General features: G+C 39.4%; 1 protein-coding gene across 1 annotated transcript; it reads left to right on the forward strand.

Moving 5' to 3' along the window:
• The first annotated feature begins 59,725 nt into the window (after window positions 1-59,725).
• On the forward strand, window positions 59,726-117,588 carry NOX3 (NADPH oxidase 3). Its single transcript, XM_068551108.1, has 13 exons — window positions 59,726-59,773; window positions 60,391-60,486; window positions 60,604-60,714; window positions 61,714-61,798; window positions 70,152-70,297; window positions 72,753-72,934; window positions 76,465-76,594; window positions 81,694-81,786; window positions 83,700-83,953; window positions 90,271-90,433; window positions 101,669-101,815; window positions 106,328-106,452; window positions 117,462-117,588. The coding sequence occupies exons 1-13, from the start codon at window positions 59,726-59,728 to the stop codon at window positions 117,586-117,588; spliced, it is 1,707 nt and encodes a 568-aa protein (XP_068407209.1).
• Window positions 117,589-144,179: the final 26,591 nt, after the last annotated feature.

The following is a 144,179-nucleotide window of genomic DNA, read 5'->3' on the forward strand; positions in this document are numbered from 1 at the left end:
CAATGCAATCCCTATCAAACTACCACTGGCATTTTTCACAGAACTAGAACAAAAAATTTCACAATTTGTATGGAAACACAAAAGACCCCGAATAGCCAAAGCAATCTTGAGAACAAAAAATGGAGCTGGAGGAATCAGGCTCCCTGACTTCAGACTATATTACAAAGCTACAGTAATCAAGACAGTTTGGTACTGGCACAAAAACAGAAATATAGATCAATGGAACAGGATAGAAAGCCCAGAGATAAACGCATGCACATATGGTCACCTTATCTTTGATAAAGGAGGCAAGCATATACAGTGGAGAAAAGACAGCCTCTTCAATAAGTGGTGCTGGGAAAATTGGACAGATACATGTAAAAGTATGAAATTAGAACACTCCCTGACACCATACACAAAAATAAACTCAAAATGGATTCAAGACCTAAGTGTAAAGCCAGACACTATCAAACTCTTAGAGGAAAACATAGGCAGAACACTCTATGACATCAATCACAGCAAGATCCTTTTTGACCCAGCTCCTAGAGAAATGGAAATAAAAACACAAATAAACAAATGGGACCTAATGAAACTTAAAAGCTTTTGCACAGCAAAGGAAACCATAAACAAGACCAAAAGACAACCCTCAGAATGGGAGAAAATATTTGCAAATGAAGCAACTGACAAAAGATTAATCTCCAAGATTTACAAGCAGCCCATGCAGCTCAATAACAAAAAAACCAACAACCCAATCCAAAAATGGGCAGAAGACCTAAATAGACAACAGTCATTTCTCCAAAGAAGATATACAGATTGCCAACAGACATATGAAAGAGTGCTCAACATCATTAATCATTAGAGAAATGCAAATCAAAACTACAATGAGGTATCATCTCACACCGGTCAGAATGGCCATCATCAAAAAATCTAGAAACAATAAATGCTGGAGAGGGTGTGGAGAAAAGGGCATCCTCTTGCACTGTTGGTGGGAATGTAAATTGATACAGCCACTATGGAGAACAGTATGGAGGTTCCTTAAAAAACTAAAAATAGAACTACCATACGACCCAGCAATCCCACTACTGGGCATATACCCTGAGAAAACCATAATTCAAAAAGAGTCATGTACCAAAATGTTCATTGCAGCTCTATTTACAATAGCCAGGACATGGAAGCAACCTAAGTGTCCATCATCGGATGAATGGATAAAGAAGATGTGGCACATATATACAATGGAATATTACTCAGCCATAAAAAGAAATGAAATGGAGGTATTTGTAATGAGGTGGATGGAGTTAGAGTCTGTCATACAGAGTGAAGTAAGTCAGAAAGAGAAAAACAAATACCGTATGCTAACACATATATATGGAATCTAAGGGGAAAAAAAAAAAGTTCATGAAGAACCTATTGGCAAGACGGGAATAAAGACACAGACCTACTAGAGAGTGGACTTGAGGATATGGGGAGGGGGAGGGGTGAGATGTGACAGGGTGAGAGAGTGTCATGGACATATATACACTACCAAATGTAAAATAGATAGCTAGTGGGAAGCAGCTGCATAGCACTGGGAGATCAGCTCAGTGCTTTGTGACCACCTAGAGGGGTGGGATAGGGAGGGTGGGAGGGAGGGAGACGCAAGAGGGAAGAGATATGGGAACATATGTATATGTATAACTGATTCACTTTGTTATAAAGCAGAAACTAACACACCATTGTAAAGGAATTATACTTCAATAAAGATGTCTTAAAAAAAAAAAAAGAAGGTAAGTCACTCTTGGAGGAGATATTTTCAAAACATATATCTGATAAAGGACTTTTACCCAGAATATCAAAATAACTCATAATTTGTTAAGAGGAGAATCCAATAAAGACTGGGCAAAACATGTGAACACTTCTTAAAAGAAGATATACAAATGGCAAATAAGCACATCAATAGGTGCTCAACATCATCAGTCCTTAAAGAAATTCAATTGCTACTAATGCCCACTAAATTGGCTAAAATTAAAGACTAACACTACCAAATGTTATTGAAGATATGGAGTAACTGAACTTTCTTACATTGCTTCAATGTATAAATAAAATGAAACTTGCTATAGCTACTATGTGAAATAGTTTGGCAGCTTCTTACAAATGCTGCAAGTACATTTACCATACTACCCAGAAATCCCACTCCTATATATTTACTTAAGAAAAATGAAAATATATGCCATACAAAGATATATCTGAAGGTTCATAGCAGTTTTATTCAAAATAGCTCCAAACTGGAAACAAACCAGATGTGCTTCAAGTAATGAATGAATAAACAAATGGTATTACTATACAGGTGACTACTACTCAGTCACAAAAAGAAATACTGAAAGGCTTGAAGCATAGATGATTCTCAAATGAATAACGCAAGTGAAAGAAGCCAGACACAGAGAACCTACAGGCCAAATGACAATGACAAAACTAATGCCATGCAAAGATCAGGAGTTCCCAGGGTCCAGAGCAAAGGAGAGACTGAATGCAAAGGGTCATAAGAGGAGTTTAAGGATGATAAAAATGCTCTATATTTTGATTGTGGTGATGCTTACTTAGCAGTATACATTTGTCAAAATTATACATTTAAGTTGATTAATTTTATTGCTTAATTGTTCATCAATAAAGCTTATTCTTTAAAAATATCAGAAGGAAACATAATCAAAAGAAGCCATCATCATTTATTTAAAATTCTATGTGAAAATATATTGCTCTTTTTTTCCTATTATTGTGTGTCCTGAGGTGTGTTTTATCTTCTATCGAATAGGGGGAAAATCAAGCTATTTTAAACTGAGATTATGTGGAAAGAGCTTTAAGTGGTATAAATACATTTATATTAAAATTAGAGTACTTTACAATAACTAATTGACGGTTTTTAAAGATATATTTTAGAAGTGCAAAGAATACACATGGATGCTTATCTTTTTTAAAATTAATTTTTATTGGAGTATGGTTGATTAACAATGTTGTGTTAGTTTCTGCTGCACAGCAAAGTGAATCAGCCATACATATACATATTGGATGCTTATCTTCATTGTGATTTATTAAGTAGTTGGATGGATCTACTCAAATCTCAATATTTACTACTTTCAGTACTTCATTTGAATTACAGTTTCATTTAGAGAATTCTAACTTTTATAATCAATAAGTCATTACTTTTCACATACAATTATAATGAACATAACGTTGGGATAAAATTATGTTTACTCTTTTGCAGTTTCACTTCTAGACTATTTCGTAAAAATTTGAAAAACAAATTCACTGATGGGAATAGATTTCCTCTGCTTGGCTTTCAAATTCATTGTAATCAATCCTGTAACATTAAGCACATTTCCTCATCAGTATGAAAATTAAACTTCAGGGACTGACCTTATAAATAGATCAGAGAAAGCAGAAGGACACTGAGAATAAGTTAACAACATTTCCAGATAATCAAGCCCAATAAAAATGTAGTGTTTGAATGTGAATTTGCAGAATAAATCAAATTCAAAGGTACGTTCCCAGACTTTAAATAGCCTATGCTGAAAGAGAAAAGAGTAACCTAGTAAATCTTGATCACTTTAAATTGGCAGCACCTTGAGTGTGCTCTGCAGAAGGTTTGTGTCAGACACACACACACACACACACCATGAGTTCATTATCAAACCAATCACAATAATGTAGATGTAAACAAAATAAAACCAATTTTCTCATATCAGGACGTCTCAGAACCTTTAATATGCTAATCTACATTGGGATTCTTACTGGAGAAAGTTGCATGTACCACAAATTATTTAACTATGAAATCTTTTATCCAGGATCAGCTACTGGAGTTTGTATTTGAAAAACGAACTTTGGGAAAGCTGGCCTAAAGTGGTGTTTATTTTCCCAGAGAAACTCTTACGTACGTGAGCACAGTTCTCTAAACCACATCTCAATCTTTTAATAGGTATGTTGTTTTATTTGTTCTGTTTGGTAAATGCCGGAAATAAATAATTATTTTGTTGCTTGTTTTTTAATAATCTCTTGGAAAGTGTTTATTTGTACACATTTTCAATAAGTAAATAATTATAAAATGTATGTATATAATTTAGCTAATTATGAATAGCTCTAACATTTTCTAAACCTAGGCAAAGCTAGTCTGCTTTATAGTAGATAGGCAGACCCTCTTATCTACAAAGGGACACTTTTTAAACAAGAGCAGTTGTTAGAAGACAATTCTCCATGGGTCTCATGCATTTCTGCATGTCTTATGACCAGAGGCATTGACAGTTTTTTCAGTACTATCTTTTGAAAGACATTTGTCTAGCAAACAGCCTTGGAAGACACAGTCTTCCTCTGGGGCACAGTACTCCAGACAAAGGTTGGGCAGGTTTGCTAGCAGTCCCCTTCAAAAGAGTAATTCCTTTAAAGTTTGGTCCCTGAATTCCCTTTAAACACTCAGGGCTTCTCAGCCATGAGACAAATGCACTGCATTGGAGTGTCCACCTGGGCTGCTCCGTATCATACCCACGGGCCTCACGGTGCAAGAGAAACATTGTGAACATGAAGTTCAAGCTTCCTGCTGTGCCATGAGTAATAACATCCTTTGTCTCTGACCCAGGAGTCTCGTATCTTCTGCAAGCATCCATGAAACTGTGACAGGCTAACATTAGCTTGCAAATAGGATAAAAGCTCAGACTTTTCATAGTTCTTGGCAGCTGTAACATTTACACTGAGGTGACACTTTCAGGTGAATAACTTCCTGTATAACAGCAAGAAAAGTTTGACGATGTCAGTGGAGGATTGAACAGCTCAAGACAGGGAAGGAGCAAGGAGGCTTAGTCTTTTATTTTATTTTATTTTTATTTTTTGGCTGTGTTGGATCTTCATTGCTGCACACAGGATTTCTCTAGTTGCAGCGCACGGGCTTCCTATTGCGGTGGCTTCTCTTGTTGCGGAGCATGGGCTCTGGGTGCACGGGCTTCAGTAGTTGTGGCATGCAGGCTCAGTAGTTGTGGCACATGGGCTTAGTTGCTCCGTGGCATGTGGGATCTTCCCGGACCATAGATCAAACCTGTGTCCCCTTCATTGGGGGGCAGATTCTTAACAGCTGTGCCACTAGGGAAGTCCCAAAGGAGGCTTAGTCTTATTGAAAGAACCAAATACATACCATTGGCTCCCAGGAATGGCCAATGTAAGACACAATGACAAAGTCAGAAAGAAATGACAGAGGCAGAATTTCAGAACACAGTGATTTTGTTTTCATGGTCCAGCTGTACCATCTACACAGTTTATGGGACTTACAAGTAGAAAAGAGTGACAGGAAGCTAGAATCTGGGAGAGTCAGGGCAAGTCTATTCTATAGGTCTGCAAGAAAAAATCTAAAAAGCTCAAATAGTTCTATGTGTAAACTATAGTACATCTTATTTTGGTTGCTCTGGCATGATCAGAATACATACTTCATGCTTGCAATTCTAGAATGGAAGAAAGGACTTGAAAGGTAACTTGGAATAAGGACAAACTGCAAAGGAGAACATTCCAGAAAAATAAACCCTCTAGAATTAGAGAAATAAGATCCTACTGTCTACACTCATGGTTAGCACCTAACAAGTTATTCCTATACCATTTTGTTCATTTTATTCTTTTAGGACCCAAAAACCAAAAATCCCAATGTTTTGGATGATGAAACTCTGGGTCTTATTATTCAATACTGTGGTAAGCAGAATAATAACCCCATAAATATTCATGCCTTAATCTTCTGAACCTGTAAGGAAGTTGCAGTACATGGCAAAAGAGACCTTTCAGATACAATCAAGGTTACAAACTTGAAAATGGGGAGATTATTCTGCCTTCTTTGGGTGGACCAACCTAGTCACACAAACTCCTGAAAGCAGAGAATTTTTTTCCAGCTAGAGGCAGTAAAGATGCAGCAGTGGGAAAGTCGGGGAGATTTGAAGCATGAGAGGGACTCAACTAGTCGTTGCTGGAGGGGCACCACATGGAAAGCATGAGAAGGAATGTGGGCAGCCTCTAGGAGCAAAGACCAGCTAGGGGCAAAGACCTTTGCTGACCAGCAGCAAGGAAAGGGAGACCTCAGTCCTACAGCTTCATGGAACTGAATTCAGCCAATGACCGGAATGACCTTAGAAGTGGATTCTTCCCAGAGCTTCAGAAAGGAGTGTAACGCTGCCATCACATTGAATTCTGCCTTATAATCCTTTAAGCAGAAGACCCAGCTAAGCTAAGCTATACCCGGAAATTCTGACCTATAGAACTGTGTGATAATAAATGGGTGTTGTTTTAAGTGCTAAATTTGTGGTAATTTGTTATGGCAGAAATAGAAACTAATACAACACTAAACTCCCTCTGTAACCGCTGATGGACAATTTGTCTGAAACTTTTATATTTGAGGATTCAAGCAGTGATGACCCGATAAGCAAACCTATGGAGATGGTGCCAGTTTTTAATTCCAGTGTCATTTATTTGCCTACAGACATTTGTCTAGTAAATGAAATAACTTGATGAATAATTGAAACTTTGCTATTTGATACCTTTTCAATTATTCAATAACAAAAGAGGATAACAGTATCATTCCCAGAGAGTTTAAATAAATATTTCTCTCCTGAATTTATTTAACTCTTACACTGTGACCACAATGTCAAGGCTACCATGCTGACAGTCAAGATTGGAAAACTTCCTTTGAATTATTCTTTTAGGCATTGCATGTGAGGTCGCTGTAGGTTAGTGAAGCACATAGGTTAGTATTTGCATCAAGATGCAGTCCTTCTAAAAGGATCTTTCTCGTTCCTTTGAACTAAGGAAGCTAACTTTGAGAATAAAATTCCTTGACAATCTAAACAGTAGAATTAGAGTGTTGTAACTTTGGGGAGATGGTTATATAGTTGATCATTAGTTAACTCACAGCAAGATTATCTTTATTAACAACACAAGAATAGTAGTAAAGAACAGAAAAGAGAGGAGTGGTCTCTCTAGGATACAGTGAGTGGTTTGGAAAGATCACGATTATTTATATGGTAACTCTGAGTCAATACTCCAGAGGAGGGAATGCTTTTCAGTATCACTAACGAGGTCTTAACTCTTCACATGGTTTCTCCCCATCCTTTCATTTAATATTAAGGTACATTAGCTAATAATACCAGATTACCAATTACCTCCTTCCAAACATAAATCTCAGAAGCAGAAGTTTCTATCTTCTGTCTTCTGACATCAACAACAAAACTAGAATAGAAAAAGATGCTGGTACCTCCCTAGAAAATGTTCTGCACTGCAGAACGTGGTAGAGAGCATTAAACCCCTGCCAGGAGAACTTCCACTTTGATAATAAGAATACACCGTATCTCACTTACAATGTATGGTCTCCAGTAAAGGAGTGTCAGAAAAATTGAGGGGAAATTCTCCTTATTGAGTCAACATTTATTTTTTAAATTGTACCCGGACATCTGTAAAGGGCAAACTCAAAGTGGAGCTTAAGAACTAAATGCTATGCAATATGTCCTCTTTTTAAGAAGGACAATACCATCTCAAATGGATAAAATTTCCTGGTTTGAAAAAGTCCTCTAGGAAGGGGAATTTCCCAGTGTCCTATGGCAACTCATATTGATATAGCATTTTTGGAATATTTATTGTCACATATAACTCAGCTGTTGAAGTCTGCTTCTTCTTGAAAAATCTTTCAGTCAATATTTATTAAGTACCTACCATGGTCTGATTCTTCCTATCTCTTATTTAACAAAGTTACTGAGCTATAATTCACATACCAAAAATTCACCCATTTAAAGAGTTTTTAAAGTGGTTTTAGTGTATTTAGAGTTGTACAGCCATCATCCCAGTCTGTTTAGAACATTTTCATCATTCCAGAAGGAATCCCATTAAAAGTCTTTCCAGCATTCTTTCTTCCCCCAGCCACTGGCAACCACTAATCTGCTTTCTGTATCTGTAGATTTGCTTATTTTGGATATTTGATAAATATATGGAATCATATCTTTAAGACTGTTTTTTTTTTCACTTAGCACAATGTTTCAAGGTTTATCCACACTGTGGTATGTATCAGTTCATCATTCCTTTTTATGGCTAGATAATATTCCACTCTATGAATATATAACATTTTATTTATCCATTTAGCAGTTGGTGGACATTTGGGTTATTTCCACTTTTTGGTCATTATGAATAATGCTGCTTTAATCATTCATTTGTCACACAAGTTTTTGTGCAGATGTATGTTTTCATTTCTCTTAGATACGTACTAAGAGTGGAGTGATGGATCATATGATGTGGTTAACATTTTGAGGGACCACCAAATTTTTTCCCAAAGTGGCTGCACAGTGTTACATTCCTACACCAGCAATGTCCTACACATCCTCTCCACACTTGTGATTAACTGTCTTTTTTCTTACTGACATTCTAGTTGATCCACAATCAACTTTTCATGTGCTAATTAACCATTTATATATCTTATTTGGATAACTGTCTATTCAAATAGTTTGCCCATATGTTAACTGGGTTATTTATCTTTTCTATTATTGAGTTGTAACAGTTCTTAATATATTCTGGATACAAATATTTTATCAGATACATGATTTTCAAATATTTTCTCCTATTCTGTGGGTTGTCTTTTCATTTTCTTGATGGTATTGTTTGCTGAAAAAACTATTTGTTTCTCTATTGAATTGTCTTGACACCCTTGTCAAAAACCATAAATGTATGGGTTTATTTCTCAACCTTGAATTCTATTCCATTGATCTATATGTTTATTTTTTTGCAAGTACCACACTACCTTGATTACTGTAGCTTTGCAGTAAGTTTCAAAATTGGGAAGCATGAGTCCTATAACTTTTTCTCTTTCAAGATAGTTTTTGCTATTCTGGGCCCCTTCAGATTCCATATGGATTTTAGAATCACTTTATCAATTCCTACCACAACCAAATAAAAAGCAGCTAGGATTTTGATAGAGATTGTGTTGAATCAGAAGATCAATTGGGGAAGTACTGCTGTTTTAACAGTACTAAGTCTTCTGTTTTGTGGTTTGCACCTCTTTTGTTAATTTGTTTCTTTTGTTAATGTGTTTTACAATCAGTCCTATGAATTAACTGTCACTGTGCCTACTGACCAGGCAGTTTGACTTGTTATGTATAAAAGCTCTTTAAAGCTGCAAATTCTCTTTTCTGTTGACTTTGAATCTCCCACAGTACCCGGTTAAAGTATAAGATACTCCACAGAAAGTTAATTTGTAAGCATTGAATAAATAACTTTTACTGAAAGTTAATTTATTACATATTATGGGAGCTGAATGATCCAATGATCACGAACGTGGAAATGAAGACAATATGCCAAAAGATATTGGAGAAAGTCACCCCAGGAGTGGTCGCTGAAGACAAAAGATGCAGTCCTTGACTTACAAATAATGTTTGGCTGTAGAGCAAATACTGTGGCTTATACATTTTTTTTCCACCTCCAGAAACCCAGACATCCATAAAGGCCAGAGGCATAGGCACAAGAAGCCTCTTCAGTCAATAGCAGTGGTCAACATTTTTATTCTAAAAAGGATCAGATAGTAAATATGTCAGACTTTTTGGGCTATCTGTCCTCTGTTACAACTACTCAATTCCACCATTGTAGCACAAAAGCAGACACAGACAATACGTAAACAAATGAGTGTGCCTGTGTTCCAATAAAACTTTGTTTATAAAAATAGGTAGCAGACCAGATTTGGGCAGCGAGCAGTACATAGTCAACTCCTGGTCTATCATGGTGTACCTAGAGCACAGTGCTGTCATTATAGACCTGTTTAACTAAACAGCATGGACAGAGGGTGCTAGTTCAAAGAGAAATCTTTTTCACTATTACAACCTAAAGTATCAGAAGCACATCTCCATCAGGCATTCAGCTGACCAAGAGGAAGATAGACTGCCGATTCTATACCTTCAGTGATGACTGACTCCTGAGGAGGGAGCTGGGTTCATGCAGCCAGAGAATGGGGAGCTACAACTGCCCAAGGCCTCTGGATTAGTTTGTTAGGGCTGTTGCCACAGACTGGGAGGCTTAAACAACAGAAATTTATTTTCTCACAATTCTGGAGGCTAGATGTCCAAGATCAAGCACGTCAACAGGGGTTGGTTTCTTCTGAGACCTCTCTCCTTGAAATGTAGATGATTGTCTTCTCCCATGTCTTTACATGATTTTCCCTGTGTGTCTGTGTCCAAGTTTCCTCTTCTTATAAAAACACCAGTCATATTAGATTAGAGCCCACCTTAATGACCTCAGTCTAATTTAATCATTTAAAGACACTGTCTACAAATAGTCACATTCTGAGGTACTGGGGGTTAGGACTTCAACATATGAATTTGAATACAATTCAGCCTGTAATACCTTCTCTCAGAGAAAACCCAGAAACACTTAAGTGTAAAACCAGCCCCTATATTTTCCTTTTCTTTGTTTCACCTGTCTCTGTACCTGTACTTCCCACTTCCCTTTCCATGGCCACCACCAGCTGTGTAGGATCTGGATTTCTTCCCATCCTAGTCTACCAAAGAACAGATAAAATCTCCCAGCTTCTTTCTTATTTCTCCAGCCTATAAAGCATGCTCATAGCCATCTGAAGATTTCCATATGCTTAAAGTAGTGTGTAGTGTAATAAATATTCTTTCCCTCTTTCAGAACTTAAACCTTGTTAGGACAGACATAGTTATACTAGAAGAGATCATTGAATATACAATGGACAGAAGAAAGATTTGTCTAGTTTACTATTAATAACACTAACTCACATTAACATCGAACTTTGCCACCAAAATATACATATACATATATCATCACTTTTGATCCTTATGGTAGCCTGTGAGGAAAATAGGTCAACCCCAATTTACAAACGTAGGATCTGAGCTTTAAAGAGTTTCAGTGATTTTGCCTAAGATTATACAACTAGGTTATACAATCAGAAAAATCCCATGACTCTGACAAAGACTTGGGGTTATTTGTTCCTGATATTACTCAGATATTCAAAGCTAGAAACTTCCTATTTTAAATGTAAATGAAAGTGTGTCATTTCTGTCCATCAACAGATGAATGGATAAAGATGTGGCACATATATACAATGGAATATTACTCAGCCATAAAAAGAAATGAAACTGAGTTATTTGTAATGAGGTGGATGGACCTAGAGTCTGTCATACAGAGTGAAGTGAGTCAGAAAGAGAAAAACAAATACTGTATGCTAACGCATACATATGGAATCTTAAAAAAAAAAAATGGTACTGATGAAAAATGGTACTGATAAAGAGGTAGATATAGAGAATGAACTTGATGACATGGGGTGGGAGGGCGAAGCTGGGGCGAAGTGAGAGTAGCATCGACATATGTACACTACCGAATGTAAAATAGTTGGGTGGTGGGAACCAGCAGCATAGCACAGGGAGATCAGCTCGGTGCTTTGCGATGACCTAGAAGGGTGGGATAGGGAGGGTGGGAGGGAGGCTCAAGAGGGAGGGGATAGGGGGACATGTGTATGCAAGTGGCTGATTCACTTTGTTGTGCAACAGAAACTAACACAGTATTGTGAAGCAGTTATACTCCAATAAAGATCTATTTAAAAAAAAAGTGTGCTATTTCTGATTGAGAAAAAGGAGGTAAGGATGGAGGGTAGATTTGCCCAAGGAGTAATGAGCAGATTCAGTCCTAGGAGAAAGGGAAGAAAATAAGTAAGCTGAGTAGGCTGCAATATTCAGAAAGTACAATACAAACCCCAACCAGGAGGGGAAATAGTGTGCTTCCCCTCCCCCCCACCTCTGCTAGGCTGAGGGTCCCCAGACAAAAGTCTGAAGTGCTAGCTTAGGGGAAACATGAGGGAGAAGCTAGGCAGAGCTGCCTGGGCTTCCCAAAACCATTTTCTAAAAGGAAAGATGGCAGAAGGCTATCCCAAGAGGTAGCTGCTCCCATGACCACGGGAGAACAGGTTTGCAGACCTGTTTCAGGTGTTCCAGGCCAATGTTCCTTAATATGCAGCCTATGTATGTCAGACACAAGTAAGCCTGGATCTGCCTGCAGCCTGTTGACAGAAGAAATGGTCTGTCTTAGGTTTATCTTAGGGATAAACCTAAGAAGAAATCCTCACGTTGGAATACTCTGTGTTGAAAAGAAATGGTACAATCCTTCCCTCCCTGTCCTCCAGAAAAGGCTTTTTATTTTCTAAAGGGCATGATGCTTAAATTGTTCCCACCACGGCTGTGCAGAGCTCTTCAAAGGGGCGTCTGTGGCTGCCCTTGGGAGACAGCACCAAAATACATTAGATTTTGAAGCTCTAATTTGAAAAAATGTTTCTAATTCAGATCCTCCAGTTTCCTTTAGTAAATTTCACGGCATTATTTCTCGTTATACTTCCTCTTGGCACTATATATAATCCTACCCTTCTTCTTACCCTTCAGATAGTAGTCAAGAGTTATTGCATCTCTCCAATTCATCACTTAGTTAAGACGTATAAAGCATAGTGAGTTATTTTAGCCACCTTTTTCAGGCTTAAATACTTAACATGATCTCTTTATCGTCCCTAGCACTTTTCTGGCAGAAGATCTCAAAGTTGGGAGAAATTTTAAAGATCACCTTAGTCCAGCCACCTAATTGATATCTAAATCCCATTCACCCACAAGACCAAGAAAAAGAACCCCAAATGGCTACTCAGCCCTCAGGTAACTCAGTACCTTGTGAAGCAACTCTTTCTTTGGACAGTGGATATGGTTTTCCTGTGTGTTTTTTTGTTCTAGTGGGGAAAAAAAAATCTGTGGCTTCCAACTATTGTTCCATGCTCTTAGCACTAAACAAAAGTCTATTCTTTACACATGCAGCCAATCAAGTATTGAAAACAAGTTTCGAGCTCATTGACTATCCCCAAGACTCTAGCTAAGGTCAGATAGTAAGGGCGTACATTAAATTTAACTATGAAGTAAGCAAATTGTCTACCTACTTACTCATTAGCTTGACTGGAAAAAACACAAAGAAAGCATCCAAGTGCTATTTACCGAATTTCCACCCTCCCCATGCCGTCTTTTGGTCAGTGTCCTGCTTGTTCTCCCTGGAGAGCCTTTACTTTACCTTTTCCCCCATCGTTTACCTATATTTTCCTTAAGTCCCTACTACGTAATTGGTTAAAAATCTAACATGTGAATTTGGACTACTAAGTGACCATGACAGAATGACTTAGTCTTCTCTGACAACATCATTTTATGAGAGACCATCAATATTTAACACTAATAAATACAGGATAGTGCAAACACCAGATGACCTAATAGTTTGAAAGGGGTGAGACCCTGAGCTCTGGAAAGTAATTTTGACCCTTTTAAAAGTACATTGTTTGTCTAGCCTAGGGCTCAGTGCTGGAGAATAATAGTAACGTGTTTCAGATTCTTGAATAAACCTCCATGTCAACGTTAAAGAATTGCTTATTTTTTTTGTTTTGGGAGATGGCTCAACACTTCTGGCGTAAACTGCAAATCAGCTCAGCTGAATTGCATTTGCATCTGGGAAGTAAGAAGCTCACCATAAGCATTCTCCCTTGATTACTCATATATTCAAGGGAAGAAAGGTCTTGACTAAATCTTTACCCTCATTTCTAGAAATCCCTTCATTCTATGGACAGAGAGACCCATTAGCTTAGCTGTTTCTCCACCAAGGCAGCACTCCTGCACCTTCTCTGACTAACGAGAAGTTAAAGGTTTCCCAGGAAGCAAGTGCCACTGACTCCTGTGGTTACCTTTGTCAGTGTGGCACTTAAATATGCCTGTATGTCGCCCTGCCCCTCCTACCCTGATTCCAAACCCTCTGAGTCTCCCTGCCTTTTTCTATTCCCCCCATGAAGGCATTTTTCACCCTTCTGGCCCTGACAGATTAATCTTTGCTGGGTCAGCTCAGACCGCAAAGAACTCCAGACGTTCCATTTGCTTCCAGAGTAAAAGCCAAAGTCTAACCAGGCATTCCAGATTCTTCATGAGTGAGCCTCTTCCTACCTTTTTGGGCTGACCTCCCACATTCCCTTCACAAATCCTCTTAGGCAGAGCTAACCATTGGGCTCACCTCCCATAAACACAGACCCTTTCACACCAGCCCTTGATGTCCTTTCTGCCTGGAACTTCCTTTGCTACTTGTTTCCAAAGGGATACGTTCTTCTGCCCTTCAGAATCTAACACTAATGCTTCCATCAAGGGTTCTTTGGTATTGCTCATATCATTTCCTTCTAAACTCTCAGGAGATTGGCTTTATTACTTTTTTTGTGGTACTTACAAATAGCCTAACTTGCACTATTTTATCATCTTCCTACCTGCCTATAATAATGTCTTACACCAGCACCTAGTACTGTGTTTGAATCCACTGGCGCTCAATAAGTGCTTATCAGATGGCATCAAGCTAAAGCCAGTAAACTGAGTTTATTCATAAACTCAAATTCCAATGAAAAAGAAATAAGAAAGAATAGATGTATAAATGACACATATACATGTTCATTTTAGGCCCAAGGCCAGCTTTTTAGAATATTGACCTTGGGCACTTGATCCAAGGCATTTTTGTGGTTGTATCACTGAGTCCTGTGTTATTTATATATTTTGCTATTAGAAGAAGATGAAAAAAGCTCATCACTCACTCCCACCAAGTTTTAGTACTGATAAACAACCCTGGAAACTCTTTTGTGTTTCATCCATTGCTGTCTCCATCACAATGTTGTATTCCGTTGGTACTCTTGCTTTCCTTTTAACATTTCTGCGTTGTTATCTTAAAGTCCTTGGAGTTGTTGCAGAATATCATTGTGTCTTGTAATCACTGAGAAAAATATAACAATTCAATTTCCCACCAACATAACTCTGGGTAATCCTCCTTTGCTGCTAATTCTGGAAAGGACCAGAAAACACAAAGAAAACATCAAAGTGCTATTTCCTGAAGTAATTCCATTCTCCTCGATGCCTTCTCAAAAGTGACAGCAGAAGCAGAAGAAACAAGGTGCAGCTTCCAGAAGCTAATGACAGTGCCGCAATCCAGGACTGCAATAACTGAGTTTTAATGTCCTGAGCTGTTGCTTGTCATAAATCCTCTATATGTAAAACTCTAGCCTCTGCTAGGCGAGATGAATGGTTAGCAGTGTATATATTATTTATTAAACCTCTTTTTATGTTGCTTGGCAATCTGTGCTACCTTCAAACAAGTTGAAATAATTGACATTTAGCACATCAACCTGCTTTTGACTGAGAAGCATGACATTCATGTAGATAGTAAACATTTGGCAATTGCTGTAAATGTCTCCAAATTTAACGTCATGACCTTTTCTCAGGTAAATGTTTTTGGATAAAATGTAAATAATGATTCACTGTATGTCAAATACCACAGTATGTCAAATACTGTGCAGTGTCAAGTTTACTGTCTTGTTACCCTCCAGAGGTTCATAGATTGGTTGACCTGTTGCATCTTTCAGTGAGTTTTATATTAAAGCTCACCATTATTTATTATAATTTATTGGCTTTCCAAACTTTTTTCCCCACAATATTTCTGATTAAGAAGAAGTGTGGTTTGGTTTCATTGTTTAATTAAATGAAACTTGGCATTTTAAAAATCCATACTGCGGCATTAAAAACATTAATTCTATTTCAGAGGTTTCTAAGCACAAGGATACACACATGCCTCGGAGTCTCTGGAAGTAGTGACTGCAAATCATCAAATAGAAAGTAAGACTAACGGATTCAAGGGGCCCATTTTTTACCCTCCAACATCTTTGGGCTCTTCTCCAATCACATAACAAATGCTAATGTTATGAAAGTATAATGTAACTGCATCTAATCGTGCTGCTTTATAAAAATTCATCCTCATTCATCACCATGAAAAGGATCACTCTAATTAATAATCCATAGGTCCTTTGTTACTGCATTTAAATCCTTTCCCTAAGAAGAGTTCTACTTTTCAGATGGCGTTCTCTTTGTACATGCTAAGTGCACATGGAATTTTTTCATGTGACTTCCATTCCTTTAGTTTAACAAAGTATTCTAGACAGAGTATTTTGCAACTGTTGAAGTGGTTCAATTAGACTATTTTAATGTAGCAATCGAAATAGATATGCATTGACATGCTAAGAATAAAATGAAATCTACTGAAATTTTTTTTCTGATGTTGAAAAATAAGATAAGCAATTCAGTCAAATTTCTAGAGAGGTTCCTACAGAGGAACTCAGATAATCAGTTATAGAAGAAATAGGTATGAATTCTGTTTTTAAATTGAAGTTTAGTTGATTTACAGAGTTTCAGGTATACAGCAAAGTGATTCAGTTTTATATATATATATATAATACTTATATATGTAAGTATGTATATATATATACATTCTCAAATATATATACATATTCCAAAACAAGAATTTTAAAAAAAGAAAAAAGAAATGGCTATGAAGACCCATTGTGTGCCTGATATTTATTTTGCATTTTGATCACCCTTTATTAAACAGTTTTTTCAACAGAATTTTATTAAGCGCCTTCTCTGGGCAAAAAGTCACTCTAGACCTTGTGATTTTTGCTCTGGATTGGGGTGCCTTCCTCACAGAGCTTACACTCTGGGGGAAACTTTACATTACACAGACTCACTCTCTCTTTGTTTTCACAACACCAAGGCACAGTTAAAACTGTTGAAACCTAAGAGATCACTTCTTCCAACACCTTCATTTTCTACGTGGAAAACTTTAGTCCCAGGCTTTCTCTCTGACTTGTCCAAAGTCACACACTTTCAGCAGCAGAATGAAATGAGAATGGAGTTCTCCCACCTCCTGCAGGGTTTGTGATCATCCCACTGTCCACCTAATTCATCCTCTAGTGCATTTAAAACTCAATTCAAAATGGCACCTCATACAAAGTTGGGGAAAAATTATCCTATCCTTATGCAATTGCCATTATGGGAAAACACAACCAACTTCATAGACATTTAACTATCTCTTAGGAATACTGTCAAATTGTGGTTAAAATAATAGTGATGATGATAATATTAAACTCCTTTATCATGCCTCTTAGCTTCCAGATATACTTCTAAGCCCTTTACGTATATTAACGCATTTAATCCTCAAAACACTATGGGACAGGTCCTATTATCCCCACTTTACACAAAGACACAAAAAAGGCACAAAGAAGCAAAGAAACTAGCTCTTGAAATATTCTTCAAATTAATGAGACAGTGCAGCCGTTAAAAATAATAAGCTGACAATGTGTACATACTGTACACATTATTGATACTGTAAGATTTCCATAGTTTATTGTTAAGTGAAAAAATATGCATTTATGTATGTGTGTAAATACATATATGTATATATATGTACATATGTACCTATATATGTGTGTGTGTTGCTATTGTTTGTTTTCTTTTAATCACCAGGGAACTTTGTCAAAAATATACTTTCCACACTACTCAGGCATAAAAAAGAATGAAATAATGCCATTTGCAGCCATATGGATGAACCTAGAGATTATCATACCAAGTGAAGTAAATCAGAAAAAGAAAGCAAATATCATATGATATCACTTATATGTGGAATCTAAAATATGACACAAATGAACTTATCTACAAAACAGAAAGAGATTCACAGATAGAGACAACAGACTTGTAATTGCCAATGAGAGTGAGGGGATGATTTGAGAGTTTGGGATTCGCAGATGCAAGTTGTTATACGTCAGATGTAGAAACAACAAGGTCCTACTGTCTAGCACAGGGAACGATATCCAATATCCTGTGATAAATCGTAACAGAAAAGAATATGAAAAGAATGTATATACATGTATAACTGAATTACTTTGCTGTACAGCAGAAATTAACACAACACTGTAAATCAACTATACTTCAATAAAATAAATTTAAAATTTAAAAATATATACATACATGTGTATATACATATACTTTCCAGTGTCTTAAGTCTAACCTGTCAAATTAGAGTCTCTCTGGATGGGGTCTACACCAACTGATTTATAGATAGATGATACACCTAAGCACTCTTGGTTAAGGTTGCCTGCCCTAGTGTCGTCGAACTCAGCAGGGAAACAGCGTTCTAATTAACTGATTACAATAAGTTATACAATAAGTTATACAATTGTTCTTACAATAAGTTATATTAAGTTATGAAATCCAATAATCTTAAAATTCTCAAGACTTATTTACATATATATAAATATATCCCACATCGTGTACAAGGAAAGAACACATGAACAGGAGCAAGAGCTTTCAGCCCATTGTTAACATCGGGCATCCACGAAATCTTTCCTGTCACTAATACACCAGAAAAGCAGGGTTCAGAATTTTAATTGTTAATCCCTGATTTAGACCATTGAACTGCAATGCCCTTTAAGGCTAAACTAAATTTTAAATTCAATTCACTTGAAGGAGTTCATTGGTGACCTTTGAGAAATCAATTGTGTAGTATCCCAGGCAAAAAGATGATCTAACTTCCCTGTAAATTGATGACCTTAAAAGACATGTGCCATCCCTACCAAATATATTGGGAGCGCACTTTCACGGTTCAAGTTCGATGACAGACTCTTATGTCCTAATGGGAAACTTTGAGTCTCCACAGAAAGAGGGATGAACATTGAGAGCCAGCTCTGAGTTTGGTTCTCTGGAGAAACATTTAGCGATTTTTATAAACACTATTTTGGCCTCACCCACTCCTTGCTTTGATTACTTAAATAAAAATTAAAGTCAGTCCTTGATTAAAATCTTTATTTTAAAAGTAATAAACGTTCTGTTTTGGAAAAATAAAAGGTGAAGTGGTTTGTCTCTAGACAAACTTTCGAGGTAGTCATGGAGACACAATTTTCAGTATGTAGATACAGAAAACAGTAGCTGTCACCATGAATTGTCATAACACTCGAATAAGTCCACCTCCCACAAGTGGCCATGGCCTCACCACGTGCTTTCTCTCTGTCAGGGGCCCAGGATCCCTGAACATCCAGATTCAGGAGTTCCTATCCTATGGCTGAACCTTGTTTCTATTAAATTTCATATCAAGACCAGTGGACCTCCCTACATGACGTACGACCTGTTGCGGAGAAGCTCCCTCCCCAGAGACCCCTGACATCCAAGCAGCCCTTGTCCCATGGAAATGCAAACCAAGCTCCAGTATGTTAGCCGGGGTGGTGGCCATCCCTTGAGATGACTCTGTGATTGACTACAACCACCAGTTCCTAATTTTACTGGCACTTATTAGTTTAATAAATCCACTAATGAGGTAAACAACCGAGTACAACGTTTAGACAAAACAAGGAGATGACCCCTGTTTTGTGAGATCAGCAGAAGCTTAGAGGAAAACAGAACTGGTCCAGAAGATAACAAAAGAAGTGTTAAGATGCCCCACGTTTCATTTGTTTTCAAGGAGTGTTTGTCAGCTCCCCTCTGACTCTCAGTAAACAACAGCCCAGGTCCCCGTTCTATCTGCCCAGCCAGCAGAGTTAAACACTGCTTCTCAGGAGAGCCTTATATAAATAAGTTATGGACAATATATTGCCAACTTCCACCACCTAATAACATCATGTATTTTTCATGTATTGTTGGGATTCATAAGTTGGAGGCATATCCATTGAGATGGATAATGGCTGTGTTCTTTTATTTTATGCACTTAGCCTTCTTATTGAGAACTGCATTAATCTTGTGTTTTATAATGGTGAATGCCAAAGATGTGTCTCTCCTTCTCCGATTACAAAAAAAAAATCCTGTTTTGACTTCTAATGTACTTGCTACTTCTGTTCATCCCCCGCTTAGACATTTTTTATTAGTATAATTGTTTTTAGAGTCATAAACCAAAAGCTGAACTCTAAGGAGATCAAATTCCTATGGAGTAGATTTATGATCCAATATGAAAAATTTTTGTACTTTGAGATGCAGTCCCCAAAGTCAAGAAGGATTTGATGTCAGAATGTTTTTAAATCATTTCCTAGAGAAGATCTAATACAAGCGCCTGGAAACGCTAGGGCTCCAACAAACGGAGTTAAATTTCAGATTAATTTGCATTGATATCAAGGAGTATTAGGTGATTTAACCATCATTAGTTTCAAATTGTTATACAGATTAAGTAGCTATTTTATCCTAAATGCAAACACAATGGCAAAACACAGAACTATTATTTAATTGTTTTAAATAGGCTGTAATTTTGAATTTTTCTAGTATGACAGATTTTCTCAACCCCTCTGAAATAAACAATGCTGCAAATATGTGAACAAAAACCAGTTAGTGCAAACACACCGTTACACCGTAGAAAAGAAAGCTTACGCAGATAGGGGCTTTCTGCAACTACACATCTATGTGGACTTTCTAACAAATTTCTTAGCTTACAAGACATCAGAGACCAAAGGGACTGTGAAAGATAATCTAGTCTTGCACCCTTATTTTACACCGGACATATCTGAGTGGATAAGTGGATTATCACACAGCTGTTTGAAGGAAGAGATTATGTAAGAATACAGGACTCTGTCTTCTACGACAATATAGTTTCCACCAGACCATCTCATGTCTACATGACCATAGAAAAGCAAAGTGGTACAGTGTATGTGAAATTTTTTGCCATCCTTGAATGACAATTTGAAGGACTCCATGATTACTATAATATTTTAAAAAATAAAACTAGGCAAAAACCAAATTGTTCTTGGGTGTTACATACAATACCAGCCACTTTTTTTTCTATTTTTGTTGTTTTATTTTTACTGATGGTTCATGGAACTTATTTTTACTCTTTCTCTAACCTTGAAACTATCTTTTAGAAAGTGTTGTTTTCTGATCTTTGTTGTTTTCACTTAGGGTGCAGTAATTGTGAATACTTTGTTAAGATGTGAAAAGGAATATCTGAGGCATTGTGACAAAACTATTAAGAGCTATTACATCTATACCATCAAATTACTCTATTAGACATACACATTTTCATACTAAGCCTAAAAATGTGATTAAGACCACCAGAATGAGAACCAAGAGGACAAATCTAATTGTTGTACTTATATCAGTATTAAAGATTGCACTGTTGAACTGTTGAAATGTTGCACGTTAGTAGAAATGTAAATTGGTGCAGCCACTATGAAAAAGAGTATGGAGGTTCCTCCAAAAATTAAAAATAGAACTACCATATGATCCAGTAATTCTACTTCTGGATATTTATCTGAAGGAAATAAAATCATTATCTCAAAGAAATATCTGCACTCCCATGTTAAATGCTGCATTATGTACAATAGCCAAGACATGGAAACAACCTAAGAGGCCACTGACAGATAAATGGACAAAGAAAATGCATATATATATATATATATACATTCAGCCATAAAAAGAAGGAAATTCTGCCATTTGTGACAATATGGATGGAACTTGAAACATTATGCTATGTGAAATAAGTCAGTCAGAGAAAGACAAATCCTTGTATGACTTCACTGATATGTGGAATCTTAAGAAAACTGAATTCAGAGATACAGAGAACAGATCAGTGATTGCCAAAGGCAGGAGTTCAGGGTTGGACAAAATGGGTGAAGGCGGTCAAAGGTACAAACTCCCAGATATATGACAAGTCCTGAGGATGTAGGGTACAGCATGGTAACTATAGTTAACAAGTATTGCATATTTGAAAGTTGCTAAGAGAGATCTTAAAAGTTCTTATCACAAGAAAGAAAAAATTTGTAACTATGTCTCATGATGAATGTTAACTAAAAATTATTGTGGTAATCATTTCCTGATATATACATATATAAAATCATTAGGTTGTACACCTAAAACTAATCCAATATTATATGTCAATTATATCTCAATTTTTAAAAATTAAAATATATATGTGTAGCAATAGTTAAAATTTATTGAGTACCTATTGTGTGCCAAGCCCTTGTGAAGGGCCTTATATATATTTTTTTTTTCATTTAACTCTCAGCACAAAACTACAAGGTGGATAGCATTACTGCTCCAGTATGCAGTTGAAGAAAGAGAAGGTCAAAGAGAACTTGATCAAGATCATATTGCTCAGGAGTTCGGGGTTTTTGAGCTTGAGCCACCAATTCTTGCTTGGCCCTGCAATAAATCTTTCTCTGCTCAAAAAAAAAAAAAAAAATTAAAGAAAAAAAAAGATCATATTGTGAACAAAAGATAGGTCAACGTTCAGATCCTGGCAATCTGGTTCCAGAGCCTTTGCACTGAAGGAATCCAATGGAAACTTATTAAGAACTTCACTTGGAGCAGATTTAGGACCAGTCTATCTTCTACTATGCAGATAACAACTTCATGAGATTTAAAAGCTCTTTTTCCAATAGCCTCATCAATTGCTTTCAATTTCTTATGCAAATGAATTTACAGATATGTAAATGCAAGCTCAAAGCAGAAATGCAATCCTGATAAATCTGTAACGAATGCAACCTTTATTAAAAGTCTATGGTTCCAATGAGAACTCTTCCTATAATTTACAGCAGTGGTGTAATTATTCTATTTCCCATAAATGGCTACCATAGTGATACCAAATTTGTAGCTTGTCACATGGATGACAGAACAAGTCATATATAGCTGTTCATTTTTAACAAGTCAGATATATTGTGGGTATTCCCTAGCAATAACATTATGAAATATATTTATGAATGTATGGGGACATTTACTTAATGGCACAAATTAAAACATTAAATAAGAAGTAAATATGATAAACAATGAACTGCAGCATGCAAATAAAATGTTGTTATACATTTTGTCATTTTTGCCTTGCTACCTCTATACTTATCCATTTGTGCCATGTTTTTAGTTAATGTCTGAGTGACAAATGTCACCACAATTAATCCTCCTGTGAAGAGAACTATTTCTATCAATGTAGTTATGAAGGGAAGAATGATATCTGGAAATACTTTGGAGTCCCATTTCTGAAATATTGGTATTAAATACCAAAGAATGGCTTAATTATCTTATGTCATTATTTTACTTCAAAGTCTAAAATATTGATAATGAAGTGATTCACAGAGAGTGATGACAGTAACCTTTCACCTTTGTTATGTCTTGAAAGGCCACTTGGTTTTATGGACTTCTATGGGCACTTGTTTCAAGTAATTGTGTACTATACATCAGTGAAATCAGATGTATAATGCCAGAAGAGAAAAAATGCTCCAGCCTAATTTTACCCTATGTCTTCTAGACTGAAGGTCACAATGATGTGTTGTCACATTCACTTAGTTTGCTCAAACAATTACATCTTGGATACCTTCAAGATGACAGAAAATGGTGTAATGAATCTTAAGTTTGTGATCCTCATGTTTGCCCCATAACACTGTGTTTTCTTCTGTCTTATTGCTCTGTAATTGTCTATTTACTAATTTAGAGGGCCTATCTCCCCCTAAATTATAAGTTCCTTGAGATGATGACTGTGTCTTCTTCCTCTTTGAATCTTCATGTTCCTCTTTGGATTTTCAATACAGGCACATTACCTTGAACACAGTAGGCATGTGACATCCATTTGTGGAGTGAAGAAAGGAAAACAAGAGGGAGAGAGGGAAAGAGTGATGGAAGGGAGGGAGAGAGGGAGGGGAGGAAGGAAAGAAGGAAGGGAGGAAGGAAGGAGGGAAGGAAGGAGGAATGAATTCTGCGGCATCCTCTTCTTAAACTAACAGACTCCATCCTTGTAGTCCTAGCAATGACATACATATGAAGGAAATGTGAAGTCTAGATGAAGATATCACACAGATACAATTGATACCAACAAAAGACATCAGCACAATGTTCTGCTGCTATGAAACTTAGAGAAAATTCCTCTGGTTACAGTGTACTTGGAGTTCTATTTAATTAGGTTAATCAAGCATGAGATCATACTGATCATTGTTTTTTTTTCTTCTTATACATCTTTATTGGAGTATAATTGCTTCACAATGCTGTGTTAGTTTCTGTTGTACAGCAAAGTGAATCAGCCATATGAATACATATATCCCCATATCCCCTCCCTCTTGAGCCTCCCTCCCACCCTCCCTATCCCACCCCTCTAGGTTGTTGCAAAGCACCAAGCTGATCTCCCTGTGCTATGCTGCTGCTTCCCACTAACCGTCTATTTTTCATTTGGTAGTGTATATATGTTGATGTTTCTCTCACTTCCCCCTCCCCCGCCCCGCATCCTCAAGTCCATTCTCTATGTCTGCATGATTTTAAAATACTCAAGTAGTGTTTATTGTCTAGCACAAGTCTGATATTATGCTATCCACTGAAAGAAAAGCAAAAGAAGTTGTGCAATCATCCATTCATTCAGCATTTATTATTTAGTAATTTGCTAGATGTGTTGAACACTTTTCCTGCCCTTGAGATAATTACATTGTTCCTGGGAAACCAAAGCCTGCAAGTGTAAAATAGGACACTGAGAACACTGGGATAAATATAAGCATTTAATGATAAAGGTAGTATTAGCCAACATTTAGTAAGTGCTTACTATGTGTCAGTCAAGGTGTCAAGCATTATACATGCATTACTTTATTTAATGTTCACTGTACTTTATACTCATGTCATTGAAATACCCATTTTATAGCTGAGAAGTCTCAGCCCAAAGCATTTAAATAATTTGCCAAAGGCATCAGCAATTAATTTGAACCAATGGTCTTTCTGGCTCCGAAATTCATGCACTTAAACATTATGCTCTACCGTCTCTGGTCACCTGCCTAAATTTTTGGAAGTAGACAATATACTCTAAGGAATAGAGATTCTGTTTTGGCTAAAATTAATTTTTTTTAAGTTTCATGGAATAGACAAAACTTGAGATACAGGTCCTGAAGTGTGGGAATGATTTATATTATTTGAATAAATAGAAGAAAGAATTGGTAATATCAAAGTGAAAGTGTGGAATAGTAAATCCAAAAACGTCAATGCAGATTTATGTGAAATGATGAGATCTGCCTAGGAGCAGGTAATTTAATGGGATGGACGCTTTTGGACCATGAGTCTACCAAGACCAATGGATATGCTCAAGGTGGCAACCTAAAACTAATGAACCACCATCTTCCCCTCCTCCATCAGCCCTTTCTTAATGACACCAAGTTCTGTTCACTTAGCTTTTGAATCAGTTTTCTCCTTTCCATGTCCATCAACAAAACCTTAGTTCCCAACTACACAATTTCTTCCTCAGATTTGTGCTCCAACATAACTTACTTTCATGCAAAGTATTAAATCTCTCTCTAATCCTAAGTTTTCCTATTAGAGAAGTGAATAGGAGAATAAAACCTGTTTCAAGGCTAGTATGTGCATTGAATAAAACAGTACATGTAAAGTACATAGCTCAGTACTATTTGCCTGGCACATAGTATGATCTCAATAAATATTAGTTTTGCCATCTTCTTATCTCATCTTTTTATAATGTCTCCTCTGTTACCTATCTCCTAAAATACTGCTAGAGTTAATGTTTCCCAAAATGCACTTCTCATCATTTCAGTTTGCTGCTTTAAAATTTTCCAGTGAGAGGGCCTTCAAGATGGCAGAGGAGTAAGATGTGGAGATCAGCTTCCTCCCCACAAATACATCAAAAATACATCTACCTGTGGAACAACTCCTAAAGAACACCTACTGAACGCTGGCAGAAGACCTCAGACTTCCCAAAAGGCAAGGCACTCCCCACGTACTTGGCCGTGTGGCTGACAGTGTCTTGGTGCTCCGGCTGGGTGTCAAGCCTATGCCTCTGAGGTGGGAGAGCCAAGCTTAGGACATTGGACGACCGGAGACCTCCCAGCCCCATGTAATATCACTCGATGAGAGCTCTCCCAGAGATCTCCGTCTCAACACTAAGACCCAGCTCCACTCAATGACCAGCAAGCTCCAGTGCTGGACAGCACATGCCAAACTAGCAAGGAACACAACCCCATCCATTAGCAGAGAGGCTGCCTAACATCATACTAAGTTCACAGACACCCCAAAACACACCACCAGACGTGGTCCTGCCCACCAGAAAGACAAGATCCAGACTCATCCACCAGAACACAGGCACAAGTCCCTCCACCAGGAAGCCTACACAACCTACTGAACCAACCTTAGCCACTGGGGGCAGACACCAAAAACAACGGGAACTACAAACCTGCAGCTTGCGAAAAGGAGACCCCAAACACAGTAAGATAAGCAAAATGAGAAGACAGAGAAATATACAGCAGATGAAGAAGCAAGGTGAAAACCTACCAGATCAAACAAATGAAGAGGAAATAGGCAGTCTACCTGAAAAAGAATTCAGAGTAATGATAGTAAAGATATCCAAAATCTTGGAAATAGAATGGAGAAAGTACAAGAAACGTTTAACAAGGACCTAGAAGAACTAAACAGCAAGCAAACAATGATGAACAACACAATAAATGAAATTAAAAATTCTCTAGAAGGAATCAATAGCAGAATAACTGAGGCAGAAGAATGGATAAGTGACCTGGAAGATAAAATAGTGGGAATAACTACCGCAGAGCAAAATAAAGAAAAAAGAATGGAAAGGAATCGAGGACAGTCTCAGAGACCTCCGGGACAACATTCGAATTGTACCAACATTGTACATGTTGGTACAACATGGTAAATGTACCAACATTCGAATTATAGGGGTCCCAGAAGAAGAAGAGAAAAAGGGACTGAGAAAATATTTGAAGAGATTATAGTTGAGAACTTCCCCAATATGGGAAAGGAAATAGTTAATCATGTCCAGGAAGCGGAGAGAACCGCATAGAAGATAAATCCAAGGAGAAACACACCAAGACACATATTAATCAAGCTATCAAAAATTAAATACAAAGAAAAAATATTAAAAGCAGCAAGGGAAAAACAACAAATAACATACAAGGGAATCCCCATAAGGTTAACAGCTGACCTTTCAGCAGAAACTCTGCAAGCCAGAAGGAAGTGGCAGGAAATATTTAAAATGATGAAAGGGAAAAATCTACAACCAAGATTACTCTACCCAGCAAGGATCTCATTCAGATTCGATGGAGAAATTAAAAACTTTACAGACAAGCAAAAGCTAAGAGAATTCAGCACCAGCAAACCAGCTTTACAACAAATGCTAAAGGAACTTCTCTAGGGAGGAAACACAAGAGAAGGAAAAAACCTACAATAACAAACCCAAAACAATTAAGAAAATGGTAATAAGAACATACATATCGATAATTACCTTAAATGTAAATGGATTAAATACTCCAACCAAAAGACATAGACTGGCTGAAGGGATACAAAAACAAGACCTGTATATATGCTGTCTACAAGAGACCCGCTTCAGACCTAAGGACATATACAGACTGAAAGTTAGGGAATGGAAAAAGATATTCCATGCAAATGGAAATCAAAAGAAAGCTGGAGTAGCAATTCTCATATCAGACAAAATAGACTTCAAAATAAAGACTATTATAAGAGACAAAGAAAGACACTACATAATGATCAGGGATCAATCCAAGAAGATATAACAATTGTAAATATTTATGCACCCAACATAGGAGCATCTCAATACATAAGGCAAATGCTAACAGCCATAAAAGGGGAAATCGACAGTAACACAATCATAGTAAGGGACTTTAACACCCCACTTTCACCAATGGACACATCAACCAAAATGAAAATAAATAAGGAAACACAAGCTTTAAATGATACATTAAACAAGATGGACTTAATTGAAATTTATAGGACATTCCATCCAAAAACAACAGAATACATTTTCTTCTCAAGTGCTCATGGAACATTCTCTAGGACAGATCATTTCCTGGGTCAGAAATCAAGCTTTGGTAAATTTAAGAAAATTGAAATCATATCAAGTATCTTTTCCAACCACAACACTATGAGACTAGATATCAATTACAGGAAAAAAACTGTAAAGAATACAAACACATGGAGGCTAAACAATACGCTACTAAATAGCCAAGAGATCATTGAAGAAATCAAAGAGGAAATCAAAAAATACCTAGAAACAAATGACAAAACACGACGGCCCAAAACCTATGGGATGCAACAAAAACAGTCCTAAGAGGGAAGTTTATAGCAATACAATCCTACCTCAAGAAACAAGAAAAATCTCAAATAAACAACCTAACCTTACACCTAAAGCAATTAGAGAAAGAAGAACAGAATACCCCCAAAGTCAACAGAAGGAAAGAAATCATAAAGATCAGATCAGAAATAAATGAAAAAGAAATGAAGGAAACAATAGCAAAGATCCATAAAACTAAAAGCTGGTTCTTTGAGAAGATAAACAAAATTGATAAACTATTAGCCAGACTCATCAGAAAAAAAGGGAGAAGACTCAAATCAACAGACTTAGAAATGAAAAAGGAGAAGTAACAACTGACTCTGCAGAAATACAAAGGATCATGAGAGATTACTACAAGCAACTATATGCCAATAAAATTGACAACCTGGAAAAAATGGAAAAATTCTTAGAAAAGCACAACCTTCTGAGACTGAACCAGGAAGAAATAGAAAATATAAACAGACCAATCACAAGCACTGAAATTGAAACTGTGATTAAAAATCTTCCAACAAACAAAAGCCCAGGACCAGATGGCTTCACAGGCGAATTCTATCAAACATTTAGAGAAGAGCTAACACTTATCCTTCTCAAACTCTTCCAAAATATAGCAGAGGGAAGAACACTCCCCAACTCATTCAACGAGGCCACCATCACCCTGATACCAAAACCAGACAAAGATGTCACAAAGAAAGAAAACTACAGGCCAATATCACTGATGAACATAGATGCAAAAATCCTCAACAAAATACTAGCAAACAGAATCCAGCAGCACATTAAAAGGATCATACATCATGATCAATTGGGGTTTATAACAGGAAGGCAAGGATTTTTCAATATATGCAAATCAATCAATGTGATACACCATATTAACAAATTGAAGGAGAAAAACCATATGACCATCTCAATAGATGCAGAAAAAGCTTTTGACAAAATTCAACACCCATTTATAATAAAAACTCTCCAGAAAAGTAGGCATAGAGGAAACTTACCTCAACATAATAAAGGAGATATATGACAAACCCACAGCCAACATCATTCTCAATGGTGAAAAACTGAAACCGTTTCCACTAAGATCAGGAACAAGTCAAGGTTGCCCACTCTCACCACTATTATTCAACATAGTTTTGGAAGTTTTAGCCACAGCAATCAGAGATGTAAAAGTAACAAGAGGAATCCAAATCAGAAAAGAAGAAGTAAAACTGTCACTGTTTGCAGATGACCTGATACTATACATAGAGAATCCTAAAGATGTTACCAGAAAACTACTAGAGCTAAACAATGAACTTGGTAAAGTAGCAAGATACAAAATTTGTACACAGGAATCTCTTGCATTCCTATACACTAATGATGAAAAATCTGAAAGAGAAATTAAGGAAACACTCCCATTTACCATTGCAACAAAAAGAAAAAAATACCTAGGAATAAACCTACCTATGGAGACAAAAGACCTGCATGCAGAAAACTATAAGACACTGATGAAATAATTAAAGATGATACAAACCAATGGAGATATACCATGTTCTTGGATTGGAAGAATCAACATTGTGAAAAAGATTATACTACCCAAAGCAATCTACAGATTCAATGCAATCCCTATCAAACTACCAATGGCATTTTTCACAGAACTAGAACAAAAAATTTCACAATTCGTATGGAAACACAAAAGACCCCGAATAGACAAAGCAATCTTCAGAAACAAAAATTGAGCTGGAGGAATCAGGCTCCCTGATTTCAGACTATACTACAAAGCTACAGTGCTCAAGACAGTATGGTACTGGCACAAAAACAGAAATATAGATCAATGGAACAGGATAGAAAGCCCAGAGATAAACCCACGCACATATGGTCACCTTATCTTTGATAAAAGAGGCAAGAATATACAATGGAGAAAAGACAGCCTCTTCCATAAGTGGTGCTGGGAAAACTGGACAGCCACATGTAAAAGAATGAAATTAGAACACTCCCTAACACCATACACAAAAATAAACTCAAAATGGATTAAAGACCTAAATGTAAGGCCAGACACTATAAAACTCTTAGAGGAAAGCATAGGAAGAACACTCTCTGACATAAATCACAGCAAGATCCTTTTTGACCCACCTCCTAGAGAAATGGAAATAAAAACAAAAATAAACAAATGGTACCTAATGAAACTTAAAAGCTTTTGCACATCAAAGGAAACCACAAACAAGACGAAAAGACAACCCTCAGAATGGGAGAAAATATTTGCAAACTAAGCAACTGACAAAGGATTACTCTCCAAAATATACAAGCAGCTCATGCAGCTCAATATCAAAAAAACAAACAACCCAATCCAAAAATGGGCAGAAGACCTAAATAGACATTTCTCCAAAAAAGATATACAGATTGCCAACAAACACATGAAAGGATGATCAACATCACTAATTATTAGAGAAATGCAAATCAAAACTACAATGAGGGCTTCCCTGGTGGCGCAGTGGTTGAGAGTCTGCCTGCCAATGCAGGGGACACGGGTTCGAGCCCTGGTCTGGGAGGATCCCACATGCCGTGGAGCGGCTGGGCCCGTGAGCCACAATTGCTGAGCCTGCGCGTCTGGAGCCTGTGCTCCGCAACAAGAGAGGCCGCGACAGTGAGAGGCCCGCGCACCGCGATGAAGAGTGGCCCCCACTCGCCGCAACTGGAGAAAGCCCTCACACAGAAACGAAGACCCAACACAGCCAAAAATAAAAATAATAAATAAATAATAAATTTTTTAAAAAAAAGCTACAATGAGCTATCACCTCACACCTGTCAGAATGGCCATCAACAAAAAATCTACAAACAATAAATGCTGAAGAGGGTGTGGAGAAAAGGGAACCCTCTTGCACTGTTGGTGGGAGTGTAAACTGACACAGCCACTATGGAGAACAGTATGGAGGTTCCTTTAAAAACTAAAAATAGAACTACCATATGACCCAGCAATCCCGCTACTGGGCATATACCCTGAGAAAACCGTAATTCAAAAAGAGTCATGAACCACAATGTTCATTGCAGCACTATTTACAATAGCCAGGACATGGAAACAACCTAAGTGTCCATCGTTAGATGAATGAATAAAGAAGATGTGGCACATGTATTCAATGAAATATTACTCAGCCATAAAAAGAACTGAAATTGAGTTATTTGTAGTGAGGTGGATGGACCTAGAGTCTGTCATACAGAGTGAAGTAAGTCAGAAAGAGAAAAATAAATACCGTATGCTAACACATATATATGTAATCTAAAAAAAAAAAAAAAAGGTTCTGAAGAACCTATGGGCAGGACAGTAGTAAAGATAGAGACATAGAGAATGGACTTGAGGACACAGGGAGGGGGAAGGGTAAGCTGGGACGAAGTGAGAGATTGGCATTGACATATATACCCGACCAAATTAAAATAGATAGCTAGTGGGAAGCAGCCCCATAGCACAGGGAGATCAGCTCGGTGCTTTGTGACCACCTAGAGGGGTGGGATAGGGAGGGTGGGAGGGAGATGCAAGAGGGAGAGGATATAGGGATATATGTATACGTATAGCTGATTCACTTTGTTATACAGCAGCAACTAACACAACAAAGTAAAGCAATTATACTCCAATAAAGACGTTAAATACATAAATAAATAAGAGTAAAACAATTTTTTTTAATTAAAATAAAAACTTCCAGTGATTTCTCATTGCATCCAGGATGAAATTCAAACTGCTTAGTCTGGTACTAGCCTTGTAGGCCATTCATTCATTGGTAGATTAGTTTAATTTTAAAAATAAGTAAGCCCCTCCTATGTGCCAGGAACTATTCTAGATGTGCAAACAAAAACAACTACAAACTTGGTAATTCAAGGTCTAGAGCTCAAGATGAAGTTCTGGACTAGAAATAGTTTGGGGTTCATCATCATTAGGGTGAAACTATGGGCCTGGTTGAGATTGCTGATGGAGAACATGAAGCTTGAGAAGAAAAAAGGGTCAAGAATAAAACCTTTGAGATAACCAACATTTGATGTGATGTTGATCAGGATAGACAAAGAAGAGTTCATGAAGGAACTTAGAAGGAACAATTGGGAGAAATAGAATGGGAACATATGAGGCTGACATTAAAGTCAACGAGGAGGAAGAAAGGAAGGGGAGAGTAGTCAACGACATAGGTAAGTAGACCCTGCAATGAGAAAGCCATCAGTAATGTGTGCCCTGGCAAGGGTAGAAACCTACCTGCAACAGCTAGAAAAGAGAATAGCAGGTGAAACAATGAAAGCAAGGTTGTGGGCTATATTCTCAGGTGCTTCTTGGTGAAATGAAAGAGATACATCCCTCTATGCCCACCCCTGCATCTCCACACAGCCAAGAGCAGAATTTTCTTTAAAGAAAGACTTCATTTGCCAGGAGCTTTCAACCCTGACTGCTAATCAGAATCACTTCAAGATAGTTTAAGAAATAATGACACTGTGCCAAAATTCTTATCCAGTTGATTTTGAAATAGATCTGACATTAATATTGTTTTAAAGCTTCAAAAGTGATTCGAATTTGCAGCCAGGTTTAAGGACCATTGTCATGGGCAGCAAGGAAGAAACGAATCACAAGCTTTCTGGCTATCTCATGAAAGAAATAGGTAGAATCCTGTTGCGTGGCAGGGACTTTGAGTAATAATAACTAATATGTTTTATGCGTTTATGCTGCACTGTGCCCAGGAGTTGATGTACACCATCTTAACGTATCCTTACCATCACCCTGTGAGTATGAGTATGATAATCATCCCCATTATATGGCTGTGGAAACTGAGGCTCAGGAAGGTTAGGACTTTAGCCAACGTTAGCCAGCTGGTAAGAGCAGAGCCAGGTTTCACAGAACCCAGTCTGTTGATTCCAGTTTCCTGTATGCCTGACCTGCTCAATCCCACCGCAAAAGCACTGTGGTTGACAACACAGAATAACCAAATAATTCATTCCTGTGACTATAGAGACAAAAGCAAAAAGCCAGAAGTGAAAATTTAAGACTAACAACACAAACCAACTCTACTGTAGTTTCTACTAGAACATTCAGAAGTACTATGTTGTTAATTTCCAAAGTTATCCCTACATCATTTACTTGGCTAACTCTAGACTGCAGAAATTTAATTAGCAGGTCCAACACAATCCAGATAAACCACTAGACATATAATTAATTTTGCTTAAACTAACACTGAACCTGAATGGCACTTCTAGTCTACCTTCCTAAGTGACCCAAAACCGAACGAATGTGATGACATAAACTTAAATAATGATTTAGTAGAGCAATTACCAAAAGTTAAAAATTTTCTCCTAAATGATCTGCATGATAGAGAGTCCTAAATTTGCATATAAGTGAAAGTTTATAAATTATTCAAGACAGATGAGTGGAAGAGTATCACCAGCCGCCCTGAATTGTAACTCATTGTAACTAAAATTCATTGCATGGCACACACACATACAAATCACGCCTGTCCTCAAGGAGTAGACATAAATATGTTAGCATGTGTGTGTATGTGTGCAGTATTCACATGTTCCCTAACATGGAAGAGCTTAGGTCAATCACAGCATCTACAGCCACAGCATTTTAGGGGCTAAGTAAACAATGGATACTTTTTTAATTTGCAAGTGACTGGATGAAGAATATTGTGGATTTTCCCCACCAGACTATAACAATATTAAGGTAAATCAAATTTTGCACCTCATTTATTTAACAATGTCATTTTTCAGTTGCTATGGGGTTTTTTAGCCTCTCAGAACACAAGCTGCACAAATTTCCCAGAACTTATTTTTGCAAAGAAAAAAAAATTGTTACCTCTTGAACACTTAATTATAATTGGTTATGCTTCTTTTCTTTTATTAAGAGATAATTTATGAAAGACTATTTCAAGATTGTCTAAAACGCTGCCTTTGGAAAGACTGAAGCAAGGGAATGTAATCACTATGTAATGTAATCAGAATATGTAATTAACATATAATCATAAAAGAAGAAAGTAGTCTCAGCATCTGTGCCTCAAAGTCAACAACAGGACTGTATTTAAAAGGCTATATATGTTTTAAAAAAATATTTTTAATGAAGATAATACGGTTTTTTATAAAATATTTTCTCAGTCTTTTTTTTTTTAACTTCGAACAGAAAATTAAAAAATTTGACCTAGAACTTAGTACCGGAAGGATACTGCCTCTGGTTTTGAAATCGGTTCACACACCCCTCCATATTCCCCAGCTCCCACTGAGCTCCCAATCATTCTCCATCCCAAATGTTTCTCCAGTCACATCCTCCTCCATCCACCCCATACATTTCTTCTTTCTCTTGTGTCTTTGTTGGCTACTGAGGGCCATCCTCCAAAACCAAGACTTTGTTATTTTTAATTTCTGTTCAATTTTTTTCCTAGTTAAGGATCCATAAGAACATAGAGAAAAAGAACATAGAGAAATGCAATCACGGAAAATCACTGAGGATGGGGAGGTCACATAATTTTGTACCCCAAATCCATGACAAAATACAGAGCAAGAGACAAATTTGATTGAGTGATAAAGGTAATACTAAGAATCATAATAGCAAACAAAATTCAGAATCAAGTGCCTTTTATACATTCTCCTAGTTGTAGACATGAGGTGGTTTAAAACTTATTTCTTTAAAAAAAATGCAACAAACTTCTTGTACATATCTCCTTGGATACATGTGTGAAGCTTCTTTAAGGCAGGTACCTAGCAGAGTTGCTAGGTGGTAGGGTGTACAAATATTCCAGACAGCTATGTACTACTCAAAGCCTTTCCAGAGTGGTTTTAACAGTTAAATGGTTGGGGGAGTTCCTTTTCCTTAATCCTTGCCAACTCAATATACTCTGACATTTTAATTTTTGCCAATCGAATGTGTCAGAAAGGGTTCTTTGTTTCTTCAGTTTGTATTTCTCAAATTATCAATAAAGTTAAATTTCCTTTTATAGGTGTGTTGACCAATTTGATTTCCTCTTCTCATTGCTGTCCAGATTCGTGTGTTTAGTTTTCTAGAGAGTTTTCTGTCTCTTTCTTATGGATTTCTAGAATTTCCCTCTATCTTTATATTAAAGATATTAATTATATAGCATTAATATATGTTAAATTTTTTTCTCAGTTTTCACACTCCTTTAACTACATATTATGTTTGTTATTGTATAAATTAAAGCTTTAATTTTGATGTGGTCAAATTTATAAATCTTCTTTTTTGTACCTTGTTTAAGACATCCTTTTTTATTCCCATGTGATAAATCTATCTCCTGTATTTTCTTCTAATAGTTTCAAATTTTTGGTTTTCATCTTTACGCATTTAATCCACACAGAATTCATTTGTATAGATAGAGTGAGAAAGGGAACTAATTCTATTTTTTCCATATTGAAAGCCATTTATCTCTTTACCATGTATTAAACAGTCCATCTTCTGCCCACTGAGTTGTAATGGCACCTCTCATGTAAGTTCCCACATAAGATAAATCCTCTACTAGACATTATATTCTGTACCATTCAGTCATTTGTTCTTATTCCAAAACCACATCATTTTATATTGTTTTATATTGTATCATATTTTTAATTAAGCTTTATATTATCTTGGAACTTGACAGAATAATTGTCCTTTCTTTGTGCCTATTACCTTTGTTTAATTTTGCTTTTAGAATTATCTTATTTTTCAATTTTTTATTTTTCCATTTTAATTTTTGAATCTCTTTCTCAAATTCCAAAAACTTAGTTATGAGATTTTAATGTAATTGCATTGAATTTAAAAATTGATTTGGTGGGGAAATGGCATCTTCATTATTGTGAGTCTTCTCATTCATGAAAATGATACATTGTTCATTACTTTAAGCTGATTTCAATGTTTACATTACAAAGTTTTGTAATGTTTTCCATAACAATATAACATATCTTTTGCTAAATTTGTTCCTGGCTACCTCATAAATTTTATTGTCATGTGAATAGGATTTTCTTATTGATTGTATTTTAGAAATAGAAAATCTATTAATTGTGTATGTTAATCTTTTATATGCCAACTTTCCTAAAATCTTTTAGTCGCTATAATTTCTGATTCTCTTGGACCATATATGTAGATAATCATTTGCAGTCTGCCTTTTTCTTTATAATTCTGTAAATTGTAGTTCTATTTCTTATATTATCTTCTGGTTAGGTCCTCGAGAACAAGGTTGGATGATTATAATGAGCATCTTTGTTTTATAAAGTATATTAATGGAAAATGCTTTTAAGTTTTATCATTAAGTCTGAGGTTCATTATAACTTTTTGTTAGATGCCCTTGTTTAGTTTAAGAACTCTATCTCATATTCATAGTTTAATAAGAGCTTTCATCATAAATGAATATTGACTTTTATAGAATAATTTTTCTCCAACCGTTGAGACAGTTCTATTGATTTTGATCTGAATTCGTTAATACAGTGAATAATATTTAGAGATGTCTAATTTTTTTAAAAAACATTCTTGAATTCCTTAAATAAACAGTAGTTTGTCCTACAATTTTTTCTCTATACACTTATAGTCAATTTGCTAATATCTTACTTAGGAATTTTACATCAAGTTTCAAAACAAAATTTGTCTATAATTTTCTTTTCTTGTACTTTATCTAGTTTGGCTATCAAGATTATACTAGCATAGAATTGTTTTTATAAGAGAGACATCTCTTGTAAAGGTTCCATAAAACTTTCTTCTAAAATTTCCCGGGGCCTTTGTCCTGTCACTGCTTTGGGAAAGGACAGGGTAGGATTTTGACTATTAATTAATTTCTTTAATAATTACTTTTCTACTCAGGTCTTCTATTTCTCCTTGAGTACATTGCACTAATGTATATTTTTCTTGAAAGTCATGTGTTTTATCTATTTTTTCAAAATTTTGGAGAGTTATTCATAGTATACTCTGATGCTTCAAAACAACCTGTGTTGTTGCGTTCATTGCTTCAGTTTTGTCTTTACTATTTTGTTTTACTTACCTTTCATTATTTCATGCTATTATTTAATGATCATCTTCCTCTCTTAACTCTCTATTTTAAACATTTATTTTAAAGTCTCTTTCACATTTTTCTATTATTTCTTTTTCTAGAACTCTTTATTTTGTTAAATATTAGAGAGGATAATATTATGAACCCCCATGTACTTGTCCTAGATTCAAAAATAATAAACTCTCGGCCAGTCTTTATTCATTTGTTACCCCCCATCCACTTTCTCCTACCCCTTGATTATTTTTAAACGATTCTCAGACATTATATCTTTGCATCCACACATATTTTAATATATATCTCTAAATGATAAAGACTCTTTTTAAAATGTAATCACCGTAACATTGTCATACCTAAAGATTAAATATATATATATATATATATTTGATATCACCAGATCCACTCAGTGTTCAATTTTCTTTACAGTCTCATAATTTTTTATAGTTTTATTTTCAGTTGTTTATTAAGGTCCAAGCACTGCAACTGGCTAATGTGTCTTAAATCTATTTTGATATATAGATTTCCTCTAACTTTCATGTTGTTGTCTGAAGAAACTGAATAGGTTGTCCTATAGAGCACCTCTTAATCTGGAATTTGCTAAATGCCTCCAGGTATTATTTTAAGTACTAGAGTATTTTATACTCTTCTATATCTGCTATTCCCTGAAAATTGGTGGTTAGATCTAGGAACCTGATCATATTCAATATTTTGCTTGGCAAAAATTGTCCTATAGAGCACCTCTTAATCTGGAATTGTCCTATAGAGCACCTCTTAATCCTATAGAGCACCTCTTAATTTGTTGTCCTATAGAGCACCTCTTAATCTGGAATTTGCTAAATGCCTCCAGATATTATTTTAAATACTAGAGTATTTTATACTCTTCTATACCTGCTATTTCCTGAAAATTGGTGGTTAGATCTAAGAACCTGATCATATTCAATATTTTGCTTGGCAAAAATACTTTATAATGTTATGGACCATGAAAGATTCTTAATGCCTGGTTGAATTTCTTTTTTTGATGTTATCGACTAGTGATAAAAATTGCCTAAGTCCACTCAAGTTGCATTTCCAAATGATAATTCTAAAATTTTATTATTCCTTTTGCAGTCATAAGCTTGAAATCAGCCCTCCTAGAAAGAGAATTTTTCTTCATCAATTATTTGGTTACCCTAGGGACAGTTCAAACAGAAAGGATAAAAATGTAAAAACGGTTGACTCTTTCCTTTTAACAGGTTTCGAATGAGCTGGGGTCCCAACAGCTTTGAAAGGTGACAAAGGAGGTGCTTCCTTTTAATATCTTTATGAACTCATGCCTTTAAATATATTTGATATGTGCTGTCTTTCTTGGTCCTCAAATTGTTCCATCTCTGGCCTCTGGGAACTTTCTCAGTTTGGCTCTGAAGTCTCCTTGACATGTTACTTGGAGTCTTTGATAGTTCCCTTGTTTTCTGGCATGACAAGGTAGTCCAGGCTCTTGTAAATTTCCTGCTCCAGAACTCAGCCACTTTTCCATGGATTTGTGGTTTCTTTTATTGGCAAATGGTATTTAGAAACCACAACCTGAGCCAAGAGATGTTCATTGCCCCTTGCCATTTGGTCCCCTCCCCGTCCCCACCACTGGCCTTTTTTATTAGCATAACTAGAAAATAATCTTTTAGATAAATATATCATGATGTTATACTGATATTTCTAGTTCAAATCCATAATTATAGAGTTTCCATTTAGCCTCATTAAGCTCACATCTGTATCATTTTTCCCCACATTGAAAACCTTGGTTCTCAATGACACAAAAATAAATATTCATTTTCTTTATCCTTCAATACACACAACAATCTTACAGTAATATTACCAATAAAAGTACACTTTAGTTCTTTTAGTCCTTACAGTTTATACCTCAAATGTAGTTCAATTACTTTTAAAAATAAGTTGGAGTAATTCCTTTTTATGTAGTTATTGCTCTTTTATTCCTAATAATTTAGATGATAATTATCTAATTTACTGTCTATGGACCGTCTTGCTGTGTACCGAACCTTAAATGTACTAAAAATTTCTCTATGTAAGGTTATCTCTCAATCTTAAAGGAAACCCAGTAGTTGAGTGCTACCTTCCCTGGGACATTTTCCAGTGTTTCTGCCAAGACCTTAAAAGTTTTGCTGGTTATGAACCATTTTTACATTAATTCATGGCTCTATGTTTTATTGCCTTTTAGCACAAATTCAGGGTTCCAACTTGCAAGGCAATTGTCTCCTCCCACAGTAAGGTATGAACTCCTGTCTTCCAAGATTATAAGCAAAGATCTTTCAGTTCTTATTGACAGACAGGACAGTGATGTCACAGCTTCTTCCATTGGGTAGGGAGCCTGTATCACCTCTTGGGTATGCGTGGGGCATCTTTCCTGACCTGTAAGTCCTGAGGTGAGTTTCCACACTGGAACCCACCTCTCACCACTACTTCTCTGCATACTGTGCCCTCTTCATTTTGCTACCTGGAGTTTTCTCATAAACTTGGTTTCTTAATATTTAAAAATAGTTTAGGTGGCAGTTTCTGTGTATTTTAAGTAGTAGTGGAGTTCCCTGCATCTATGAACACCACAGCCTTGATCAGAAGTCTCAGAAATTAAACTTGTACAGATATGTTCACACAGTCCAGAAAACCCAGGTGAAATCTGGAAGTTTTCTTCATCCAGATATTTTGATATTTGTAAACATCTGAATAATTGAATTTTTCACCTGGACACTTGAGTTCATGTAGATGTATATCCAGTTTAATTTCTGGTACTCATTTTAAACAGTTTTTAACCTTTTAATCTACATCCTGCAATAATTTGACCTTGAGCTTGATACTTACACTCTCAGTGATTCAATGGGGACTGCCTTCTAGATCGTGTGACTTTAACTGATGCACTGATGCGCTACAGGCTAATAGATCCTACAAGTTTGAAAGCTTTTTCTCTGTACACCCAGCACAGTTTAGGGGTATTATCTTTTCCAGTTCCTTATTTAGTCAATTGTTGTTCTGAAGGAGACTTCAGGCCTCCTCAAGTGTCTCATTTGCATTTGTTATTAGGTTCCTCAAACTTAGCCCCCATCTCTTCTTAAAAGTTTAATTTTTCAGAAGAGAAAGAACCACATATTTTCAGCACTTTCTCCTTCTATGTCTTAAACCTATCTTAACACGATTTTTTAAAGATATTTTAAAATTAAATTTATCCCTCGGCAATTTGATTTGTAGGGTAAGGAGAGCAAAGTTTTACAAATGGAATACTTTTAAATAAATCATAATTAATTAACTATGCAAATATATCAAATAAATGTGGATACATAGTTAGATGACTAATTACCATTCAGAAAGGTTAGAAATTGTAATACTATTTTTTAGCTTGGTTAATATAATATTATAATTGGGGTTGCTTTGATCATAGGGAATGTCACAGACAATAATTTTTCAAGCTTGGCTGATTTTGAAATCATATGGTTATGAGTATTAGCAGCTTAATATAAAATGTGGTGCTGTCCACAAAGTTAAAAGAAAATTATTTTTGTCATAATAAGCTATATTAATTTAATTAGTTGTGCATATGGTTACATTTTTCATTTGAAAACGAAAGCAGAATGGTCGTTGATAGATCCAGTTTTTTAAAAAGAGGAAAAAGAGTTCTTTGATATTTTAATTCTACAAGGAAAAATTTTTTGTCTCCTTAGGTTTTATTATTTCATATGTCCTAGTTTTTTTAAATGCCTGTTAATTCCTGTATCATTCAGTAAGTGTTCACAGGGGCTCGGTGATGCATTAGGGCTGCCACTCCTTGAATTAACTGAATGTGCTCTCTCCCAGCCTAATGCAATGACCTGCTACTTTGCCTTCTGGCTTCTAGGCTCACTCCCTCAGATCCATCCTCCACCCTGACACCAAGATCATCTTCTGATGCTGCAATCTGGGGCCTGTACCCTGTGTTTCACATTTTTACAGGGCTGATCATCCCCTACAGCAACAGTTCTCAACCAAGGGTCCATGAGCCATTCCCAGTCAACAGATTCATTTCTTGGGCTCATACTGTAATATAAGCCTTGGTTTTATTTTCATTTAAATTTGTTTCCAAATTTTAAAATAAGGAGATTTTATGTAAAATTCTAGAAATCTGACTTTTCTTCAAAAATGGAAGAGATATAATAATGCTGGCCCACGTTCCTTCAGGAGCTGAGTAGCGGCTGCTCCTCTCAGATGAGGTCTGTCACAGCGGGCAACTTGGGCCCCAACTCACTGACATTAACCACCTGGAAACTGAATCTGTGGTCCCTGAAAGCAGGCTCAGATCCAAACCTGTTATTTTTTTCCTACAAGGCTGTAGTGGATTAAATTGTGGCCCCCAAAAGATAGGTCCACCTGGAATGTCAGAATATGACTTCATTTAGAATAAGGGTCTTTGCAGATACAATAAAGGTAAGTATCTGAGATGAGATTATCCTGGATCAGGACAGGCCTTAAATATGATGATGGGCTGTCCTCATAGGAGACGGCAAAGGAGAAGACAGAGACACGCAGAGAGCAGAAAGCCAAGTGAAGACGGAGGCGGAGATCGGAATTACACAGTCCCGAGCCAAGGAGAGCCCAGGGTGTTGGCAGCCACCAGCAGCGTAGGACAACAACTTTCTGTTGTTTTAAGCTTCCAGCTGGTGGTAATTTGTTACAGCAGCCCTAGGAAACAGTGTCCCTCTGTGATCTGGCCCTGGTTTACCTCTCCAGTCTCTGCCCCTGTACATGCTTGCCGTTCCCTCACAGCCATGTGGTGTTTTTTTTTTTTTAATATTTATTTGTTTATTTATGGCTGTGTTGGGTCTTCGTCTCTGTGCGAGGGCTCTCTCCAGCTGTGGCAAGCGGGGGCCACTCTTCATCACGGTGCGCAGGCCTCTCACCATCGCGGCCTCTCTTGTTGCGGAGCACAGGCTCCAGACGCGCAGGCTCAGTAATTGTGGCTCACGGGCCCAGTTGCTCCGCGGCATGTGGGATCCTCCCAGACCAGGGCTCGAACCCGTGTGCCCTGCATCGGCAGGCAGACTCTCAACTACTGCGCCACCAGGGAAGCCCCAGCCATGTGGTTTTGTGATTCTGTTTTTGCACCTGCTGCTCCCCCTGCCTGGAAAACTCTTACATCTCTTTCTTTCTGGTTGAATTTCAATTCACTTTAAGGCTCTTATCAGAGGGCAAACTCCTTGGAGAACCCCTCTTCCTTAGCTGGGAAAACGAGCAGACTGCTGCCCCCTAGTGGTAACAATGTTCCTTGACCTATAACACCTTTTAGCACTCGCCACACTAGCCTGAAAGCATGCCAGGGTAAGAAAGCTTCCAGAGGCGTTCATATTTGAACTAATCCTTGATGGCGGTGAGGGTTATGAGGCATGTGATGGTTAATTTTATGTGTCAACTTGACTAAGCTATGACTAAGCTGCGACAATGTTGTTTGGTCAAACACCAATCTACATGCTACTGTGAAGGTATTTTTTTAGATGTATTTAACATTTAAATCAGTAGACTTCGGGACTTCCCTCGTGGCACAGTGGTTAAGAATCCGCCTGCCAATGCAGGGAACACGGGTTCGAGCCCTGGTCCAGGAAGATCCCACATGCCACAGAGCAACTAAGCCCATGAGCCACAACTACTGAGCCTGCGCTCTAGAGCCCGCGAGCCACAACTACTGAGCCCATGCGCCGCAGCTACTGAGGCCTGCATGCTCTAGGGCCTGTGCTCTGCAACAAGGGAAGCCACCACAATGAGGAGCCCATGCACCACAACGAAAAGTAGCCCCGCTCACTGCAACTAGAGAAAGCCCACACTCAGCAACAAAGACCCAATGCAGCAAAAAAAAAAAAATCCATCTATAAAAAAATATATAAATAAACCTCAAAACAAAATCAGTAGACTGTGAGTAAAGCAGATTATCCTCCACAATACAGGTGGGCCTCATCCAATCAGTTGATTTGTTCTGTGCTTTAGAAAGGTAGCTACTTTGATTGCAATATCAAGATGGAAGTAGAATAACTACAGACAGATATATCAATTATGGACTGTTGCAAATGTTGCAAAAATGCAAGTAAAATGTAATAAAGGCATGTAGCAAGGGACCTGGAATGAATAGGGGGTGGGGGAACAGATTAAGAACCAGAGGCAGAATCATGTGACACAAACTGATGGCTGGCGTGCTGCACTGTAGCTTCTTGAAGTCGGGCTTATGTCTTATTCCTCTTGGCCCCCCAGGGCCCACCCAGCACTCATGGGACACAGCATGCAATAACTTGTTAAATGAGGGATAAATGGAAGAATATACAGGAGAAGAATGAAGAAAGGTTTAAAGACAGCCTTGATGCTTCTATTGATACATCAGAATATCCATTCTTTTCCCTTTCAGTGCCTTTTTAAAGTTCTACTTCTTGCCCATCCTCAAAATCTGTATCATCTAAAAATAATCAGGAACAGTGTGGATTTAACTTTGCACAAAACTTCTTCCCCCTTGAGCCTCTAACCTCTTCCTTTTTTCTGTCCTCCAGTTTTCCTTTGTATCATTTGGAGCCATGAATGTATGAGATGTGATTGATGAGTATGAGGATATGGTGATCAGTGAGGAGATCTAGTTTAGTGGAAGTGGAATCAAGGTTGGTTAGAAAAAATATTGTGTTAGCAAACTTAGGGGAAAATGTATAGGTAGTCAAGGCCTACCTGTACAATGTGGAGAGGAAGAAAATTAGGACGATGTCAAGATACCATTGGGTATTTTGCAGTCATCTGACAAAATCACCTGAACAGAGTCAGAATGTGACCAAGCAGTTTTGAGAAAACCCAAACTGTACTTTGCACCATATTGGTCACCTTGACAACAAATCCTCTTTCTTAGGACAATAATATCATACCAAGAAAAGTGCTTGCAAATTAAGAAAGTATTAATTATAGGTGGAATATATACGGCTAAGCTAGCTCCACCTGGAGAAATAAGTGGGAAGGTATCTGAAGAGTTTGTACCACTAACACAGGATGGGGTAAGGAGGGAAAATTGAAGTTATGTTACAAAAAGGATAAAGTACAAAGGACAGATGGGTTTATTCACAACCAGCGTCCATCAGTCAAATGATGTGCAGCCAGGATTTTGGATCCATTGGTCTCACCTCATGGAAGTGACTTTGAACTGAAAAATGGAACAGTTATAGTAGGAGACTGTAACATTGTGGCACCTGCAGCTTCAGTTGACACTTAAATCAGCTGGGATGATTGAGGCCACACAGAGAGGAGGAGAACCAGATATCAAAAGTGACAATAGGCCAAAATACTGATTTTCAACATACTTATAGGAGCTCATTGTTCTTAATGAATATCCATCTTCTAGAAAGCACTCTAATATGGATTCTGAGCAATTCTGTTTTCCCCTCCCCCACCCCGGCCAAAAGTATTGCTAAAAATATGGCAATGGGAAAAGTAAATGTTACTTTTAAATTATCTACAAGTAACGAAGCACTTCTTCAGGACTATTGTCCTATTAAGTTGTACTCTTCCCAGGAAAATTTAGGTTTTAAGTATCAACTTTTAAACTTTGACATAAAATCCGCAAGAGCTGTGTTGTCAGTGAGGTAGGTCAGAGGAGCACTAGATGACTGATCCCATCTTTACATGCGCCAAAAACACAGCTTAATGGCTCTAGTCATTCTGAATAATACTTTTTCTTTATTGGTTCAAGTTAATTAGCCAGACCATTGTAAAATGCATCTAGCTCTGGACACCAGTCAAACAGAAACCTCCATGCGCATAGGGGAAGTTGTCATTGGTAGTTTGGGAAGTGCATCTGTGCATCTGTCTTTAAAGTAACATGGTCAGACAGGCAGACCACAGGACCAGGGGTCAGGCACGTGCAGCTCAGCTATATTTACTAACTAGGAGATCTTAGGATGACTTCCGAGCCTCTTTGCATCGCTATATCCTCCTCATCTGTAAAAAATGCCTTATACCACCCTCATAGGTCTGCAGGATTAAGTTTCACAATATATGAAATGCCTGGCACCTGGGAGGCTCTCTGGAAATGTCCACACTCCAGGCTTCTGGAGAGTAAATACATTCTCCCTATTAGCACTTCCAGGCCCCATTGTGTAGGACCCAGCCTCCTGGAATGAGCCCTTTGATGCTTTTCGCTGATTCTTTCACCTCTGTATACTGTAGACTGCAAAGATATGAAAACAGAGGTGTAGTGAGTGATACAATGGAATAGCCGGTAGACTTGAACAGCTGGACTCTCATCCTTTTTTACTATTAACCTGCAATATTACTTTAAACTAGTCCCTTAAGCTCCCTGTCTCTGTTTTCTCCTTCGTAAAGTGAGAATGTTGATCTACATGATCCCTAGGTTTCCCTCAGTTCTTGAGTATTATGATTCTAGGCAATTTTTTTATTATATAAGTTTTGGGTGTACAGCATTATAATACGACATCTGTATACACTACAAAGTTATCACCACCACAAGTCTAGTAACCACCCATCACCACACAGCTGACTCCCGTCACCCATTACCCTGCCCCCAACACACTTCCACTCTGGTAACCACTAGTCAGTTCTCTGTATATATGAGTTGGTTTATGTTTTATTTTGTTTGCTCATTCATTTTTTTTTTTTAGATTCCATGTATGAATGAAATCACAGTATTTGTCTTAACTCTCACTTACTTGATTTAGTCAAATACCTTTAAGGTCCATCCATGTTGTCACAAATGGCAGGATCTCATTCTTTTCTATGGCTGAGTAGTATTCCATTATATATATGTGCCACATCTTCCTTATTTATTCACCTATCAATGAACACTTAGGTTGTTTCCACATTGTGGCTATTGTAAATAATGCTGCTATGAACATAGGGGTGCATATATTTTTTCTAATTAGTGTTTTCCTGTTCTTCAGATAAATACCCAGAAGTGGTATTACTGGGTCATATGGTAGTTCTATTCTTAATTTTTCGAGGAATCTGCATACTGTTTTCCAGTTTACAGTTCTACCAACAGTATAGGATTTCCTTTTCTCTACATCCTCTCCAACATCTGTTATTTTTGTCTTTTCAATAAGACTCACTCCTGTCGGCATGAGGTGGTATCTTATTGTTGTTTTGATCTACTTTCCCTAATAATTAGTAATGTTGAACATCTTTTCATGTACCTGTAAGCCATCTGTATGTCTTCTTTGGAAAAATGTCTATTCAGATCCTCTGCCCATTTTTTAATCTGGTTGTTTGTTTTATTGTTGTTCACTTGTATGTGTTCTTTATATATTTGTATATTAACCCTTTATTGGATATATGATTTGTAAATATTTCTTCAATTCCATAAGTTGCCTCTTCATTTTGATATGTTGCAGAGGCTTTTAGTTTGATGTAGTTCCATTTGTTTAGTTTTGCTTTTGTTTCCCTTGCCTTTGGATTCAGATCCATAATAATACCTCTAAGACAGACATCAATGAGGTTACTGCTTATGTTTTCTTCTAGGAATTTTATGGTTTCAGGTCTTACATACAAGTTTTAAATCCATGTTAAGTTAATTTTTGTGTAAAGTGTAAGATAGGGGTCTAGCTTCATTCTTTTGCACATGGCTATCCAGTTTTCTCAACACCATTTATTGATGAGACTATCCTCTTTCCTTTGTATGTTCTTTGCTCCTTAGTTGTAAATTAACTGTTCATATATATGCGGATTTACTTCTGGGCTCTCAATTCTGTTCCATTGATCTGTGTCTCTTTTTATGCCAGTACAATACTGTTTTGATTACTATAGCTTTGTAACATAGTTTGAAATCAGGGAGCATGATATCTCCATCTGTTCTTTTGAATCTCTGCAGATTCTTTTGACTATTTGGGATCTTTCATGTCTCCATACAAATTTTAGAATTATTTGTTCTAGTTCTGTGAAATATGCCATTGACATTTTGATAACAACTTCATTGACTCTAGGTTAGTTTGGGTATTATGGACATTTTAATATTAATTCTTCCAATCCATGAACATGGAATATCTTTCCATTTATTTGTGTCTTCTTCAATTTCTTTCATGAGTGTCATAGTTTTCCATATACAGGTCTTTCACATCCTTGGTTAAATTTATTCCTAGGTATTTTATTCTTTTTTGATGCAATTGTAAATGGAAATATTTTCTTAATTTCTCTTTCTGATATTTCCTTATTAGTGCATAGAAATGCCACAGATTTCTGTATATTGATTTTGTATTCTGCAACATTACTGAATTTGTTTATTAGTTCTAAGTTTTTTGATGGCATCTTTAGGGTTTTCTATATATAGTATCCTGCCATCTGCAAATAGTGACAGTTTAACTTCTTCCTATCTGATTTGGATGCTTTTCATTTTTTTCTTGCCTAATTGCTGTGGCTAGGCTTCCAATACTATGTCAAATAAAAGTGGTGAGAGTTGGCCTCCTTTTCTTTTTCCTGATCTTAGAGGAAAAGCTTTGAGCCTTTCACCCTTGAGTAGCTGTGGGTTTGTCATATATAACTTTTATTATGAGTCTTCTCTCTTTTTATTTGAGTCCTCTCTCTTTTTTATTGAGAAGCTTTATCAAAATGGATGTTGGATTTTGTCAAATGCTTTTTCTGCAGCTATTGAGGTGTTCATATACTTTTTATCCTTCATTTTGTAATGTGAGTATCACACTGATTGATTTGCAGATGTTGAACCATCCTTGTAAACCTGGAATACAACCCACTTGATCATGGTGGATGATCCCTTTACTGTATTGTTGGATCTGGTTTGCTAATATTTTGTTGAAGATTTTTGCATCTATGTTTATCAAGGATATTGGCCTGTAATTTCTTCTTTTGTGGTATCCTTGTCTGGTTTTGGTATCAGGGTAATGCTGATTTTGTAAAATGTGTTTGGAAGGTTTCCCTCCTCTGCTATATTTTGGAAGAGTTTGATAAGGTGGGGTATTAAATCCTCTTTGATTATTTTGTAGAATTTGCCAATGAAGCTGTCTGGTCCTGGGCTTTTCTTTCTTGGGAGATCTTTGATTACTGTTTCAATCTCCTTACTAGTAATTGGTCTATCCAAATTTTCTGTTTCTTCATCATACAGTCTTGGAAGATTGTATGTCTCTAGGAACTTATCCATTTCTTTTCTTATTGTTGTCCAACTTGTTGGTATATAATAGTTCTTATAGTCCCTTATGATCCTTTGTATTTCTGTGTTATCTGTCATAACGTCTCTTCTTTCATCTCTGGTTTTATTTATTTGAGTCCTCTCTCTCCTTTTTTTCTTGATTAGTCTAGCTAAAGGCTTATCAATTTCATTTATCTTTTCAAAGAACCAGCTCTTAGTTTCATTGATCTTTCTACTGTTTTTTCAGTCTCGATTTCATTTATTTCTGCTCTGATTTTTATTATTTCCTCCCTTCTCCTAATTTTGGGCTTCATTGGTTCTTCCTTTTCTACTTCCTTCTGGTGTAAAGTTAAACTGCTTATTTGAGATTTTTCTTGTTTCTTGAGGTAGGCTGATATTGCTATGAACTGCCTTCTTAGAACCATTTTTGCTGCATCCCATAGTTTTTGGTATGCTGTATTTCTCTTTTCATATGTCTCTAGGTATTTTTTAAATTCTTCTTTGATTTCTTTGATTACCCATTGATTTTACTGTAGCATGCTGTTTAATCTCCATATTTTTTGTGGCATTTCCCTTTTTTGTGATTGATTTCTAGTTTCATGCCATTGTGGTCAAAGAAGATGTTTGATATGATTTCAATCTTCTCGATTTATTGAGACTTGTTTTGTGACCTAACATGTTATCTGTCCTGGAGAATATTTCATGTGAATTTGAGAAGAATGTATATTCTGCTCCTTTTGGATGAATGTTCTATGTATATCTATTAAGTTCATCTGGCTTAATGTGGTGTTTAAGTCCAATATTTTCTTATTGATTTTCTGTCTGGATGATCTATCCATTGATGTAAGTGAGGTGTTAAAGTCCCCTACTATTGTTGTATTGCTTTCAATTTTCCCCTTTAAGTCTATTAATATTTGCTTACATATCTTGGTGCTCATCTGTTGGATACATATACTTTTATAAATGTTATATCTTCTTGCTGGATTGACCCCTTTGTCATTATGTAATGCCCTTCTTTGTCTTTTATTACAGTCTTTGTTTCAAAGTCTATTTTGTCTGACATGAATATAGCTACTCCACGTCTCTTTTCATTACCATTTGCTTGAAATATCTCTTTCCATCCCCTCACTTTCAGTCTGTGTGTGTCCTTTCTACTGAAGTGAATCTCTTGTAGAAAGAATATAGATAGATTTTTTTTTAAATCCATTCAGCCATTCTGTTTTTTGATTGGCAAATTTAGTTCATTTACTTTCAAAGTAATTATTGATACGTATGTATTTATTGCCATTTTTATAAACTTTTTAAAAAAATTAAATTCCAAAACTTCATCTTTTTATTCCCCCTCCCTCACATTTTATATTTTCGATGATACATAGGCAAGGCTACCCCTAGACCAGCTGCAGAGCCTGGCCATGGCTGCTGTGGCATGCTGGTGGGCAAGGCTGGCCCGTGGAATGGCTACAGAACCTGACCACAGCTGCTGTGAGATGCTGGTAGTAGGGCTAGCCCCCAGATGAGTCTAGGCAATTTTGATTCTAAGTATGAAGTTCTGAAGACCATCTTGTTTGTTTTTTTTTTTTTTAATTTATTTATTTTTGGCTGTGTTGGGTCTTCGTTTCTGTGTGAGGGCTTTCTCTAGTTGCAGCAAGTGGGGGCCACTCTTCATCACAGTGCGCGGGCCTCTCACTGTCGTGGCCTCTCTTGTTGTGGAGCACAGGCTCCAGACGCGCAGGCTCAGTAGTTTTGGCTCATGGGCCTAGTTGCTCCGCGGCATGTGGGATCTTCCCAGACCAGGGCTCGAACCCGTGTCCCCTGCATTGGCAGGCAGATTCTCAACCACTGCGCCACCAGGGAAGCCCCTGAAGACCATCTTTTAAAAAATTTTACTTGGGACTTCCCTGGCAGTCCAATGGTTAAGACTCTTCACTTCCATTGCAGGGGGCATGGGTTCGATCCCTGGTGAGGATCTTGCATGCCGCACAGCATGGCCAAAAAGAAAAGTTATTACTAAGTCTTTTGTGTGTGCATGTCCTGTGTTATTGGATGATGGTTGTGGTGATGACTGTGGACAGGTTTGTCCCTTTTTGCCAGTTTCTAGTTTACTGTTTATTGAATATTCATAGAAATTTTGTTAAGCTACCAAGCAAACATACCTCTTTTCTGTGCTTACAATTCTTTCTTCTATTTTCCATTTTTAAAATTTTTGTATTATTATGGTTCAGCTTCCTAACTGAGTCCTTTGTCAACAAAATGAATCTTTAATATTGTAATAATACAAATATTGATAGCTGAGCAGAATAATGACAAATTGCACATGAGATGACGAAAGAGCAGCAAATCATTTCATCCTGGAAGAGAGATACCATTGAGCCTGTTGAGTGACATTGGCATCCTTCAGAACAAATGTACAATGCTTTCTCCAGCTAATACTTTCTTATCTGATGGCTTTATTTAAAAAAAAAAAAGAATACAAAACCTTTGTTTGATCCTTCTGTCCTTTTCCGAACTCTGATCAAACAGTCCCACAGTTTGGCTTAAAAGTAAACTTTCCAGCTTGTCTAAATGGATCATGAAAACAGAATATTTCAATAGGTGTTCATTTGCTTTTTTATTTACTACCAGAAAATTCATGGCTGTTACAAAAAAATATTTATTTTTAGGAAGCTTGTTTTATGTTGTTTCACCCCTCCCCGGTCTATTAAATCAAATGGATGTAATCTACTGCTTGATTCCTCAGAAACTTTCCCTGCAGCACACAGGGGATTAGGAAGCATGCAATGTGAAAGAGCAGCAGGAGAGATGGTTTGGAAGTGCTCTCCTCATCACAAATATGTGTCTTCAATATTTAGTTGTTGTGGCAGGAAAACAGCAACAAATACATGAACTGGAAACCATCTGGCTTGAAATATGTTCAAATATGAATGCTCATCTTGAAAAATGAAATCTATGGAATTCTGGCATCCACTTTGACTTTTGAGAGATGAACAGCTTGGATATGCAAAGAAGGGATTTCTAGACTAGCCTTCTTAAACTTTAAATTTTCCTGAACTAGAAGTTAAATAATTCACTACCTAGACAGGAAAACTTTCCTCTCACTTTTAAACTTTAAGGAAAAACGTTGCTCGAAAATCCTGCAATTGTATCTGTGTAGGGATTTGTACAGAATTGTCTTATGTTTTAGGAAGAAGAGAAATGAATGTGGTTCTGTGTTTATTATTTAACCTTTATTAAGTTTCAGTGTATGCTAGGTACGATATAAAACACATAAAAAGCATGATAATTCTGACTTTCACCAGATTCCTAAATCAAAAAGTTAAAACTGGCAAAACAGGAAGCTTTGAACTGTACCACTTAGTTTGGGGGTAAGAAATGATGTTAGTCACTCTGCTTGCTTTTGAACTATGACCCTGAGGCTACCCAGCATCCGTGCCCTAGAAGAAGTAGCTCTCCAAATGACTCCCGGAAATATTTTAGGTGACTCAGTAAATGTAAAGATGAAATATGCTGCAAACATATGTGAGCAGTAGGGAAGAGGAAGGCAAACAAAGCACAAAGCCCTCTGGGCTTAGCAGGCTGGATCAGAGGTGACCACAGAAAGAGAACTAGAAGCAGGAGTAATTTTTGCTTGCTGTTTGATTTTTTGGGAGCTTTTCAAATTGACCCTTTGAGAGACATAGAAATTCAAACTTATTTGCCTCCTTCTCTTCTTCACGTTATATAATTTTTGACAAAACCCAGATTGATCCCCATCTAGAGAGAATTCTCCCTACAGTAAATCCTTCAGCTAGATCTCTTTGTGCTTCAGTGACCCTCAGGTGGACAATCTCTACCACTCCAGGATGTACTCACCTTTAAATGATTCTTTAGTTGCTGCACATGTTCCCTGCTACACTGTAAGCTTCTAAATAGGGGACTATTCACTATTCACCAGACTCTTAAGACCCTCTGTGCCTAGCAGCATGTGATGCGCGCAGTGGTTTCAGTAAGTATTCATTTGAAATTATGAAACTTGGATAAATGAAAGAATTATGCCTAGGTGGGGAAAAAAAAGGCTTGAACTGGATAATGTTAACAAAGTTTGTGAAACAAGCCATTTTTACATGACATTAAGAGAGCATAATGTTTCCTAAAACAAAAATTCAATATACTTAATTCAGCAAAAGGTAGGGTATTGGTGATGTATTTAATTAAATTTTATTTAAAAATCAGATATATTTCAATGCATGGCTTTCTTTTTTCTTTTATTCTACTTTTTCTTTAAAAAGTTGAATTTATTCAACATATGATTTATCTAACAGAATTTCATAATTTTCACAACAAATGTTCTTCAAAATAACTATGTAAAGACCTGAGATATATGTGTTTGTATTTTTTAATTTCTTTTTTTCACCTCTTTTCACTTTAATACTTAGTTGTTTATAAATGCTTTTAGGAAAAGGGGCAAAAACATGTTCAATGCTTAGAAGAGGAAATTTGGCAATGCGATTTTTATGCTCTGTGAACTCTGCTATATCTACAGGAAACTTAGATTTTAGTATGCAGCAACAAAAGCTACTAGATGATCAATCTTGCCCTTGAGGATCAAAGTGTTTCTTTGTTCGGTCAACTGTTCAACTGAGAAACTAAAAAGAACTAAAACTATAACGCAGCAAATCCAGTCCAGGAATGTACTGTGGGCAGCATGGAGTTTGTGTCATACATACAAGCAATTAACCTGCCTTTGTAAATGTATTTGTTTGGTTTCCCTCCTACTTTTTCCATTATAGAAAGTTTGTTATTGGTGATCTTTACAAGGGAAAAAACCCACATCTTTTGTGTAGTGAGCTGGAAGAACCAAGCAGTATATCCATTTAATTAGAAAGATTGTATCTGCCTTAGAAACACACAATGCAGATTTCACTTCATTTGTTCTGAGAAAATTCTGGAAATGAAATGGACACAACTTATTAGCAATGAAAAGCAATTAGATGAGACTAGATCAAATTCTGAGCACTTATATCATTTTAGTAGTTTTCGTACAATTCCCTCTCCTTAGGCGCAACTCCATTCACTTGGCTCCAATTCTTGGGAAATGATTCAGATAGTTCTGATTTAAATTCTGATCTGTACAGATTTCTTCACTGAAGTAAAAACTGCGGCAGACATTTTGGGGCGTGATAGGCATCCTCGAACTTCACCAGGTAAATTAGAAATAAAGAGAGCAACCACAATATCTTAGTCATCAAAACTGAGAGCTTCTGAGGAGCCCAGAGGCTGAACTGAGTTGTATTTGGGTGTGTGATATAAGGTATGATATCTTGTGTTTTATAAAATCTGATTCCAACATTGTAAACCAACCAGTGATGTCAACAGATTATTCTTACGTGTGAATATAGAGAAGATGAGAAGAAAAGGTATGTCCATCAGTTGAACAAGTGTTGAGTTCTGAGTGAATTGAATATAATTTGAAAGTCACATATTTTTTAATATGAGTAAACTAAATATCATGCATGTTCTACAAAAATAAAATCTATAAAGAAAAATGCTGGGGCTTCCCTGGTGCCGCAGTGGTTGAGAATCTGCCTGCCAATGCAGGGGACACGGGTTCGAGCCCTGGTCTGGGAAGATCCCACATGCCGCGGAGCAACTAGGCCCATGAGCCACAACTACTGAGCCTGCGCGTCTGGAGCCTGTGCTCCGCAACAGGAGAGGCCGCGACAGTGAGAGGCCCGCGCACCGCGATGAAGAGTGGCCCCCGCTTGCCGCAACTAGAGAAAGCCCTTGCACAGAAACGAAGACCCAAACACAGCCAAAAATAAATAAATAAATAAATAAAAGAAAAATGCTGAAGTTAAATCATGATTTATACTTTCATAATACAACTATGAACCATTTTTTTACGCTATAAATGAATAATAGCTTCACTTTAACACAAAGTATCCTTACATATTCAAAATGAGGAACAAACACATCACATTTTAGAAATAAGAATGGAGCATGCAAAGATGTGTTTTTAAACCTAAACCTTTATATTTTTATTGTAGCACTAGAAATAGTCTAAGCAATTAACAACAAAAATGTGACCACAATTATTATTCAGCAATATATGCCTCTCATTTGTAACACCGTGTGAAGAATACAGAAGGCTAGAAAAGCCCAACTCTTCCTGACACTCATTGAATCTAAAATAGACAAGGTAGTATAAAATTCTGGAGGTAGTCTCTCTGAATTAATTTTTATAACCCAACTGAATAATGCCTCTAAGACATGTAAATCCTAAACACTTCAGAAATAACAAATCATTTCATCATGGAAGATTATTGTCTTAAAGAAATGAATATGACGACTTTACACCTTTGTTATTTCTCACTGTTAGAAAAGCTACTGAGGATATTTCACTAGCTGCACGCTTACCTCAGGTTAATACTGCCAAAATACATGTACTTTTATCTATTTCTAGAGGGGAAAGTTCCTTACAAAAATGATATCTTTTTCTAAAGAGAAGCAAATTTGCTAATTTTTTGTGGCTACTCTAAAACTTCTCCCAAAGAAGCATTATCTCACACAAGTGTGAGTGTTTTATAACTGTGTGGGTGTATGTGCCTTGGTTAGGGGGGCTGGAAGTGGAGGAGGAATGAGGTTGAACTCACGAGGTAGATATTACAATTAGCCCCGCTAAGCAAATGTATAAACTGAGGCTCAAAAGAGGTAACACAGCCAGGTCTGGGTGACAAGGAGAAAGCTCATCCATCCATCAAAATGCTTAACTTATGATACCAAAGTTCAAAATGGTTAGAAATATGGGTGTTTTAAAAGGTACCTGGGATTTGTTCCAGCCAAGTATGGTAAGATGACAGACATGGAGACATCTGCCTTGAAAGAAGAGTTTCTTACCTAGAGCTCCCAAGAGGAGGGGACACACACACCACACAGGGCCACATAGGGAAGCACCAGGGTCAGTCAGGAGGCAGGAGAAAGGGGATGAGCATGAGCCAGAGCCTTTATTGAGGTTTTGGTGGGAACGATTGGGTGAGACAGGGAGGGCAAACTGAGCAAGCTTAGGATTGGGTAGTTTGAATAATTCCAGTAGGCTCTGGGCTGGAAAAGTGGTGCCTAGTTGTCCAGTATCTGGCCCTCTGGTGACCAGAACATTAGATTGGTGTGTGAGAGTTTGATCCAGGAGACGTTTGGGGAAAGGGCTCTAGATGGATTGGTTTGCATATCAAAGGCTGTTCTCTGCAGGTTGCTTTCTATCGCTAGGAATTAGCCAACCCTGGAAGGTACAGTTCCTCCCCTGAGTCTGCAAGTCTCCAACATGTCAAAGACATCTTCCTATATAGAAAATTAAAAAGAAAATGGTTAATAAAATAGGAAACATATTCATTTCTCTATAACCTATCGGCATTATATAGAAATAGATGGCATACTTAATCACATATAACAGGATACAGTTGGTGCTCTGTACCTACAGGCTCCACATCCACGGATTCAACAACCACGGATTGAAAAAAGAATTTTTTTTCCATTTCAGAAAGTTCCAAAAGGCAAACTTGAAGTTAATGCACTCTGGCAACTATTTACTAGCATTTTCATTGTATTAGGTATTTTAAGTACTCTAGAGATGATTTAAAGTATACAGGGTGATGAGTATAGGTTATATGCAAATACTACACCATTTTATATAAGGGACTTGAGCGTCCGCAGATTTTGGTACGCGAGGGGGTCTTCGAACCAATCCCCTGCATTTACTGAGGGAGGACTGTGTTTATTCACAATTAATTATTAACTACATTAAATTAATTCCTGTGACATAAATGTGTCCAATTACAAGAATGCAATTTATACTGTATGTTAAGTGTGTTTGATGCACAAATCCATTTATTAGTACTTCATAAAAGGAGATGTTCAGGGAGCTGTGGTGGGGTTTGCCGCGATTTTGGAGGAGAAGCGCTGCGAGCTACGGGGGTTGTGGTTGGCCTCGGGGCGGGGTTGGGGTTGGCCTCGGGGCGGGGTTGGGGGCGGCCAGGGGCGGGGTTGAGGGGGGTGGCCTCGGGGCGGGGCTCTGCGCCTCGGCGCTGCACCCCCGGAGAGTGTCCTGCTCAACGGCCGAGGCACCGCTCGGCAGGCGTCGTGCCGGGATCCGAAATCCTTCCTGCACCGTCTGTGCCAGGCCCACCTCGACCCGGACGCGGACAAGGATGAAACAGGTGTGTCTCTTTCATGGTCAGAGTCCGCACCTAGTTTGGGCCCGTAGTGCACACCCTGCGACACCGGTCATTCACAAAGACCTTGCAGAGGGAGCGGAATTTTACAATATCACCTCACTAATAAAACTTGCAGAGGACAGAATTAGAGGAGACAGCAAAACGTCACAACTGCGGGTGACGCACGTGCACCGAGGGCTCCAGGGTCCAGGGGCGGAGCTCCCGCAGACCGGGTCCACCAGGCCGACGGGGGGCGGCCGAGCAGCTGGGCAGCCGCATCGGCTCTTCCTGCAACGACAGGGGTGCAGAACAGGCGGGTTCCTCTAAGGGTCCCCCAGGAGCTGCACGACTCCCCCGCAGGCCCAAGCAGGGAGCCCGGTGAGAAGGCCACCATTTTGCGAGAACGGGGTTCAAGGAAGGATGTGAGGAAGACAGTGTCCGCAGCTTTAGAAATGTTTTACCTTTTCCCAAGATGCAACGATCCGCCATGTCGAGGAAGCCTGACTGTGAGAAGAAATCTGCTTTGTAGAATTTCTCGAGAGAGGTCTGGATGTGACTCCTTTTGTGCCCTCGAGGTGGGCGGTGAGGGACGGGGCCAGCTGTCCGAGGCCGGGCGTCCCCACTCAGGAGGCCTGCTGCCCGAGTGGGCGTCCCCATAGGGACCTCCGCTTGGTTTTGCCAAGGGCCGCTCGGGCCTGAGGCAGGGCGCTCCTGACTGACCCTTTTAATCACCGAAGATTCCTGAAAGGACAGCGTTCTTTTTTTTTTTTTAATTAATTAATTAATTAATTAATTTTTATTTTTGGCTGTGTTGGGTCTTCGTTTCTGTGCGAGGGCTTTCTCTAGTTGCGGCGAGCGGGGGCCACTCTTCATCGCGGTGCGCGGGCCTCTCACCATCGCGGCCTCTCTTGCTGCGGAGCACAGGCTCAGCAATTGTGGCTCAGGGGCCCAGTTGCTCCGCGACATGTGGGATCCTCCCAGACCAGGGCCCGAACCCGTGTCCCCTGCATTGGCAGGCAGATTCTCAACCGCTGCGCCACCAGGGAAGTCCCCAGGGCAGCGTTCTTTTTGCTACATAAACAGACTGTAACGGAGCCTGGGCCTCACCGGTGGGCAGTGGCAGCAGCGCCATGGCCCCGGGCTCTTGGGTGCCCGCCGGTCACCCTGGCAGCACCAGGCCCTGGTCCTCGGGGCAGGGGGTCTGCTCTGCCTCCTCGATGTGGTGGGTTGGTGGTTCCTCCTGGCCTCCGCGTGTTCACTGCTTCCCGGGCCTCCTTCCTGACCCGGCCCGGATCAATCGAGGCTTCTCCATTTGTCATTTCCAGGCGAGAGCCCTGTGCATCTTTTCTTTCCCCGTGTGGACAGACCACACAGTGTTTTTACTTCTTAGAAATGCTTGAAAGTGCTGCTGCCTTTGGGGCTGGCCTGTTAAGTCAGTTAAAAGGAGGTACAAGTTTTGCCTCGTGGGACCCACCCGGGGGCTCGGGCGAGCTGGCGCCCATCCCTGCCTTGGTCTTGCCTGGGATGGAGGTCGGGGCGGGGTGTCTGTGCAGCCAGCTTCTGGAGCCGAGACTCCGGGTCACGTTGCAAAGCCGACGTTTACAGCACATCGCAAACATCTCTTTCCCACTGGCTCTCTAGTCCTCTTGTGTAACTATGCACGTCTCCCTGATATTTCTGGGGCGTTGGGGACACAGCCTGCACGGGCCCTGCTCCCTGACATGACGTTGGAGCTACTAGGATTCCTTTGAAACCTTCTTCGGCTGGTCGTGCGGCCTGTCAGTCCGGGGGGCCTGGCTCGGAGGGCAGCTCTGCTGCCTGACCTTGGGCTTCTAGGCAGGTCTGGCTCCAAACGCTTCCAGAGGCTTCTCGCCTGTGCCCTCTTCTCCTTTGCCAATATTGCCTGATGAACCAAGTTCTGCAGCAACTAGGACTTACCTCCTCCTTTTTGTAAGGTCTGTTGTATGTTGCTAAATGTTTGGCTTCATTGGTTTATAGCAGCCTTTCTATAGGGCACACTTAGCCCTGCTGACCCATCCTCCCCGGAGCCCACAGGGGTGGACGGCCCCTTCTTGGCCCGTGGGGCCCTGCCGTGACCTTGACATAATACATAGGCTTGTGGCTTTTTTTTTTTTTTTTTAATTTAGAGATAGCAAGACTTAATTCACTAAAGTTTATTCTAAGTGGATATTTTTACTTTTGTACTTCTTTAAGTATCCATATTTTATCAGCTTACACTTCATGCCTAAGTTTCCCCTGAAAATAGCAAATAAAATTGTGTACTTGTGGGGAAAAAAAAATGTTTAGGGTAATGGTTAAAAATGAAGATGCTAAAATCAGAGAGAACTGGATTGAGGTCCCAGCTGCCCCTACTGCAGGTTACTTCGTTAGGCCTGTTTCCACTTCTGTGTCAGGGGGCTTATCATAACCTACCTCATAGAGTGAGTCAGTGTATGATTTAATTGGACAATACTGGAAAAGTCCTTAACCTGGTGCCTGGATTATTGATTTAGGATTTAGAATTACTCTTATTATTTAGGTCAATGAATACTCATAATTATTATTCTCAACAGGTTTTTTCAAAGTTTTAGTTTTTTTAGGACAACTAAATAGATTCACCGTATGAAGATGCAGAAAGCTTAAGCAATTATTCAAATGATTCAAATCTCCTCCTGTTTTCATCTTAATTGTCTGAAAAATTTAAATGAAATATTTGAGTCAAAACTAGCCAAAAATTTGCTTCAAGTGGGCCAAGTTTGCCTACCAGAGCAACCATAGTCACTGTTTAATAACTTACACAAAGTCAGAGAATGGACCAGGCCTATGCACAGCCACTCCTGGGATCACTAAGGTATGAAAGAGTATTCTCACTGACCTCATGGGTGCACCAAGTGGGATTAGGAAGAAAATAGGGTTTGTTCCATCAATCCCACAAAAATGTCTCCTTCATTCTTCATAGCCACATGTTAAATTTATGAAAATTCTTCCATCTGTGTTTTTTTTAAGATCCTTTTCTTTTTTCTTCACCATCTTCTGAAAGATTGTTTAACTTATATGTATTTACCCGCTGTTCTCTGTCTTCTATAAAAAGCTTTTTTCAAAGAGGGAGAAAGGAAGTAAAGAAGCTAAGTAGAGAAAACTCTATTAAAATGTTTTGCTGTATCCAGCCATCAGCAGCTAGGTTATTTTTCAAATTTACATAAGGATTTATTATCATCTTGACTGCAATCATGTAGAAAACGAATGGGGTACAAAGTACATGAGGCTAATTTAATAAAACGAGCTTTCTTTGCTTGTGAAATCTTTGAAGAAAGGAATCATTAGACAGAGACTTGCCTTGTTTTCACCGAGGTCAGGAGGCATGTCAACTTGGAGAATTGCCTTTGGCGAGAAGTCCTTAATTAGAAATTCCTCGGGAGCTGCTCCCAGTAGGTGCTTCCTAAGACGAAAAGACAAAATAACTTAGCAGGGAAGCCCTTACTAAGGGTAAGGTTACAACGTCCAGGTTCAGGTGAATGAAAGAAACAATTTGCTGACAGCAAAAGAGCAAAGCTGTCATGACGGGGTGCTGGATTTTGAATGAAAGTCTCTCCATCATATTAGTAGTAAGTATCATTTTTGTTATTTAACTTTAAATATATACATTGACTATCTTGATTCTTAGGATAACTTGTATAGCGATATGAAATAACTTCAAGTATTCCTCTGGTTAAAAGACTGAAACTTGTTAGAAAACATTCAATAGATACATGATTCTGCAAGGGTAAATTAAATATAAGTCATGACTTTTAAAGTCAAGTAGTTTGCTTTTGCATCATGTATGAATGTTTCTCTAAATCGAATGAAGGCTTTGAATTAGACTATGAAATTGGAATTTTTCTAGAGTACTTTCTGGGTTGTTTTTAAAGATTTCCTCCTTCTTGACATCACTGACTTAAAACGTGATAGCAATGTTGATTAGGATGGTTTTGTACTTTTCATTAATTTCCTTAAAATATACCCATATGTGTTTAAAGTCTTTTTTTATAAAGTTAACAATTTCTTACCATTACAATCACTGTTAAAACACTAATCTATGAGAAATAAGTACTGTATATTGTGGTTGATATTGAGAAGCTCTTCATTTCACTTTAAAAGAAGAACCCCAAGAACCCCAAGTGATTTTGAATGGAAGAAAAGGTTGAAGACAGTATTGATTGGTTCCTTTTTCATTCTACTCTAGCTCTCTTGGCTGGGAGTAAATTTATATCTGTTTATTGACACATTCTGTTGGTACGAAGAGGAAGAGTCTTTCCTTTATACTCGAGTTATTCTGGGAGTAAGTAGATTTGGGGACTACACATTAATTATCATTTCAGAAAAGAAAATGCATTCTATTTTCCCCGGCTTCCTTGTTTTCACTGTATCTCTTTCTTGTGTGTTTATATATGGGCAGTCAACACTGGCTTGGGCTCGAGCATCTGCAGTGTGCCTGAATTTTAACTGCATGCTAATTCTATTACCAATCAGTCGAAACCTCCTTTCACTCATGAGAGGGACAAGTAGTGTGAGTACTAAATTATTTGAAATAATTTCAGTTGTTATGATCTAATATGTGTCATTGAAAACAAAGATGTGCTTCACTATGAAATTCCCAATAATCCTGGTTAGACTGAGGTTTGTTTCTCTGTAGTGAGAACACAGTGACTAAAACTGAACGTCTGAAATTGGTACATCTGATTTGTCTTTTGCTTTTGCCATTGACTCCCTACATGACATTGGACTCATTGCTCAACCTTCCCCTGATGCGTTTGCTTCATCGGAAAAGAAGAGCTAATAAGATTGACCTGACTCATGAAGATGGAAGTATTGTAACAGCTTGAATTATTACAATTTCTGATTAAAAGGAGCTAAATAAGTAGATGAGCCAAATGCACTAAAGAAGCATCTCTCTGAGTTTTCAGCCCAGGAAAACAGTCACTGTACATAGATTTTAGTATGTAAATTTTAGCCCCTACCAGACATATTGGGGCATTTCCTAATTATGTAGATTTCACCGTGTTGGGTACTTACCTGTGTTTCCTGCCAAACAGAATAATGCACTGTACAGAAAAATAAGACCTTCAATAACCCTTCTAGACTACATAATTTATTATATAATCATCTTCATAATTTTATGAATATTTAGTTGTAGATGAATATAGAGCCTTTCTTTGTGTAGTAAGGAATAATTTATAGACTACTTAAACCATGTCACTGAGGATGATGGTTACCATCTTCATTTTCTAAATTAGCTGAGGCATGATTATTAGCAGGTTTATTCTAGAGTTTTGGCTTATAGCCAGGCAACTACTGACTCAGTCACTTTTATTGAGTTGAAATTTCAGCAAAGCCAGTAATAACCATTTGATTTTGTTTGTTTAATTAATGGCCACTAATTTTTGTGTCATGTAGCCTCACCTTCAGTAATTTAGAGGCAGGGCCTGAGTCTTGCTTTCTTAACTCTTATGACACTGTTATTGCTATGATTTTTCCTGAATAAGACTTTTAATTTTTGTTATTCTAGTGCTTCAGAGGACTATGGAGGAGGCAATTAGACAAAAATCTCAAATTCCACAAACTGGTTGCCTATGGGATAGCCATGAATGCAAGTAAGTGCTTGTTATTAGTTGCCTGATTAATTTTATAATACCTCCCATTCACTTTATAGTTTTATTTCCTCCCTGCCAAAGACTCGCCTTTAGGTAAAAGAAATCTTTGCCTTCCATCTGACCGTCCAAACCTTACATAAATGGATTTTTAAATTTCTGATTTATACACATGCAGTCTTCCCTACCAAGCCTTCAATTTGTCAAGGAAAAGTTTATGAAACTTCATTTTCATTTGTGAATAATTAAGCTTGTTGATAATACCATGGTAAAAACCCACTTGAAAAATGAACACTTTGTTAGTCACTATAATTCACATCAGAAATAAAATTGACCTATACTCAAAATCTCATTCAGTCGTAGGAAAATGACTATCAAATGGTACCATGGGCAATAAAAAGAAAAAAGAAAAGCAAGATCATGTGAACAAGGTTCTGAATAGTACTGAGCTAGTGGATATAAAAGGATCTTGAAAAGATATGAGGCTTTATAGGTATATAAAGTGTTATCACTATTTCTTGAATAGAAAACAAGAGAATTCAAGATAAAGGCGCTAGAAATTAGCATCAAAGGTCAAGGTTAAAGTCTGGTGAGGAAGAAAGGAACGGGCAGTAACCAACTGGCTTGTGGTTTTGTTGGGCAACAAAGACATTGAAATAAAAGGCTATCTGAACAATAAAGAGTTATGATTCTAGACTGTTTCCCCCAAACGAATTTAACAATAAACTGTTTTTCTCATTTGTTTTTATCCTCTCATGCATAAAAAATAGCAGAGTAAAAAGAACACTCAAAACAAATGTGGGTTTAATTAAGCAACAAGACATGACAGACGGTGCCCCAGTGCCAATTAGCACAACTTTGGGTGTGCGCTGAGATGTGTGGGGAGAGTTCCCTACCGGCTGTCTTCAATGCCAGATTAAACCAACCCCGGAAACGTTTGCAAAAGGTCTTTGGCGTCTGTTAAGACTTAAGCGTAAAAATACATCATGTCTTAGAGAACACTAGCGAAGGGATGGAGGACAAAGAACAGGGCTAATTCATGTTTGTGTTCCAAGGCCTGCAGCAGCGCTGAGTATATGTAGGTGTCAATAATCTTTGTTGAATGAGTGAATGCGGGAAGGAATGAAGACTCAGGGAAGCAGATTTCAGCTCAGGAATGGAAGTCTTTGCCAGACCTTGAAAGTTGTCTAAAATTAGAATGAGGGTCCCCTGAGAGTGCTGAGTTCCCTGTTGGGGGAGGTGTCCTAGTGGAATCCAAATTGCTCCTTGAAAAGCACTTCAGAGAAGGAATTCAAGGAATCTCTAGGCTTCCTTTAAAGTCTTAAGAATCTTTAATTCTGTATTAAAAGAGGAGATGAAACACAGTACAATGGCAGGAAGAATATGATCACTCTGCAATAGCTTTAAGGCAGAATTGGACTCTAAGAGAAAGTTACAAAGATATTACAGAGAGAAGGAACAAAAAACCCCACAGCATCAAAACAATCAGAAAAGAAATCAAAGAGTAAAGGAAAATATGTATTATGCAATAGGTTTCTCCTTAAACCTTTGGGTATGTATATTGCTTCATCTGGAATCATATATCAATAGTATACCTGCATCAGTGATGTGTACTGAATATCTCCCTCCCATGTGCAAGATACTCTGATAGGAGCTGTAACCTTCTGAAACTGGTACAGTCAGTAATGTTTTCAGAATGGAGTATAATTCATAGGGACAGCAGTTGGCTAGAATCAGATAACCAAGTTATTTTATACCCCTGCTAGTGATGGGTTGTGTGATCTCGGATAAGTTCCTTATGTCCTCCTCTGTGGAATTAAAAGAACAATAATCCAGGCTTCCCTGGTGGCGCAGTGGTTGAGAAGCTGCCTGCTAATGCAGGGGACACGGGTTCGAGCCCTGGTCTGGGAAGATCCCACATGCCACGGAACAACTAAGCCCGTAAGCCACAACTACTGAGCCTGCGCGTCTGGAACCTGTGCTCCGCAACAAGAGAGGCCACGACAGTGAGAGACCCACGCACTGCGATGAAGAGTGGCCCCCGCTCGCCGCAACTAGAGAAAGCCCTCGCACAGAAACGAAGACCCAACACAGCCAAAAATAAATAAATTAATTAATTAATTAAAAAAAAAAAAGAAAGAACAATAATCCAATCTATCCATCCTTATAAGATGCGCAGACCATTTGTCAGGAGTGGACCTCTAGGAAACCGACAGACTTCAAGGTCATTCACTGCTGCTCTTGCAAAGAGAATCAGATCCAAGTTTAACACGGCCAGCAGGTTCCGCTCATCAAGCCCCGCCCACTGGCGCTCCTCCTCACCTCTCACCGCACCCCTTTGCTTTTCCCTAGCTCCTGGTGGTCACTGAGCAGTCTGTGCCTTTGCTCTTGCTATTCCCTTTGTCCAAAATGCTTGTCCTCTCCTTCTTCATTGGGTAAGTTGTTGCTGTACCCAGGACCCGTTGCCTGGCCAGCTTTCCCCTGAGCCTCCAGGTCTGGGCTGTTGGCCCTCCTCACCTGCGGGTCCAGCCACACCTCCTGCCATATAGTACTATTTCTCAGACTCTGATCACCTTAAAATTTGCGACTGTGCCTTATGCCCCTTGGCTTTCCTGGTCCCGGCGCGTAATAGGTCCTGAACAAATTCGGTCAAACCTGAGGATGGGTAGAGAAGTCAGCTAGCAGGCAAAAGAGATCAAGAGAATTACTGGAAAAAGAGACAAGATGTGAGAGTTGGGGGAGTCGCCAGGGAACCGGGAGCAGTTTGGGGTGGACCAAAGACAGAGTGGGCAGTGAAGAGATTCAGAATGACGCCAGTCATCCAAGATCATCAGTTCGCCTTCTGCTATGACGAGACAAAGCAAGAAGCTCTTTCTCCTCGCCCTTTCCCTCACAGATCCCTGGAGAGAATCAAGTATTCTCTCTGGCCCTCTTCTGCTTGAGTCCCCACTGTTTGCCGGGCTCCCAAACATCTCCCGGGGCTGTGCCAGCGGGGTCTGACTGCTTCTGAGAGCAGATCCTCCTCATCTCCCACCTCCATGGCAACCAGCAGCGCTGCGGTTGTTTCCATTCCAGGCAAAGGCAGGAGGGTGGGGAGATGGCTCTCTGCGTCTCCCAAACCCTGACAAAGCAATTATTACATTTCACATTAATTACAAAACGCAGCTGGCAACTGTGCTTTCAGGAAAAAAAAATGCTAAGCCCTGGTTTCATAGATATACCTTTGCTTTTCACATTTTGTCCTTCCGGTGTATTCACTTGGGAGCAGCTGAAAATGTCCCCGTGCTTATTTTATTAGCGTCGCCCATTATGCTGCTTTTCAAATAGCCGACTGGCTTAATAGAGGTGTGTAACCTTGGAAGAAGTGCATCCACATCGAGGTTTGCGTGCCAGCCTCTAATTTCTCATCCATTCACCTATAAGTTGAACTGCGGGCTTTAATTGGTCAAATCATTAAAGGATGTAATTAGAGCCTTGTGAAAGTAGGCTGGGGAGGAGGAGGGAAGAGGCAGACAATGGTATCCATAATCAAGGGCATCGCCGAAAATGCAGTGACAGGAACTCTTCTTCCTTTGGCTTCCTGCCTTCCTGCATGCCTGCCTATGATAAGAGCTGCTGGAGCCTTCTTCAACCACTAATAAATCATTTTCAGAGCCCTATAACCTCACTGGTATAAAAATCATAGTTTCGCAGCTTCTCCGTTATTAATGCAGATCTTTCTGGGCTCTCTGGTCCACAGTAGACCTTGAAGACACTCCCAATTGAATAGTAGTACTTTGAGCCCGAGCTTCCTTCAAGGGGTCTGTGAATAGTGACCAAGGCAGCTCTCTCTCTGGCAAATTCTGCAGCTTGCATCTGCTAGGTTCCGGGGTAGACAGTGACCCACGTGTAGCTCCTGATGAGTTGCTGATTAAACCTCAAGAAACACAACACAGACAGGTTGAGAGAAACGACCTCAGAATCGGGGTGCTAAGAAAAAGTGATTTGGAGGCCTCACCACAGAGAACAGTCCCAGAGGCCCAGACTCTTCAGGACTTGATCCCAAAGGAATGGCTACTAGTTCTGCTTGAGGCATGGGGAACTCCAAGGAGGCTCTCTACCCCGTCCTGCCTAACATGATTTAATGTGATTTACAAACGAGTGGCATGCTCAGGAAGCCAGAGAATATGTGTATTCTTGCAGAAATCAGACCACAAATTTGAAAGTTTGGGGCCAGATTCTGAAATGCAGAATCAAGAAACGCAGCCAGGATTTGTCCCAGCGTCCTTCTTTCTAAAAGCTGCTTAATTAGGAGGTGACTAACTCCAGAATGACTGTTATCACTGACAGGCAGGCAGAAAGGTAGCAAGAACTGACCACACTTCCAAGATTCTCCCTCAGTTACACTCCCTTTGATCTCCTGAAAAAGAAAAAGAAGGAGAGAAGGAGGAAAAGGAACTTTCTCAGGGCAACTGGCTCTAATTGTAGCCTTTATGGTTTTTTTGTTCACTCTTCAATAAAATCTCCTTATGTGAACTCAGAAGTTCACACACCAATTAAATGTGCATCTGTAGTGTGTCTAAGATTGCGGCTCTCTTTTAACTGTAAAAGTACTTTGGTAAGAAAATAAAATTGTGGGAAGACCCAGTCACAGCATCTTTTTGTCTGGCATTAAGGTGGGATCTGGAAATGCGTACCTTGGGCTCTTCCAAGGGCTTTGGCAGAAAGTCCCCAGAGGCACCAGGAAGAAGGAACCTGTGTAGTTGGTGACACTGGATTTGCCGTAAGACTTAAGAAACCCCTTTGAGACAGTGTTGATTTTGAAAACATATTAAAACATAAGTTTCATGTTTGCATTGCTCTCATATTGGACTACAGCTCCCTTTTAGATGACAAATACTCCCAATTAACTTCAGATGGAGACACAGGAGCCAGACAGCTGGAAGGGAGCCTAGACGTCAAGGTTTAGTCCAATCCACACATTTTACAGATGAGAAAACAGGGACTGAAAGAAGTTAAGTAACAGAGAAGTATCCTCTTCAGTATTGTTTCTCCTATATGCTCATATCAAATCTAGTAACATGATATGATTTTGATGACTAAGAAAGAGGAAAATAAAACCATATCACTATTTCATCACATACTTGAAGCAACCGTCACTGTAAATATAGCATGCCTATTCATATTAAAATAACTAAAATGTATAAAGGGAAGAATAGGAAATATAATGTCTGAAAAAGAACAAAATCAGTATCTCTCCTGGTATCTATCAAGTCCCAACAGTCCTGGATTTGGTAGCTGGGATACCTTTGGTTCCAAGCCAAGATCACAGTAAAATTAGGGTCTGATCTAAGAGGAAATAAAACATTTAGACAAACAAAATGGGCACAAGCAGTATCCTCTCTGAGAATTCCTGAGATAAGTAAAATAAGATATTCTACTTTTTATTTTCTACCTGTGAAAAGAAAACAAAATGGAGGTAGCTGGAGCAAAGGAACATTTAAGACATGAATTTTAAAGTACATAAAAAAACTGGAAAGAATGATTTTCAATATATTCCCTCAGGAGCTACCTCTTGCAAAGCATCTTGGGTTTTCTTATACTACTTCATTAGTTTCTTCAGCTCTATTATGGGAAACCTGGCAAGAAGAATAAATAAAGAGTTCAATATCTTTGCTCATTCAATAAATGTACCTAAATTTAGTTTATCAGTGTCAAATTCTCATGTGGAAATCAACCTAACAGAAAATAGATTGTGATCAACAAGTCATTACATGGGAGAAAGATGTTATAGAACGTAGACTATAAAAGACCTAGAATTTATCCTGTGTTCCGTTCCTGACCATCACATGTGGATTATGTAATGGTAAATACATCGCTTAATTTTTTGCTTGAAGCTCAGTATCTATTTCTGTAAAATGGGAACAGCTGCTCTCTGGTGTGCTTTAGTCCACAAAGCGAGAATTGAAGAAAGCTAGGAGCAGAGGAGTGAGGGTAAAGGGAAATAATGTAAAAGGAGTATTTACACCCATCTACAAAGAGGACTCCAAAGGTCATGGTCAGTCATCAGTCTTCGGAGCTATTTGACTCTAGATTAAAGACACCAAGTGAGCCATTCAAAGAGTCTAGCTAAGCCCTTAGGAGAAATTCATTTTCAGTAAACTGTAAGGGTAAAACAATTATTGATTAGTGAAAAGAAGCAGTATAACTTAAAGGTCAAAAGATGGGGCCCTGGAATCAAGCAAACAGGGTGTTATCCTACCTTTGCCATTAATGGACTACAGGTCTCTTAACTTGTTATATACTGGTCTGTAAAGTGGAAATAAGATTAATACCTGAGGATTACATGAGATCATATGCCTAAAGAATTTATAACAGTGTTTGCAGTATAATAAGTATTCAATATATGTTAGCTATGAAAAATATTACCTGTTTTTTTCAAAACTTTAAGATACTTACCAGAAAACAGCAATTAAAAATACTGGACAACGTTTATGTTCAATTTAGCAAATAGTTCCTATTTTATATACAGCATATTGCAAGAGACTGCTGCCGGGTAAGCTTTTCTAGCTCTGTGGACGCTAAGACCAAACAAGGCAGCCCCTTCGTAGATGTGGCCGCGTACAGTAACAAATGGAACATAACGAGGAAAGACACTGCCCCTTGGGTGCTAACCTCACCAAACCTGTAGGGAGACAGTCAACAGCACAGACTCAGAAACACTATAATGTGCTTTGCCTTCTTAAGTGAGCTTCAACCAGAAGTATATTTGCATTGATTTCTAACTAAAAGGCTGTAGAAAAATGTGCTAAAACACGTATTAGCAGGGAAAACACTACTCCAACAATGTTGTACGCAGATTGACTCCCTGGACCTTTCTCCCTTTCTGTAATCTTATGGTCACTCTGCAAATCATTACTAAGGACAGCCTGGTGCTAAGCATGTGACAGGTGTTGAGGTTTCAAGATGAACGAGTCTTGAGGGGTCAAAGTCCATCAAGAAACGCAGGTATAAATAAATACTCAGAACCGTAATATCTGGGAAATGTCATCAAGGTATGACATCCGTGCTTGTGGAATCGAAGAATGCTTGAGAAGACAACTTTTGAATTGGGTCTTAAAGCGTGAGGACTACTTTGCAGGGCAGAATAGGGAATGGCTCTGTTAAAAGAAACTCAGGTAGCAGAGAGAAGAGGCTAAATAGAAGATGTCATTTCTAAATGTATCTGATACTGGGACCACAGGAATCAATGCCACCGATATTCACAGAACTTTCTGCTGTTCCTTTTTCCCTCACTCCCCATACCTCAAGCCACAACTTACAGCCATGGAGGACCCCAGAATTCACCCACAACTGTAGAGATTTATAATAGTAGTAGCCTCTGCTGCTTTTCACTGTGGGTGCAGGAAAAAAAGAAAAACATATCAACTGGGAAATTATCTGTACTCTGGGTAATGAATTCTCATTTCACACTTGAATCTGATCCCAATGGCAAGTATCAACTGGCCACCCAGCAGGGCTTCCGTTGGTAGGAAAAGACTCAGGATGTCTTTGTCTGGATGTTGTGACTGCTGGCTTCCCCACAGATTTCAGAAGGCAGGGAAGAGTAGCATCGGGCACAGACTTCTTAGGCTGGATGATGCTGTGTTCTGAGCTTCTTCTCTTCATTTGGAATTTAGACATCACCAATTCCCAGAATTAGAAAGCTGAATTTTCTTCTTAAGGATATACAGAGAGGCTTAGTTCCATAAATACTGGCTTATTTCAGTCTACTAGGAATAACACATGCAAGTATATGTGTGTATGTGTACATGTAGGTATATATATACATGTACACTAAATTGTATAAAGTAAGAATAAAAAATATAAAGTCTGAAAGAGAACAAAAACACTATCTCCTCTGGTATCTATAACGTATGTCGTATGCATATGTATTAGTGTGCATGATGCACAGTATTCTAAAAAAATGCTTTCTTATTTCTTGGGAAAGAAGGTGTGTGTGTGTGCGTGTGTGTGCGCGCGTGTATAGGATGGAATACATATATATATATATGTATGTATATATGAAATTAGCTTGTATATCATAATACCTATTCCAGGTCCAGAATGATTATATGTTTATAATTAAATTATGGTGAATTGAAATTTAATTTATGTGAATATAATTAAAACGAATGTTGTGAATCATACAATATCTTCAGAAGTATTTGATTCATTCCATTCAAGACACTGGGAAAGATGCACAGATTACTCTTCCTTAGATATTACAAAAACCAGAACAGAGAAACTTGACCAGATAGATAGGCACTGAGTTTCTGAGTAACTACCAAGGAAGAAATCCACATGGTGCATGTCCCATGTCATCCCCGGCCCGTAGCCATCCACATCTTGGCGCATTTGTGTAACCTGGAACACTACCACTGGAGCCAATCGCCGGAAGCAGAGGGACTTGCAGCTGCACTTTCCAAACTTGGCGACACCCCAGATGAGACCTACCTCAACCCCATCCGGACCTTCCACACAGTGAGTTCTCCTTGCATGCCACCTAGCTCCTCATCCCCCAGATTCTTCAGAAATACTGTATTTCAAAAGCGTTTAATGAAACAGAAAGCTAGAGAGGGTTTTATGCCAAATGCTAACATCAGTTTCACCTTTTAAAAAAAGTTATTTTCCTCTGCCATCAGTGTTGCTGAGAAGTTACGAACAAGAAGAAAAACCGATGCCACTTAATTGGTTTATAGCAAAAAATAGTAAATAAACCTAAACAAGAAATGCAATAACCTGTTAAAACCCTAACATTTAAATTTTTTCAAGTAGCTCATGATTAGATATTTTTTTGCCTATGTTAGAACCATAAAGAATGTGAAGTGCCATCTAAATTCAGGCAGGAGGAATTGGATGTCTTCATTTTTAGTTTGCAAATTGTTTTCTGGATCCCTTCTTCTGTGTCATTTTTGGCACACAGGTGACTAGCTAGTTTGGCAAATCTGATGCTGGGCAAAGCAGCTAATTCCAGAATAAGACCCGCATGGCCAGTGACATCATTAATGCTAATTAGCTGTGTGCCCATGTGGGAAACAAAAAGAATACCCAAAGTGTAGCCACAGAAATCCACCTGTAAAGATTAAGACATTTCTCTCCTTTAATCCACCCTCTACCTCTCTCTTCCTGATTGATTTAAACTTTTGCCTTGTACTACCTACTATATTGGAATATGTATCCAGCATGTTGACGAAGCTCAAAAATCTGCATTGCCCAAGAAGAGCCCTAAGACAATACTCTCCAGAATGGAAATTTCTCCACTACCATCTGGGCCATCCCTTTAAGTGACCCTTTTGCCCACGCAGCCTTATTTGAAGAAGCAAAATTCAAAGTCTCTTTTTGGGGAAATTCTTCCATGTCATGTCCTCTAATTAGCTTAAGATGATTTTGAAAAGCAGGCCACTGATCAAGTTGAGCTACATTTTCTTAGGTGACAACAATTAGAAGCTACAGATGCCCTAAGCTTGTGGGAATGGAATGCCTTTGGTGCACTCATTTGAGCTGCAGGATTTGTCTGGGCATCTACTGGGGTTAACTCTTTTCCCCGCTAAGGCTCTGGAAAGTTCATTGCAATACACACCCGAGAATAAATCTCAACATTTTGAAGAGACTATGTAATAAATAGCACTTATTATAAATATTTTTAAAGCAATTTAACAAGATGATTAAGCTACTCCCTATATGGTTATTTCGTAATTTTAGAAGCAATATACTATCTAAGTACTAATTAAGTTCAGGAAACCCTCTAATTTGGGATATTTAGAGAAAGATGGGTATCAGTAACACAATGTGTACATTACAGAGTATTTCTAAAGAGACACAGTGGAATTGTTTAAGAGGAATCATTGCAACTGAAACCAGTCTATAAATATATCGTGACAAGAGAGAAGTGAGGATTTGCTTTAATAAGCAAAGATGAATGATTTGTAATTAGCACATCATATGATGTAAACGGATTTCTAAAATGCCTGAGTACGCTTGAAAAAAGTCTTTAAAATGTTTTACACATACCTCTTTCAATTTTATTTCCACTGTTTGCTCTATGAAGAAAAAATAAACAACAGAGAAGTCCCTGTCCAAATTACCTTAAGATCTCAAAGCAGCCCAAATTAATGAGATTTTACTGACAAAAGATATAGTGTGAGTTCACTGAGCTCATTGTTGTCTCAAAGATAGTAACACAATGTGTGAATACTAATGACTTGGCCAGAATATGGGAAACTCACAATAAAAACAAAATGCTTTGTGATTCACATTCTAAAAAGCTATTTAACCATCCTCTACACTCACAGGGCAGAATTCTGGCCTTTTGGCAGGGTCTATCTGATAAGGATAGCTGTATCTTTATTGATCACCTGGGATTTACAAAGCCTTATTCCAAGCCTCCTGAGGTAACATGAAAGAAATGCAAGTCATGGTCCTTCCAATTAAAAAGCAAGAGCAAGGAATAACTGCCAGGGGAACAGAATGTGCAGCTGCTTTATTAGGAATGCCCCTGAGGGACCTCTCCAAAAAAGTGTTTACTAATGTTAAGATGCAATTAAGCATGGACATTCTCATTTTTATTTTAAAAATTAAAAACTTGAAACGGCTTTATTTTGCAGTATTGTATCTTAAAATGCATTTTCATATATTGTCCTAATTTCAATTCAACATAATAACTTTGACATGACAATTGATTTATACAGATGGAAAAAAAAATGTAGTTAACGAAATGGCATTGGGCAAAATTTGAGCCGAGTGAATTTCCACCCTCAGGTGGAGTAGAGGAAAGGGCAAGGAAGTTGCCTCTTGAAGTGTATGGGGATGCTTTTCAAGGCTAATATGCTTCTGATTAGAACATTTTGAATTGCTACCTGCTTGGACTCTCAAATATTGATCCTAAAATGGAAAAACAAGACTGAGACACTAATGTCATGGTGCTTGTTTCTTTTAGAACACAATCACTGAGTTGCTAACGACAGTCGCGGGTATTACTGGCCTGTTGATCTCTCTGGCTTTGATCTTGATCATGACCTCTTCCACCGAGTTCATCCGGCAGGCGTCCTATGAGTTGTTCTGGTACACACACCATGTTTTTATCATCTTCTTTATCGGTCTGGCTATCCACGGGGCAGGGTGAGTTCTTATGGTGCTCAACGTGTAAGATTTTATCTCTGTGAACCTCAAAATAGTCTTAGAAAGTCTTTTGGATGGAAAAACATGACATGCAGGACTAATGGACACATAGAGTGTATGAAAAAGCACATTCACTGTGCCAAACACCTTTTTTAATAATACTGAAAATAAACAACATAGATGGTGAAGGATTATATTTTTCCTAACTAACTCTGTTGGAGAGTCTTGACATGTATATAAGAATTTTAATGAATGCTGAGTAACAATAGATCTCTGTTTCATTCAGAACCTATTTCCACGATCCAATTTATATGGGATTCGTTGGGATATATATTTTTGACACCCAGAGTTTACTTCTGCTTGACCAAAATCATCCCAGTGTTGGGGAGGGGACAGTGTGTGAGATGGCCAATCTGACCTAGGCTCTGCCACTAGTCTTCAGAGTGACCATGTGCAAGGCTTTCAATTCCCTGAACCTCAGTTTCCCTGTCTGACCTCTAGGAATCCTTTTTCCTCAAACATCCAATAAAATGCTGTGCTGGCATTCAACACCGCCTGATACTCTTAATTCCTTCATCAGGAAGCTAGAGCAGCAGCACCTGAAGTATAGCACCTTCAAAGATAATGTTTTCAATTCTTTAAATATTACCAAAATGGATCTAGACCAATTAACCAATTGATGTCTGTAAACTAGGTTGTCCCATATTAATTATTTCATAAATTGATGCCCTTTTTTCTCATGTTAAATTTTCAAAGTACATTTATGTATATGCATGGTCAATTTGACCTTGAAAACAGTCCTGCCCAATAGAGACGGTGCTGTTATCCCCATTTCATAAGGAGGAAACAGATGTTCAAAGGGTTAAGTGATTCGCTCAAGATCCCAGGACAAATAAATGGCAGAGTCAGACCCAAGACACTGGTCTTCAGACAAACAAACCTTTACTCGTAACAAGCCCTGAAGATTGGCCAAGTCTCTACTTTCGTGAATAAACCATTCCTCGACACTTGCAAAACTGTGCCTGGTGATATTGCAAAGCCCTGTATGGCTTGCCAGAAGTTCTTCATCTGCTACCCACACTCACAGGATCCCATGTCCTGCACCTTGTTCTGCCACCACGGCAGCTGCTGAGTGCAGGGGTGCCGAGTCTCAGAGGTGGGCTCTGTTTCTGCCCAGACCTGGAAGGGCAAACACACGGCCCAAGAGGCGGGATGGCCGAGCAAGTCACACACCACGCGGTGACTGTGGATCCCATGCGGGGCCCTCTGGGAGCTTTTATCAATCCGCACCTCCCAGCAAGTCAACTGCGTCCTCCAGTCTCCCTCCCACACTAGAAGCGCCCCTCATCTCAGCCCTCCACTTCTTGAAGGGGGTCCGAGCGGCTGCCACTGCCTCTGCCCAGTTAAGAGCTCCCCCATCATCTGTCAGCTTGTCTGACACACAGACATTGTAAGAGGAAGAATTGCCCCGGGGGTGTATTTTACCCTAAAGAACTGGCCATCCCTCTGCTAATCTTTAGAAACCTAGTCAGTCAGTGTTCATATTGACGCTGCTGCCTGGCTAAGGGCTTTCTAGCCTCTTTTAACTTTAAAATACCTGCAATTGACTCTTCTGAATGTGCCATCCCTCACCCTGACTTTCTGTATTTGGAGGGTGGGGTGGATGGTATGTAGTCCCCAAGCCTTCCACCCCAAAGACTGTCAGGCCTTCCTTTCTCTGTGGGTTCTTCTGCCGGTGCCAGGGTGTTAACCCCTGTAGTTCATTTGAGAGGCTCTTCATAATCCACATGTGTCTAGAAGAACTCTTCACAAAAATTACGCATGCATTGCCCTGATCCTTCCTCCCCGGCATTCACACCCTGGTCCATTGTAGAAGCACAAGAGGATTTCAATGGGCAGTGTTTCATCGGAGATATTTTTTAATATCCAAATAACATTTCATAAGATGAAATTTTTTTAGTCATTTTAACTTAGTTGGAAGGCTTATTTTGGGATAAGGGCCTCGTTTAATCTTCTCAGCGTGAAGTATTCTACAGCTACTGTTTACAGCAAAAAGTAATTTGCAAATTCTGTACAAAAATGCCAAGTAGGATTATTGGAATGTGTTAAAGCCCACTAATCTTCTTATTTTGGGATGGCATAGATGAAGACATAAAAAGTTTTAAAATTTTTAAAAAGATACCTACTGCACTTGAGAAGTGTTCTGAGGTTCCTTTAGGTAAAATAAGAAATGTTGTCTAAGGGCTGAGAACGAAGGTGTTAAAATTTACAGATCCTTTTCCTCTGGCTCCTATTTTTTATTCACCCTTCCTCTGTCTGGGCGTCATTTGCTCATGGGAGATTCACAGATAGTTTTGCTCATCTAACTCAGTGGGATGTTATCAAGTTTGGATGACTTCCATAAAACAGACTGGGACAAAGGCCAGGATGGCAGTTCTCCAGGCTGTTTCCAAGGGCATTGCCGTGCCCTCCTCCCAGGCCCTACGATTCAAAAGGAGACGTGTTACTCCACAGGCTACCCAGGACCTGAGCTGTGTCATGCTAAATTTTCTCTGTGAGGATCATGTTCGTCAAAAGTTAATCCATGTATTTTACTCACAAACTGCTAGGAATTGAGCAACACCTGGATTTCATGACCTCAGCATCACATGCTTCACAGCCTGTGCACCAGTGGGTAAAGGGAGGAATTTGTACCTAAGCAAATTGTCCAGGGTCAATGGGTACTGCATCTGTAGCAAATATAGTATAGCAGGATCAGGACTTCCCTGGCAGTCCAGTGGTTAAGACTCCATGCTTCCACTATAGGGGGCATGGGTTCAATCCCTGGTCACGGAACTAAGATCCCACATGCTGCATGGCACGGCCAAAGAATGAAAAAATAATAATAATAATACAGCAGGATCACAGGACTCTTGATCCAGTGCTCCATTCACGAATGCCAGCTTCCTTTTTCACTCTCCAATTCAACAATATCATCTTGAAGGCACATTTCACACTGACCTATTTTTACCCTGTCAAATACTAAGCCTGCTATCGGTCACTGGGAGGAAAAATACCATTATTCAGGGCACTTCTTTTGACTTCTTCACTTGATAACTTCTAGGTGCTCAGAAACAAACCAGGAAGGGCAGAAGTTCAATAAATTTGCAAAAGACCCAAATAGTACAAAGTTAGCCAATTAGCCCAAATCAGCAATCAGGACAAGATGTAACCTAATTAAATTCAACAGCCTACAAAAGGATGTGTTCCAACAATTTTCCTTCATTATGAATTCTCTAATACAGACACTTTCAGTTTAACACAAGATAGCACCGAGGGGCACTTCTTTTCTGGTATCTTCAAAGTTACTGGAAGCTTCTTAAATTCCTGTTTTCAAAGATGCTCAGGGAAATACACCCCAGCCCAGATTTCAAGACAGTGGAAATGTTATTGCAGAGTCCGTCGTAGACTACGTATCTGTGGCATCACAAGACTGCACAAAATCAATTTCAAATTTGGCGGTTTTGTTTTGTTTTGTTTTTAATGGCAAGTCGGATTGTTCGAGGGCAAACCGCTGAGAGTCTTCTGCTACACAACGTCACCTTCTGCAGAGACCACCTCGCTGAGTGGCAGACAGCTGCCCGGTGCCCCGTGCCTCAATTTTCTGGCAAGGAACCTTCGGTAAGAATGAGCCCAGGAGCTTTTAAAAATAGCTGTCGCCACAGTTAAAATAGCTAGAGCTTTTATATGCTTGAAAAAAGAACAGCCCGTGTCACCATGAGACAAAGCCAACTCTTTATTAAGTGTGCTAATGGAGAACTCGAGTTATGGATCATTTTACGAGAGGTTGCCTGCCAAAAGCACTTTGTTCATTTTGAAATGTGTTCTTGCACTTACATTTAAATATGGATGGCTGAGAGGGTGGGAATTCAGAGCCCCGCAAGCACAGTCCTGTCTCCAGAGGAGTCAGAAAGCTGTTTGGCTCACCTCCCTCTGCACTCAGCTCCCTACCCCCTGAACAACTGCCCTCTCCATTCTGAGAATTAATAGCATCCCTTCCCAAATGAACATTAGGCGACGACCAAATGAGAATCATGCCCTCTTTATAAGCTTGCCTTCTTTCTTTCCACAGCTTTCGAGATGGAAAAAATTGAGTTTACGTGCTTTTACTTCCTGTTCTAATTAAACTTTTACTACTGAAATAATGAGAATATTAGCCCCAAATAGACTTAATCAGAGTAGATGATAACGTCCACAAGATCTCAAAAGTAAAATTTCCAGGGTATGCTGTAAGCATGACACTTGGTGGCGTAGTTAAATAGAAATAGTAATTCTCTTTGGTACCCTCACAGGTCTTAGAACAATGCAAACCTTGGGGCAGCTGGGTAATGCATGAAGGAAAGGAAATGAAGCCAGCAGATTAAAACAAGGAGGAAACAAGTACCAAAAAATATGTATCATTAAACAATGGGAAGATAGTTTTCAGTATATAAATGGTGAGGATTCGGGAAATTCTGTCATCAGCATATGAAGAATATAATGATTGACTTTTTCGAAAATCCTTAACTCTATTAAATTAAGCGCTGGATTTTAAGAGTGGAAACAGCTAGGAAGAATGTTTAAAACCGAGAGAAGTAGAATAGATGTGTCCATTAGACTGTGGTTCTTTTAATGGCCGGTATAGATTGTCTCTGCCTTAAACCCAACCATCGGGAGCCACTACCCAGCCTGCATATTAATGAGGAACATGAATGCCTCTCTATAATGTTCAGCTACAGTGTCTCCATAAAAAAATCAATACTCTCCCACACCTCATGAATACAGACTAGAGCCTGCTCCCAGCCGTGTATGCTGACATGAACTATCATGAAAAGGGGGGAACGTACCCACCTCTCTGTTCACTCTCCCCTGCTATACTTCCTTGCACACCCAAACTCATGTTGTCACTCTTTCCCATTATTTTTAATGGATCCTGATTCAAAGCGTGTGTGGGCTCTGCAATTACCGCTTGGCTGAGCTGTACGGTGTTCTCTCTGATGTCTTAGAGACACTGAATCCAAAAGGCATCCCAAGGACAAGTGCCCTCGCTTCACTGCACCACACCTACCCCGTCTTTGCAGGAATCCATCTCTTCCTCTTTGCCTCTCTTAACTCGGTGCATTTTCGTGGTGCTTTTCTCAATAGAGTATTTATCAGTTCACCTTTAGGGGTGTACGACTCCCATGGTAGAGCTAAGGATGCTTTGTACATCACCTCATGTAAACTGAACTGATCAAAGGAAACAGTTATACTTTGCAATCCCCTTTTCCCCCACTTGACTCACTCCCCCTTTCTACCCAAACTCACAGACACATGCACGACTCCAGACTCTATAGAATTCCTCATGCAATCCATCTCAAAAGATGCCTGGTCTTCCTTAGCCAAAGAAGCACCTTATTTCATTTAACTGCAACATTAACAAATAATAATAGTAATAAGACTGGCACTTTTTAAATTACTAGGGAACGATGTCAATGGTATAGGAAAAAGCTTTAACTGAGGTAGAGTCAATTCAGCAAACTTTTGCCAAGTGGTTATTATATTCTTGGCATTGCAGTAGACGCAGGATTCAGGGATGTGGTTTCTGCTCCTGGAAATCTTATTGTCTAGAAAAAGAGGCCATTCATAAGCACATACATAAAATAAAATCAAAGCCAGCATGTTCTTATTTCTGGTAGGAATGAAAAACCAGGAGTGAAAGTGGAGGAAACAAGTTTCATTACTGCAGCTTTTAAATCAACATGGTTTTATTTCTATCATAAAATACTCACTGTACCATGACTTTTTGAGTATTTTTAGAGAAGAAAAAATAAAGCTAAAAATCCACAGGTCTTTTAACATTAAAGAAACTTAGATACTAAATAGACCTGGCCCTTTATTTAATAGATGGAGAAATCGAGGTCCAAGGAGTTTTTATTTCTTACCTATGGTCACAAAGGGCATTCCTAGCAAAATCACATCAAGGAGCCAGAGCTCCTAACTCTGTGGCCATGAACTTTCACCTCTCTACTCTTCGACATTCATTCTGAATCTCTGGCCTCCTTCCACTCCTCATTTTGTCAGCTCTCTGCTGCTATCTACAACTCTATGCCCCCGACATTGTGTTTATCTCTGTGAGTAGAACTAAAACATTTAAGAGCTTGGAGGGAGCCCAAATAATAATTTCCTTCAATTCTCCCATTTTATAAAGCAGAAAATTTGAACATAAAAAAACCCAAGATTTTCCTAAAGGCATAGGGTGAGGGATGGTTACCCCAAGACCAGAAGCCAGGTCTTCTGGGACCCAGTCCAAGTTCTACCTTACCCCTCCCGCTCTGGGCCGTGTCTCCTTGCTCTTGCCTATCCTGGTCATCACTGCTGGGATATATATCTTTGAGTATTCATCTCTGGCCATCCTCTCCCTCCATCCCTACCTTCCAGGGGCCCCAGGAGTATCACAGTGTAACTAAACTCGGCTTTCTCCTCCTGGAGCAATTTATATACTAGATAGAGATAGAGCCAAGGATTAATAGCTTACATTCTCCTTCCTGACTAACCGTACAAAGAAAAATAATCCATTCCATTTTATCAACATGGAAAAAGCAGAGACCATGACTGACTTGACACCAACAAAATGAAGTGTATGATGTCGCAAACTTTCTAAAATGGGTGTGGAAGATTACTTGTAAAAATACATAGAAACTATGGGAGTGGTTTTGCAAATCTGTCTCTAAGCTCATATAGAAAGAATTGCATCCTTGTTATCATTTCTGTAAATATCCAAGCCAACTCTCCAAATATTTTTTGGTTCATTCGAGCATAAGAGACCTAAGGATTCACTGCTTTGGTCCAACCCCATCCTTCATGTCTACCCCTTCCTGCCTTATCCCTTCCTCTGATCATCCTCACCTCACCCACAGCATAGGTGGACAGAAGGTTTTATTCTCTCTGCTATTCTGAACACGTTGCTGAACCCCACTGAGGCAGAAAAGAATAAGTGGGTCAAATTGCTTTGTGTTGCCTACATAAATCGAGCCTTTATCAGGCAAACAAGAGGCTCCCAGGGAAAAAGCACAGAAGGTTGATGTAGGTGAGAAAAAGTGCCATGCAAACAGACCTAGAAATAAACAAAAGAGGTTTAGAAGAAACAGGAAAGATAACAAAAGCAAAAATGATGCTGAAGGGCTTGTGACCTGTCAACAGAAAAGACGGAGAAGGATAATAGATAGGGGAGTAATGAACAAGGAAGGTGATGAGTCAGTCGGTGAGGTTTCAGTGAATACCTGAGTTCAAGAGAAGGGGACACCCTTTCTGTTCCTGAGTTAGGATTCTAAGAGTGAGGTCGGTGGATCTAGAATTCCAAGGAGGGAATTCGGGGAAGTTAGGAGGAGGCTTGGGTTCTAGTCCTGGCTCTCTGTGACCTCCTTCTGTGTCCCTAGGCAACTCATACTCATTCCCAGAACGTTATGTTATTTCTTCTTTAAAAGAAGAACTAGACTAGATTTCCAAGAACCCTTATCATCCTAAAATTCAATGAATTCATGAATCTCTAATAGTTTGTAAAGTACGTACCCTTCCTAATGTCAGCATTGGACAGAAGGAAGCATGATTACATGGGAAGAGCACAGGCTGGGTGGTCAAGGCCAGTTCATGTCTTCACTGTGCACCTTGTTTATCACCTTTGTGACCCTGGACAATTTGTTTCATCTTGCTGAGCCTTAGTTTCCTTTTCTGCCAAATAAAGAGAATATCATATGCCTCAGAAGGTTGTTTGATATCAAACCTAGTATAAATCTTCAAAATTTTTAAGTTCCCATTCCTTCCCTTTTAGGGGAAGCACACACCTAATGCTGTTACCCAACCCATGATGCGAGAGTAGCCTGCTGGTAAACTGATCCTCAGTAAGGCAGATTATACTCATAAAAGGTTAACACAGAATGGAAAAGTTCCCTGTCAGAATTCTCCAGACAAGTGTTGAGGCTTTTGCTCTGATTCTGTAAACCTAGATTTAAAGTGTTGAGGAACTGGGGACTTCCCTGGTGTTCCAGTGGTTAAGACTTCGCTTTCCAATGCAGGGGGTGTGGGTTAGATCCCTGGTCGGGGAGCTGTGATCCCACATGCCTCGTGGCCAAAACAAACACCAAAACATAAAACAGAAGCAATATTGTAACAAATTCAATAAAAAAAGACAAAAAAAAAAATGAAGTGCTGAGAAACTAAGTTTGTTTTATTCCATATAACATTGGCTGCACGCACGTGTGTGAGTGTGTGTCAGGGTGGGTGTGTGAGTTGCTCTAGGCAGATCCCCCAAGTTGTGATGCATTGTTGGCCCCAAAAATTACTATTCGAAACATTTTTTATTGAATTTTCATGTCCTATTAGCTCAGTAATGTGGTTTGTAAGCCTTTGACTTTGGCTGAGTTTGGGAGCATTTATGACCCTATCTTATATAAGATAAACATCAATCTGCTTTCTATTTCTTTGCAAACGCAATTATTTCTAATTACATAAAAGCATCATTGATCAAATAAGCATAAAAACCAATACAGAAGAGTTTAGTCTCTTAAATAAGCTTGTAGACTTCAAGGAATACTTGAATGTTATAGTATTTAATACAAGGAGATATCTTGGTTGTTGATAACTGGCCCAAACTTAAAGGAAAATGTCTGAACTCCATCGTGTTACGTATTGATTGGTTCAAATTGAAGATATTTGGATTCTATTTTCATTTCCTTTTCCTCTCTCTCTGCTGCTCTCTGCAGGCTTGGAAATGGGTTTTAGGCCCTGTGGTCTTGTATGCCTGTGAAAGAATAATTAGGTTCTGGCGATTTCAACAAGAAGTTGTCATTACCAAGGTACGCATGTAGGTTTACGTCTGAATAAAAACCTGAGTGTAGATGAAAATTTTTTATTAGCCCAAGTTTTTAATTTGCCATTTTTATTGCAGAACCATCTATAATTTAGAGGCTCATCTTCTGTTCTAATAATTTCTTGTATCCTGTGCATCTTTTAGTGAGGCTAATTTTACTGAAGACAGGGGTCAGGGCTCTGACTGGTACACAGAATTCTGATAAAGGTTATGGTACAGCCCTGGAATCATCTGTATTTCTCTTTATTTCAGTGTCTCTCTAGGAGGAAAACGCAGGAGGGCTGAGTATGCTTTACATGGATCATAGTGACTTAGAGTATAATCACTTCCTCCACAGCATAAAAATACGAATGTTGCAAACGCACAAATAACGTACATATATTTTCAAATACACACACTCTCACTTGGAACCACTAAACGGAAGATGCGGGAACAGTCACCCTCAGGTTCAAAGGGAGAAAGGGCACTGGGGGGTTCAAAATGGAGAGGGAGTGCCCTGCCCTAGGGAATGAAGGCATGGTGGTAATATTTTCCAATCTTGCCATCCCTCCTCACAGCTCTCCAATTTTTACCTCATGCTGGAGGAAGACCTCAGCAGATAGATCAAGAATACATGCCTAGGAGGACTTCCCTGACTGTCCAGTGGTTAAGACTCCGTGCTTCTACTGCAGGGGTTCAATCCCTGGTTGGGGAGCCAAGATCTGGCATGCTGCGCAGTGCGGCCAAAAAATTTTTTTAAAAAAGAATAAATGCCAAGGAGACTGAAAGCTTACCCCAAACTCTCCCCCTAGTTGTTTCAATCTCTTAAAAGAAATTCTCTGCTAACCAAACCCATGCAGCTTTGCTAATACAATATTAACAGAATACTCTGTCTCTTTAACTGTCTTCATGAAAGCAGATGCACAGAAATTGCTTCATATTTCTGTTTTAAACTGCTTCTCTGTTGCTGTTTTTAAGTTAAGCACCAAAGGATATCAAGCTGTATCAAGAGCCAGACAGTAAAACTTCTGGAAATCTACTCGAGCTGTTACTAGGGAGACCATTTAACAGCAGAATCAGAACGAGTATCAGTAGGGAGAGGAGAAACTAATGATTAAAATGCTGTGAAATTCTCTTCTGAATGGAAAAATACTGTCACAGTATCTAGACACTAGATTCTGCCCCCTTATACCTCCTGCCACAAAAGAAGACATGGGAGCCTGGAAACAAGAGGGAAGTCTAAGAAGGGAAATTAGTTCATTGTCTCTGATAAGTAGCAAGTTATAGAGCTCTTTAAAAAGCAATAGCCTTTGCATCACGCTTTCTTACATCTAAAACTCAGAGCCTAGGTAGGAGATTGGACGAGACTTGACTAAAACCACACCAAATGAATAAAACATTTCAGAGTATGAAGGCTGTTTTTTACTCAGAATGAAGAAATACGAGGGTTAGTTCACAAAGAAGCAGGAAAAGATGCACATCATTGAAAATAGTAACAAACTGGACCTATATTTTAAAACACGAAGTTAATTCTGTGGCTATTTTGATAACTTTAAGCATAATTAAGTGCTATGGATGATATGCTAGTTTATATTCTCTTGGGCCTGAAATTAACTGTGCTATCGAATCGTGGCCACTTGGGACAAACAGTCACGTGCTGGACACCACTTTGCCCCTGGATGCAGCTGCCCAAATTTCCTACCTAGCACGCTGAAGGAGGTCAATGTCATTCTTGCTGGAGTTGCCATCACTTTCATGTCCAGGTTGGAACGATTCTTGGAAACTCGTAATGAATGGTCTATGTCAATTATACCTCAGAAAAGTTGATATAAAAAAATTAAAACCTTTGATGGAATGAAGGCCATTGTCTTATTATTTAACCTGAGTGAAAGAACCAACAACTCTCTTGCTGTGATTTAGGTGGTAAGCCATCCATCTGGAGTGCTAGAACTTCACATGAAAAAGCGTGACTTTAAAATGGCACCAGGGCAGTACGTCTTGATCCAGTGCCCATCCATTTCCTCGCTGGAGTGGCACCCCTTCACCCTCACCTCCGCTCCCCAGGAGGACTTCTTCAGTGTGCACATCCGGGCAGCAGGAGACTGGACAGAAGCTTTATGCAAGGCCTTTGGGGCAGAGGGACCGGCCCTGAAGGAGCCCTGGAGCCTGCCAAGGTGGGAGCCCATTTCTTTTTTATGTGTAAGTTAGAATATTATAAAAAATAAGGTCCTTTAGTGCATCAACATGCTAACAACTTCTGCAGTATCTTATTCTGTATGGTAAATTTGAATCCATTTATAAAATTTGAGAATCTCTATGAAAAAAATATAACTCAGTAGATTTCCATTAGGAGCAAGTGCATTTCTTTAAAAAACAAATGTTCAATGAAGACAGGTGATGACCCAGGGAGAGGAAACATTTTGCTTTCCCAGGTCCAAAACATCCCTTTGGCGAATTATAAGCAGCTTGTGATGAGAAAGGTAGCCCGGTGAACTTTTTGCTGTCACCGTCCGAGGTTTTTCAATTACATTCGTAAAGTTTGGTCTTCGTAAAAAGGATGCTTTACAGTCCAAATTAATCTGGCAGCCTCCATACACTGGAGAAAGAGCTAAACAATTAGACTAAAGCTCAGAAAATGACAAAATAATCTGAGAATCAAGAAAGTTAGTGGTGTTGTGCATTGTCAGTCCCACATGTGTGATTGCAAAAAGCATTAATTAACCTCCACTGTGTGCCAGAAATACAAAGATGGCAAAACATTGCCTCCATTCTCTAGGACTTCTGAGACCAACACTGGTGTGCAAACAAATGATTTAACTTTGCTACAAGGAAGATGGGTAGACCTGAGAAAGAGGAAGAGCACTGATACCATCTGTAGTTTCCTAGAGTTGTCGTAACCAAGTACCATGAACTAAGGGGCTTAAAGCAACAGAAAAGTATTCTCTCACAGTTCTGGAGACTGCAGGTCTGAAATCTAGGTGTTAGCAGGGCCGTGCTCCCTCTGAAAGCTGTGGGGAGGAATTCTTCCTTAGCTCCTCCCAGCTCTTGGTGGTTTGCCAGCCATCCTTGGCGTTCCGAGGCTGCGGCTGTGACAGTCCAATCTCTGCGTCTGTCATTACATGTTGTTCTCCCCTCTTGTGTCTGTGTCTCTGTGTTTCTGTGATCCCTTCTTGCAAAGACACCAGTCATACTGGATTAAGGGCCCATCTTCCTGAATGACCTCATCTTAACCTGATTACTTCTGCAACAATCCTATTTCCAAATAAGGTCACATCCTAAGATAGAATTTCAACGTATCAGCTGGGCTAAACAATTGAATCCAAAACAACATCCTATTCAGAAAAGCCTGGACATGTGACAGAAGTCCCAGTGTCCTTGGCTCCTTTTAGTAAACAATGGCTTAGAATCGATTCCCACTCTTGCTGCAGGATTACCCAATAAGCACTCAAAGCCCATGTTTCGGGACCCAGAAAAACAGGGACACACACAGAAAAATGTTGAGAAAAACTTTGTGAAGGAATTTGGTATTTCAAAAGAAGCATCAAGACATCCCCTCTTCTGCCATCCTTGGAGGGTATCAGGAACTGCCAAGCAGTGGCCACGGCTACAAGACTTCGGGTGGTGAACCCAGTAAGGACACACTTAGAATGGAACTTCCTAAGGGCAAGAGGTTGTCCTCCTCTATACGTCCCATGCCTAGAACAGTGTTTGACACGTAGTGGATACAGAGTAAATATTTGATGAGGAATGAATACCTGGACCCAATATGGACGCTTCAACTCATTTAATTTAACAAATATTTACCGGTGGTAAACTAGGCACCAGAATAAATTTAAGGCACAGAATCTACTCAGCTTATTGTCCCTCCTCTGTCTTCCCATGGGACACTGAACTGTGACCGTGTAGCCCTGGGCTTGCTTGTGTTGAGTGGGCGGGAAGAGCCACAGTCTTCATTTCAAACACTGGTACTAAAGAGCAGTGTGATGATAAACCAAGTACAAACATCATCTGTTCAGACTAGAGCCCCAAGTCACAAGACAACATCTGACTATTCCATTAAGACCTTATCCTTTTTATCATGGAAAGGAAGCCATGTAACAGAATTCTGAGGTTCAGAGTGTAGTGTGAATGCTTAAAATCAGGAATGAAAGTAAACACACATACGCACACGCACACGCACGCACACACACAGGTCCCAGCCCTCCCTTGGCATTGCCAAGGTGGATACCTTCATCCTATTTGCTGGCCTGGTTTCTGCTCTGAGTGCATATAGTTGTCTGGCCTATCGACCAACCTTCCTCTTCACAAACCAGCTCTCATTTCAGCCAGTCCCCCAACAAGAGCTCGGGAAGTGTTTCTCCGCAGTCGTTATGCTTTCTTTCTTTTTGTTTTATTGAAGTAGAGTTGATTTACAATGTTGTGTTAGTTTCAGGTGTACAGCAAAGTGATTCACTTATACATATATACATATATCTCTTTTTTTCAGATTCTTTCCCCTTAGAGATTATTACAAAATATTGTGTACAGTTCCCTGTGCTATACAGTAGGTCCTTGTCGGTTATCTATTTTATATACAGTAGTGTGTACATGTCAATCCCAACCTCCTAATTTATCCCTCCCCCACTTTCCCCTTTGGTAACCATATGTTTGTTTTCTATGCCTGTGGGTCTATTTCCGTTTTGTATATAAGTTCATTTGTATCTTTTTCTTAGGGTTCCACCTAATATCGTATGATATTTGGCATGCTTTCATCTCCAGGGTGCATCTTCAGTGCAAGGCCTGACATGATCTGGCCCCCAGACCTCCCTGGGCACCCCTGCCCCACCTCCTGCTCCCTCGCTCACTCAGCCATTCTTCCAGCCTCTTGCTTCCCTCCCACACCGAGCACGCTCTCCTCAGTGCCTTTGCCACTGCAGCTCCCTCTTCCTGGCACACTCTTTCCCCGGTCTCTGCTTGGCCGCCCCCTCACTACCCCCAGGTCTCTGCTCTAATGTCTCCTATTGAGGCCTTCCCTTCCCGTTTCCTGTGATCCAGCAACCCTGACAGACACTCCACACTCGTCTTGGTCACCGTGCCCCGCGCCTTACTTTCTTCCTCTCCACCTGACACACTAAATACCTGGTTGTTTATTTGTTTACCATTTATCTCCCCACACGAGAATGGGGACTTTATCTCTTTGATTCACTTTGTTGTCCCCAGTGCCCAGAACAGGCCCTAACTCTCAGCTGGCACTCAATAAATATTCACCGAGTGAATAAAAATGAGTCGTTGTACACAGTGCAGCTTCCCTTCATTTGTTAACTTTGTTTGACCTCTGCCTCTATATATGTGTAGGCATACGAAACCCCCCAAAACCTAGAATTTGTTTAAATCTTCAACACATGACAAATCAGAATTTTATTGAACTTCCTTCGATGATTTTACCTCTCAACATTGTTTTAATTTTGGATTAAACGAAACAATTTAGGGAGAGTACCACAATTTTTCACTGCTTTGCACCCAGAAAGGATTTAATCCAGTCCCAGGAACCTGTGAGACAAGCAGTGACTGAGGACCCCAAGAGGAGATGCAAAGCTTAGTGAAGAGCAGGGAAGCTCTTCCTCTGAACTCAGGAAAAAGGACAATGCAAGCTCTTTTAAAAGACTTCGCATTAACAGATACACACTACTATATATAAAAGAGACAAACAACAAGGACCCACTGTATAGCACAGGGAACTGTATTCAGTACCTTATAATAACCTATAACGGAAAAGAATCTGAAAAAGAATAGATATATATGTATGAAAAAGAATAGATATATATGTATGTATCACTGAATCACTTTGCTGTACACCTGAAACAATGTAAATCAACTATACTTCAATAAAAATAAATAAGATAAAAGACTTCACCTTCTGAAGTAAAATGGAGGAATTTCTCAGAGTCTGTGTTAGAGTTTTTAGCGATTTAATCTACTGCCCAGAGCCAAGGGTTCCAGCGTCCGACAGCCTAGGTTCAAAGCCCAATTTTGCATGGGATCTTGGAGGATGTATGTAACATCTGCCTCAGTTTCCTCATCTGTAAGATAAAGGTGAAAATAACAGTACATAAGTTCTGTTTAGGATTAAATATGACAGTCCATATGAAGCCCTTAGCATAATGTGTAGTAAAAAAAAGAAAAAAGTTAGCTACTATTGTTATTGGCAAAATAAGAAAGGTCATCTACCACAGAGGCGACAGTGAAAGTGCTGATGACACGGGAAGGACAACGTGGATGAGTAAAGTTCATGGGTTCAGAGAGACAAGACGGGAGGTTGATGAGGAGGTGGGTGGGTGGTGCTGCTGACGGGAGCAGCAAGGGCCAGGTGATGTGGCTGCTGGAAAGGGGACTCACTTCCAAGCTGCTTTATTAGAAACTGTATCCACATCAGACAGGAAGTAACTGAGTGAACTTGACAAACGAGAATTTGTGCAAAGGAAGCCAATTCAACATTGTGAGAGATGGAGATATTTTGGTACAAAAAAGAACAATTGGGGTGTCATGATAGCTAGATCAACTAGTTTAAGAGTTGAGAGGCAGGAAAGGGAAAACACGTGGTTTGTTTCTCAGGAAGGCAAAAGGCATGAGTTGTCAGAAGACAGATCCCAGTGAGACACGAGGAAAAACTGTCTAATACTTAGCCCTCCCTGCCCCTCTATGGAACAAGGGGCCCTACAATTCCACGTGGGAAAGCGATGAGTGATCAGGGATGTGAAAGGAGGGAATCTGTATGAACCAGGAGGCAGGACTCAATATTTCCTCCTGCTGCTTCCAGCTTAGATTCTCAATTTTAATTACGTAGAAATTTGTTTATTATGCATTTCTATGAATTATATGACACAATTCTTCTTTGGGTTTAATTGTTATCTTTTAGAATCAGTGTCAAATAAATCCCAAATACAACTAATTATAAAAACAATTAACAATAAGACATTTTAATCGTGGACCGTTTCATATTTTTTCTCTGTCTCTCAATTCCCCTTATCTAATTATTTATAAAAGAATCTACCGTGGGCTGAGATACTAACCCTTTCTGATTAATGACCTTTTATTTTTATTCTTCTATTTCCATATATCAATATGTAATAAAGCCTTATTAATTAAGATTAACTTGAGGAGAGTTAATTTGAATTGTTAGGAGGTCTGGCATATGGAATATTTTAAAATAAACCCAATTGAACTTTCACGAACACATAGTAAGCCCAAAAGGGGCAACCTCGGGTGCCTTCAACAGACACTCCTTAGGGAATGGTTATGAATAACTTAGAAGCTTCTTAATTAGCATATCTTTGTTCATATGTAAATGTGTGCTTTTGGAATAGTTGAGGTTATTTAATACATTCCGTTGACTGAAATACTTTAAACATTCCCTTTACAGTTTATTCAATAAATTGTTATTGAACAACTCCATGTAAGGTGCTGGGATGCAGTGGTGGGCAAAGACAGACATGGTCCCTCCCTCTGCAGACCTGAGAGTCTAGTGACCAAACAGACACAAATTAAGTCATGCACACACACACACACACACACACACACACCACCCAAAACAACTATAAAATTACAACTGTGATAAGGACTACAGAGGAGAGATGCATGGTGTTATAAGTTATCTAAGAGGGGATTTAACCTAGTCTAAGAAATCTATGAAGACTTCCCCAGGGAAATGATAATTGGGATAAGACCTAATGGAAGGGTAACTATGAACCAAATAAGAGGATAGGAGAGAACTTGGGGCAGAGCGTTCCAAGTGATTAGTTGGATTGTCACGTGCAAAGGCCCCTTAGCCAAACAGGGTCCTGTGTACGTTAAGAAACAAAAGAAAAGCCAGTGTGGAGAACTGGCCATGAGAGATGGAGCAGAATCCGGGGTCAGTCCATTTAGGACCAAGTTAAAGACAATTGCGCTTATTCATGAATATGCATCATCCTTATAAAGAAAAATTTGCTAAGCAAAGACAAAACATCAGTGCAGCCCCTGGCCTAATTATCACAGATTTTTGAGTTCGCATAATCTAAAATAATGAGTTTTAGAAATTCCCCACAACTGACAAATTATTCCAAAATTATGTTTATTCCAAATGAATGGCTTCCATTAGACTAAAATTATATAAACATACGAAGAGGTGGGAATGGGGAGAATTGTATTAGCGAAAGGACAGATAAGCCTTCTAAGCCACCTTGATGATTCTGTTTTTTCCCTCTGCGGGCAGATGGGAAAAAAAAGGAAAAGAAAAGGCATCTTCTACCAATCTTCATGATGCTTGAAGGCAAAACAAACTCTTGAGAACTGTGCCATAAGGCCGGCCACCATACCCCTACACTATGTGTGTCCAAATAGGGCATTCTCAAGCACAGAGCCAACTTCCCTGCACACATTTGCTAGCACATCCCATACAAAGCACTGGTCTAGGACGGCTTTGTTTTCAAGAGCGGAGTGTTCTGAACGTCAACGGCACACTTTGTGATTGCAGGCTGGCGGTGGACGGGCCGTTTGGAGCTGCACTGACAGATGTGTTTCACTATCCAGTGAGCATGTGCATTGCCACGGGAATAGGGGTCACTCCCTTTGCCGCTCTTCTGAAATCTATCTGGTACCAATGTTGTGAGTCACAAACCCAGTGGAAGCTGAGCAAGGTATGGAAAATATCACCAGCTTACCCTTCCATGAATTCAAAGGTTCCACATCCTTCTATCTGTCATCTGCCGATTCCTGGGGAGGGTTTTAATTAACTATGAGGGATAAACTCAAGGATCCTTAACTATACTTATGTTCTTAAAAATCTCCATTTAGTATTACATTCATGAGAAGGGTTATGTCTAATCTTGTTAAAGATGACAAGACATAAATTTCATTGCTTCATTGCCATGACAGGACATGTAATTGCTCATGTCAGTAAAATATGGACAGGCTGCAAATGGCTATGTGACCGGGCTGCAGTGAGTACTATTAACAGGCAGCCTTAGACTCGAGCTTGATACTGTGGTTGCAAGTGTACGATTCAATATCTTCATCTCGTGGACTCGGGGTCTTAATTGAGAAGCAAAAATGCCACAGTTGGGATTCATTTGTCTGCTTGCCTGGTGTTGCCATCCAGCTCCAAATCTCCTTTTTGTCATTTCTTGTATGTTCTCTGACTAGCTGCCTCCATGGTTCCCTTGCTCCCTTTGTGCATCCCATGTTTGAACCCTCTTAAGATAGCAGCAGACACTAGAGCAGCAGGAGAAAGGGAGCCATGCTAACACTAAATGGTGTCAACTCAGGAGGGCCAAGGACGTCAGGCCAACTTGGTTCTGGTCCTGGTTCTGCCACTTCTCTGATTGACACTTTGGCTGCAGTTTCCTCGTCTATCCCAGGAAGATGCTTGATTAGGTCAGCATGTCTATGGGACGTTAGTCATATGAGAGGGTCCACTAAAGAGAATTGTGTAGTGAAATGATTTCAGAAATGCTGTCACAAATCCCCCTTTAGAAGATTCACATCTTCTACTAGCCTATTAAATAAGTTCTGCAGAAAAGAACCTCATTCAGTTTCATTTCACCCACCCTTCCCAAGCATATTTAGCCATGGAAACTTTCTTCATCTATCATTCTTTAAGAAACGGCATTTTGTGAAGCACTGGGGCAAGTCCAGACGGGAAGATCTCTACAGGTGGGGCTTTCTCAACCAAGAAATTAGAGTAAAATTAGTTATCATTTCATGAGTTTCCAAGTGACAGGTGCTTGACATATGTTTTTTCATTTTATTTTTATAATCTTCCCAACAACCTTAGAAAGTAGATAGCACAAGCTCTGTTTTCCAAATAAGGACTCTGAAGCTTTAGAGAGACTAAAGTCAGTTCCCTGAACATACACTGTTAATGAAAGGCAAAAATCAGGGTTCGAACTCAGGTGCATCTGGCTCTCTGGTTTGACATAACCAACACATGGTAGACATGGCTTCCACCTACTGTAATGTAGGAAGACTGTGGGATTCCTGGTCAGAGAATCTACCTCAGCCTGATTCCACCCTCACTAGAAGCATCACCCTGAGTGCATCAGTTCACCTCTCGGAGCTAGGTTTCCTGATATACACGATGGAGAAATAAGGGTCCATATCCATCAGGGAGTTTTAATACCAAATAAGACAAATAAATAATGTAGAAACATTACTGTGTAAGTGTGTATGAGATTATATTAAATGTGCATTAATATATCTGCCAAAGATATAAATAGATTACTAGTACTACTACTAATACTAATAGCCTAGATTAATCAATCATTGACTACCTAGAAGGCAGGGAGTTAGGCATTTCACACATACTATCTCACATCATCTTTACTTACCACTTACCCATTTTACATATGAGAAAACTGAAGCTGGATCACAAAGCTAATAGGAATGATAGAACCATATCATTGAATTGTTATAATACCTCTTTCAGATAAGTAGTATCGTCAGATTACCAGTGAGGAAACAGAAGCACAGAGAGCTAGTAAATATCAGAATGAGAGTTTGAATCCTGGTTCTTCTTAAGCTAAATCCCATCTTCTTTTCTTTATACTACAATAAGATTAACCAAGTGTTTTAGTCTGTTCAGGCTGCTATAGCAAAATACCATAGATGGGGTGGTATACCATACATACAACAGAAATGTATTTCTTACAGTTCTGGAGGCTGGGAAGTCCAAGGTCAATGCACCGGCATCAGACTTGGTATCTGATGAGAGCCCACTTCCTGCTTTATGGACAGTCATCTTCTAGCTCTAACTTCCCACTGCAAAAGAGGGCAAGTTTTTTGGACACTGATGGGCACTAATCCAATTCAAGAGGGCTGCACCCTTATGACCTAATCACCTCCCAAACTCCCCACCTCCAAATACCATCACACTGGGGATTAGATTTCAATATGTGAATTTGGGGCAGGGGGCACAAACATTCAGTCTAGGGCACAAAGCAAGCAAAACAGACACTGTTTCATACATTTGGACCCCACTGCAAAGCTTTATTATGGTTTATGTTGATTTCCCCATCTCTGTAAGCTCTTTCCTATTGCTGTCTACCAAGTCAGACCCACTTATAGCAGCAGCTCATTGCTTCATGGTTCTCACTGTACAAAAGGTCACATTATGCTTCACATGGAGATGGTGATGGAATTGTGTGTCTCACTTTCATTCGCTTATTCACTCAATGAGTATTTATGCAGCACCTACTATGTGCCAAGCCCCGCTTGTACTGACTGAAAAGCCTATCACTCTCCTCTCACCAGACTCACAATACCTGACCCTTTTCTCAACATCCATTACCCCTGTGCTGTTCTCCTTTTATATCATTTATCCTTCTTTTTTGTTTTAACGTTCACAAAGTACTTTATTTCCCTTAACAGATTCTGAGCTCCTTGAGTGTGGCTTTTCTCGGTATCTCCATTATTAGAGAGATATATATTTATATATGCACACACACTATGAATTTTGAATAAATCAATGAGTGAATAAGTGTCCACTTGGCCAAAAGAATTAACAAATGGCTTCTGCACAATTTTCTGCAAAATTCTAGTTACTAAGATTAATTTTTTTTTAATTTAAAGAAAAGACTATTAGTTCAGCAACTTTATAATTAAAATAATACATTCCAATTCTTTTATCACAAATAGGAAAATTCTTCTAAGAATCCACAAAATCTTAAAGTCCATATTGGAACCCACAGAATATTAATACCACCTTCTCTCTCACCATTTCATTGTTATTCCTGGGCTGTTTATGGGTTTTCTCAAAGCTGTTTCAATGGGAGGGCTACGGAGTTACCACAAAAGTATAAAACAGGGGCTTTGATCTCTAGTCCAAAGAACAGAAATCATAGAATTGGAAATAAAACACAATGTTTTCATGACTTATAAAAATTGGGGGTAATATTGAGACAACCCTCAACTGAAAATAAAGGCAGGAGTTATAGTGTATGGGAGAAAAGAAGCTAAAAGCATGGAATCACAAAATTGAAGGGGCTTGACCTCCCAGTTTTGCATAGGGCAATACTTAGAGTGGGAAGTGATTTGTCCAAAGTCCCTACCTGGCTAGCCACTGAGTCAGGACAGGAGCCTGTGTTTCTGGTTTCAAAGCTCTTTTATGAAAGAAGTGAGGTTTCATGCTACAGAAAGTTCAGGCTGAAAATCCCACTTGACATCCACTTCCTCAGAATCTGCATGCTTGAGAAAAAGCTTAGGAAATTTCTCTGTTTTAAAGCAATTCTGTGTTTATTTGAGTACAGCTACATTAGGCTTATGTAACTAATATTTGTCAGGGCCACCCACATGCTTTTGAGACATAAATACTACTCCTTCCACTAAACTGTCAGCATCTCTATAATTTTTTAAGTGCGGGAGAGCAAAGCAGTACATTCTTATCTAACAGCATCTTCACAATTATAGATGTGGGCTATAGTCTTCAGAGTGTTCTTTTCTGCCACAAGGAAAGGGGAAAAAACAGCATAGAGGTTCAGAGCTGGAATTTTAAGCTTAAATAGTTAACTGCAATTGGTTGGGATTTTTTCCCTCCTGTGTAAAAGTTGGCATAAAGGCAGTCTTTTTTTACAAACAAGCGTTATATTGCAAGTCTAGAGTAAAAAATTTACACCAAATTTTTCTTAGTTGTGACCACTGCAGACTACATCTCTTTATCCTTCTCCTCTGCCATATTGTTCTAGAACACTACTAAGTAAAATGCAAAAGGATATCCAATAGGACTCCTGCATCTTCTTTGGGGTCATATGTAGCACTTTCTGTTTGAAGCTGGCGTTGTTCAAATTTTTTCTAGCTATATGTTATTATTAAAGATAGTGGGGAAGAGGGGCAGAGGAAGAGAGAGAAGTGGTTAGGAGGAGACTTCCCAAGAAGGCAAAATAACGATAAATATAATGATGCCCTGCTGTGAAGAAAATGGGAAAAAGTTGTAATATATTAAAGGGATATTTCCAACCCAAGAGTAAGAGCCAAACTTCACTTAGTTGGAGGCAAATGAGAACACAGCGGTCTTTTGGGATGAAGGAAGGGGGTGGGAGCGGCTGGGACATCCCTCTGATACAGTACGGAGGAAGCTGAGGGTTAAAATGCCCCTTGGGGATGAATGTCCCCCCAACTCCTGCCTAACGGGGATGATTAATTCTACATCACACTCAATTTGTAAAAAGAGCTCTTGAAAAAAGTTAGGACAGTTTGCTTGTGCAAACTGTCAAAATGATGAATGGAAATAGGTGTGTACAAACCGGGAAGGGGGTGCAGATTGCTGACATAAATGTATTGGCCTCCACATTTTAGTTCTCCTAATATCACAGCCGTGCAGTCAGAACCGAGAGAACAGCCAACTGGATGATTTGGTTCATTTTCTTAACTGCATATGTAATCTTCAGATGATAATAAAATAGATTCTAGAAAAACTGAGATAACCTAATTTCTTCATAAATTGTCTTCCTTCATCAGCTCAATAATACATAACCGTGATAATGAGTATTTATAGTGTGTCCTGCGCAGAATGGCCTTTGGGTTCTTAACCTAATATAATAAACAGATAATTCAAATAAAAAGACAGCATGGGCCAGTGGGAACAAGGCAAAGAGGCCAAGAAAGGCAAAAATCCATACTCTCCTTAAATATATTAATAAAACAAAGGAGGGCTTGCTCTCTTTTCTAATGAATGAAAAATGCATTTAATTTAATCTGTTTTGAGAAATTATTTACTTTCACTTTCCCTCACCCTGGCGCCCTGGCTACTCCTGGAATTGATCATCTCTGGTAACCGCTGAGAGTGTCCTGATAAATTGAACCAGGGAACATGAGGCCAGCTTGCATCTCCAGGAGACACACGTGCTTCTCACCTTTCACTGGGCAGCCTCAAAAGACTCCAGTCCCCCAGGAGGTCTCCCCATTGCCCTGTGGGGAAGTGACCAGTATTAATATTTTTAATATCTTGGTTTATTAACCACACAAGCCATACATGACTACAGGGTCCTTGTAGAAGATTCAAATAAAATACACAGTCAAAAATCTCAATCAGAACGGACTTGTGGTTGCTGGGGTGGGGGGCGGGGGGCGGAGGTGAGGGATGGACTGGGAGTTTGGGGTCGGTAGATGCAAATTATTACATTTAGAACGGATAAACAACAAGGTCCTACTGTAGAGCACAGGGAACTATATTCGATATCCTCAGATAAGCCATAATGGAAAAGAATCTGAAAAAGAATGTATATATATATATATATGTACAACTGAGTGACTTTGCTGTACAGCAGAAATGAACACAACATTGTAAATCAACTATACTTCAATTAAAAAAAAAAAGAATATGTAAGCATGGCTTTACAGAGAGGAAAATGCACTGTTCTGGGGACCCTTGCAATGAAAGACATCAAGACTTCATTTAGCTGTGTTTTTTTTAAACCTCATTTCTGTTTAGAAATAAATTGATTTAGCAGTTTGAAAAAAAAAAACTCCCTTTATTCACCTTCCTTCCCAAATTAACCACCACCACCACTTGGCCCTCCAGGGTTCTCACCTGAAAGGGTTGAGCGCATCTTATTCCATTCCTTTCCTGCACTTTTGTGTACACATACACACATACGCAAGGTGTTATTTTATTTCTACATAAATAAGGATGTGGGGATGGGGAAGGAGGGAGAGAAAGAAAAGTGTGCAATTTGTGTTTTTGTTTTTCATTCTAACATGGCCTGGAGCTCCTTCAAGTGTCACTGCCTATTTATTGACTTTATTTTATTTAGCGCCTTCAGTGAATTCTGTAGTATGACTATCTCACAATTGATTTTATCATTCTATTATTAATGAACATTCCGGTTGTCCAACAACTATAATTTGAACAAACTGAGGCACAATAAACTTTAGGCCCCAGTCAAAGGGCAAAGCAGCAGCATAGCCATGAAATAGTTAACATTAAGGATAAAGGCTTTAAAAAAAAGTCTTAAGGACTAAGAGTGATTGACAAAGGCTGGTCTTAGTCTTACAATGGGTAATGGGAAAAACAGTTTTATAATTTTATTTCTTTAAAACCAGATGTGGAAGCCACGTTAGGGAAGCTTCTCAGAATTAGTTGCTTCAAAATCTGTTTGCTATTGTCTTCACCCCCGATGACCTTGGTAACAGCAACCACAACATAAAAACCAGGACAATAATAGTTACCATTTATTGAGGAGGTATTATGTTTTCTAAATATCAGTCTCAGTCTTTATCTTTTCAAAGAGAAAAGTTCTCTTTTTGGAAAATAGTCATGATTCCCTCCATGGAAAGTCACCATCACCCTCCCTGATTGAAGCTTCTATCAGTTCTGTTACATTGTATAGGGAGCGTGGAATCTTAGCTCAGGCTACTGTAACAGAATACCAAGGCTGAGTGGCTTAAAACAACAAACTTCTCATAGGTCTGGAGGCTGGAAGTCTGAAATCAGGGTGCCAGGATGATTGCGTTCTGGAGAGGACTCTTCCTGACTTGCAGATGGCTACCTTCTTGCTGTGTCTTCACATGACGAGAGAGGGAGCTCTGGTCTCTTCCTCTTCCTATAAGGGCACTAATCCCATCATGGGGGCCCACCCTCATGACCTCATCTAAATCTAACCATCTCTTAAAGGCCCCATCTGCAAATCATCACATTGGCGGTTAAGATTTCAACACACCAATTTAGGGGGGATGCATTCATACCATAACAGTGGGGAACATAGGATGCTGCCCAGGAGGAGGCAAGGCCACAGTGCAATCCCACTGGCCTCCTAGGGGGAGCTGTTGGTCAAGGTCAAGGTCAACCCTGGCACCCAACATGGATCTTAGGGTACCTTTCACTAGTGAATGGGCTCCTCTTTCAGAACTACATCTTTATGATCAATACTGAGGTTTCGAGACCGGTGCTAGAGATTTTGGTTTCACCTCCTGTCAATAACCACCATCTCTATAATTCAGGAGTGACGGTGGACACAAACCCCCAAGTAAGGCAAGTGTCCCCCTTTGCTCTCTAATATAAACATGTGGCATTCATTCTGTAAGCTCCTCCAGATGACAGTGAGGTACTAGCAATATCTCAGCTAACATCTCAGAGCACTTACTGCATCTTTAGACTTTGACCTAAATGCTTCCATGAAACCTATCCTTTCATCTTCAAAATAATCTCATGGATTATTGTTCTGTGTTTTTGTTTTTGTTTTGGGTTTTTTTTTTTTTTTTGCCATTTCAATGTGTGATAATCTAGACTCAAATTACATAACCTGCTCCCAGTTACACAGCTTGAAGGTGGTGAAGCCAGGAGACTAGGACAGGTTGCAGGACTCCAGGCTCACAATGTTTAACTACTATGTTATATTACACCTTCAACCTGCACCCTCATGTGCAATTTCCTTCCTTAGAAAGGGAAAAGCCCCTTGGGTGCTCTGGTGATGATAGATAGATAGATAGATAGATAGATAGATAGATAGATAGGTAATTTTTGTCCCCATTCCATCCTCAGGAAATTGATTTTGGGTCTAAAGAAATGCAGGTTGTATTTGAGGATGTGTCCTCCGCTGTGTTTGTGGGTACCTATCCAGGCCATGGCACGGGAACCTCTGATGGAAGAGTCTGGCGCTCTGGTAGTAAAATATTTAAGTAGCTTTTCTTATTTCATTTCCTGGAATTGTTTATCCAAAAATAGCATGGGGACATTTCCTACTGGGCCCAGATGACCTGGTCCACACTCTCTTAAAGAGAAGCCCAGGCTGTGGGAAAGGTGGGGATGAGCTGGAGCTGAGACCCACGCCCCCCCCAGATTGGCCATGGCTGAGTTTATCTGGTGGTTCGTGCTAGGAACGATGTGACAGCGAAGGCCTGTGACAGGCCACATGCATACAGAACTCCCTAACCCCATAACAACGTCCTGGAGCGGTGCCCTACAACATCTGGGGATCCATTAGATCTACAAAAATGTGTGGGCTGAGTCCTGTAAAAGAAAACTTCATTACTACAGAAGATCAGAACTTTTTCATCATTTTACTGAGGATGACTTTCTGTGTAACAAAACCTTTTAAAGTTACCTGAGGTATTTTAGGCCTCTGTTATCCACTATAGAATTCTGAAAGCCATGCTTTGTACAGGTAACCGATTTTAGGGTGGTTTTATTTTTGGAGACTGAGGCGGGGCGAGAGTTGGGAAGCACAGATCACAGACGTGTAGCCTATTGTTTGGGACGTTTGTTCTCCCATTGACCAGAGCCTTCCTACTGGAGGAAACACAGAGGTGGGAAGCCTCTGTCCCTTCACAGTGAGCGTCCCTCACTATTAGAAAGATGAAAGGGAGTCAAAGTAAATGTGCTTTTTCCTCTCTTCAAAGTCCGTTTTCTTCTTTTTCTGCCCGAAGCACTTCACCGGAGCCCATTCAGTGCCCCTCCATTGCCTCTTGCACCAAAGCTGCCCAGTGTCACCTGTAAGTCAGTTACAGAGGGAAAAGCACACAAAGCCATTACAAGGAAGCAGAATGTATAAAAGGCTTGGCGAACCCTCAGAACACTGACACACAGCTAAGCCACAGGAAAGTAAGGACAGTAATGATTTCTGTTCGAAAGAATAAGGGTCAGTAAGTGGAGGAAGCTAAGATGTGATTGTTTTTCAAGTAAGGGTGTTTGGGACTGGATTGGAAATTGACAGGTTTTTTTAAAAACACGATTTTTTGGTTTGTTGTTTCAGATGAATGTATTTTTAACATGTTTCTTAAAGAGTGAAAATAATAGAAAATAAGTCATTGATGTTTGTTTTATACCAAATGCACCATTAATATTCTTAGATCAAACAAGCTACTAGGGGCAGGAAGTGGGGGGAGGAGCATAGGTGAGAAGGGCATTAAATTCGGTTAGTTGGTTTTTATTTCCACAGGGAGCAAAGCAAGTTAAAGGCAGGGCTAAGAGTTTGAAAGAGTAATTTAAATGAGGCACTATACAAGGTGGAAAGAAAGAGGATAGCAGTATTCATCACCTACATAGGATATAAAATCAGCCTCTGGCCTCCATTCTTCCTTCCTTCCTCTACCCCTCCCCGATTCACCGCCCAGTCTATAAAAATGCTGCCAGAATGGTGGGTCCGGGATCCTTCCTCAGATGATGTCATTCCCCTGCTGGGCACCCTGCAGTGTCTCCCCACCTCACTCAGAGTAAAAGTCAGGATGGCCTCACAGCCCCCATCTGCACCTCCCCGCCTTCCCCTCAGACCTCACCTCTCGCTGCCCCTTCCCCCCAATCCACTCCACCAGCTCCTGGCTCCTCTCTGACAGCTCCCACCCCGGGCCTCTCCCCTAACCATTCAACTCTCTCCACGTCTTGGATTCAATGTCCTCTTTCCTGGTCCATTTGACTTAATATTGCAGGACTTTGCAGCCTGCCTTTTTTCGTTGTTTGTTTTTTTTTCAGAGTACCAATCACTCTCTGACATAGTCTATATTTTAGTTGTTAATTTATCATCTTTCTTCTCCCTCTAAAATGCAGATGCCATGAAGACAGGGAATTTTTGTCTCCTTTGTTTGCTCTTCTAGTTCCAGAGCTGAAAACAGTCTTGACACAGAGTGAGCATTCAGTATGTTCAGTACATTCAATTCAATTCTGTGAATCAACAAGGCTGAACACGATCATCAGGAGGGAACCACTGACTCCGTTTTATAGCTGAGAAAAAGCTCCTTTCGGGGTAGGGGAGCTAAGATACCTAGGGATTATTATTAGTCCTGAGATTAATATTCCAAGAACCCTTCCAAGCAGCAACTGTCCAACAAATATGTAGGCTCTAAGCTTTTGTTCTTCTTGAGTATTAATTTCATAAATTCCTGCACAAACCTGGAGAGAATAGGCAAGATACTTAGCCTTGAAACACGTTCTGTGATTTCTTTTTCCTCATGAATATGATCTGTTAATTAAATCTCGCCTGTAAATTTCATTATATGATGATGGTGAGCTTGCAGCCTGGCTGGGGAGGAGACAGTGAGAACACTGGCTATTGGAGACGATATTTCCTGGTGGAGATCGAGGTCAGCCCCCTCCTCTATCCTGTTAACCAGCATCTCTTTTGGGAGGGGGTGCAGGAAAGAGCAGGGGGCAGTAGGGGGTAGGAGTGTGAGAAAAACAGGAGAATTAATAGACCTATCTCCCGTGGTTTCTTCTAGATACAGTTATCTGAAACTCAAAGCACAAAATCTAAGCCTTTATTTTAGCAAACCCAAACTACGTCTCATCACATGCCATTTGCTAAACACAGAGAGTTAAAAAAAAAAAAGAAAAGAAAGAAAAAAGAAATGTTCCTCAATGTAATTTCATTATAGCAGTTGACACACAACCTCTGCCACCACCCACCAGCTTCCTTGGACACTGATATGTCTAGCTGATGGGAAACTTCTGGCCTGTGTGGCTTGATTCTGCAATTACCATAATCTCCACCCTCCGGAGGTCATGGCTGGTGAAGTGGATTAGTGAACAAGCCTTTGGGTCTCTGGAGAAGGTTCAAATCCAGAGCTTGGGTCATAAGTGAAGATGAAGGGCATTGGTCTAACAGTTTATCCCCCTTTGGGAAGAGTGAAAGGCACAGCTAGTTATGATTATTAACCTCATTCAGAAGAAGCACAGCCAGGAATGGGGTAAATTGATCCTCATCCAGAGAAACTGGCAACAGCCCACAGGCTCCTGACTCTGAATTCATTCTGGGCCTTTTCAAACACAATGTGAATTTTTTCAAAAGAAATCACAGTGTGACTATTTGTTCACTGGCAGAGAGAAGCGTGTTATTTTGCAGAAGTGCCCATTTGGGCTCAAATAATTTAATGGAGATAAAGTAGTCTGCGATTATCAGCACATTATGAAAAGAGGGACAGATCTGTTTTCTTGCCTTCTCTCTTGACAGGTGTATTTCTACTGGATTTGCCGAGATCCAGGAGCCTTTGAGTGGTTTGCCGATCTCTTACTCTCGCTGGAAACAAGGATGAGTGAGCAAGGGAAAACTCACTTCCTGAGCTATCATATATTTCTTACTGGCTGGGATGAAAATCAGGTATAGATAAGACTTTGAGAATGAGCAATATTATCTAACTTGTCTCATGATAGAGCAAAGAGAAGAGGAATAATTTCAATAATGAGCTACATGGTTATCTAGCAGCATGAAAGTATTATTTTTATGTTCTTTAAAAGAAAAAGAGAATAAAATAAAACCAGATAAGAAAGAGCTATTCAAATGGTAGCAATAAAAGCTACAGTTAATTTGCTGAGGAATAGAAAAGAAGATTGGAAAAAAGGGGTTGGTTAAAGGGAGAAAACCCCAAGTTTGGAAATCCAAGAAAAATTATGTCATTAAAAGTTGCATTTGGGGCTTCCCTGGTGGCGCAGTAGTTGAGAATCCGCCTGTCAATACAGGGTACACGGGTTTGAGGCCCGGTCTGGAAGATCCCACATGCTGCGGAGCAACTAAGCCCGTGTGCCACAACTACTGAGCCTGTGCTCTAGAGCCTGTGAGCCACAACTACTGAGCCTGTGTGCCACAACTACTGAGTCCGCATGCCTAGAGCCCGTGCTCTGCAACAAGAGAAGCCACCGCAATGAGAAGCCCGCACAGTGCAATGAAGAGTAGCCCCCACTCGCTGCAAGTGAGAAAGCCCACACCCTGCAACGAAGACCCAATGCAGCCAAAGATAAAAAATAAATAAAATAAATAAATTTTTTTAAAACGCTGCATTTGAAATTTAGTAACATCAAGCAAACATTATGGGTTGGCTATATTGTCTCATTGAGCTCCGAATTGGTTCTAATTCTATGTTTTGAGCTGTTCAGAGTTAAACAGAAAAAACTGACAGGTGTTGACATTGAGCATTTTGTATTGTAAACCTTGTGAGTTCCTACAGAAAATAATTATTATGAATACATGATTTATCTAGAGATTTATTTTTCTTAAGGCATTCTTAGAAATTGTGTGCACGTATGTTTATTCACCTAAGATCAAAATGATCTTCTGTTGGGGCAGGTGTTCTGCTGTGTCCATTAATATGTATTAATGACATATTAAGGTTGAGTTTACCAAAAATAATGCATATCAAAATATTGCACTGTGGTACTATTTCAGTGTTGTTAGTATTGAATGATAACTATTACATTTCCAATCTTTTCTAACTCCTCAAATATGGACGCTAACAATGAAGTGATGACTAGATTATGACATTTATGTCCTAATCAGCACTTCTGTGACAGCTACTATAGATATTTAAGGAAAGTGTGTTTGAGCCAGAGATTTGCATTAGTTACTAAATTTACAAATGAATGCACTCCTGAGAGCCTCTCTCTCTCTCTCTCTCTCTCTCTCTCACACACACACACACACACACACACACACACAAATTGGCCCTATAGAACATCACTGTAATTTGACTCTGTGCTTCTGCAAATGAATAAGACTTTGCTTGAAATTCAGTAGCTAAACAATTTTTTAGGGTCTTATTTGCAGTCAGCCTTACATATTTATTCCTCTGGGATACTCTGAAAGAGAGGTTTCCTGGGAATTAGGCTCGAAACATCTTCATGAATTAAATAATGTTAATTATATTTTCCAAACAAATACTTTTTTCTTATTCAAATGGGATTTTTGACTAATGATCCACTTGGTGAAGTACAAACACAGCCTTTGTCTTCTGCTTTCTGGTCCTGTGCTGGCTCTTCTGCTTCTAAAGTGAATCGATCCCAAGTGTCCACCTAGGCAACCCCAGTCACTTGGAAGTTGCAAGACCGAGGCTCTGTTTGATTTTGTGAAAACACAGCTCTACCCCATCCCATCCCTGCCACTTCCAAAAGTACGCTGTAAGAGATACTTTTCTTCTGGATACGAGCAAATTAAAATAGACATGTTCTTAAATTTTTGCCATGACATGTTGGAAATTCTTGAGATGCTTAAATTTCAGGACAAAATAATTGGTACATGCTGTCAGTCAGGAATCAAGAGGCTGTTTTAGAAACAGCCAATTGCTAAACTGAATTCAACAACCTCAAAGTGGCAGAATGACAAGAACAGAAGGGACAGATGGAAAAGGGCAAATTATTATTATTATGAAGGGCAAATCAACAGGGTTTGGAGATTAATTGAACACTGGGCTGAGAAATATGGAGCAAATATAATTCCAAATGTTTGAACATCAGTGATTGGTAGCTGGACGGTACCACGGACGGAAGTGGGAAAAATTCCTTTTTCTACTGAATAATGCCCAAACTTCTTAGCAGATATTTCCAGGCCCCTCCTGACCTGACGGCAAAACCCCCTCGTTCTATAGAATTCCCATCATTTTCGCCTGGCACCAGAGCCACCGAACAACACATGTTCTCCCATCACACCAAGGACTTTCTTGCTTCCATCTCCCCTCATACTGTTTCCTTTCCCTGACATGTCACTCAATGCCCTCTGTCCCTCCTGCTGCCTGCTGCATGGAATCATCCTTTCAAGACCAGTCCCCACTAAGGCCTTCCCCAGTTCTCTTAGTCAAAATTACTTGGGGCTTCACCAGAGTAACGTGCTTACTTCTCCAGAGCACTTCGCTTCTGTCTCTGGTAAAGAAGGGTGCTGGTCTGAATCAGGGCATAGAAATTGTGCACATGGTCTGCCTCTCCCTCCAATGACCAGTGCCTCACAGAGCAGAGACCTTCTGTCTGTCTTCTTTGTACCACTCCATTCGTAGCCCTCTGCCTGCCTATGGAAATCACTTAAGAGTTGTACGTGAAAGTAACTGAAGTCACAAATTATTTGGAAAGTGAGATGATTCATTTTGAGCTATGATGGTCAATTTGAAGGAACAAAAAGAATTCTACATAAAAATGTGTTTGGGGAGTTTGAGATGAAGAACTCTACTCAAGCAGGAAGATGAAGGCTTGGGAGAGAAAGTTTGAATTCATCTTTGTAGATGATGCTAATTGGATTGTGAAAATGGAAGCTCTTTGGGGAGTAGTGTTCCGAAAGAGATGCGGAAAGCTGAGCTAGAGACTGGGAAAGCAGCTACATATCAAGACAGGAGAATATGATAAGAAAATAACAACTACTGTTTCTTCCTTGAATCAGAAGTAGAAGAACTAGGACTTTGTAATGCAGATAGAATCAAGAAGAAGCAATGTTCAGCCACATGGTGGAGAAGCCAAGGAAAATAAGGCCTGAGTTGGTCATTAGATTTGGCACTTAGTCTAAAGGGAGTCAACTGTCTCTGCCTTCTTATTCTGCCCACTGCTGGAACCAGCTTCCTCTAGAGCACCAATCCATCCTACTGTTAAGCAAAAGGCTGTGGAGATGCAACACTGCCATTCTAATCTGGAGGCCAATACAACTCTGACCCTGAGTTCCAGTTCTGATAATGGGGCTTCCGCCAGTTTTCAAGGCTCTGTCCTCAACTACCACCTCCGTTCTTATCCCTGAACTCTTGTCTCATATTTCGTGCTTTGAAAAAGTTGCCTAAGAAGGGGTTCCTGCCCCACTCTTGCCAGTTTTCCCTCTCTTGCCTGGAGTCCTCTTCCCAAATTCAGTTCCTGTAGTAACCCTGCTACCTAGGCTCAGACTTGCCTGGTGCCAGCTTCCTGCAGCCTGGATATCTGAGACTCCACCAAAGTCTGCCACCGTCTACTGCCTGTTAGGGTGCAGCCTCCCTACCCCTGGCTGCTTTCCTAGACTGATGTGAAGGCCAGCCGGGGAAGCCAGTCTTGCAGCAGGATCGTGGGGTAAGAGTTGGGCCCAGCAGGGCTGTTACCCATACTGGTCAGAGGATGTGAGCAAATGAAGCACCAAAGGGTAAAAACCCACGAGCTCAAGAGCTGTGGTGGGGTCTGAGCAGAGCAGACACATATCCCAGGAGGTAAGAAGCAAGAATCCTTCTTACCTACCAGAGTTGAGCATGGGCTGAAACAAATCATAGCAACTTAAAAAATCATCACTAGGCACGGCTATTCCCCAGGCTCTTATTTATCGACCACTTGATGCCTGGGCGCTTTCGTGTAATTTGAAGGCAAGCCGTTGGCCACAGGGCTCCAGCCATGCCCCTTGCTAGTTCTGGCCACCTCTCTGCTTGCCAGACTCAACATCCTCCCAGCACTTGAACCTGGACACAGACCGTTTCACCCCAGTAGGCAGATCTCACCGTAAAATCCAGCTTCACCCTGGGCGTTTTCTATCACTTTAATCTGTCAGGGCCCTTCTCAAATCCCCAGGATTTACTGTGAAGTGAATGGGGACAGAGCTAGAGATTACTTTTTGAGAAATTCGGCAGAAAAAAAAAAAGGAAGTAGCTTAGTGCTTGCTTTCCTTTACCCCTTTTTACTGTATTACTCTCATCCTTTCAAGAAAAATCTTCTTTCCAGGCTCACGTTTCTGCACATCAACCAAATAGAAGGCACTTTGTTTCAATAGTGCCCAAGGTAGACTACAAAGAATCTCCTATAAAAAGTTGTGTGTTAAACCTACAAATGAGCATAATTACTTCATCCTTCATTTATTAGAGGTTCCTTTTCTTTTTCCTCCAAATGTCATCTGATACCACAATTTTTACTTTAGGCCTTTCACATAGCTTTACACTGGGATGAAAATACCGACGTGATTACGGGATTAAGGCAGAAAACCTTCTATGGAAGACCGAACTGGAATCACGAGTTCCGGCAGGTAGCCTACAGTCACCCCAGGTAAGGCAGCTCTCTCTCCTCTGCCTGTTGGGAGCCTCCGTGGAGAGACAAGGGCTCCATTGCTGCTGGAATGGAAAGTACTCGCACAAACCGGTTAATCTGCAGCAGTGGGCATCTTGTTTAGAGATAAAGCATCCACCTTAGAAAAGGTGGTCATGGGATATTTCAGGAACCACAAACCTCTGCTTGAGCAGATTACAACATCTGACAATTACCAATTCCATTGAAATTTTTCACACTTAAACCCAATCGAAGATGGTATTTCTTTATTCTGAAGTTTTATTGAAGTATAGTTGATTTACAATGTTGTGTTAATTTCTGCTGTACAGCAAAGTGTCTCAGTTATACATATATATATTCTTTTTTATATTCTTTTAAATTATGGTTTATTACAGGATATTGAACATAGTTCCCTGTGCTGTACAGTAGGACCTTGTTGTTTATCCATCCTATGTATAATAGTTTGCACCTGCTAATCCCGAACTCCTGGTCCTTCCGTTCCCCACCCTCCCTCCCCCTTGGCGACCACACATCTGTTCTCTATGTCTGTGAGTCTGTTTCTGTTTCATAGATATGTTCATCTGTGTCATATTTTAGATTACATGTATAAGTGATATCGTATGGTATTTGTCTTTCTCTTTCTGACTTACTTCGCTTAGTATGATCATCTCCAGGTCCATAAGATGGTATTACTTTTTTTTTTTTTTAATTAATTAATTAATTTATTTTTGGCTGTGTTGGGTCTTCATTGCTGCACGCAGGCTTTCTCTAGTTGCGGGTATTGGGGGCTACTGTTCGTTGCAGTGCGTGGGCTTCTCGTTGCAGTGGCTTCTCTTGTTGTGGAGCACGGGCTCTAGGCACGCGGGCTTCAGTAGTTGTGGCTTGCGGGCTCTAGAGCACAGGCTCAGTAGTTGTGGCTCGTGGGCTCTAGAGCACAGGCTCAGTAGTTGTGGTGCACGGGCTTAGTTGCTCCACAGCATGTGAGATCTTCCCGGACCAGGGATCAAACCCGTGTCCCCTGCACTGGCAGGCAGATTCTTAACCACTCCGCCACCAGGGAAGCCCAAGATGGTATTTCTTAAACTCCCTATGCCTTCAAGAAATCTTGGGTGAACACAGTTGACCTCTAATTACTCAACTGGAGAACTCATTTATGCCAAACTGCAAACTGTATCTAGCATATCTAGCAAAGCAGACAAAACTACTCTACAACCAAGCAGGGATTTGGGGTGGTAGTAAGGACCCAGGAACTGGAGTCCTAGTGCCTGGGTGTAAATCCTACCTCTGCCGTTACCACCAATTTACCTTGAACAGGTTATTTAGCCTGGCACTGACTTAGTTCCCGTCTCCTTAAAGTGCAAATAATAAAACTGTTTACCTCCTAGGCTTCTGTGAGGATTAAACGTGAGAATACTTATAAGGAGCCTAAAACAGTGCTTTGAGTTCAGTAAATGTTAGCTGCTATCATTAGTATTATTATTTTAATTATTACTATTACTATTATCATTATATGTAGAGGAAGAAGAGCATTTGCTCTGGGACTATAAGGCAGGAGTAAAGGCTGATTCTAGAAGATTCTAGAAGATACTGGCTATGTGACCTTAGACAAGGCCTCACTGTAAAACATGAATGATTCTATGCATCCACAGTGCTATTTTCATATTTTAAAGATGTATAGTATGTTGAAGAGCTTCATAAAGGACCATGCACTAATATAAATAGTTATTGTCGTTATTATATATCGCCTAAATCAGTCTTTGTTTTGAACCCAATCATCTACAGATCTTGAAAGTAGCCTGTCCTAATACTGTCTTTGTCTAAAGAATAGTTTCCACATTTGAGGAAAGTCCTGGAGGGAGCAAGGGAATGTGCCACGTGGACAACTGGGAGAGAGCAAAAGGGCAGCACGTGCCAAGGCCCTGAGGCAGGATACACTGTTCCTGGCATGATCCAAGAGACCAGTGAGGTTGTGGAACACAGCAGTTGAATGAAAGAGTAGCAGGAGAAGGCATTTAGGAAAGACAACTAGGGAACAGTACAGGTCATTTTATTTGGATTTTCCTCTGAGAGGGGAAGCTACTTGAAGGATTGAGCGGAAGAGTGAAATAATCCATCCATTTTATGTTTAATTGGATCCCTCTGGCTGCTATAAGAGACGAGATTGTAAGGGGCCTTGGACGGAAATGGAGAGGCCAGTGAGGAGGTGGCCTGGATTCGGGGGGCCACGGTGGAGGTACTGAGAAGCCTTTGGATTCTGGATATTTTTTGAAGGTAGAGCCAGCATGACTTGCTAATGGGTTGCATGGGAAACATGGCCCAAGCTAGAATGGAGTTCCCACCAGCCGAGGTGAGGACAGCTGTAAGGAGTGGTTGGCAGGCACGGGATGTCAGGAGTCCAGTTTCTCAACATGTTTAGCTTTAAGACGCCTGTTATACATCCAGGCAGGGATGTTGGGTAGGCAGATGAATATGAGTCAGGAGTTCACGGGAGAAGTTCAGATTGGAGATACATGCTTGGGAGGTGTGAGCATATAAACTGTGTTTGGGGCCATGAAACTAGATGAGATGGAGAAAGAAGGAAATATATATTGATGAGAGTTCCAAGAACCACAGTGTTTGGAGGATAGGGAATTATATTGTCTATTTGCAGGTTATGGAGTTCAATATATATTACTCATCACTATTTTATTAATCATGTTGTTTAGGTCTTCTGTAGAACCCATTTTCTATCCATTTTATCAGTATTGAACCAGTAACAGTAAAAAAAAAAATCTACTAAGGTATTTCTGACTCATTTCTCATTTTCTGTGATTTCCCTGTTGTCTTCACATCTTTCCCCCCAGTTCTGGCATTGATGCTTTGTGGCCTTCCTTTACAGAGGTTATTGCTTCATTAAACTTTTTGTAGTTCCCTAGCATTTTTCTGCTCTCTGGAATACTTTTCTGGTGAATATTATTCCTCTTTTGGTCAATTTGAATGCTGTTTTATACTTTTTCTTATATTCTCTTTGTGGCAGAACTATTCTACTTTTTTAAAAAAAATTGTCATTGAATCTGTTAGACTTCCCTGGACCAGCTATTTGAAGGAGGTTTGGTGAGGAGGGAGGTGTGCAGGAGGGACCAAATGGCTGCCCAAGGTTCATAACCTATCCAATTCCAGGGGCTTCCTTTGTGTGAATTCACTCTGACCTAAACTGTCGTGCGCTGTGAGGCCCCCAGCCAACGTTTCTGCACCCTATGCCCAGGCAGCCTTTGGGAGAAACCCTGGACCCCAAACAGTGTTCACTGCGGAGGCTCTGAACCCCTGACCACACCATGCCAGTGTCAGCCCAGGGAAGAGACAGAAGGAGTGCTTGTGGGGACTTACTCCTGATCTTGAATTGTCCTGAGAATAAAAGACTTCCAATGGGAAAGGCCAAGAAAAGCTTAATCTTTGGCTTCAGGGTTAAGGGAAGGAGCGAGTGGGCCAGCTGTACTACCTCTTCCTCACCTCGGGCTCAGCTTCAGATGCCCTATAAGAGCTGGCCAAGCCCCGTGAAATTCAGTAGCTAAACATTTCCCTATAAGAGCTGGCCAAGCCCCGTGAAATTCAGTAGCTAAACATTTCCCTATAAGAGCTGGCCAAGCCCCGTGAAAGTGGCCTTGGGACTCTGCAGGCACCACTCCTGAAACCCAGCTGCTTCATTTCATCTCTTGCCTTGACTCTTGCTGACATTTGGTCTAGAATCCGATTCTCGCCCTCCATCTGTCCAAATGTGGTGCTTTGAACCCATCCCGGCTTCTGGAGCTCAGAATCCAGTTCCTCTGTGCTCCTTACTCAACATCCAGTCTGGGCTCCTAGACTCCCAGCCTCCTCTGAGCCCCGAAAGTCACCCTTCATCTCACACCCATCCGGTGCTTCTCGTCCAGAGGCAGAGACAGGATTATTATATCTGCAGTTTCCTGTAAAAATTATAGGTCAAAAACTAACAAAATGTTACAAGCTTCTATGTTACAATCACATTGGTATTTTCTCCTTTTGGAAAAAAAAAAATCTATTCATCTGATAAATGTTTTACACTCAGTTTTCAATTATCATGGGGTGAATGTTCCCACGTTGCAGGCTTTTGGCACAGACACATATATCTTGGTTTTTAAGTTTTTATAGATGAGACTGCCCTTTGCTATGATTGTCCCTCATTGACTCCTCACATTGTATTTGTTTATTTGTGTTACACATGAAGTTTGCAGCCCAGTGGGAAGGCCTTTCAGACCAAACCATTTAACTATCTCCCTTCCCTCAGAAAGGTGTGAGCCAGAAACACAGCATTAAGAGACCGAGAGGGGAACTGAGTTTGCACACACTCTGTCTCCAAAATTATATTGCAGCGTGCTGAAAAGTGAGTCTGTCTGATTTTGCAGGGAGTGAAGAGCAGAGAAGAGTTTGAAGGTGGGAAAACTATGTAGCTGTCACTTTTCTCGTTGCCCTTGTGAGGAGTGTTTTCACTCCTTTTCGAAAGCCATAATCAACGTGTAGTGCATACATGTACCTGAAGCCCGGTTGAATCTTTCAGCACAGCTGAAAACTTGTGGAAACTCTCTCTTCCTAATGGATGACTTCATCTCTTCCAGAGTAGAAGAAGGCCCCAAGATTTGGATGTCACTGAATCAAGCCTCTATATCATACTCCCTAGCCCCAAATTCTAAAAACAGTGTATTTGTAATAGATTTAGACTCTAGAACACTGCAACTTGTTATATAGCTTCAACTATCAATGTAATTAATATCAGACATGTGTAGGCAAAGATCAATTATCATTTTACCCATGGAATGCCAGATCCCTGGGAAGAGACAAGTCACCAGTAAAAGGCTTAGCACTACTCTTCCAAAAGACCTTTTAAATGTCCTCCTTAAAGTTTTGTTTTCTGCTGTGTAAAGAAGATTTATGTTTAATGAAGTTTTTAATGAAGAAATCTCAGAAAGAGAATGCCAATAGAATCTAATTTTTAAAAAAGAAAATCTAATATTGAGAAGTATTTCAATATCCTGGCCTTTGTCCAGATATAAATAAAACACACAATTCAATTATTGTTCTGCACAAAGGACAAAGTCACATTAATTTTCCTCAAGATGGTTATTAAAGAGATAAACGGTATGTTTTCCCCTGATTATGTCAAGGAGATGTTTGTTCCCTCCCAAGCCTTCTTGGCTACTCTTATAAGACAGGTCTGTCCTGTCATTAGCTCAGATCTTTTGGCAAAGATGGGCCATAAAGAATTGGTGGATTTGTTCGTGGCCTCAGAAAAGGTTCTTTGTTCTTGAGGGTCTTTGAAATAGGCTCTCAACCATTTCTGCTCATCAGCATGAAGCCAAGGATTCTTAGGGCTTACTCTTTTAAAAACATTTACCTGTTCACTTAAAGCTGGACCCTGTTCTTGTTATAAGAAGAAGGAGTTGAATCAAAAGAATAAAGGGAAGAGGGGCAAAAATGTTTTTTTACAGAACATGAAAAACAGCACCAAAAATAAAGCTTGAAGGGAAGCAGATCAAAGAGAACAGTGCATGCTATAAAGGAAGCAGAAAATTGCAATAATAACAGTAATAGAGAAACAAATTGATGGGCATCAAAATGAAAACAAATAAGGAAAGGGAAAGAAAAAATTAAAAAGAGATCAAAGACCAAGAGTAGAAAATAGGAAAGTATATTCTGTTGTTTGTATGTGCAATTAATTTTCATAATTGTATCAGCTGTATTACAACAACACAAGTATATTTTTAAAAGAAGATCAATAAATAGCAAGTGGATATGTAAAAAGTAAGTCTTTTACTGATATGGCTAAACTCACACACATGTGACAATTGTTGTATATTGCTTAAGTTAGACAAGCACAGAAAATTACTCTAAACACAAAAACAATGGAAATTATTGTCTTAATTAAAATATAATAGGTTAATTAAATACATGCAATACATACACGGATACCTATGTCTTATTAATCTTTAGAAATGTGTATCTTATACAAAAATAGAAGTTATATTTCATTTTTTGTAGATGTTCTCAATATGTTCCCAAGCTTTTGGCAAATGTTCAGAAAATCAGGAAATCGTTTCCAAGAAGGTAGACAGAATGAAAATAAATATATCTTTATCACATCTAGCTACTTTTTTGATAAACACACATTATGCGTGTACCCAACCTTCTGGATTTGTAGATCAGTTGTTTTTAATTAATTGAATAAAATGATTCCATGACTTCAATCTTCGATCTTAACATTTCACGTAATATTTATAGTTTGCCACTTTTGACTTACCTACTAATAACTTCACCATGCCTTTTAGGCATAAAACTTTATGCAACTAATTACCATAAAAACTTTGAAGGTTTGGCCATTTTTTTCGTAACTTCAGTAGAAGTGTTTCTTTTCTCTTGAAGGACAAAATAAAGAAGAATACTACCATTTGTTAGAACAGCACAACCCAGCCCAACTGTGAAGGAAGGTGCCAATTTACCATAAGATTGGGAGCTTCTAATCCATGCTGCATGAATGTATTTTAGACCACCCATTGTTTTCAGAAATGTAAAAATACCTTTATACTAAATCGAGTAAATGTGTCCATCTGGAACCACATTTGCTTGTGTGCACACCCTCCAATTCTCATTTGTACGTGCATATGTGCAAAATGTTTTCAAATGATATTTTTAAGAAATTAACATTCTGATTATAGCACACAAGTCTGCCTATCTAAAAGGATATCCTAAACATTCCTTATATGACTAAATTGTTCAGAATATTCAAAGAAATAGACTTAAGTGGAAATCCCACATAAAATAAATTATAGCTTCATAAGAAAAAGAAAACCACCATAAACTTACGACTGGATATTATTAGCATACGTAAATATACCTTTGCACCAGAGGACATCCAGCCCTCCAGTTATAATCAAGTGAAGATTCAACGAGAATTACTGGCATTATTCCATTTGTGATAGGTGGGATTAGGGAGGTGGGTGAGGACAAGGTGGATTTAACACTATTCTGCAAATTTTCTTTGGTGATATTATCTATCAAATCATTAGATATGGCAAAAATATTTGGATATTTCTGTGTGAAGTATTTCAGTGTGAAGGTGTATATTTTTTAGTGTTTTATCAGAGTAGGGGAGGGGACAAGACTGGCAGAAACATGGCTCTACCGTTCCCAGGGATCCAATGCTACGAGTCAACTGCTTTCATTTCTCTCCCCTCTTTAACCATGACATCCTCAAGGGCAGCAACTTCATCTGTGCTCCTCAGAGCCAAGCACAGTAACCTGCTTCAGCAAGTGAAGGGACCCCAAGAAGGATGAGGAAGCTAGGACAAGAGTGCTGACTCGCCAAAGAAGATGGAGTCGGTGGGAAGAGCAAGAGGAGGGTCTCAGCCGTGAGCAAGCACCATTAGGGACGCCTGTAGCCCCTAAGCAACAACTGAGTAATTAGCATGCAGAGAAAAGTAGTAGAGCAGGCTGCTACAAATCAATTGGGAGATGGGTTTAAAAAAAAAAAAAGGCCAACACAATTATCATCTGTGGTTATGAAAAAGAAGGTGTTGTACAAAATATAATTATGTGTTGAATCATTTGGAGGCATTTCTAATGAAAAACATTCTCTAGGAAAGATTAACCAGAAGTTGTGTCCATTGTCTGACACCGAGCTTGTAGCTCTTGTTGTCTTCTTTCTAAGCCTCCATAAATCCATGGGAAGCTTCTGTTTATCGATTTTATTTTCAGAATGCACTCAGGGCATAAAGTAATTTGATTTTTTTTAAATGGGGTTTAGGGTCTGCCCCTACAGGGTTATAATTTACCAAGCATAAAAGCCAACACAGAAAAACAAACATACAATTTAAAGAGAGCAGGGCTCAAGGCAGCAGAACCTGGGAAGCCAGCAAGATGGTGGGATTACTCCCAAGCACACCCACTCTCCCGTATATCTGCTGGGCGGAAACCTCCTGGGAGGTGACATTTTGGCTGCCTTTCAGGCATGGCATCGCTGAACTGCTATGAAAAATGCATCAAGCCCACAAAAAAAGAGCACAATAGTTATTTAGCAAACAAGAGGGGGACAGGAGGATTTTCTTTATGGTTTATCAGAGCTAAAAATAATGCTGTTAATGTTAACCATCTTTGCAGCTTGTGTAAAATTTGTCCTTTTCCCATGAAAGCCAGCAGCCCAGACTGATCAATGCCGCTAATGTTGTCCCTAATCCAGTGCCTCCCGTGTGTGCAAACTCTGCGGCTTGCAGGCTGTAAACTGAAGAACAATGCCTTGTGTTTTTATACTTCTTTTAGAGAGAATCTTTTTTTTTTTCCCATTCTGAGCAATCGTGGGTAATTAAACTTTATAGAAGAATTTTTTCTTTACCAACCCCATTAGGGTTCTGTTGCAGCTGTCCGTTGCCTCATAAAAGGAAACAAAAATGCTGCCGCGTCTGTACCTTAACCAGTTTGTGGGGCTTCTCAGCTCCATGCTTCACAGTAAGCCTTCGTGATGAGAAAGGTCCATACTTGAAACCACAAACGCCGAGGAGGGGAAGCAAGACAAGCAAAAGAATGCCACGTGTGGGGGCAGTAATGCAGAGAGAGCTAGTGAACCACTGGCCCTTCCGCCTTAGTGGAAGGTAGATAATGAATGGCCTTTGTGAGACGTTTTGGTCATTGCATAACCATGACAGTTACATAAATACAGAAACGTGTGTACTCAAGCTGTGTAGTGTAGTAGCCACAACTTCACAAGAGGCAGAGTGACTGTGAACTGCTGCGGACACCAGTGGTACACCTGGCAGCCAGCAATCAGAATCCTTTGAAATGGAGTCTTAAAGGCAGAGCATCAAAGAGCATCTTCACGATCTGCAAACAGTCACCATGGCTGCAAACGAAAGGGCAATCTTCGCCTGTTGGGAATGGGCCAGTGGGCAATCTCTTTGGTGACACCTACACTAATTGAAAAATATCACCACCCATAACAATGTCTTTGAATGTAGATGCAAGGATGCCTTAGGGCAGCAGACTCCCCACTGGGAAGCGTTTTGCCTGACCCAGGTATCACTCAAAATGTTGCAGTCCAGAACTCAAAAAACCCAGCGCAAGCGTGCTTGATCCAGGACGTCTGTAATCACTGCTGGGTCAACAGCCCACATCACATCTTGCGGTCAGCCTCGTGGAGCGGGCAGACATCGTGTGGGTCGTAACGTTAAGACAGCGGTTCCCAAGAGCTCACCATGTGCTAAGTCTGGTCTAACCCTCACAGAGGCACTAGGAGTTTGGCATAGAACTGTCCCCATGGAGAGATAAAGAAAGGGGGGCTTTTAAGAGATGAATTAACATGCCCTAAGTTTCCCAGCAACGAAGTGGTGGAACAAGTAGCACTCTTAACCGTTGCGTGATATTTCCATAAACACCTTGAAAGTGCTTCATTAAGTCATAAACATAATTTTTCCAGTGGGCAATACTTTCTGAAAAAGTATTTTCTCAAATTTAGCCATGGGAATGATGTCTTTAAAAATAATACTTATACATTTTAAACATGCTGTCATTTACAAATGAGTCCACTTGATAAGTTCCTTTGAAGCTAGAGTTTGAAATGTAATTGAACCATCAATTTCTACCATGGATATTATGGTCCTGGAACACATAATTAAATGTGGATTTAATTCATGGCAGGGAATCATATTAATATACAAGCTAAGAAGAATGAGACTATAGAGGCATTTCCCAACAAAAACGGTCTGAGGAGGTAAAGGTGGTGTAGTGAGCTGGTCCCGGAGTCCGAGGAATTTCTCGAAGACAGTGTTCCTCAAAGTGTAGCTCATAGTGCCATGTGCTTTAATGTCACCTGGGGGCCTTGCTAAAAATGCATTCCTTGGATTCGAGCCTGGGACTCTATGTTTTAATAATCTGCCTAGATACCTTTATGCACAGCAGAGTATGAGAACTTTTGATCCAGACTAGAGCAACTAATTAAGCTTGTGCCAGAGATTGCAAAAATACTACAAGCAATAGTACAATGCAAGATAAGGGGAAAACATGGTCTCTACAAGTCCCTGTAGAGACCGGCCCCTCCCGATTTCCAGAGACAACCTGAATCCTGGTGCTGACTCATTGTTTATATATAATGAGAGCTGGCAGTTGTGTTTACAAGGGAGTTGAGCAGCCCTGGGATAGTCACGATATGCAAAAGTACCTCTTCAACACTGTTTTCTGAAAGGCCATAATTAGAGATGACAACTTTGGGGTGACTCCATTTTCAACAATGTGATTTTCCTTTCCAACTCTTCTTTTTGACCTTCCTTGAAAAGTAAAGTAATTCCAAAGGGAGAAATAAACTAAGTTGCTAGAACTTTTGTGTAAATGTTATCAACTGTGAAAAGGCAGGGTTGAATAATAGTAATAACTAACACTCTTAAAACCTTTTGGAATGCATCATCTCATTTTACTTTGGATAAAACATACCATGTAGTCGTTATTATCTTGGCTTTAATCATGCGGAGATTGAGATTTAGAGTCTTACTCAAGACCACGCAGATAATAATGAGCAGAGCCCTTTATTCACTCCTTCAACAAACATGTATTGAGTGTCTACTGTATGCTGGATACTATTCCGAGCGGTAGGATTACAGTGATGAGTAAAACAGACCAGGTGCCTGCTCTCAGGGAGCTTACATCCTAATCACCAATCCAAGAGGTGGACCAAAACTCCAGGCGATATCACCTCTATATTGAAACGCCCTCACCTGACCTCATGGCCCCTGCCGGCCTCAGTCTTCTTGGTCTCACCTACCTGTGTGATGCAGGGCATAACAGGACTCTGGGAACCTGTGGGAGAACGTGGTACTGAAAGGAGGAGAAAAAAGTCTAAGAAAAAAGGAAGTGGGTGGAGAAAAACAAATACATAAAGTCACAACCGCAGCTACTCACTGACTGTATCATTCTGTCTCGGCTCCTGGCTGGCCTTGCCCTGTGTAACACGTTCTCCCCTTGTCTTACCTCTATTGCAGCAGTAACATTGGAGTGTTCTTCTGTGGACCCAAAGCTCTCTCAAAGATAATTCAAAGAATGTGCCGCTTATATTCATCAGCTGACCCCAGGGGCGTTCATTTTCATTATAACAGAGAAAGCTTCTAGACTTTGGAGGAAAAAATCCACATGTTGTGTAAGTGGCTACAATCATATAGGTCAAGAGTCGGGAAACTTTTCCCATAAAGGGCCAAGTAGTAATTATTTCAGATTCCGTGGACCATATGGTCTCAGTGGCAACTACTCAACTCTGCCATTACAAGCACCAAAGTAGCCCCAGGACCTCAACAAATGGGCATGGCTGTGTTCCAGCAAAATTTTATTTATGGACACCGAAATCAAATTTCACAGTATTTTCTTCTGTCGTGAAATCTTCTTTTGATTCGTTTTCAACAATTTAAAAATGTAAAAGTCATTCTTGGTTCATGGGCTGTCCAAAAAACGGTGGGCCAGATTTGGCCTGTAGGAGGTAGTTTGCTGAGCCCTGATATAGGTCATCTTTCCCAAGCTTGTTTTCGTGCTTAACAATATGTCCAAGTGGAGACCAGCATGGCTGCTTGGCTCGAAGCCTCCTTTAGAAGTCATTTCAAATTTCATCTCCCTGATGGCAGAGACATCTGCCTTGTATCCAAACCTGATCTTTTCTGCTTTAAACTTAAGCTCCTTTGTGCTTTTTTTCATCCTCTATAGATCTGAGAAATCACCAATGGAGGTTATCTTTCACAAAAATCCTTTCTATACTTGAAAATGATAATAAAATCATCCTTTACCTATCCCTTTTCTAGTCCAAACAATACTGAGCTCTTAACTTTTCAGCCTAGGATATATACCCTAGCACTTCAATCATTCTTGTTGCCCTTCTTCAAATCCAATTTCATTTCTTCACATCCTTTTAAAATGTGTTGACTAAAATGAGACATAATGTTCTAATCGAAGCATGACTAGTAGTGGCTAGAAGTGTGATTTTTTTTTAGAGCTTGTGTGACATATGCTTTTCAATGCGACTAAATTCTGTTTGCCTCTCTTTCTTTCCTTGATTCCACATTCTTTCTCACTCTCTTTTAACAAATCTTTTTATTACTATCACATTTTGATCTATGATCATCTTGACACTTACACCCCAACTCAACTTCTGCCCCACAAACATACTGGGATTTTTTTTTTTATACTCACACTGAGCCAGTCTTTCCATGCCATGCAGCTGTTTTACCCCCAAAGTGTTCACAAAATAATCCTCATAGTGTATAGTTTTCTCTACTATTATCAATTATTTTTTTAGAACTTTTCTTCCTAATATTTTGAGATTGTTTTCAAGTCTAGCACCAGTGACTAATACTGGTATTTAGCTCAGGAATATCTATAGATTTAATTAGTGATATCTCAAATCTTTTGTTTAGATGTTCAAGTTTAGATTCTTTTGTTTGGATTCAAGTTATCAAATCCAAAGAACTCCATCATGAATTCTTGTAACTGCCTGTTAATGTGAGCACCCACTTGGGAATATGTTAATAATAACTAGCCATTGAGAATGGCACATCACCCTATACTTTCTTAGCTTAAAAATAACATGTCATATACAATGAAACAAAAGCATGTATTGAAATTAAAATAGACTGTGTTTTACAAATGCTTCTTATCTTTGTAGACTGCCATTTTGCCATAGAACAGAATTAAATTGGTGTGACATGATTTGTTTTTACAAAGTCAGGCAACCACTTAAGTTCTTTCAGGTATTTCTAAATTATAAATTGATCATTTCTTTTACTTTATCCTCAGCTATTAATGTTGATTCTATAATTTCTAGGGTATATACTTAACTATATTCTAGGAAAAAGTTGGGTATATTCCCTGATGTCTCAAAAATTATTTCTACTAATTTTGCATTGGAATTTATGAGTAGCTTTAAGTATTCCTTGGTGAATATTATTCAAACTCCACTAATTTTAATATACCCAATCTTTCTGTCTATTTATTTCTCCATTTAAACTTGATTCAGGCTTTACAACTAGGAATTTCTGCAGTCAAATGTATATATCTAAATCTTTAGCAGGAAAATTAAATATATTAAAAGATTTTCTCTTGATCATATTCAGTTATTACTTTTCTTTCCCTGTCTATTTGTAAATAAAATGCACTCTCTGGTCAACTAATTTTGTCTAATAAGTATACTTGTCATTAAAAATAGATTTCAATCTCTGTACATTTCTCTTAATTTTGTTATAAACCTAAAACTGTTCAAAAAATAAACTTTTTTTTAAAAAAGATTTTGCTGCATTTTAAAAAATCTTTGCTGTTTGCATCCCTTTTTAGTTTTGAGCTTTAGGTTACCTCTCTACATACTATGTAGAATCTGACCTATCTAGATAGAAAAATTACCAAAAAAGTCAGTAGATTTCTTTAATGCAGCAATAATCAAATAGGAAATGTGGATTTTTTTAAAAAGAAAATACTATATTCAGAATAGAAACAAAAATGTAGCAAACATAAATTTATTTAACAAGAATTATGCATGATGACTTGATAATGAGCAAACATTTACAGAGATTTTTAAATGGTTAGAAATAGCATGTTCCTAAATAGGAATATTAAACATACCAAAAATATTGATTTGTTCCAAATTAATTAATAGGTTAAATAAAATTACAATTGAAATTTAAATTCTCTTTAAAACTTTTTGAAATGGTAGATATACTAAAGTTTACCTAGGAAAATATAGAAGCAACAGAGAAGCAAAAACATATGAGAAAGAAAAGAACAAGCAAAGGGAAGAGAAGAAAAGAGGAGAGGAGAGAAAGAAGAAAAGAACAGAACAGAAAGGAAGGGACGAGAAGGAGGAGAAAGGAAAAGAAAATTCAACATCCAGAGCATCACTGTAAAACAGAAGACTGTAAAGTAACCAGAGAGAAAATGCTGTTACTTACAAATAAACAACAATAAATTGGACAGCTGCCTTTCAGAAGCATCAGTAGAGACCAGATGATATGAAAGTAATATCTTCAAAGTGCTGAAGGAACACTATTGAGAATTTTGTGTTCAGTGAATTTACTGGTCAAAAGTGAAGGCAAGGGCTTCCTTGGTGGCGCAGTGGTTAAGAATCCGCCTGCCAATGCAGGGGACACGGGTTTGAGCCCTGGTCCGGGAAGATCCCACATGCTGTGGAGCAACTAAGCCCATGCGCCACAACTACTGAGCCTGTGCTCTAGAGCCTGTGAGCCACAACTACTGAAGCCCGTGTGCCTAGAGCCCATGCTCCGCAACAAGAGAAGCCACCGCAATGAGGAGCCCGCGCACCGCGACGAAGAGAAGCCCTTGCTCGCCGCAACTAGAGAAAGCCCGCGTGCAGAAATGAAGATGCAACGCAGCCAAAAATAAATTAATTAATTAAAAAAATAGTGAAGTCAAAATACAGATATTTTCAAACAAAAGAAAATCCTGTAATTTATCTCCCTCACTGAAACAACTACAAAAGGATAGATTTAAGGAAGGAGGAAATTCAGTTAGATACAAAAAGCAGTGATGAGCAAAGACAGTGAGAAATATTTTGTCAAAATCTCTAAGCATTGGCTGTAAAAGAAATAAATGATTATTTCAGAAGGAATGCTTTTAAAAAGCAAAACTAAAATACTGGATGACGATAATATGGAAAATGGGAAGATGACACTAGAATTGAGGGATTCTAAGGTCCATATAGAATTGTTCAGGAGGAGCCAAGAAATATTGACTAAATGTAGCCTTTTATTAAGTTCTATAAATAACTTTAAAAGGGATAACCTGAAATGGATTCCCTGCTCACCACCATTCCTTGTAATATAATTTCTCTATTCTTGAGTTTTTATTCAGCCTAAATGACTAATTTGTTGAATTAATTGTCAAGCAATATGTTTCAAGAAGGACTCATGAGTGTTATATTCCCTGACTTAGTTCATATTTGAGAATGTCAGTCTGTTGCTTTTTCACTCAACTGACAGTTGGTTGCATCTAGTGCTCTTAGACCATATTCTTTTCCCCTCAGAAGTTTGCAGTATTACTGTGGTGTTTTCTGTCATCTAATATTGCTGTGGTGAAGTATGAGGCCAATTACATTCTTTTCCCTTTGAAAATAAATTCCCTTTTTTGCCTAGATGTCTAAATAATTCTTCTTTATCTTTGAAGTTCATAACTTTTTGGTATTGAATACTTCATACTGATTTTTCCTGTATTACAGTGTGCTTTTCTGAATATTTTTTCTTCATTTCAGAAGAATTTTCTTGCATTAGGTCTTTGAATACACTTCTATTTCCTTTGTCTTCTTATTTCAGAGACTTCAGTTATCCCTATACTGGATCTTTTTTCTTGTATATGAATTTTTCTAACTAATCTCATTGTCTCTTTAATTTACTTGTGGCTTCTCCTATCTTCTTACTGGTCCACAATCTCTTTCTGAAATGGTTAGAGCCATATATGTTTTGGAATTCAAAATTATTTTGTATTGTAGAAAATAAATGTATATTTCATATATTGCATAAACTCCCAGTAGAATCAGGGGCAGCACCCAGCACTCAAAAGCTTTAATGATTTTCAATGAAAAGTATAAATATGAATATTCAAATTAAGTGGGATAAATAAAGATTTTAAGTAACTTCATATCTGTTGAGGACAGGTTATGCTGCCAAGTAGGTGACCAAGAAAAACCCTCTAAAATTCTTCATTTTAAAAATTTTGAAAGTTCAGCTTAGGGAGAGATTATGGGCTTGGAATATGCTTTCAGTAGTAAATATTACTGTTTGCAATTTTTTAATTAGTTCTGTAAAGAAGCTGTTTGGAGCCCTTTGTTACTTTAGACCTGCAGTATCTCTGTTGATCTCATTTTGTTGTTTTATAATTCTGTCTTTTTTCTCTTTCTTGTTAAATTAATGTGCTCATTAAGTTCTCCATTACATGAAGGAATATTGAGGAATTACCTGAGTTATCATTTCTACTAGATTTGGTTAATTCATTCTTATGGTTGTTTTCTCTTTTTTCCTGTAGTACGTCTGCAAAGTTGCTATGCTCCTTGTATTTTTTTTTTTTACCTTGTTCATGTTAGTTGACTCTGTCTAGTTATTTTATTGATTCTTCCATATTATGAATACTTTCTTGAGTTTTTTTTTTTCCATGCCATCTCTAAAACCACCTTTCTCTCCCTCTCTCTCTTTCTCTCTCTCTCTCTCTCTCTCTACTGTAACACCTTTATTGAGGTGTAATTCACAACCATAAAATTAACCCACTTAAAGTGTACTATTCAATTGTTTTGTATATTAACAGAGTTGGGCAAGCATCACCACAATCAATTTTACAGCAGTTTTACCAGTACAAAAGAAAACCCATATCAATTAGCAGTCACTGTTCAGAATGTACACTATATTCACGTACAGGTTTTTGTGTGAATCATGTTTTCTCCTCCAAAGTTTGGTTTAGCCTGAGTATTTCATGTTTTATCCACTTTTCTGTCATCTGAGAGAACAGCAGCTGGGTTGGAGCAGAGTGTAAGAGAGGAGGGAAGCTCAGCTTGGGTGGTGTACAGACTATCTTAGATTTCCTGGGCTCCATTTTATCTTCTAAGAGTATACTGACTGTCTTGTATCTTGGTTTACTCCAACTAACTGGGCGAGGGAGGGTGTAGTGTATTTCCATGGGGAGATACTCCCAGGCTTCAGACCATTTTGGGGGAGTTAAGTGTGAAGCTTGGATCTGTCTCTTCCAACAGGGAAAGTCAGCTCTATTGATTTCTTTCCCTCTCCATTCATAGCTTCCTAGTGGAAGAGGAAGAAGATAAGAATACCCTTTCTCTTCACTTCTTTCCAGAAATGAGAGTATTAGTGACTCAGGAGTGAAGCTTCAGAGGAGTAGAGTGAGGTAGAAGCCAAGTCATACTGTTGGTCTCCTTTCTGCTCCAGAATCCTCTGTGCCTTGTCTTGTGCACAAGTTTTTAAAATTTATTAGATTAGATTTGCCCTTTATTTTGTCTATGGGTGAATGTGTGTGTGACTGTGGCAATATCAATCTACTCTCCGTGGTTGAATGTCCACAACGGTCTCTCTTAACGCACTCCAATTGGATTGTTTATCTCCACAGCTATAACTATTTTCAAGGGACATACCTGCAGAATGTGAAATTCAGCTCTTTTTTATTGTTAGCAGCAACTGAAACAGTTGACTACTTCTCCCTTCTTTTGACTCTGGTGATATTGTAGCCCCTTAGTTTTCTTCTCAGGGTCCTCTGTCCAACTTTAAAATGTTGGAGTCTCCTAGGACTTGATCATAGTTCTTGCCTTCTTCTGTCTCCCCTCTACCCTTGACTGATCGCATACATTGCCGTGGCTTTGAACACTGTTTGCTGATGAGTTCCCAATTTAAAACTCCATTATAGACTTCTCCTTTGGATCCCAGTCTGATATATCCAACTGCCTGCTCCACCATCGGAAGTATAACAAGCATCTCAAATTTTACATATCCAAAACCAAACTCTTTATTTTTCTCCTCATAATCCTGCTCTTCCATGTTTTTAAGTTTCAGTTAATGCCACCGTCCTCTACCAAAATGCCTATGCTAAAAATGCTAAATACATCTAAGTCATCTTTAATTTTTCTCTTTTTCTCATCATGCCCTCAAATCCCTATCCCAAACCACTGTTTCATCATCTTATTTCTCCATCTTTTCCTAAAAACATTTCAGGAAAGCATATGTAGTACTTTCATGACCTCAAATATGTACAATAGAAACTTCCAGGTTAGTGCTTATCGATAGTCCAACTTCAGGCAATCTGTCCATACTTATAGGCAAAGCTGATCCACATATAGGCACAAAGAAAGGCCTGATCTTCAGGTTAACTAGTCTTTCCCTTCACTAAGAGGTGGATGACATCCTAGTTGTGCATTTCACCTACACAGGTCACCTTATTACCAAATAATCTAAAGTGTTTTCTTATACATCTATCAGCCATTATCATGCTGGATTTTTTTTTCTCTCCTCTTTTTCTTTTTTCTTTTCTTGAATTCTTAAATTGTTCTCCCTATCAATTTTCATACAAATTCTGAATCTAAGTTGCTTTTTCTATTCTCTCCCTCAGACTGAACAGAAGAAAAGCTGCTTTAACAATTCTTTATCAATTCCAAACACCTTCAGTTTATTACAAAACTTCCTGATTGATCTTAAAGAAAACAGCTCAATAACGATCCAGTCTTGATTTACTGATTCAATTAAATAATCCACTAACTAAGGAAAGGACAATCACCATTACATTTTTTATGTGACAATCTTGTGCCACATCCTCCAAATCTCTAGCCAACTTAACTCAAAATTCAAATTTATTTTTTTAATGTTTGGAGTGTGTAGAAACAGCATCAACAATATATGGTGCCAATAAATAATTCTGGCAAAATGCATGAAAACTTTACAAAGAAAATTATGAAACTCTATCAACCATATCCTCATCACACTAACATGAACAGAGGTGTTACCCCTTTGCTGCCCCACCACCACCTTGAGACTGTGTGGTGGGGACCTGCCAAGTATTCTTGCCCTACACTAAACAGATATCTAGAAAAGGTTGAGAAGAAGGGCCTGGGGAGAGGGCAGGGAGGGAGGTATCCCAGAACTAAGATTGCTGAAGAAAAGGATTCTTAAATCTACATATAAAGTCCTGGGCAAATTCCCAAAAGGCCAGTGTGTAAAACCAACCAGAATCAACAGCAAATGATTTGAGACTTGTACTCTGGTGAGGAATATTATCCAGTTTTCAGATTGGCCTCTGGGCTGCACACAAGTGAAGCATACCAGAATAGCATTGCAAAGGCTTTAAAAACTAAATTGATATTGGAACCACAAACCACAAAAGTGGGCCAGGATGTGTGTTCTGAACCCAAACCTGTTAACTGCCAGCTAAAATAGAAGATCTAAATAAGAACCAGAGTGTCATAACATTATACTCAAAATGTGCAGGATACAATCCAAAATTTCTGTCATACGAAGAACTAGGAAAATCTCAACTCAAATGAGAAAAGAAAATCAACAGATGCCAACACTAAGATGACACAAATGTTGGAATTATCTAACAAGAATTTTAAAGCAGCTATCATCAAAGGTTCCAACAGGCAACTGCAATCGCTGTGAAACAAATGCAAAAATAAATAGTCTCGGCAAAGACATAGAAGATACAAAAAGAACCCAATGCAAGTTTTAGAACTTAAAAATATAATAACCAAAAGAAAAAACTCACTAGATGGCTTGTGGTAGGTAGGATAAGGCCCCGAAGACGCGCATATCCTAATCCCTAGAACTTGTGAGGTTCTTTGGCAAAGGGGAGTTAAAATTCTGGATGAAATGATGGTTGCTTTGAGATGATCCCCTTGAGATGGGAAGATCATCCTAGATTATCTGGGTGGGCCCAGTGTTATCAAAAGGGACTTTAGAAATGGAAGAGGGAGGTAGAAAAGTCAGAGTCAAGAAACAGAAGTTGGAATGATGTGATGGATAGCTTTGAAGGTGAAAGGGGCTGTAAGCCAAAGAATGTAGGCAGCCGCTAGAAGCTGAGAGAGGCAAGGATACAGATTCTCCCCATGACCCTTCAGAAGGAAGCACAGCCCTGCCAACATCCTGATTTTAATCCAGTGAGATTCATGTTGGAGTCTGACCTAAAAAAATTTAAGATAGCAAGATAGGGTTATGGAATTAAGAGATACAAACTGCTATGTATTGATATAAAATAGACAAGCAACAAGGATATATTGTATAGAACAGGGAAATATATCCATTATTTTGTAATAACTTTAAATGGAGTATAATCTATAAAAATATTGAATCACTGGGACTTCCCCAGAGGCCCAGTGGTTAAGACTCTGCGCTTCCACCACAGGGGGCATGGGTTCGATACCTAGTTGGGGAATTAAAATCCCACATGCCTTGCAGCACAGCTAAAAACAAACAAACAAACAAACAAATTGAATCACTATGTTGTACACCTGAAACTAATATAATATTGTAAATCAACCATACTTCAATTTTTTTAATTTTAATTAATTTAAATATATATATGTAAGATAATAAATTTGCATTATGTTGTTGCAAGGTGCTAAATTTGGGGTAATTTGTTACAGCAGCAATGGCTAACGGATACAGATAGAAAGGTGCAATGTTATCAATGTGTCACTTCTCCTCAAAACAATCCACAAATTCTAAGTAACTTCAATCAGAATTCTGAAAAGGTTTTTTATGAATCTTGATAGGCTTATTGCAAAAAAAAAATATTTAGAAGAACACAGGAATAAGAATAACCCAGACGAAATTAAAGAACAAGAATCATCAAACATTTTCCCATAAAGGGCAAGAAAATAAATATTTTAGGCTTTGTCCACCTCCGTCATGTCTACTGCTTTGATTTATGATTCAGTCCTTTACAGATGTAAAAGCCATTCTGAGCTCAAGGGGTGTATAAAAACAAACCACCAGCTAGATTTGGCCCATGGGCCATAGTTTGCCGATGCCAGAATTAGAAGGACATGAATAAGCCTCACGATCGTATTGAGAAAAAAAAAAGGTGTAGAAGAATAGATATAGTGTGGAACTACTCAAATAAGATTATAAAACATGCGAAACAATATTACTTACTCATACACACAATCACATGCATGTAAGTGTACAGAAATGCACAGGAATTAAATTACGCACTCCATATTCAGAACACTGTTTCTGATAAGAGGAAAAAGACGAAGGACCTCAATAGTCTCAGTAATATTTATTTCTTAAGTTAATTTTTTAATATGTATTACTTAAGCTATAATTTTATATAAACCTGATATATTTCATAATATTAAGACATTCTTGGTAGCTTTTTGCTCTGCTAGGCAAGGGATGACTCCTCAAGTTATCAAGGGACATATGGATTGTCCTCAGTGGATGGAGGTTGCCAAGTTCATCCTTCTTGAGGGTTTATGCACTTATCCCATATATTAAAGATAAGGGTTTGAAAACACTTGGTTTTCTGGAACCCAGGCAAGCATGTTCAATTCATCATTGTGTCTGTGTCAAGGAAGCCTGGCTTGTCTCTCAACAATAGATGTCTAGAAATTTTCCACAAGTCTGTGATGAAAGAGACCCAGGCTGTCTTAGCCTCTCCCACCACTGCCATCTCCCAACCCACATGATCACCTGCCCAGTCACTGTGGGATTTGGATTTTTAGGACAACACACCAAGATCCTCCAGTCCACAAAGATGTCCTTTTCTAACACTCCCTGTCTTGGCCACCATCACACAGTATTGAGTTCTAGGACCCTCCGCTCTGCTTCTATTCATTTACTTTCTTCAAACCCTGGAGTAAGTGTCAGAATATGGTAAAAACACAATATGGAAAGAAAATATGAGAAGGGATCTGGCACAAACCCCCCAAACTACAGCAGTTTGGGGGCCGAGAGACAGACCCAGCCTATGTGCAAGAGCAGCTGGGCAGGAAGACAAAGTGTAGTGCCCAAAGAAGGGCTGTGGGTTGGGCAACGGTGGACATTAAGACTTCCAAGAGATAGGCATGTCCCAGGAAGGAAAGTAGACCAGGGTAGTAGAAATCCCAGATGGGTAGCACATTGGATTGAGGATGGCAAGTGTCATCAACAGGAAGCTTCACACCCAGGAATCAGAGTACCGGCTGCAGGACTGGGTATCAGAGGCAGAGGTGCCTGGACTTGACTGAGGATGGCAGGGTAGCGAGAACCAAAAGAGAGCTCAGTTCTCAGCAGTGGAGCACACAGGAGCCCAGGAACATCACAGGGCTCTGGGGTCTGGGAAGCTGGAATATTCAATTCCATGGGATGAAGCGATGGAGCTGTTTAAATTCTGCCCATCTGTTGTCTGAATAGGTCCAGGAACCAGGGCAGAGCTCAGCCTTGCGGTGAATGGCAAGACCCAGGCTGGCTCCTGTGGCCTGGGGAGAGTCACAGGAAGAGAAAGGGGAGGGCAGTGCCTGTCCCTCTTCTTCTTACGCTTGTCAATCTCCTCCCCCCTCTCCCTCCTGTCCCCACCCAGGTATTAATTATTTGTACTAACATCTGCAGCACATTGTTCAGATCCACTGCTGGTACAAAGAAAGAGTTACAAAATAAAGTCGTGTTATTGTATTTTTTTAAATGGTGCATCTTGGTTTGAAAATTGCTTAAGTTTTGGAAATGTCTCTCCATCCAGCATGATTAATGGGATACATACAGGAGAGCAGCAGAGTGAGTGGAGAATTAGAGTTGGTGCCAATTCACCTCGAGGCATTTATCTTTGCTTTTTTTTTCCCCTGGTGCCTGCACTGAGCCTGAGGGTAAGCTGACACTTTTTTTTTTCTTTTTTAACAAATTAAGCTTCATTTTCCTTTTCGCGCGGGTGTTAAGAACCTTGAAAGGAATGAGCAATGTCTGCAGCCTCCAATACCAGCTGCTGTGACAGGGAAGAAAGAGGTGACAATGTTCCACAGATTCGGAAAGATTGTTTTAATGGGGCTGTGGCAGAGGTAACAAGCACAAAGATACTGTGCTGCCAGGAAAAAGCAGGTTCTCTCTTCCCCCAGCCTCGTGCTACATGATGTAACATTTAGCTTCTGGCTTAACGTGGCATCTCTTCCCGGCTCTGATTTATGCCCACTTTTGCAAATCACAGAGGTATGTTATAGGAGATGCATTTAGAGCCGTTGTTATGGTTCATTGAGGAGCCAGGTTTTATCCCTACCAGAGGAGAATCTCCTGCATAGCAGGGTGAGTGACCTAGAATAAAAGGAAAAAAGGGGGAAAAAAAGAGAGACAGAGAGAGCAGGAATGTAGATGTTACGCTGGGATGAAATTGTATTTACCTTGATTGAAAACTCTTTTATTATGAACATAATTCAGATCAGAATGGAAAATAGAACAAGTGGGCTCCTTGCCTGGACGGGAGTGTTGCAGAGTACACGGCCGCTACACTAACGTAAGTGCACATGTGATGACTGTTATTGTGTTTCTATACGAAAGCACTGTGCTCCACCAAAGGAAATGAAAAATAGCTCCATGGGTTTGCTCAGTCAGCTTCTTTAGCAGAAAATGCTTGGAGGTGTGGAATAGTAACAGTGGCCAACATGCAGAGTCTCAAAGAACTGTGCAGGCTTACATGAAAGTCACATGTCCACTGGAAACAGTGAAATGCTGACCAGACCCTGGCATCCCCAGAATAGTTAATCCTGTATCGTGACTTGGGCGTAAGTGCTCCTTGAGCACGAATTATACCCACAGCTGATGAGTTGGGCAAAATAATGTGTAAGGCAGCAGTACTGTCTGCAAGGAGCTTACAGTCCAATTGAGCAGGCAAAACAAATACAGATAGAGAGATAATTAGAATGGCGGGGCGGGGGGTGGATTTCAAATGAATTACTGAAACGATCCAAATTCTAAGGGGAATATTCTAGGAATTTAGCCACTCTCTCCAGAATGTCTGTGAGTATGTGTATATATCTATACATATACACCTATATATTAACATTTTATTTACATAGATGATATATGGTTTTACCTTTTTATCCTAACACACTCAATTAGGAAGTCTCTTTTTCCTTATTTCTAAGACTTTCTCCATGTCAAAGCTACACTCCAGACCACAGAACTGAGAGATAGTGGAAGACTTTGTCTTCACATCCCACTCTCCGCAGCATAAAGGAGTCTCTAGATGTTTTCCTTGTCAATTCAAGTTGTAATTGATGCCCCCCAGCCACGCCCTCCCCCCCCCCTCGCCCCGCACGGTGTGGACTAATGCTAGTGCTGGACGCGAAGTAAGGCTCAGAGGAGGGCAAAGAAAACAGTCAGCTCCGAGCTTCCCCCTGTGCTAGAACCATGGAATGATGCTAAAGGTTTCACCTGTTATCACATCTGATTCATGGAATTTCAGCAAGAGCAGGGGCCTTGTCTTATAATCAACACTGTATCCCCTCTACCTAGAGCTGGTCTTGGCAGATAGAGCATGCTCAGTAAATATCTGTTGAATGAATGAATGAATGAATCTTTATAGCAAACTCTGTGAAGTGTATCATTACCTCATCTTACTGTTGATGAAACTTCAACTCAAAGATTGAACCATCTGCACCTGGTCACACAACACATGGATACAATTACCCGTATTCAAGACTAATTAGGTCTGACTCCAAAGGCCAGCTTCTTTCCACATAAGCATTGTTGCTGAAAGACAGAAGGCCCAAGCCTGACCTCAAAGGGCTTACCATCAAATAGGGAAACAACACTTAGCATGTACAAGACGAGAACAAATGGCCCAAGGTAGGATGCGATTAAGAGAACAGACTGCTTGTGCAAATGCTTTTCCTGAGCCCTCCTCACACTCACACAGCCCCAGCACCCTTTCTCTGGCAGCAGCTACTAACCTGCTCACTCCCACATCTATACCATGAGGGGGAAGGAAACTAATTACTAACACACTTGGTTTTGTCTACCCATGTTTTCCCAGGGCAAAATAACTTACGAGTAAGAATGTAAACAAACATTTTAAACTTATGATACCAGTTTACACAAACTTTTTTTTCTGATTTTGCTCTCATAAATTTCTATCAGATGGGTCTGGAATACTCAGAAGAGTTCTCTGCCATTTTCCTCTCTTCTTGTACCAGCTCACTGTGGTGACATGTATTACTTACAAAAGGTCAGCCATGCCTCGGACCTGAGTTAAAGACACTGCTGACAGGAGACAGGAGGAGAGGGGTTAAGCACATAGAATCTGGGGTCCGATGCTACAGTCCAGATGCCAGTGAAATGTGTAAAATAACCACAGTTGTGAGACTCAGATGATAAATGCCACCATAGGAAGATCAGACTGTTACCACTTTAACCCAGTGATAAATTTTAGTGTCACTAATGGTGCGACAGCCAGAAATTAGGTACCTCCCAATGTAATGTAAAATGAAATACACAGCAACGCCTGTGAAGCATTCTTGCCGGAATGTTCAACCTAAATCTAATTGGGCTTTTCAATACAGGGGATAGAGGAATAGGTTAGATGACACCACAGAAAACAGACAAATACAGAAGGAGGGACATTTTAAAGATAAAAGACCTGCTCTCTTCAAGCCAAAGTCATGATTTAAAAAAAAAAAAGAGAGAGAGCAATGTTGTACTGTAAAAAAAAATGAAAGGGAGGATTTTCTAGATCAAGAGATATTTAAAGAGACATAATAGATGTGACAATTTAATTCTGGTTTAAACAAAAGAGCTATAAAGACATTTGTGGAGAAGAATTGGGGAAATCTGAATATACACTGAGTTTTAGATATTGGAGAATTGTCAAGGATGATAATAATGTTATGGTTATGTAGAAAATGTCCTTACATTTTGGAGGTGCATACTGAAATACTTAAGAGTGTAACGTCGTGATATCTGTAACTTAAAGTACTTCCACCAAAATAAAAAAGACACCAGTGCAGAAAAGTATGAATAACTATTAAATATAGATGATGGGGACTTCCCTGGTGGCACAGTGGTTAAGACCCCGTGCTCCCAATGCAGGGGGCCCGGGTTCAATCCCTGGTCAGGGAACTGGATCCCACATGCCACAACTAAGGAGCTTGTGTGCCGCAACTAAGGAGCCGCAATTAAGACCTAGCGCAACCAAATAAATAAATAAATAAATTTAAAAAATAAATGTAGATGATGGGTTTATGGGTAATTTTAATTCCGACTTTCTACTTTTTAGCACGTAAGTTTTCGTAAAAAATAAAATTTTAAAGAATGATATGATGCATGTGAATTGTTCAACAGAATTCCTGGCACTCCGTAAATGCTTATTAATATTGGCTTTTACTACGATTATTGTTTTTATTATTTCCAGCTGTCAGTGCTGCTACCGATGCCTGCCAACATTACCATGAAGGCCGCTGCCCCCCAAAGCCCAGAGCACCGGTGTCAGTGTGGACTGCTGTCTCCAGTCCCTGCCTAAGCGCGGAAGCCAGTGTTGCTGAGGCCTGTGCTCTCAATAACCCGCATTTTGTTGTTGTTTTTTAGATTTTGGTCATTCTTAATGCATCCTGTTCCCTGGAAACTGGACCAGAGAAGAGTCTGTATGGTAGGTCCTGGGCTCTATTCAGCCAACAGCTATGAAGATACTGATGGGCCAGCTGTGTTGGAGGCGGTGAGGGTTGGAGGAGGGAAGGGTCCCGGCCCAGGCTTCATCTTCCCCATGAAGAGACACCAGTGAATTTGGATATATTCCTCTTCCTCGCTCACTCTTCTCCAAGAAGGAGGATTGTTTTATCTTACTGGCAAATTCAGGAGCAAGCACTTAGGCGTGGACAGTTCAGCCCCTGCCTGTGCAGGACACATTATGTGTTAGGCTTTCCACATGCCAAGGCTTGCTGGCAAAGGCTCTGTGCCTACAGCAGGAGCCTGCAGTGTCACCTGTGGTTGGCTGGATGTTTGTCCAGTTCTGAGATTCAAGATGGAAGTCCACGTTGCCACTCTAAAGCCATGTTCTTCGGTATTACAAAAAAACAAGCAACAACAAAACACCAAAAAAACTGCTATGTTCTCCTCCAGCTCCTTATTCCACTTTATTGTTTAGTTTCAAAGCAGATGGAAGAGAAAAGGAGTGTTATATGTCCATTTTCTCAAACCCAACATCCTGGGCCAAACACTTGAGCTTCTAAATTTCCTACTGAGGTAAGTTCTTTCCCAGATCCTAGATACACATTCTACACTCTAAGGCATGCAGATATGCCCGGGAATGCCTGAATATTAAGAAAACACAGTTGATTTGGGATTTCTGTTGTATGTGTTTTAACTAAGCTCAATATACTAGGGATTAGTAAGAATTAGTAAGTATAGAATTAGTAAGTCCTTTAGTAATTACTTTTTCTATGGTCTGAGGAAAACGCTAAAGTTAATCTTTTTTTTAAAATTAATTTATTTATTTTTGGCTGCGTTGGGTCTTCGTTTCTGCGTGTGGGCTTTTCTCTAGTTGCAGCCAGCGGGGGCTACTCTTTGTTGCGGTGTGCGGGCTTCTCATTGCGGTGGCTTCTCTTGTTGTGGAGCATGGGCTCTAGGCTCTCGGGCTTCAGTAGTTGTAGCACACGGGCTCAGGTTGTTGTGGCTCGCGGGCTGTAGAGCACAGGCTCAGTAGCTGTGGCGCAGCGGCTTAGTTGCTCCGCGGCATGTGGGATCTTCCCAGACCAGGGCTCAAACACGTGTCCCCTGCATTGGCAGGTGGATTCTTAACCACTGCGCCACCAGGGAAGTCCAACTAAAGTTAATATTGAAGTTGAAACGTCTATGACATACTGGATGCCCTTCCAGTAACCATCTCAACCTCTTCCTTGCCTAATAATTTCAACTATCAGGAGATATATTTCCTAGGAGGATATGTCACCAAATTCTTAAGGTAAAACAACTGATACAGTGGATTTTGATACGAGCAGAAAACACCTAAACGTAAGCCAAATAAACTAAAGACAATGATTTTTAATACACTTTTAAATGTGGTAAAATATACATAAGATGTATCAACTTAGCTATTTTTTAAGGGTAGATCAGGGTTATTAAGTACATTCACATTATTGTGCAACCATCACCACCATCCGTCTCCAGAACTCTTTCATCTTGCAAAACTGAAACTCTGTACCAAGTAAACGACTTCTCATTCCCTCCCATCCCCCCAACCCCTGGCAACCACCATGCTACTTTCTGTCTTTATGAATTTGACTATTCTAGGCACCTCCTATAGGTGGAATCATACAGTATTTGTCTTTTTGTGACTAAAGACAATTATTTTTAAGTGGCTTCTTTCCTGTGTTCTGCCCATCACTTATGTACACTTGGCCATGGGTATTTGCCCAATAACCCACCCAGCAATTTTACCAACACATAAGCCAGGCAATTTTACATTCAGAAGACCACCTCTTTCCACTTGACTTTTGCATTTAGCAGTCACCATGTCAAATAAAGCCTCTGTGCCATAGCCTGTTTTCTTTGTTCAAAGTTAAATTTGTAAGATCAAAACACTCTCCAGTTTGTCTGTACCAATCTCTGGAAGCCTCCTCAACGTGGTATCAGCCTGGGTCATGGGCAGAAGACACCAAAAAGAGGGACCATAGCCAGACTCAGAGAGTAAAAATAAGCAGTCAGGAGTCTGGAGACAAAGCCATCGGCAAAAGATGAATGTCAACAGGCTACATCACAGACAAAGAAGTCTCAACTGAAGGAAGATCCACTGTGCATTTTCAGTAGCTCCGCTGGAGTACAGCAAGGTGTCACATGTGTCAGAGGGTGTCCTGTACCAGCAAAATGTGTCCAGTGTATAAGGTATATTAAGAAAATATTCTATATTCTCTACTCTTATTGTTTAATATGAAAATAAACTAAATCATATTTCTTAATCATCTCATTTCTACCAACAGAAGATAGCAAATCCAAAAGCTAAATGGAATCTCACTTAATTCAAGTGTTATTTATTCTACTTAAACACCTTGCTTTATATTAAAAAACAAAAACCCAGGTCTGAGGACCAAGAGGGAAGAGAGATCTTTTGTCTTGGATAGTTGTTTCTCTTATGAAAAGTGATTCTGGGAATAAGAAGTCAAAACCAATTTGACCTTTGGCCCTGAAATAGCACACTCTGAATATCATGAAACCATAATTAGAAATAGTGTTCAGGAACTAATAATAATGTATTTTTCAAACTGATATTACGGTATATAAAACTTTGTAATTAATTCTGGGTCCCAGAAGAATTAATTGTTTCTCATTTTGGGAAGAGTCTGCCTTTCTGTGCCTCAGATTCTTCATATTCTTAGCCAAGGCAGTAATTTTCAAAGTTCAAGTTTCAGAGTTCAGAGTTGAAGTCCTGACAGACGTAGTCATTTTCATAATCACTGAAAAAAATCTTCCATTAAAGAATTAAGCAATTAAAACTTGACTTTACTTCATATGAAAGTGTCATGGTCCTGAAAATCGCATCTCTATATGTCAATTCTTATATACCAGTTGGGCACATCATTATTCCTAATATACAGTTTGTTACAGAACCTCAGAATGTTGGAGACAGAATTGGAAGCCAACTACAACAAATTCTTCATTTTTCAGTTGAGGAAACTTCGGTCCAGACTAGTTTAACTCAGTTAAGTTCATGTAACTAGAATAAAAATTCCCATCTCTTGAATCTTATTTCAAGCTATTTTCCTCACACCAAATAAAAATACCTAAAGAGTGAGGAAAGAAATTGGTCTTTAGTTAGAATCCAACTCCTAAGACATTTCCAGAGTCCTCTTGCCTGACCAAACTTCTCCAGGATGAAGGATGCTAGTTTTGGATAGGAGCTAGTTTCATTAGTTGATTAGACAACTGGCTCAAAAATAGACTGTGTCGGCCATGATCCATGTACTGAAATGCCCATCATAACACCTCTGGTGCCCTTCGTAAAACAAGCTGCAATCCCTGGGGACAATAAACAATTAACAATTACAGGGACTTAATTTGAATCATGCCTGGGTCAAATTTAAGTTACAAGGCAAACAGCTTCAGTCCAACCTCCTGAAGTAAGGTAGATTCTATGATAAATTTTCAAGAGAGCAGATTTCCAGAGTCTGAATATATAGAGAAGCTAATGGTAAAAGGAAGAGATTTATAGATTCACCAAGCACCAGGCTATCTTTTGGAAAATTAGAGTCCATACAGAAAAGAAAAAAAAAAAAAAGTAGGCTATCATCTGAGGTAAAATAGCACCAGACTGTTAAGGTTACTTTTCAAATTTCAGAAAGTTTAAGATTAAGAAATGGGGAGAAAAATGGCTAGAAACATAATATCTGAGTTATCCAAGATTCAAATAAAGCAATCAAGGAGGAAGTGCAGAACATATCTGAGAAAAATAAGGATATTAAACTAAGGATGCTGCAACCTAAGAACTAATAGATGGGAGAAGTGGTGAAAGACCAGTTCAGTGTGCGTAACTGCTTCAAATAGACATTAAAGACTTACCAGACCAAATGGCCAGATGGAAATACATGGTAACAAATGAGGGCTGTGATATAATTAGCAAGTAAGGAACCAGATAACCTCTTGCTGCCAAACAAAAACTCCGTATAGGAAGAATATGGTGTAAGCACACGGGAGGGGATATGGCTTTGTATTTTAGGGCCTCTTAAACAAAAACAAGTTGCGGAACTTTATGAGCAAAGGAAATGCGATAGAATCACTGGGGGTAGAAAGCGCCATACTTAAATATCTAGATCAGAGTTCGGCAGATAACCGCCTGTAGGCCAAATCCAGCCTACAGCTTATTTCTGTATAACCTGCAATCTAAGTGAAGTTTAAAAAGGAAATGTATTGTTTTAAAGGCATCATATTAAAAATAAATGTGCCTGAGTAGAAAAATATCAGTGATGTCATACATAGCAGAAAAGATGCAAATAAAAAAATTTTTAAGCTAAAAAAGGAATCAGGACCCATATCTGAGGCACCAACCCCAGTATTAAAATACTTGTTAGAAACAGGGGAGCCAGAAAGATAGCAAGAGAATCAATGAGACCAACTGAGTGATGATCACAATATAAAAAGTCCATGCAGGTCTGAAAAGGAGATAGCAGAATGAATCATCTTATAAAGGAAAGCATTAGTGACAGTCTCACTCCTAAATTAACTTTTGAAGCAGATCAGTGACAGATACAAAATCAAATAGCAATAAATAAACTAGATGTCTTGGCTGAATCAATAATGCATTTTGTCACAATTTTCTTTCCCAAACTTGAGTAATCACTGGAAATAAATGGGCTCTACCCAAGAGTTTAGAAGACATTCAAGGGTGAAATTTGGGATCCACTGAAACTTGGCGTAGACAGATCAATTTAATGGAGCTGCTAATGTGACAAGCATTCACGAGTAAGGACCAAAGGGTATGATTCCCTGTACATTTAAGAAGCAGATAATCTGCAGAGTAAGGCAAGATAGCTTCTGAAAGAGATATTACACCTCCCTAATATTCTGATGGAAGCATGCAGTAAATGTCCTCCATTTAAATACTCAGTAGGCCTGGGTGGGATACGAGTCCATGAAAAATTATGCATATTTGATATTTCTAATTACAAAAGCAATATTTATTCTTTGTAGAAAATGTGGAAAACACAGAGAAGCAAAATGAATTCAATTAAAATCATCCATAATCTAGCTAACCAGAGATATCCACTGTTGATATTTTGCCATATATTATTTGGGACCAAACACAGAATTTAATTAACTGTTTTATCTTAGAAGAGAACTGACACTGGCTCCCAAAAAGGAGAGAAGGGAAAGGAAAAATATTTTTTAAATTGTGCCAACTCACAAATGGATGCTAAGATCTTAACAAGAGACTGTTTACAATAAAATCCTCAGGTCTGCACATGACACTAAGTTCTTTTTAATAATGAAATATTATGCCACTTATGCAGAGGAAGCTGTGAAATTTTCACAGGACTGCATATGGGAGCAGAAACCTGGCAGATGAAATTCCTTATAGGCAAGTATAAGAGAATACATTTAGGGAAGTGTAAGACCAATTATCCTAGAAAAATGATGTATTCCAAGGTTTTAGTCACCATCTAGAACATGGAGCATGCCATCATTACAGACTGTACCTTAAAGACAATGTACTGACTCAATTGAAAGGCTTCCCTGGTGGTGCAGTGGTTGGGAATCTGCCTGCTAATGCAGGGAACACAGGTTCGAGCCCTGGTCTGGGAGGATCCCACATGCCGCGGAGCAACTAGGCCCGTGAGCCACAACTACTGAGCCTGCGCGTCTGGAGCCTGTGCTCCGCAACAAGAGAGGCCGCGACAGTGAGAGGCCCGCGCACCGCGATGAAGAGTGGCCCCCGCTCGCCGCAACTAGAGGAAGCCCTCGCACAGAAACGAAGACCCAACACAGCCAAAAATAAATAAATAAATAAATAAAGATTAAAAATCATGCAGAAACCAATATTATACTCTCAAAAAGAACAGTATATCCACAGCTAGAGTGCTCTGTGCATTTTCAGTCCTGCCTGAAGGGCCAAAATAATTCAAAGAAATGATCAAAGCAAGATAGGGGTAGGGAATTAAGAGGTATATTCTATGAAGAATAAAATAAATAAGCTAAAATGATGCACAGCACAGGAATATAGCCACTATTTTATAATAACTATAAATGAAGTATAATCTATAAAAATTTTGAATCACTATGTTGTACACCTGAAACTAATATAGTACTATAAATCAACCATACCTCAATTTTTTAAAATGCTCGAAAAGGTCAAAGAAGTGAAGACACTTGCCTATGAGAGTCAGTGATTGTAATTGGTATTCTCCAGTCTCCAAAGTCTAATTGTGATAGCTGAAATCTAAATGAAATGAAGTCTTTAAAATAGTGATATTTCTAGATCAGGTGACGCTTCTCAACCTGGGGTGCATGGACTTTAGAATGGCATGCACATTCTTCTATACATATGTATTTACATATATCTGTATATAAATACATATAAATAAAAATTGTATATATTTATGATACATATATATTCCTCCTGTTGATCAGATGCCTAGTTACCATCAGATTCTTAACAGTGGTCATAACCCCAAAGTCTCAAGAACTAGTGGTCTAGATGGTAAGGGTATGGATTCAGTCACTAATTCCTGGGAGCAGATCTTGAGGCTTGCAAGAGAAAGTTTTAGAATAAATCAAGTTGTGTTTACCCCATGAAAAATAAATGTGAGGAACTCATTTCCCTGAGAAAGGCTGTGGAAGAAGAAGACCTACACTTATGAGACTGTTTGAGGGAGATGTTTTAGGTAGATCTCTGAGTTTCTGATATTGGGGCTCCACGAGGGCAAAGACTGAGGTCTCTTTTGTTTGCTGCTCTATGCCTAGTGCTTAGAACAGGGGCCTGGCACGTAGTAAGCACCCACTAAATACTTGTTGATCGCTCAGGAGCTAGTGGGATCTTGTTGGCGCCATCAGAGGTAGCGCTGCCTGAATGCAGGGTCTTTCGCTGGGTGGCATTTCTGACATTCACAAGGGTGAGGCTCTTTCCCTCCTTCTCCCTTTCCCATATCCTCATCTCATTTTCTCACTTGATCATCTACCACCAGGAGGGCATCTAGATTGTGGAAGAGAACAGGCACCACATCAGCAAAGAACCTCATTATTTTGGCCTTCGAAGAAGACAGGAAAAAAAGACCTAGAAATGAAATATCAAAGAACTTACGAACATAAAACAGGTACCACTGTTAAATAGAACACTGTCAAGCAGATTAATTAGTTAACATTTGGAAAGTGCATTGAAGATGAAAATTGCCAAATAAGGGCTTTGCATGTTGAATCAGTTTCTCATTTGTTATAACTGGGTGGCATAAGAAACAATTTCACTGCCCAAAATGGGCTATAGAAGGTCTTTGGCCCTCAGAAGACTGAGCCCAGCGTAGCCCCGCCTTAGGATTTAGGGAGAGCATCTTCCCCCAGTATCTGCGAGGTTACAGCTATGGAGCTACCATCCCTGCTGTTCTCTGCTTTTGTTTGCCCATCCCTCTGCTACAGGCCTCTTGCAGGAGGCCTCTTAAGGCCAAGTGAAGGCTTTATAAATAGCTTTGTTAGAAGCTTCCAACCCAAATTTAGATTCTGTTAAAATGGGATTTTAGTCAACCTTCCCTGGATGGATGGAATTCCATTCTTCTACAATATTGAGATATTGAGCTATCCAGGTATTCTTGAAACCCAGCAGGACAAGAGCCAGAGCTCAGTACCAAGAGCTAGCTCGGCCTGTGTCATCAGAACAGATACTCTCCCTGGAAGCAGGTGTCACTGAAGAGAGAATCCCGGATCAGAAATCATCACGGGTGGCTAATAGCATGTGAAACCAAATTCTTTCAGTGTAATTTGTCTCTGAAAAGAAAAAGGGTTCTAGGGCTTCCCCGGTGGCGCAGTGATTGAGAATCTGCCTGCTAATGCAGGGAACACGGGTTCGAGCCCTGGTCTGGGAAGATCCCACATGCCGCGGAGCAACTAGGCCCGTGAGCCACAACTACTGAGCCTGCGCGTCTGGAGCCTGTGCTCTGCAGCAGGAGAGGCCGCGATAGTGAGAGGCCCGTGCACCGCGATGAAGAGTGGCCCCCGCTCGCCGCAACTGGAGAAAGCCCTCGCACAGAAACGAAGACCCAACACAACCAAAAATAAATAAATTAATTAATTAATTAAAAAAACAAACAAAAAAACTGCAAATGAGTTTAAAAAAAGAGAAAGGATTCTACATGTTTGATGTAGTTTTATCTATTTATACAGGATTTTTATTTTGACCAATATTTGTTTTGATTTACTTAAGTTTTAAGATCCCTCCTACTTCCAAAAAGAACTGAGACAGCTTATAGATTAAAACAAAGTACAAAGAAACTAAAGCAGCCGGGGAGAAACTAGGACAGATAATGCATTCCTATGCTGGAATTCTTAGGACACAGTGAATACACTTTAGTAAAAAAAAAAAAAAAAAAGTATTGGAACTGAGGTTAAAAAATCCTGGGCTTTAGTCATAACTCTGTCCCTAATGAACTGTGTGGTCATATGCAATCATTATTCCACTGGCAAAATAAAGTCTCTCGAAGTCTTTTAATGTGATCTTTTAAAGTGTTTAAAGAATAACGTTCTGGCATTAGTATGTCAGGCAAAATGGAGTGGGTGAGGTTGTAGAGGGAACCGTTAAGAGATTGAAGTGTAATCCAGGTCCAGCAGGGATTAACAGTAGCAATGGACAGAAAAGGAAGCAAAAAAAGCTGTTTAAGGAAAACTTGACAAAACTTGGAAATTGACTGGATATGAGAAGGAACAAGATGATTCAAAGATACTGTGAGTGTTTGTGGCTGGGAGCGTGATATCGCTGTGAGTAGGAAGAGGAAAATATTTCTAGGAAAGGAAGTGCAGCCAGGACTGTGCAGAGTGAGCTTGTCACGTGGAGTTTGTGATGGCCGGAAACCGTCCAAGGGAAATATCTATCGTGGAGTCATGTCTGGTGCCAGCTGCACCCAAGGCAGGAGACACTCTCTCTGAAGTCATTAGTACTTCAGTGAAGGAGCAGATGAGCACAAACAGGAAGTGTACAGGGGAGTGTAGTGCTGAGAGCTGAGTCTTAAGTTAAACTGGTTACTCAGTACCAACCGAGCATTTGTTTCTGTCATTAAAGGGTTTTAATTTTTGCTCTTCTCAGGTATGTCCAATCCCATTCAAAGAGAGTGCCTGCTGGAGAAGACAAGCAGAGAGATGAGAAACTGAGTTTCTGATGGGTGTTCATCTGGTCTGATTGGCTGAGTTGTACTCTTCTAGCTTTCTTTCGCCTTTTATTGGATGGTGCCACTTAGTCAAAGGTCCTCTTCTGAATGCACGTTGACACCGGGCAACCTGGGATTTCCTGACCTATGTAGGTAGACTCAGTGTGTTTCATCCAACTGTGTTTTATTTTCATTTTCCCAAGTCTGCCCCTGTCCATTCCAAGCTCCCGTGCTTCTAAGAGTCATCTTTTGTGCTGTGCTCACTGCCAAGCTTCTTCAGAAACCTTGGGCAAGTTAAGTCAGGAGTTTGTTAAGGTCTCTTTCCTCCCATTTATCAAGGGCAATTGCACAGATCCTGTATTCAACCCCCGTGATCTCTTCCCCTAGAACAGTACCCAACTTTGTTAATCCTCAGAGGCAGGTAGATAGTTCTGGGGTTTTCCATTGCAGGATATATACTACCACCCACATAATAAATTATAGAACAATGTACTAAACTACCAAAATACTCATCATCAAAAAAGAAAAGCATTTTTTATTTTCCTTTTAGTCTTTCCCCTTCTAATCTCGGCATCAAACATACCATAGTAAAAAAGAGATAAATGTGTTTTATGTTAGAATAATAAGCTTCTCTGAATATAAACTGGATATCTTTTTGGTACGACAGACATTTATATAACATATATACTAATATATTATTATCAATATATTATAATGGAGTATTTTCCTGCAGGGTAGGCTGTAATGTATATGTCTTAGTAATTGTAAAACTTGATGTCACAGAAATCTAAAACATTTTTTCAATAACAGAGTATAAATGATATTTTTGAAAATTTATTTATTTATTTATTTTTGGCTGCACTGGGTCTTTGTTGCTGTGTGCGGGCTTTCTCTAGCTGCAGCGAGAGGGGGCTGCTCTTCGTTACGGTGCACAGGCTTCTCATTGCTGTGGCTTCTCTTGTTGCGGAGCTCGGGCTCTAGGTGCATGGGCTCAGTGGTTGTGGCTCGCGGGCTTAGTTGCTCCACGGCATGTGGGATCTTCCCGGACCAGGGCCCGAACACGTGTCCCCTGCATTGGAAGGCGGATTCTTAACCACTGCACCACCAGGGAAGCCCCTATAAATGATATTATCAATGTAGTTGAGCTGACATTTGCTAAACCAGCTTTTCTAATGATATTCATTTATGACACAAATACAACAATAAGACCCGACGTGGGAAGAAATAATGTGTGTAATAGAAAAGAAAGGAACACCTAAGGATATAAATTCGACATGATTTTGGCTCTCTTGGAGAGTTGTCAATGGTAGAACATTACTCCTGGTAGCTCTGGTGATCTAGGAAGAAGATTCTCCCATCCATGGTTCTCAGCTACTCATGAACTGAAGTCAGTCAGAAACAAGTGAACGCTCAGGACGGTTGGAGAACAGAGCAGCCACAGCAAAATGGTTCTTCTCTCTGCACACTCAGAGGGCAAACTCAGATGAACCAGTCTAAGGGCAGAAGACAGGGGAACTCCACCCATGACATAAAAGTAAAAGAGAGAACGTGTGTGTTTGAGACAAAAAAAGGACAGAGTTGTAGGAGTCTCCAACGGAGAAGTATTAACCTTTGGAAGAATGAGATCCCTGTATTTCTCACTTCTAAGAATTATTTGCACCATCTCTGCCCTGACATATCATCAAATATTTATTTTGAATGTAAGTGGAAAGTTCTGAAAGTATAAGAGGAAAATTGCTAGAATTAGAACCAGTCGGTTATGTTGTCTCTATGCTACTTCCTAGCTGTGTGGCATGAAGCAAGTTATTTAACCTCTCTGCCTGTTTTTTTATTTGTTTTTTTTTCTTTTTCTTTTTTTATCTTTCTGAGCCTGTTTTTTTTTTAATCAGTAAAATGGGAATAGTAATTATAATGTGTCCCTTACAAAGTTGTTATAGAGACTCATGAGATAGTGTAGCTAGAAAGAATTTTGTAAATTTTGAGTGCTATGCCAATGGCAGTTATTAGCAATTCTCTAAGACCAGTGGCATGTATTTATCTATTTATGATTGATATTGAGCTCAGTTCACTTGGGGATGAGCAAGCTCACTCAGGCAGTTGTGGGGGTGATTTGGGAAGAGTTCTACCCAGCGTTTGGCGAGACAGGGTCTGTGGAAGGTGGCAATGAGACTGCAGGAGGCTGCACGAAGGGGATCGGCTCCGTAGAGGGTGTCTCTGTCTGACCCTGGATTCCAATGGCCTTCCAGAAGTTACAGTGGTAGGGGTTTGGTGCCTATAACAAATGTACCTCTGGGTGGCTTCCTTGCTGGAGAAAAGGGGGTGAGAACTTCACTGATCAAGCGCTAATTCCCACCTCAGCCTGACCCCAGCTGCCACTGGGTGTCATTGTGAAGAATGACTGCTGGAGTCGTCCCACCCAGACCCTCTGGTGTCCCTG

This window comes from Eschrichtius robustus, chromosome 9 (assembly GCF_028021215.1).
Source record: "Eschrichtius robustus isolate mEscRob2 chromosome 9, mEscRob2.pri, whole genome shotgun sequence".
Classification (NCBI taxonomy): domain Eukaryota; kingdom Metazoa; phylum Chordata; class Mammalia; order Artiodactyla; family Eschrichtiidae; genus Eschrichtius; species Eschrichtius robustus.

Excerpts from the sequence above, each read along its gene's own strand:
- NOX3 (XM_068551108.1), top strand. The coding sequence starts at position 59,726 with ATGACGGGGTGCTGGATTTTGAATGAAAGTCTCTCCATCATATTAGTA. Across the intron at positions 60,487-60,603 it reads ATACTCGAGTTATTCTGGGA|TCAACACTGGCTTGGGCTCG; the intron begins GTAAGTAGATTT and ends ATATATGGGCAG. Across the intron at positions 81,787-83,699 it reads AAGAAGTTGTCATTACCAAG|GTGGTAAGCCATCCATCTGG; the intron begins GTACGCATGTAG and ends GCTGTGATTTAG.